Source organism: Cupressus sempervirens, chromosome 3, assembly GCF_028749045.1.
Source record: "Cupressus sempervirens isolate cs-2001-9-10 chromosome 3, ASM2874904v1, whole genome shotgun sequence".
NCBI lineage: Eukaryota > Viridiplantae > Streptophyta > Pinopsida > Cupressales > Cupressaceae > Cupressus > Cupressus sempervirens.
The window spans coordinates 169,244,563-169,388,741 of record NC_143120.1 but is presented as its reverse complement, the minus strand read 5'-3'; positions in this window follow the sequence as shown (position 1 = coordinate 169,388,741).

The following is a 144,179-nucleotide window of genomic DNA, read 5'->3' as shown; positions in this document are numbered from 1 at the left end:
TGGAAACTCAAATGATTTTGATGCACCTATTGTAGATCTAATCGAAAAGAATGGTGTCCTAACTGAAGAAGTTAGAAATATAAAAAGAAAACAAGAAGTACAATCAATATTGTTATGTGAGATAGCTGAAATGAAAAAGAAAGCTGAGGAAGAAAAATTCATGATTGAAGAAGACAAAATAATACTGACTAACAGACTTAAAGAGAAGACATCAGATGTGCAAAAGCTTGCTAACATGCAATTGGATACAATGAATTAGTTCATGCTTGCAAACCATGAATTGAATGGAAAGTAAATTGAGATCACAACCCTAAAATCACACAATGATCTATTGCAAAATGAATTAAGAATAGAAAATGAATTCATTGAAAGATTCAACAAACCAAATGAAGCCATAAAATACTTTGAGAATTTGATGGAATCACCAAGACTTAATAATGATACCACTGAATTGGGATACACTAATATTGAAGAAGGAGAATCATCTAAAAGTGGTGAGTAAAGGAATAAAACAGGTGAGAACTAAAAACTCACTTGTCATAATTGTAGAAAATTGGGTCATACAACAAATGTTTGTAGGAGAAAAACTATCAACCATAACCCCAAGTAGATCTATAGAGGATACTTCTACAACTATAACAAACAAGGACATCGAGAAAATGAATGCAGGACCAAGACCATTACCACTCAAAGATTTGAAGGATACTATTACAATTATCAGAAGTATGGACACAAAGCATATAAATGGAGATCTAAGATCAAGTGGCCATCAAAAAAATAGACAAAGGTACACCAAAATGGAAACTTCTATGATTGGGATTACAACACAAGGCACAATTGTCATTATTGTCAAGAATATGGACATGTTCCTAAAAATTTCATAAGAACACATTTTAGAGGCAACTATAATAGATGGTTGAGTGAGATTGCATGCTTTAGTTGTCTCAAAATTGGTCATGTCAACATAAAATGTCTAACTAGGTCACTAATGACAAGCAATGAATTCAATAAAGGTAAAGAAAAGGTCAATATTGAGAAAGTGAAGGTGTAGATGAACAAGACATGGAGAAAGAAGGAAGATTGTAGTACATAAAATTTATATGAGGTCACTTCATCCAATGGATCAAGTTATCACATCACCCCCAACTAGGCAACAAAAGGTATGTGTGGAATTGACTTTTGAAAAATTATAAAATGCATTAGTTCCAAATATCTAAGATCTGGAAAGAATAAATATGCTTGAATCAAGATGCAATGAAGGAGTTATGAGTAAGATTTATTCTATAGATATATTATTTTCTATGTTGCTACCAAGCATGGAAGAAATTGTAGTTATTGTGGAGTGATAGAGTCAAGGCTAGTATGAGCCGAGCTCGTTATGTTAGCCAAACATGTTGAAAATCCTATGATAGTCGAGCTTAAAGATATGTAAGCACTAAGCATTTAATGCCAAATTTGAAGGGTTATATAGTCAACTTTTGACTTATTTGCATTCACCAAATTTTGAAGAACATGAAGAACATGAGAGCAATTGGTGAAGGAGATTCTAGTGTTTGCAAACCAGATCTAATTGCAACTCAACACCATTCTACAGATTCAAGAGGTATAGCTTATGTAGAGTTACATTGTTTTGTTTATCACAAACGATAGGAAATTAAAATGGGAGCTAGTTCTTCGTCTACTATTAGGAAAGAGGGGAAATAAGTTTTCAACATTCAGTTGATTAGCAATGATCTCAGGCAGTCCCCTTTCTAAGCAATTCCTGAGATTGCATACAAGGGAGATTCATCTAGTGCAATATCCATGATACCACCAAAGGTTCTCATGATTCAAGATGTGAGATGTTGCTATACTAGAAATATTGGAGAGCTAGGAGACATGGAGATTAGAGACATCTATAGTAAGCTATGTGATAATGATGTTTTAAGGGAAGAGAATAAGAACATTGAGTGAAAAGGGTTATCGCGTGCCTTAGAATTTCCTTATATGTTTAAAATTGAATGGATTCATATTTTTCTAAGGCATATACATGACAACTAGATTTGGTTAGAGGGTGGGCCAATCAGGATTTCTAAGAGAATTGTGTATAGGTTAATAGGGTATACTACCCTTGACTGATTGAAGAGCATGTAGAGTGATGCAAAGGAGGTTATTGAGAAGAATATAGGTATCATGTGGAACAAGTGAGGGATGTCAATCAACACTTTTTTAGATCCCATTATTGAATTTTTAGTCATAGTCATTGCCCATAAGTTCTTTTAGTCAAGCTGACTAAACAATGTTTCATGTATGGCAGTGAACTTAGGTTACAAAATTGTGAAGATAGATCATTCCTATAACCTTGTTGAGTTATAAATACAATAATTATTAGAAAACTTGGAAGACATTAGGAAGGCCAAAAGTGCATCTTGAAAGTTTGGATCTTTGATTTTTTGCATATTTTTCTATGTGCAAAACACATTCCCCACTTTTGGCAAAGTTGCTTGGAGGACCAACAGGTCAGTTACACAACAGATTACAAAATTCATTGAGCAACTTGGAGAAAATTTTGAGATAGTTGTGACTAGTTATTTTAAGGACTCTAAGAAATCCATGAAACAAAGATTGAGGATTCTTGTATCATTAGTGGAACAACATTACAATGATGTGTGTTTCCTAGTTTATGCAGATTATACATATGTTCAAGCAACAATACCCAAGGTCAGATGGTTCAAACCCTTTCCATATAAGATCAATGTGGATGAAGCCTCAGCAACCATCACAACTTTATTAGCTAAGGAAATTGACAAGGATGCAACATCCTTTGGAAATTATGATGAGGAAAAATCTAGAATAACAATAAACTTATAGATTGCCTCTATTATAAGAAGGAAGAAAAAAATAGTGAAGAAACTAAAAGAGAAGTTTTGTGAAGGTGATGAGGAAGTAGTAGAAGTAGAATAAGAAGAAGAACATGATGAAGAAGAAGAAGAAGAAGCAAAAGGTCAAGCACCACTAGAACTTACACAAGACCTAGGAGAAGATAAAGATGTTAATGCGAAAGGTGCCAAGGGAGAAGAAGCTGAGGAAGCACCTAAGGTTGCCGAGAAAAAGAGGAAGGCAAAGGAACAGGCAGTAGATAAAACTAAGAAGACTATGAAGCAGTCACAACAAAAGCCTATTGTACCTTTAACTAGGTCAAGCACTAGGGCAACCATTACATTGGCTAAAGAAATTGCAAAGCCTAAAGGTAAAATAGCAAGTGACACAATAGAGCCAAGCTAGCTTGCTCAAAATACCTTTGAGAGATTAAGGAAGAAGTACAAGCCATAAGAGAATTCAGATGAGGAGAAGACAGATTCCAATGACTTGAGTCAATATAGAGTGGTAAGCCACAATCCCTCTTCTGACATTGATAACTCGTTTGAAAACATTAAAATTAATCCAAATTTGTTAGGCTTTACACATGTTGGCTTTGATAAGCTATGGAGTGTTGCTATAAATAAGGTTGAACAAGAAATCCAAAAGCACATCAATTTGGAAATCCATTTATGGATTATCCACTAAAGTTATAACTAAGAAAGGTGAACAAGAAGTGCAAGAACCTGAAAAGAATGAGGAAGATAAAGATAAAGAGGTGAACCCAGTCAAGGATGGTAATGTGGAGGGAATTGAAGAAACAATAGAGGAGGAAATAGTTGAAGAAGATTAACAAGATGTATAAGATGCATAGGTGTCGAGTGCCAATCCCCCATATGATGACCAAGAGAGTCAATAGGACTATGTGAGCATTAAGGATGTTCCTAATAAAACATCATAGAATGTTAATCCTTTGATTGAAGATGATCTAAAGAAAATTCTAAAAGACTCTACCAATGCAACACTTTTATGCAGTAATCCAATATTGGTGAGAGTAGATGAAATTCAAAAGCTAGAAGTTGCATCTATAAGGGAGAAGCAACAAGATACATCAACTATGTCCCCACTAGCTACAAAGATAAAGGACAAGGAATCACATGATCTACAAATAGATCAAAGTATAAACTTGGAAAAAAAGGATGTTACAACTAAGACACCATCTAAAATGCCAAAAATTATCATTCAAATGAAAGAGGTAGAAGCACAACCTACAAATACATTAGTGCCCAGCCTAAACAGTTCAGGTTTATCAGTTGTAGTGATTGTTGATAAGGATGGAACATAAGTGCATAAGGCTCAAGAAGCAAGTCCTATACCTATTCTACCATCATAGTGTGAACTCCAGATGGCAGGAAATAAGACAGAAGAGTTGAAGTTGACTGGTGAACTAGAGGAGCAAATTGCAATACAAACTTTGGTTACATTTCCACTTTCTACATCTCTTCTTAGCCATCATACTCTTCAAAGGTTAAGTACACATGCCACACAATTTCAAATATCAAGGCCAAGTTCAAGCACACCAAAGAGTGCTGAAGTTACATCATTTGAGGATGTAATCTTAGATGAGGTGATTGAGCTATCAAAGTTTGATTTGAACAAAATCGCAACTGAAGAAATGAGCATTCTTCAAGACACTCTACAAAGGAAGAAGAGGTAAGAAATCTCAAGGAGGGAGCATAAGAAAAAGAAAGTTTTGCATGACATCAAAGACATATTTTTTGATGCTTTCAGTCTCCCTAAAATGAATGAAGATAAGCCCATTATAGAGCAACTTGTCACCATTGTAGACAAGATAAAGGATGAAGACATGGATTCTAATGTAAAATTATTAGAATGGTTAGAAAGGAAATTTCATACAAAGGTTTCAAAGAAGATATCTAGTGCTATTGCACTAAGATAGGTTGATCTTGCAACTAAAATGGAAAGTGTGAAGAAGGTGTTAGAAAACATTCTCTCTCTCTCTCTCTCTCTCTCTCTCTATATATATATATATATATATATATATATATATATATATATACACAAAGCTATGGAATGTTGATCTATTCACTAAGGAAAATCAATAGGCTATTGACTAGCTACAAGGATATTTTCAACTCACAAGTACTACATTAAAACTATCTCCAAGTAATAGTCAGATACATTTTCAGAGGTTACTGATGACTTAGAGTAGGCTTACTAAGTTGCAAGCAAAAGATGCCAATATCAGATCTACTCTGATTAGTATCTAGTCCATGTTAACACCTCACATTGAAATGTTACGAAAGGAACTAGCCTTTGCAAATACTTTGATGAAGAAAGATTCTCAACTTTCTACTCATAAAGGCTTAGTTGACCTAGCTACTAATCTTGAAATACAAATTCATTCATTAGATACAACATGCAATAACTGGGATGTAGCATTGAAGATTATCATGGAGCAACACAAACCATTCCTGGACAAACACACTATAAGTGTACAAACCAAATGACATAAGTGTCAAAAAGGGGGATATGAAGTTTTTGGAATATGAAGTTTTGGATAAGTATTTTTTTGTGAAATTTTGAAGGATATTTACAAGGCAAAATATCTACTGAATAGAAATAATGAATGAAGAAATAGAAACAAAGTATTTACTTAGGGGGAGTAATAAGGTATGGAAGCTAGACAACAATTTTGCAAATTTTGAAATTTTGAAGTTTTGTATTGAAGTTGAGTAATGAAGAAACATTATTTGACTTATGCATTAGATAAGAATGTATGTGCCATGACAAAGTGTATTTGCCACTCATGTCAAATAGGGAGATTGTTAATCTCAGATTGGTTTTGACAAAGTAGTGACACAACAGTTAGTCATTATTCAACAAAGCAAAGTACAGAGTGGATGTCGAGCACTAGTAGGTGTTGAGCAATCAGTGTGTGTTGAGCTATTCAGGAGCCGAGTATCAGTATTAAGAGCACAATAAAGGTCGAGCATTGAAGCCTTTGGATGCTGAGTGAATAGTTTATGTCATAGATGTTTGTAATGACACAAACTTCTATGTAAACTATTTTTGGGATGACATAATCATAATTTCAATTATAAGAGATAAGTATCAAATCATATTACGAATCCCTATACAATACATGCAACCAATTAGATTGAGGGGAACATTCAGTGGCAATGAGGACCAACCTCAACCATTGATTCTTACCTAATCCATCAACACCAGTTTTTATTTAAGAAAGAAAACCCTAAAAGGTTCAGGAATGTGCAAAGAGACAAATGCTAAGAGTTTAGAGGGCATTCATGGTGGTTTAGATGGCTATGATAGAGTTATACATTGCAAAATCAGTTTGAGAAGAATAAAGTAAAGAAGTTAAAGGATAGAGGAGACATATTTGATTAGGAGTATCAAGGTTTAAATAGTAAAGAGGAGATCTAACATCAAGCAACAAGGTGCTAACCGAAAGATCACGGTGCTGGATAATTTTAACAAGTGATATAGAAGAAATCTCTTAACCAAGTAGTCTTAACAAGCTATTGTAAATCTCTTAATTGAGTACTTAATTTATTGTAAGTTTAAGTCCTCTAACAAGATGAGATCTAACCATCTTTGTAAGCCTTTAACAAGGAAGACCTTTCATAGGGTAGATCATAGATTATGATCAAACACATTGTAGCCATAATTGGATGCACTTTACAATTGTGGTAGTGAAGATTTGTGGATGTCATCCCCACCCTAATTTTACCTTCTCAGTAGAGTGTTTCTAGGTAACCAATTTTTTGTGTTATGTATTATTTACTTTATGCTATGGATGTGATGCATGTTAAGTTACTTCAATTTATATGTTAAGTTATGAGATGGATGTTGGTGATATGTCTTAGAGGCAAAAGTTTTAAGTGCTAATTCACTCCCCTCCCTCTCAAAACTTACTTTCCCATTGTTATTTCCAACAAAAAAACATTGAGCTCAATCTTTAAAGATTTAGAAGCTTTAAAAAAAGGTCATACCCTAACCAACAAATTCTTACACCATCATGCATTGTAGATCAAGAGCCACCACTTCCAAAAAGTGGTTATAATAGCCAATTGGGTCTACAATTAAGAATTTATGGCCTTAAGAAGTTGGGCTACCTAAAATTATAATATGATATTATTTTGAGCCAGCTCCAAGTATTACCTATTAAAAATAAAGTAATATTATGGTTGTTGAGCCTTAAGTGCTAGGCTAAATTTTAGATCCTTTGTAGGCAGTGGAAAATTTCCTATATAAGAAAGGCTTGTAGGGTTTTCTAGGGAAATTCTAGATGGTTTTTCATAACTCTATCTTGTAGAATATTGGAAGGTTGTTGTTGTTTCTCTATTTCTACTATGTTTGTGTGGTAAAGGGGAGTTCCCTTCATTAACTGGTACCAAAGTAGGAGTTCGTAAGCATGTAGATAGATTGTCCACTATGAGGCGATTTCACCAAGACTAAGGTTTAGGGTTTCAATAATAAGTGTGAAAATATCTCCATGAATGAAACATGGCAAAAGAGCTAGAGGTTTGACACCTAAGATTAGAGCCCTCTAGATACAAGTGTGAGCATTGTAAGAAAATATTTAGAGAGAGACAAATCTTGTAGTAAGATATGAAAGTGAGGATGAATTTAAGGAAGAAGGAAATAATGATTAGGTAGGAGAAGGAAAAGCTATGAACCAAGATGAAGAAGGGATTTTTAGGGCCATTTCCAAGATTGGGAAAAGACCTGATGTTTAGGTCCCCAATTTTTTGGGAAATATTAACCCAAAGGAATTTATCAAGTGGATCAATGAATTAGAAGAGTATTTTGATTATGAAGATATTGAGTATCCTAATATGGTCAAGTTAACGAAGGTCATATCAAAGGGTCATGTGAAGATCCAGTGGCAAGAGATTCAATTAGAGCAAGCCATAAGAGTAAAGGAGAAAATTACAAGATGGGATCTAATGGTAGATGAATCAAAGTGATAATTTATGCTCATTGGTAATTATCTTGATCTCCTAAAGAAAATGAAAGGGTTAACGTAAGTGAAAATATATGTTCAAGAGTATACAAAATAGTTGGACCAAGTCTTCAACCATGCGAAAGTTAAAAAGGAGAAAGTTGCACATTGCCTTAGTAGGTTGACGCCAAGTATTCAAGAGGACTTGAGTCTAGTTAGAATGACTATTATTGAAGAAGCATATTAGTTTTCCCTAAGAGTAGAAGAAAACCTGACTAAGAAGTTTGAGAGCAGGCCAAGTGGAAGAGTTCGTGGTAGAAGATCTAACATATAGTCTTATGGAGGTTGCATTAAAGACTATAAAAAGAAAGATGAGGCAAGTAGTACCAGCTATGCTAACCTATCAAGTTTAGCCCCTGTACCTCTTTAAATAGGTAGTTCTAATATTTTTCTGCTTAAACATCACCATAGATTTTAGGGTTAGGTTAGATTCATCATCCTTCCATCATTTCATCTCCTCTTTCCTCTTCTAGAAACTTCTCCAAACTTCTCCTTGAATCCTTGCATAGAAATTCTCAAACATGGTTTCCCTTGAATTAAATGTTCTATCTTATTCATCCTTATCTTCAACATGCTTTAAATATTCCAAGAAATCAACTATGTTGACTGGAAATAATGATTTCTTCATAATATGTCAAATTGTATCCCTTAGCCAACACTATGTTCTGACACTCAGTCATCACTGGATTACTCAACCTCTACTAAATTTTTTGTTTGGCACATATGATGTCACTCAGTCAATACTAATGCTTGATTGACACTATATTTTTTAGCTTATACTACCACTCGGTTGACTCTAGCATCGCTTGACATAAACATCAAGTTCCTTAATCTTCTTCTCTTTTGCTTGGTCAAGCCTATGCATTTGGTCATTCTTTGATCACTTCTTCTAGGCTTTAGTACATTTATCTTCTTCACTTGTGTTATGATTAAACAATTACTTTATCTTGTCAAAGTCCAACTAATTCAAGTGCCCATTTGCAATTCCTCATAACTCAACCTTTCCTCTAGGTCCTTTTGTTATGTCCTTCTCAAATCCTCTTCATCAATCATCTTGATATGGCACTCTACTTAGATGGAAAACTATCTTACCAATAAGACTTGTCATCAATGACAATATAACAATTGTCTCAATTATAGTTTCTAATAGGACTCAAAATTTCTCTTATCAAACTTCTCTCAAGCAATTTCTACACGTATTTATTCAATTGAATATTTGTCTATGTGGCACTTTATTTGGAAGGCTAGCTCTAGGTATCAAATCCATACAATGACTAATACTTCTCATAGGAGACAATCCCTTGGGTACATACATACAAATAACATCTTGAAATTCATGTAACAAAGCTCTTATCTAAGGTGCATGTTCAAGTTCATCTTGTTTTTCAATCTTCCTAGGAATCAAGGCAAGGCATATGTTCTATTCCTTCATATCTTTAACAAATTGATTTCTATTTACCAATTTTTTTTTTAGTGTAGTGCAATGTTTCTCATAAAGTTCCTCAATCAAAGGTAACAAAATTTTCTTCTTTCCATTTGCCTAAATAGTATACTTATTCAATCTACCACTATACAATACTTGTCTATCGTACTGCCAAGGTCAACCTAATAATTTGTGACAACAATCCATAGGCATAATATCACACAATAATTCATCATAATAATTACCAATTTTGAATTTTACAAGGCATTGTTCACTTACTAGTAATTTATGTTCATCCAAAATTCAACCAACATGATAAGGGTTCAAATGTCTCAACATCTACAACTTCATCTTGTTTACCAGTTCCTCAAAAGCCATATTGTTTGAGCTTACACTTTCAATGATTACCTTACAACATTTATCATCAATTTTACATCTAGTTTAAAACATACTTCTCCTTAATATATGTACTTCATCTGAATTTTCAGTCCATAAGACCCTTCTTATTATTAGATTCTCACCATTCTTAGGTACATTAGGTGTTTGAGTGACTTCTTCACAAGACATAACATTTTTGCTACTTCCTCTAACCTTTTTACTATAGTTAGTACATTCAAAAGCTCTATGTCCTTCTTCACCATATTTATAACAAGTACCCTTAAACCAAAATCTCTCATCCCTTTTACCATTATTACTATTCCTAGAGTGAGTAGTACAACTACCTCTAGCATCGTTACCTCTTTTTCTAGCATAATCATCTTTCCAATCAAATTTTCTTTTCTATTGTACTTTAGATCTGCTACTTTTGCCAAAGGTTCTGCCCCATTTCTTTGAAATTTTCCACCTTTTCCTCTTTATTTTGATCATGTTTCTCTGCCAATATTTCTTCATCCTTTAGAGGATAATGATATGATTCTTCTACAGTATCCATCTTCACAAGATCAATCTCATCTTGAATTGATGTTTGTAAGCCATTCAAGTATCTAGCCACTTTCTCAACTTCATCATCCACATGTCCAGATCTAATATCCAATATGTAGAATTACTTAATATATTCCTTCACATTCATGTCATTTTGCCTCAAATTTTGCATTTTCCTCAATAAATTCACCTAGTAATCAAAAGGGAGAAACTTGTTTATCTTTCCAATCATCTTCATCCATGTCTTGATCTTTTCTTTTCCCCTTTTTCGTCTTTCTATTTGCAAATGATCCCACCAAAGTGAAACATGATCCTTCATCTTTGTAACTACTATTTTAACCTTCTTATTATGAAAAGCATCTTCATACTCAAAGTATTTGTCCATCTTAAAGATCTAATCTAGTACAATATTTGTCTCAATTCTTCCATCATAGCAAGCAACTTCAACATCAGGTCTAGCATTCTCCCTAGAAAAAACTCTCAATAACCTTTCCTCATCTTTCTCAACTTCTAATTTAGGGTTAGGGTTAGGTGATGCCTCTTCATCATCACTAACATCTTTAAGATGTGCACCTCTTTTTTGCGCTATCTTAACAACTTCAAGTCTCAATGCAATCTTTATTTAATTAAAAGAGAGGTTTTCTTTTAATTAAATGGGGGCTTATTTTATTTAATTAAAAGGGAGTTTTTCTTTTAATTAAATAAGACTCAACCTTATAAATGAAATAATTGAATTTGATCAAGGAAATTGATTTGAATTGATTTAATAAAATATTGCAAATCATTGATTCAGGAAATTAAGAAATTGATAAATTGAATAATGGGGGCCCATAGTTTGGGTGACCATTTTAGGGTGCATAAATGAACAACTTGAAGAATTTATTGATCCAAACAACAAGAACATGGTATGTAGACTACAAAAAAAATTATATGGTTTAAAGAAAGCCCTAGGAACATGGTATGAAAGGATTCAAAATTATCTTGTGAAGATTGGTTTTGAGAAGACTATTGATTAAAATAATTTATACTTGAAGACAAAAGGAGGTCAAGGTATTTTATTAGCTGAAATTTTTGTTGATGATATCATATTTGGAGGTCAAGATGCATTATGTAAGGCATTTGCAAATGAAATGAAGAAAAAATTTGAGATGTTTATGTTTGGAGAGATCAAGTTCTTTGTTGGTTTGCTAAGTATATTAGATGAAATATGGTATATACATCACTCAGTCTAAGTATGTGAAAGAAATATTGAAAACTTTTGGTTCAGAGGATTCAAAACCAATTAGCACTCTTATGATGATAGGATACAAATTGTCAAAATATGATGATTCTGTTGATGTAAATCAAACATTGTACAGGTCTATGATTAGGAAGTTTCAATATGTAGTACATAGTAGACCTGCCATTACATTAGCTATTGGGATTGTTGCAAGATTTTTTTCAAATCCTAAGGAGAATCATTTGATGGCCATTAATATAATTATGAGATATCTGAAAGAAATAGAAGACTATGGTCTATACTATAAGAAAAATGTTTTTTTTTAAATTAAGAGCCAATACAAATATTGATTGGGCTAGAAACACGGATGAAAGAAAGAGTACAATTGAAGGAGCATTTTTCTTAGGAAAGAGATTGGTCACTTGGACCAGCGAGAAACAAAACTATATATCTCAATCTATTGCTAAAGTTGAATATGTGGTTGCTACAGTAAATTGTACAAATGTTGTATGGATCAAACAATCACTCAAAGATATGAAGGAGAAAATCACTGAACCCATGGTACTGTATTGTGCTAATACAAGTGCTATAAACATATCAAAGAACCCTATGATGTACACAAAGACTAAACACATTGCAATTAAGGATCATTACTTGAGAGAGTTGGTTCAAGACAAAGAAGTGAGGATGGAATACATGAATACAAAAAAATAGATAGTTGATATATTCACAAAAGATTTACCTAATGATGCACACAAATATCTTAGAGGTAAACTAGGGGGGATACCCCTATCCAAAGCTACTTAAAAGGCATGAGTAGTACCCTATATCAACTTAGCTGAATGTTGTATCTTACAACTTGATGCAGTGGATCTTACTTTAGGAGCTACCTAAAGTAATGGAAGAGCTAAATTAGAAGACTTATAGTCATATGCAAGGCAAAAAAGGAAGAACTTGAATTGATTATATTCACATACAAATGACAAGTCTTTGGCATTGTTGTAAAAGAGGGAGATAGCTACCTAGATATATAAGAAAGAGGAAGATAAGTATCAAAATATTATAAAGAGGGAGAGATACTCCAAAGAGGGAGATAGAAAAAGAGAATAATAATCTGATAAGGGATATATAAGAGAGATACATTAAAGGAGATTGACAAAGCTCATATTATTCTATACAGAGGAAGGACATATATTGATAGAGGGAGATATTTCAAAGATATATATATATATATATATTTGGCATTGTTGTTGGTATTTGTTTGTCATCAATGCCAAAGAGGGAGATTGTTGATATACGATTATTTTGAAGTGAAGAACCTATAATGGAACAATCATTAGTTTTTCAATGATGTCAATTCTCCTACCTGCTAGTGAGACAAATTGCTTTATGGTTTGAAAGCTATCATTTAGTTGATTGATGAAGAGGATTTGAAAAGAGGAGATAATAATAGCACCTAGAGAAAGGTTGTGCTATTTGGTATGTAAAAGAAGCACTAAGACCAAGTAAGACATTGATACTATAGTGTATTATTTATCTACTTAAAGTCTAAAATGAAATATTACTCAAGTTAAGATAGGAAGAAGATCAAGTAAGAAAAATGTCTACTAAACCTTGCCGAGATCTATAATTTGCAATTGAGTTGTAAGTTTTTATTAGATCAAGTCCCACTATTACTTTCTAATGACTATACCAGTATGGATAAAAAAAGTGTGAATAAAATTTGGATTAAGGTTGACCTAACATCCATTTGTAAATCCTTTAACTAGGTGACATTCTAATGGAATGGTCTAAAGTCCTCTAACAAGGCTCACTCCTAATAGGTGATTGAAATCCTTTAACTAGGTCACATTTAACAGTGTGTATTATAACCTTTAATAGGGTTGGCCTTTCATAGGGAATCACTTTAGAAGAGTGAGAATTAGTAGCATGTTACTGATGCTTTTTCCCACATTGGGTTTCCACATAAAATCCTTGCGGAAAATTGTGTGAATGTTCTTATGGTGTTCCATGTTTACATTTCTGCAAAGTTGTTTTGACCTAGGACAATAACCTACAAAGTTTTAGAATTGTATGATCTAATGGATGCATGCATGTTGAAGTTTTATGGATATAGGTATACTAAGCATTGAAAAGTTTTATTTATATATTTGGACCTTGGATAACTAATTCACCCTCCTTCTCAGTTATTTTGTAGAATTCCAATAGGCAAGACAAGATTTGAAAGATTACCTAAAATAGACAAAGGAAATTATCATACAGATAAAGAAATTTTCCTATGAAGAAGTTGAGACTAAAGGATTGTTTGAACCAATCAATCCAAACGATAAAGCATCATTTGGTCTGCTTGATAAGAATAAACTACTAAATGAAGAATTGAGAGCACTAAAAATAAATCATGAAATCCAATCAGTAAGATTATGTGAAGTGATCGAACAAACAAACAAAGCTGAAGAAGATAGGACTATGGCTAAAGAAGACAAAAAGGTAATGACTACCAGACTTGAAGAAAGGATATCATATATACAAAAGCTCCCTAATACTCAAATTGACATGATGAGCCAACTAATACTTGCAAATGAGGATTTGAATCAAAATGATGTGGAGATTGGAAATCTCCAACCACAAAATGACATACTAAAGAATGAATTGAAAAATGAGAAGGAATATTCTATGGAAAGATTCAACAAACCAAAGGAAGAAATGAAGTATTTTGAAGAACTTATGAATTCATCAAGATGTTCAAATGGGTTAGGAAATTCATGCACTAAGAAAGGAGAGGAATGGATAAATGAGAAATGCAAAGTCAAAGGATAAGACAACATGCTATCACTATGGAAAACTTGGTCATACTGCAAATATTTGTAGAAGAAAAAATGGTATAAAAACTTCTAAACCTAAGTTTACTGGTTATTATTTTTACTGCAAGAAACAAGGACATCAAATACATGAGTTTAGGTCAAGACTGAGGAATACACCATCTACAAATTCGACAGATATTGCTACAATTATTAGAAATATGGGCATGGAGAATATGAATGCAAATCATACAAAAACCCCTACTAGACAAATTAGAGAAATAATTATGCACCTAACAATGCATGTTCCAAATGTCACAGGTTTGGACATCAAAGCAAGAATTGTAGAACTCAAGTACATTCAACAAATCAGACAAAGGACAAAGGCAAAGGAACAATGGACATTAAACAAATAAGGAATGAAATGAACTAGAAATGGAAAAAGAATAGAAGATGGAAATAGTGGAGCTAATGGAGCCAAGGTCACCGAATCCAATGGAGAAGGTGATCATGTCATCTCAAACTAAAAAAGAGAGGTATGTATGGAACTATATACTTAATTGATATACCATACATTAGTTCCTTACATATAAATGTGCCAAAAGTTCATATCTGCATATACAAGATGCATAAGAACAATTTTTTGAAAGGTTTCCAAGTGTAAGGAAATTGCCTATGTTGATAGAGCATTGCAACAGGGACCGAGTATTTCAAGAATCATAGAGACCGAGTGACATGGAATAGACCTAGTTGTAGACCTAGCTGAAAGCATCAATATCAACCATGACAGTTAGCTTCCACTCATCTAAGTATGCAACATTAATGGAGACCCCAATTTATTAGGAATAAGGTATATAATTAATTTCAATGACATTATTTCATACCTTGCATTCAAATTTTTGAGAGCATAGAGAAATTTAGCAATTTTAACAACTAGCAAATATTTCAAGGGTAACTTGATCAAGAAGCTTGAATGAGTAGATAATCTAAACTGTGCTAAGTATCTAGTCAAGAAAGAACTTTAAACCCTATCTACAATCATGATAGCTTCATCAACAACTAGAATGGGCCAAGAGGTTAATAGAATTCAAGTAGTGAAGGGTGACTCCTGTCCTCCACCTAAATTTTCTACTATTTTAGAGATTTCTATGAAAGGAGATTCAATGAGTGTGTTATCTTTGATACCACCTAAAGTCATTATGATACATGATGTTAGAAGTTGTTATATGTATCAAATTGGAGATGTAGAAGATTATGAAATTAGAGAAGCTTATGAGAAGCTATGTAATGAAGTAATCTTGAAGGAAGAATTTCAAATTGTTTAGAGGAAAGGATTAACTCATGACCTGGAGTTCCCAATAGATTTCAAGATTGAGTGGATTAAAGTTTTTTTGAGTAGAATTCATGACACAAAGTATTGGCTATAGAATGGATTAGTGAAAATCACAAAGAAAATGATACATAGGGTTACAAGTTATCCAAACCTAGACAAGAAGAAGACTATGTGATGTTTGAGCCATGAAGAAGTTGAGGCTAACACTAGAGCTGAGTGGAATGGATGTTGTCTATCCATTAAAAACATTTCTAATCCACTAATTGAATTTTTTAGTAAGAATCATTTCTCACAAATCCTATCATTCAAGTAGATTAAATAGTGTGCCTTTTATGGTTGTGGATCAAGCTTGGAAGATTGTGATGAAAGATCATGAGTATGATCTTGCTAAGTTATAGAAGTTACACCTTGCATAAATCTATTATCAATAAGAAAAGAGAAGAATTCAATGTGTAAGTGTGGATCCCTCATTATTTGTATTTTCTTTTATATCCATAAGTACTTTCCTGGTATTGGTAATGTTGTATGGGAGAAAGACAAACTAGTGACAAAGTAGATCAATGAGTACATTACTCAATTGGGAGAAAACTTTGATAATGAAATGGATGCTTATTTTGATGAATTTAAGAAAAAGATGAAAATAAGAATGAGAATTCCTAGAGAATTGGTCACAAGGTACTACATTGACATATATTTCTTGTTGATATAGACAACACTTTTTTATAAGCAGTTAAGTCCAGGAAGGCTTGGTTACAAAGTTTTGAATATGAGATAGAAAGGGATGATGTAAGTGCAAATATTGAGGCACTACTAAAAGAGGAGATAGGCACCAAGATTGAACCTTTTGGTAGATATGAGGAAGCCAAAGTAAGGATAACTATGAATATAAAGATAGCTTCCAAAGAGAAGAAAAGGAAGAAAATGACTAAAGACCTAGAAAATAAGTTGGGCACCCTAGGAAAGGGCAAGGAACCATTACAAATTAAGCAAGGTCTTGGTGAAGATGAAGAACAAGGTAGTGGTGATGAGGAAGAAGAAGAATAAGGTGACAAGGTTAAAGCCCTAGTTATTGTCATGCCACCGAGAAAGAAGGGTTAAGGAACACAAAAGAAGACAATAATGGCACCTCCACCACCAAACAAGCCGAGGACTAGGGTGACTTCTAGTGTTGATCAATCTACAAAGAAGAAGGTAGTAGAGACTATTAAGCCTAGTGCCCCTAGAACTAGAAGAAGGAGATTGGTTAGAGGACCACCTATTAGGAAGATAAAGACTATTGATGAGGTATGTGAAATCTTGAGAAGATCTATATGATTATTTAATTTTTGACATGTTAGATATGACACACTAGATAATGATGATAGAAATAAAGTAGGGGATCCTATGGTAGAAATGATTTTAAGTAAAAAACTAGCTCCTAATACAATAGAGAAGAAGACAACCAAAGATTGTTATGATAGACTAGAGAGAAGATGATAACATACTGAATAGTAGAGAAACATATAAGAACTCACACATTACTCAAAGATATGCATGATCTATCACAAGATCAATGAGACATATTTTTGGAACAGTATAGGAGAATTTTTTTTTCCTAAATATAGAATGTTTTTTGTTGGATACAATTGTTCAATTGTGTGTTGTCCTTGATGTTACACAAATTTCATACCAGTTATCAAATAGAGTCTATCGAGGTCAGAAGGTTAGCAAAGTGAATTATAGAGTCTATTGAGCGTTTCTAGAGGTTACACTATTAAGACAGTTTCTATCGAGCTCACTCAGGCGCTGAAGGCTTCTATGGCAGAGAATAGTCTCTACTGAGCTCACTCGAGTGCTGAAGGATTTTATGGTAGAAGATAATTTCTACCAAGCTCACAAGGTTAGTGAAGAAAAGTTAGTTCTTACTACGTTCACTTAGTCTCCAAAGGTTTTTGTAGAGTTTGCAGTGTTTACTGAGCTTTACTTGGCTAACACTAGAAATCATTTTTGGAGTAGTATTTACTGAGTAGGCTCGGCCAATGAAGGATTTCATTGTTTTGGGAAATAAAGTTTATTTGTTTAATGTAATGTTTGTAGCTGACTGATGTATGGTTTATTGGTAAATATAACTTGTAAATGAGCTGACTGGACAATTTGTAATGTATAAATAAAAGGTCAAGTTGTGATTTCAAATGTGTGTATGGATGAGTGAATGCGTGAGTATGCAAGTGAGATAATTATGAAGAGGAAGTGTGAGAAATTTTTGGAGAAGGATCAGAAGCATCAAAGTTGTATTTGATTAGAAAGGATCTAGTGAAGCAAAGTAGAGATCTGTATCAACAAAAGTTTAGTTGCATCTCATTTAGGTCACTTATTGTTACTTTCTCACCATTTTAGCAGTAATTCCTAAATCTCTTAATAGAGTTGGTTTAATAGCCATTTTGTAAATTCTCTAACAAGGTGGACAATTCTATTGAATTGTTCTAAAGTCCTTTAGCAAGGCTACTCCTAACAGGGTGATTAAATCCTCTAACTAGGTCACACCTAACAGTGTGTTTTGTAACCTTTAATAGGGTTGGCTCCTAACAAGGCTCACTTTAGAAGAGTGAAAATTGGTAGCTAGTTACTTGGTGGTTTTTTCCATATTGGGTTTCCACGTTAAATCTGGTGTCTCTTGTGTTCATGTTATTTCTTTTGCATGCATGTTAATGATAGTGAATGCTTAAAGATCAACAATAAGTTAATACACAGTTCATCTACCGAGTTACAACATTTTTGTGTGTGGCTATTGAGTGACAATAGTAACTAGTTATTTAAGACATCTAAGGGATCTATGGATCTGTTTTTGTGATAACTGATTCACCCCCCCTCTTAGTTACTCCATCTATATTTTCAAAAATTGGTATTAGAGCTTTTGGTGCTTGCAGGAAAGATTTCAAGGATCTAAGCTAAAGATTAGAATGTTTTACAAGAGGGAAATTCCAAGGCTTAATAGGGATAACTTTTCAGCATGGAAAGGTCTCATTAGACTCCATTTGGCTTCCATTGGAGATAAAAGATTGAAATATCTGGATGAAGCATATGTAACTCGTTCTAGTACATTATTTGCTAATGACATTGTTGTGAAGAAGACTCATAACACCATGATGATAGACATTGCATTTGCCCTAAGCTATGAAGAATTTGATGATGTCAAGGACTGCAAAATTGCCTTTGAAATGTGGAACAAGCTGAAAGATATCTATGGAGGTGATGATAATGTAAAAAGAGCCAAAGCATAAAGTTTAAGAGGACAACTTGATCAGATGAGGACAAGAGAGGATGAAAACATTGCAAAATATGTTGAAAGAGTTAAAGCAAGTGTCAGTGCAATCAAAGCTTTTGGAGGAGATATCAAGGAGGAAACAATTATAAGTAAAGTTTTTAAAATATTACTTCCCATTTATGCAATCACAGTTTCTGCAATTCAAGAAAGAAGATGTGAAGCAAATCATAAGATAAATTTAGAGGCCATAGTTGGAAGATTGACTACATTTAAGCTAGATAACTATGATAACTATGTTCCAGCTACCAAGAACATTGAATTAGCATTTGAAGCCAAGCTTTCACTCAAGGAGAAAGGAAAGAAGATAAAGGATTCTCAATCATAAAGTGAAGAAGAATTAGAACAAAGTTTTGACAATGATCTTGAGGTGGTTGAAGCTCTACTAGCAAGGAAATATTCTAGAGGCAAAGGGAAATACAAAGGTAAGGTTCCTCTAATATATTTTTCTTGTGAGGAAATTGGTCATATTATTGCTAGGTGCCCAAATAAGTAGAACAAGGATGAGAAGAAAGGTCACAAGTGAAATGGCAAGAAAGATTTCAAATCATTCAAGGACAAAGGTAAGAAAACATATTTCATGGCTAAGGATTCTAATGATTTTGATTATGAAGAAGATGAGATTGTCTACATTACTGTGAAAGATGAATATGATAACGATGAGGAAATGAAACTTATTTGATACATGGACCATAGATAGTGGTTGCTCTCATCATATGATTGGTGATAAAACATAATTTGAACATTTTGAAGACTATGATGGTGGTAGTGTGAAGTTTGGTAATAATGAATCTTGTTGCATAAAAGGAAGAGGAAGAATCTCACTAACCAAAGAGCTTGTGTTTGATAATGCATATTAGGTAGAAGGACTAAAGCACAATCTGTTAAGTGTGGCACAACTACTCAATAATGGATTCAAAGTGGAATTCATGCATGGAAAAGCAAGACTACTAGATAACAAGGGAAAACTGATTGGATCGGGCACACAAACAAAAGATAACTTGTTCTATCTTGAACTTGGTGAATGTTCATGTTTTATTGCTCAAGTTGAAGAAAGTTGGTTATGGCATAGAAGGTTGTGTCATGTGAACTTTGATAACTTGGTGAAAATAAGCAAATTCAGGAAAGTAAGAGGCATTCCTAGTATAAAGAAATCTGAGGTTGGTCTATGAAAGAATTGTTAGATTGGTAAGATGGGAAAGACTAGCTTTAAAAGTAAGAACTATTAGTTTGAAGAAGTTTTAAAAATTGTGTATACTGATTTGTGTGGACCTATTGGAATTGAAAGCTATATTGGAGAAAATTTCTTCATTCTTTTTGTTGATGATTATTCAAGAATGATGACTGTCATGTAGCTGAGAGAGAAATCAAAAGCATTTGAGAAGTTCAAATGGTATTTGGCCAGAGTTGAGAAAGAAATAGGAAAAAGATTGAAATGCTTTAGGTCAGATAGAGGTGGTGAATTCATCTCCCATGAGTTTAATAACTTTTGCGTTGAAAGAGGAATCAAAAGATAGGTATTAGCCCCTGGAACTCCCAAGAAAAATGGAATAGCTGAAAGAAGGAATAGATCTATCATGGACTATACAAGAACCTTAATTATTGAGAAGAACATTGCTATCAAATACTGGAAGGAAGCTATCAGCACTATAGTTCATACCTTGAATCAAGTACAGCTGAAGAAAGACTCATTCAAAACTCCCTATGAGTTATGGTATGGCTATAAACCCAATGTAAGTTACCTAAAAGTATTTGGAAGAAAATGTTACATTTTGAAAGAATCTAAAAAAAGGTAAATTTGATGTGAAAGGTGATGAAGGAATATTTTTGGGATATTCTTGCAAGAGTAAAGCATATAGATGTTTGAATTTGTCTACTCACAAAGTCGTAGAAAGTGCACATGTGAAATTTTAAGAGTTTGTAGAAAGGACTGAAGAAGAAAGCAAAAGGGAACTAGAAGACTACAGGAGATTTGTTTTCATTGAACTTGATACAGTGCTAGAAACACCTATCAATTAGGAATCTTCTACTCCTGAGTCTTCAATAATCGACCTACAGGAAGTTCAAACAAAGTTCAAGGAAATTGAGTCACATTTAGATGCTATTGAGCCAATGCCTACCGAGTTTGAAGGAACCGAGCAATAGACAGAACAGCCAAAACCTGAAGTTGAAGTACAAGAGGATGAAAATGCAATTCAGTCAAAAGGCAAGGAACCTGTATTAGCCAAGTATGTCAGGAGACGTCATGCACTAGATTAGATCATTGGAGACAAATCTGAAGTAACTATGACAAGAAGTAAGTTGAAAGGTACTTGTTTACTTGCTGATTTTGAACCTAGAAGTGTCAAAGATGCATTAGAAAATGAAAGGTGGATCAAGACTATGAATAAAGAGATAGAGTAGATAGAGAAAAACAAAACATGGACTCTTATACCTAGGCCTAAAGACAAAAATGTGATTGGAACTAAGTGGGTATTCAAAAATAAGTTGAATGAAGATGGTAACATATCAAGGAACAAAGCTAGACTGGTTTGCAAAGGATACTCTTAAGAAGAAGGAATAAACTATGGAGAGACTTTTTCTCCTGTTACAAGATTGGAAGGTGTTAGGACCATACAAAGGATTTAAGGTTTATCAAATGGATGTCAAGTTAGCATTTCTCAATGGTATACTGGAAGAAGAAGTCTACATTGAACAACCTGAAGGTTTTGTTGATCTAGACAAGAAGGACATGGTCTGCAAATTATATAAAGCATTATATGGTCTGAAACAAGCCCCTAGAGCATGGTATGAAAGATTGCATAACTATCTTATTCAGATTGGTTTTCAGAGAACTAATGATAACAGTAGCTTGTATATCAAGGAAGGGCCAAATAATAAGATTATTTTGGCAGAAATCTTTTTGGATGATACTTTGTTCGCAGGAAATGATGATCTTTGCAAAGAATTTTCAGAGCAAATGAACAAGGAATTTGAGATGTCAATGTTTGGTGAGATCAAATTCTTTGTTGGTCTACAAATTTAGCAGAGTAAGAATGACATCTACATCACTCAATCTAAATACATCAAGGAGATACTAAAAAAGTTTGGTATGGAAGACTGCAAACTAGTTGGGACTCCTATGTGTATTGGACTGAAGCTTACCAAGGATGATGAATCAAAGGAGGTAGATCAAACATTGTATAGATCTATGATTGGAAAGTTGTAGTATGTAGTTCATACAAGGCCAAATATTGCCCTTGTAGTTAGTATTGTAGCAAGATTTTCAACAAAACCAAGAGAAAATCACATGATGGCTATCAAAAGGATCATGAGATATTTGAAAGGCACTGAAAATTATGGATTATGGTACAAATTTGGAGGTAATCTGGATTTGAAAGTGTTTACTGATGCAGATTGGGTAGGAAACATTGATGAAAGAAAGAGTACAAGTGGAGGAGCGTTCTTTCTTGGAAAAAGGTTGGTTTTATGGACTAGCAAAAAGCAAAATTGTACATCCCAATCCATAGTAGAAAACTATTCTAATATTGTTTGGTTCAAGAATTTATTGGAAGGTATGAAGGAAGAAATCAAAGAACTTGTTGTTATGTTTTGTGACAATACAAGTGCAATTAATATATCTAATAATTTAAATGATGCATTCAAAAACTAAGCACATTGCAATAAAGTATCACTTTGTCAGAGAATTAGTGCAGGATAAGGAGATTAGATTGGAGTATGTCCATACAAAGGAACAAATTGCCGACATATTCACCAAGCCTTTACCTAAAGATGCATTCTTGTATCTAAAAGGTAAGTTAAGGGTCATTCCCCTATCTAAAGCTCACTGAAATGAAGTATTAGTGATGTATCAACAGGTACCAAGTTGAAGATCTTTCAGTTGATACAAAATAGTCATGGAAATATTGCATATGAATCAATACATAAGGTACATTACTATTCATTTGGTTTGTGTTATCTTTCGCATGTGTTGTCAAAGAGGGAGAGTGTACTGTCATATCTTTTTGAAATTTGAATCTGTTTGTGAAGAGTTTGATGTTTAAATAGAATCTATGTAATTCCTTTGCAGAGGGAGATTATTGTTTTTGACAAGTTTGTGGAATGAAATGTAAGAGGGAGAAATATTCTGTCATAAAAGACTTGTTCTCAAATTTCATTCCGCTATGACATGTTGTGTTGCCATCAATGCCAAAGAGGGAGATTATTGGATATAATTGTTCAATTATGTGTTGTCTTTGATGTTATACAAATGTCATACTAGTTATTAGAAAGAGTCTACCAAGGTTAGAAGGTTAGAAAAGTGAATTACAGAGTCTACTGAGCATTTTTGGAGGTTACATTGTGAAGATAGTTTCGATCAAGCTCACTTGGGCGTTGAAGGATTTTATGGCAGAAGATAGTTTCTACCAAGCTCACAAGGTTAGCGAAGAAAAGTTAGTTCTTACCAAGTTCACTGAATCTCCAAAAGATTTTTTAGAGTTTGCAGTGATTACCGAGCTTCACTTGGTTAACACTAGAAATCATTTTTGGAGTAGTATTTACCAAGCAGGGTCGACTAATGAAGGATTTCATTATTTTGGGAAATAAAGTTTATTTGTCTAATGTAATGTTTGTAGCTGATTGATGTATGGTTTATTGGTAAATATAACTTGTAAATGAGCCGACTTGATAATTAGTAATGTATAAATAAAAGGTCAAGTTGTGATTTCAAATGTGTGTATGGATGAGTGAATAAGCGAGTATGCAAGTGAGATAATTGTGAAGAGGAAGTGTGAGGGAATTTTGGAGAAGGATCAGAAGTAGCAAAGTTGTATTTGATCAAAGAGGATCTAGTGAAGTAAAGTAGAGATCTGTATCAGGAAAAGTTCAGTTGCATCTCATTTAGGTCACTTATTGTTACTTTCTCACCATTGTAGCAGTAATTCCTAAATCTCTTAATAGAGTTGGTTTAACAACCATTTTGTAAATCCTTTAACAAGGTGGATAGTTCTATTGAATTGTTCTAAAGTCCTCTATCAAGGCCACTCATAACAAGGTGATTAAATCCTCTAACTAGGTCACACCTAACAATGTGTTTTGTAACCTTTAACAGGGTTGGCTCCTAACAGGGCTCACTTCAAAAGAGTGAAAATTGGTAGCTACTTACTTAGTGGTTTTTCCCATATTGGGTTTCCACGTTAAATCTGGTGTCTCTTATGTTCATGTTATTTCTCTTGAATGCATGTTAATGATAGTGAATGCTTAAAGATCAACAATAAGTTAATACACAGTTCATCTACCGAGTTACAACATTTTTTTGTGTGGCTACCGAGTGACAGTAGTAACTAGTTATTTAAGACATCTAAGGGATTTGTGGATTATTTTTTTGTGGTAACTGATTCACACCCCCCTCTCAATTACTCCATCTATATTTCCAACAATTTTTGATATTACCAAATAAAGAGGAAGTTGTACAACAACAAAGTGATTTTCTATGGAAGAGAATTTTTGGGCTAACTATAAAGAAGGTATAAACTCTAAACATTAATGATGAATACATTAGCGGATAAATCTTAGATGTGCCAAGTCTACAAGGAAACATGGTCTACAAGGAAACATGTCTTCTATACCTGCCAACACCCCTAACACTCAAAAAGTTGAACAATCAAGGCTCACAAACACAGAGGCAGGTGGTGAAGACAAAGAAACAAATATAAATGATAATTGTTTCAATACCTCATATTGAGGAAGAAAAAGAATCAAATAAAGCTGAATTGAGTGTGAATATTATTGTCTTAAGTACATATGCACAAACATGAATGAGTGGTGATACCCCCTCCCCAACTCCAAAAGCAATGCCGATCAACAAGACTCCTTCACCTAGAAGAAAGTGGAATACAATAAAAGATGTTTCATCAGATATTGATGTTAGTCTAGATGAATTCATTGAGATGCCACAATTGGATCTAGAAAATATCACCTTGTAGAAAACTATTTTTCTACAAGAAATATTGATGAAGAAGAAGAGGCAAGAAGAGCTTAGAAGAGAGCACAAGAAGAAATAAGTACGATATGATGTAAATCATACTTTTGTTGATGATTTTGACATTCAAAATTTTAAAGAAGACGCACCAATCATAAAATAGCTTGTAAATATAGTTGAACAAGTGAATGCTGGAATAATGGAGTCAAATGAGAAGTTAATAGATTGATAAAAAAAAAAAATTTGAAACCAAGGTTGTGGACAAAGTTTCGAAACTATTGTCGAGCAAAAAGTGCTACTATAAGAGAAAGTATAGGTAATGATTGAATTAATTTAGAAGGTACAACATTTGCACACAATTTTGTTAGATATCCCAAGACTTACTCACAATATTTAGACAAAAATAAATTCAATTTAGGATGAGATGAAGGCATCCAGTAGCATTATTTTAGAGTCAGCTGGATCAAGCACTGATCATTACAATAATCTACTGAATGCCCAAGACACATTGACCGAGCTTCAAGTAGCTGACAACAATATGAGATCCAAATTAATCTCTATTTAGGAAATGATGATACCTCATTTAGAGGTCATGAAGAGAGAACTAGAAACAACCTAGGATCTTATCATAGAAGATCATAATTTACCAGTGGCTGATAGTTTCATTGATTTGGCTACAAGGCTTCACTTGCAGAATCACATTTTGGAGGCAATAAGAACCACTTCAAATCATGTACTATCCATGATTACCACATTTCACAAGGGATTCATTGAAAAATATGGATTAATTCTACCCATTCAACCCTAACAACAGTGACATATAGTGTTCAAGAATAAGGGGGAATGAGATATGTGTAGAAGGAAATATATGTGAAGATTAGAAAAGAAAATTGAAGAGAGAAAGAGTAATGTGATGTGAACAAGATGCAAAATAAAGCTAAAAGAATAAGTACAAATGTATTGTGTACATATTTGAATGAAGGTGAAATGGTTTTGTTATTCATTTTTGTATTGTTTTTGCATTGTTCATAAGTCATATGACTTAGGGGGAGAGCTCGTTATTGGATTGTATTATATAGATGTAAATACACCAAAGTAATGGAAATATGACAAAGTGTTTTTTCCATGAATGTCAAAGGGGGAGATTGTTGGTATCTCTAACCATTGTTGTCTATTAGTGTCAACCACTTAGTCATTTACAAGGAAGAGTCCAACGGTCATAACTACAATCAAGATACTCTATATAGGTCGAGTCATGTACATATGTAAGTATGCACCTAGCTCTATAGGAGTTGAGTAATTATTTGGGTCATAGGGTATTTTTTTATTCAAGCCAAGCTCATTAGTGATCGAACAAGTCATTAGTGACCGAGAAAGTTTTGATAATACATGTGTCGAGTTACTTAGTGTGTACCAAGCATAATGAAGGTTAAGAAATAACAATGTAGAGCATAAAAAAATAATAAAGGCCAAGCTAAGAAATGTTTACATGAAATTTAGGAATGGAATAGAGTTTTAAGAAAAATGATTATCAGGATGACTTAGAAGGGATATTTAAGTTTTAAAGGGGTTATTATAGAACATTTACACATTGTGGATCAGGGATCCCTATGTTGTGTGTTTGACGATTGTGATAAAGAGGCAAATTGTGGAAACATCTAGAAAACACTTTACATAAATATTTATATAGTAATGATCTTAACCTAGATCATATACTGGTAGAGAAGGAGATGAAAATAGTTTATGTGATAACATGAAGCTATTGATAGAAAAGGATTGAGATCAATTTATAAGTCATTGAAGGGTTTTCTTATCATCTAATAGAATGTGTGACCTAGTTATTGCAATGAAATGAAAGGGAAAGAAAAGCATATCATATTAGAGGAGAGGATCAGTTAGCAAGGAGAAGACTCCAAATTAGGTTACAGAGAAAATTGAGAGTTGGGTACTGAATTAGTTTTAACAAACTTGAAACAGGGTAAATCTCTTAATAGAATGGTCTTAATAGATATTTGTAAATCTCCTAATAGAGTCCTTACTTTTTTGTAAGTGTTAAATCTTATAACAAGGTGAGACCTAACAATCTCTTAATCTTTTAACAGGATAGATCCCTCACAGGGTAGATCATTTTTTTGGTCAAACATTGTAACCTTAACTGGTTAACTTTATTATTGTAGTAGTGAATATTTGTGGGTGTCATCCCCACCCTAGTTTTACCTTAACCTTGGAGGTTTTATTGGTAATAAATACTGTGTTATGTGCTTTTCTTTAATGCATGTGATTGATTAGACTTATATGTTACAACAAATTTACATTACTAGTTTTGCATGCACAAGTTATTGATAGATGTGGATGAATCTATGAAAAGTGAAAAGTGTTTTAGATTTTGATTTACCCCCCCTGCCTCTCATTATCTAGTTTATCATGTTTACTCCTCCATCAAACAACAAAGAATTTGGTAAATCTCATGTTATGGAATCCTAATACTTAATCAATAAGTCTCTTACCTCCTTAGGACCTATGTCATTGATCTCCTTTTTCTTTCTTCCTTAATTAGGCTTTAAGACTAACACATAACCTACCCCTTCCTCCTTTATGATATCTAGGAATCCGTTCTCTTTTACCAACATCACACTACTACCCACTTTTTTAAAACCATCATCTTCTAACATTGATGGGATATAATAGGTGGTTCCATCCTTTTGAAGTGTATAGGCATTTATTTCACCATCTAGATGTGCCTTTCTATCAAATGACCAAGGCCTACCAAGTAGTAAGTGGTAAGCATTCATAGGGAGTATATCACATAAAATTTCATCCTTATAACCCACAATATTGGACTCAACCAAAACCTTCTCATTAATAACTACATGTTTCCTCCATTGAACAAAGATACTTTGAAAGGACATTCATGAGGTAACTTCTCTAACATGAACTTATGTAAAACTTTTAAAGAGACAATGTTATCAACAGAGGTAGAATCTATGATAACTTTACATACCTTTCCCTAAATTTTGTAATTATTCCTAAACAATGCCTTCCTTTGGGATGGTTCTTTCTTCTCAAGTTCTTTGAGCAGAGTTCTCCTTATCATTAGATTTTCTCTAGCTTCTCAATCCAATGGGACTTTAGGGGAAGTAACACTCCTTGCATCATTGTGTACCAATGTGTTTCTCATTTCATTTGTTTTAGAAATTGAGGCATTTTTTGGACACCTATATGCCTAACTTGTCCACATTTGTAGCATTTCATGTTAGATAACTTACATCCTCTTCCTAATCTATTTGATCTTCCTCCACCATTGGTCCCCTTCCTCTATATCATCCTCTGCTACTTGATTTCCTAAATTTCTCTCTAGGGATAGACTCACCTTGAGACCTTTGGCCTTTTCTTCGGCCTACAAATATTTTGCTACCTCTATAATTTCTTCCAAATTTTCCCATGTTATTTTTCTCACTCTTGGACCTCAACTTCTCTCCTACTCCAAATTTCATTTGAAAGAGCTTGTGTAATGTCTTTAGTGTTAGAAGAATAATCTCTTCTTGGATATTCCTTCTCATACCATTAAGATATCTTGCTATCTTCTATGCCTCTATTTCCCACTTCTTACATCTAAGAGTCAACTTATGGAACCCTTACATATAGGAACTTACATCTATGTCTCTCTATCTCAAGTTATGCTTTAATACCACTATGATGGGGAGAGATTAAAAAATCCACTAATTCCAACACATAGTGGTTATAGATAAGCCCAAATAGAAAATAAAATTCCCTCCTTAGTTAATACAATTATGCAATCTTAGAAAGTACTTTGAAATAGACTCCAAGTCACTTTTCCCACCTATTGAATCCCTTTGAAACTATACCTTCTCCTTAAGGCTCTAACCTTAACAACCTTGCAAAACCCTCACTAAAAGATTCTGCCACTTTTCATGGGTGGAGTGGACTCTTGAAATCTTATTGACACAAACTTAACCACTTTAGATTATTTCTACCCCTTATATCTCCTCAAAATCAAAAGTGGCAATACTAGATCTAGTTAAACGACATAATTCCAATTATGTTTTCCCACTCTACTTTTTGGACTTATCTACAACTTTATCTACTAGACCATACAAATAAATTTCCTTTTCAAGAACCCTTTTTTAGTGCTCTTAATCCCTAAGACATCGGTGTCTAACTCTCTCAATAACTTACCAATTGTTCATAGGGCTAGTTTGAGGATTAGGCTTAATTAGGCCAAATTTGCAAAGCAAGTGTAAGGGTTTCTGAAACCAAATATTGACCAACACTGTGAAAGCCTTTGGAAACTCATTAAAAATCAAAATCCACCATTTTATTGACCACTATCATTGCAACCTTTTATGTGTAATCAAATTTTTTTATTGATGTAATCTCTGTACATAGAGATGCAAGGCTAGGATGTCATTTTTCTTGCAATTGGCTTAACCTCTCTATTTGAAACCACTTTCATCCTATAATAAAATATCATATCTTTAATTCCACCCAATGCTACAATTTTTCAAGGGTGAGAATTCAAACTAGAGATATTTCTTGATGAAATCATAGGTTATGTTATCTGATTAGTTCAGTGAGCAAGATAAATTTGTAACTTTATTTTAAAAATGAAAAATGAAAAATGAATCCAAACCAATTGCAGAATAAAACTCAACACATTATAATTTCTAACCACACCATATTTAATTCCTTCCCAATCCAAATTTTGTACACAAAGTTCATACTACAATCAAATTTATAGAGAAAGCAAAATAATTTATTCCTTCATACACTCAAAAATCCCCAAACAACTAATTTGATGCATCAAGAGAACATATATGGTTTTCTTAAAACTACCCCAACTAGCTTCAACCAATATTTGAAATAGTTAGCCATTGGAGACAACATTTTTGAAAAATTTGCAACTTTTGTGCAAAAGTTGCATGACAACATTTTTGACAATATTGCAACTTTTTGCACATCAAATTTTGACAATCATCCAACCCACTCAAAACCTTACAAAATTTATCATTAGGCCATATTACATCATTTTAGGTTCCCTGGGACTATTACATGTCAATTTCACCCTTGGATAATCTTTTAATCCATTTTGGCCAATATGGCCCTAAATGTCCCTAATTGCCATTTAGGCCCAGAACTTGACCCATTTTCTAACTTTCTTGTTACATGATTCTAAAAAATTACCCATGAGGCCTTATAGATCTATTTATCACAAATCTATAGCACCCCTAAGATAGGACTTTATTGATGATCTAGGTGCTCATGAACCAGTTCTTGCTTGGGTATTTAGATCCTATATGATGCATGTAATAATCATGTATTAGGTTTAGCCATATCATCATTTCCATTTTGGATTTTGATGCCATGTGTTTGTCAAAGAGTTTTCATTTTTCATCATGTGATATTGATAAAACTTTGCAACTGTTAGAGCACTTTGTATTGAAATTTTCTACCTACTTATTGAAATGAGAAGGCATAGAGGGTTTAGATTTTATAGTCATCTATTGCTTTAGATTTAGTGGCAAAAAAGAAGCTTTCTTATTTTTAATATTTATGGCGGCTCGCTTTGAAATGTGATCCATCGTTGAACTTAGTGGTTGGGAAATTGTTGAACCTATCATTTTTTCTCTTTTGTTTTCTCTTCTCTTTCCTCCCCTCTACGACAGTTAAATGGGTATGATGAAGAATAATTAGTGTTGCAGAATAACACTTCATAAAATAACAACTTATCCTAGGTTAAGATCTTTGGATTTGTGCATACTATTGAATGGATTTGATGTTTGAAACTCATTGTGAGATGGATTGTAGTGTTAAATTGCATATCTCTATCCATGTTGGCTTTATTCCAACTACTAGGTTTGGATATCTCTTCTTGGAAACATGTCTAGTCTTTAAAATTATATCCTTTTCATTAATAAAGCCCTAATAGAAAGAGGGATTAATAATCAATATTTTGTTATTTGTCCATAATTCCATAGGACTCAAATGTTTAATTTTAGGGTTTATATTTATTAGAAATTTCATCCCATAAATTCTTCCACATCCTTAGATCCAATAGATTTTAAGGTGTCAAAAGTGATATTCAATGGGAAGCTTCCTTGTATTCACCCATCTTGGATTTTTTTCAAGTTTATATGTTGAGGGTTTGATGTTAAGAGTCTAATAATGCCATAGAAAATATATTCTTTAAAAAATATCAAATTACAAAATAAAATATCTTGTTTTATTTCTTTATTTTTACATTTTTATTTTTACATAATATGAATAACAAATTGCTCTCTACAATAGAGATACTTAACTGATTGGGATAGTTGTATTCTCTATTAGAGAAAAAGGTTAATTTAATTTCATCTATTAAATTACCTTTTCTTTCTTCTTAAGATTTCACTTTATGCACTTATGCATTCAAATTTAAGAATTAATTAGTAACTGTTAAATGACTTTTCCCTTTTAGGTTACCCTTTTTTTGAGTTTCGATCTCCTTCTATAAGGATTGATCTTTCATAATTATCTCTTATTTTTTCATTTCTGAGAATACAATTTGCATATTTTTAGAGAAAACCATTGACTCTTCTTGTCTTTTTCTTCTTCATGCTAGGTTTTTACATGCAAGTATTCTTCGGGCTTTGCGAATTTGTATTGCTCAAATCCTTCATGATATTAGAGCCAGATCTACTATAGCTTGTTTGTTATTTGGAGAAAAACAAGAATGGGGGTTTGACATAATAGATTGACATTTTTCAGGCATTTTAAAAAACTTTTGGAGGTGTGACAACAATGATTCAAAAAATAATAATTATAGAGATGATTTCTAAACAACGATATCTCATTCATATGGACTCCCTTTTCCAAGCAATATTTTTTGTTTTGGAGTAGAATTTTGTCATCTACACATTGTTGCAGGTTGTTTGTAATTTTTTTTCCTAGTTTTTTCTAAAATTGCAAATCCGAATTTTTGCAACTTCAAAGGCTTCGTTCGGGCTCATATGGACACATATTCAAGTGCTATTTTTTAAAAAGTGAATAATTTTTTGTCTACTTACTAGATCTAGTATCAATTTGGAGTAATATTGAGTGGACATAGTACTTTAAGCATTTGGTCTTTTTTTTGGCTACAAAAGAATCCAACACCTTCTAGAACAATGACCGAGACCTCTTCTTGTCTAGAACTTTTGACCCTTCATAACTATCATACATGAAAGACCTTAATGATAGGGCTTCTCCAGTCAAAAGGGTTGTGGTATTGTTTAGATGTCATGCAACCAATTTTATAGAGGCCTTTTGAGATCATGAACCATGAGAACAAGATGGATGAGGCAATGGGGTTGATTGCTTTACAAGTATTTGACAGTCTATAGTTTCATCTTGATGGGTGCAATACCCCTCTAGCTATGTGGACTATAATGCCTCACTTGGAGATCCTTGGAACAAGGATTCAATACAAGCCAAGTTTTTTATTTAAAACAAGTATGGATGCACACAGCACTCAACATACAAGGAATACATCGCAATGAAAGTCTTAACCACAATTTTGACAACCAACGAATCTCCAAACACCACTACTTAACTAACACACACAAAAAAGAAACAAAGACCAAGGATGATAATAGAACAAAGAGTCTTATATATATCAAAGCATGGAAAATTAAGCAAACCCAAAGGGTACTTAAAACCAAAAAGTGATCTCCAAAAACTAGTGGAGATGTCCCCATGTTTTTTGTGTGAGGACCATAGTAGATAGAAATCTTGCGCGAGGAAGTACAACATGCCACATGAGAAAATATGTTTTGCATGAGGAAATGCACCAAATGACATTAGGAAGTACTTGGCCTGGCATCCAAAACAACTAAAACTAGTGTAGGGTTTTGCACAAGGAAGTGCAAAGATTTGCATGAGAAAACCTAGAACACCACACAAACCTTTGCACTTTCATGCAAGAAAGTGCAATTTCATGCGAGGATCCAAAATAACAATCCAGAAAACATAAAGTTAAAAAGCTAAGAAATAAAGTTCCTCCACACCAGGGAGTACTAGATATACAAATTGAGGAATACACACTCAAACACTAAACTACAAGATAAAAACTATTACAACCATCTAAACAAAGCGGTAAAAGATTGTACTGAAAGTAACATTGTAATGTACAAAAGAAATAACCAAACTAAGTGTGCGGTTCCTCCCAATCATAATAACATCACGAAACTTAAAAGGTCCTAGCCATCCCCCCACACAATATCCCAAACTGCCAACTAGATAGTCAAAACTATCTTATAAGGACGTCACTACTAAAGCATAATAACATCATAAGAACATGAAATCTAACATGCTAAACTAGAAGAAACAAATTCTCCAACTACGTAGATAATGTCCTCAAATCATATGCTAGACATCATAATAAGTAAATGCATCAATATTAACATCATCTAAAAATGATATACAAGCATTCCAATGAAAACATAAATCACAAGAAGGAATGCTCAAGAACTCAAAGTACTAAGTGATAACATCCAGCAATGGTCGTACTGGGATAATAGACCATCTCTGTACACTAGTCCCCAATAGTGGTGAAGGTAGCTATGCCTCCCAACCACATAGAACCCATAGGTCCACTCCCATCATGCTAACAGAGATAATGAACCAACCAAAAACATAAATAAAGCAAATGTCCATTGCTAACATTCACACCAGACAGTAATGATGATTGAAACCAAGACCAGAGACAATGCATATACTATAGGTCCTAGTCAAACACTCAATGGGATACTATTAAGGGGCTGACATTATGGAGAGTCACTTGGCATTGTAGGGCCCAAGCTTAGATTGCATGGCTCAACTCCCTAATGGAAGTCTCTTACACTAATCATTTTATTATCTTAAGTTTTATTACCATCTAATGTTCTATTTTGTTATCAGTTATTTAAACTTCCTCTTCCAATCCACTGGGAAATGGGCACAAGGCTATAGGATAGAAGCCCCCTCCATATGCTACTCTACCCATGCTCATCCAATGATGAGTGCCCGTAGGCATGCATATTCCCAACCCAACCCCAAATGATCATAACTTCCAACAAGTCCACAGAAGGTCAGGCCTCACAAGTCACCCAAAAAATGCACTCGTATGTTCTCATGTGTCACACACCACCATAAAAAAGATCATAACACAAGGACTGGATGGGGACATAAGCAAAATATCACTCAACCAAAAATAAGATTGTGAGGATGGATGTTACACACATCCCTATGCAACATAAAAGTGCAACAATAGTTTGACTGACATCCAAGGTCCATGACCAACATCATGCCAAGAAAACCCCAAAAAATAGGGTGACACACAAAATGAGGTAAAATCCCCAAAAGTAGAAAACTTCAAAATTAAAACCCATTTGGTCTTTGGGCACAAAAACCTCAAAAATCTAGTAAAATTTGGGTTTGGACACCATGTGCAAAAATGACCAGCATAACGGCGTGAAACCCCAAAACATCATCACAAAAACTAGGAAAATATTCATACCCAACCAATGAGGTAGAATCAACAAACTGAAATGAAGGGGAACATTAGTTCTCAACCTCCAAACAAACAAATATTAGAAATAGAGCTAAAACAAGAAAATGGGAGAGCCCTACCTAATAGCCAAAAGGGCTAAAACAAAAAAAAGCTAGGTAAAATAAATAATCTATAGATACGACAAAAAATGATGGAAAAGCAAGGTCTCCTTGAGCTAGATCCAATGAGTTTGTCCTTGTAAAGATCCCACACCCATAGCTCCCACAATGAATAGAAAACCAATCCTTTATAAAAGGATTTCAAAAAAAGCTCTCAATTCTCCAAATTACAAAAGTGAGAAGTGAGGAATTAAATTCCTCTTTCAATACTTGTTCATTTTTCGAGTGAATAATTGATTAGGAAAAATAACGACCCAACCTAGTTAAACCTCAAATCAACTCGAACAAAAAAGGCTATTCCTATTAATGAGAATTCATCTATGGAAAAGCTACCATAAATTAAATTCAATAAAATTTAAAGCCCAAAAACCCAAAATCAAAGAAATTTCCTTAACAATTTTTGCAACAATGCGAACCTCTAAATGCACAGACACACTCATTGGTCTAGTCATATAATTCAAATGAGTTCAGATTTAATAATCACCAAAAGGTTTAATTAAATAATTAAAATAAGGATACATCAACCATACAGGGACAACATCTGCAAAATGAATAGCTAAATCACTAACTCCATGTACCACTACCAGGGATACAAGTCCTACACACTAAAACACATGATCAAGTGCAATTGTATATAATAACATAGCCAAAGAAATAAATGCATTAAATACATAATTTAACCATTTATTCTATTTATATCAAAATAATCCATTTACATCACTCACATTCACGTAAAGCATAAAGAAATAAGAATGAAGTAAATATCCATAGCATAAAATCCAACACAGCAAAATTAGAGATATGTTTAAATACTAGATAACCGGATATCATCATAGACCTGCTGTCATCTCAAAATGACATCAACATGCAAATATGATAAATTGAACAACATAGTAGTGAAACATCTATGATACTAAAATCAAAGTATAACATCCAATGCTCAAGTCATCTCAAATGAAACATAACAAGAGTATTCAATATCTCTCGAATCAAAATATAACAAGGTTCAAACTGCAAACATGAGAGGCACTAAATGGACCAAGCTTGAAGGCTTGTTTGGTACAGTGAATGAGTTTAGGGCACTTTAGATTGAGGCAAAGTTTACCTCTCTTGTATCGGATTCCTTTCTTTCCATTGAGGACTTCTTTATGAAGTTCAATCAACAAAGATCTTTATTGCAGGGTTGTGGAAAGACCAAGATTGATCCTAAGTGCATCGACTTGATTCTTTCTAAGCTTCATGGAAACTTTTACATTTTTGCTTCTACCTTCTATTCCACAAAAGATGCTTTGGGTAATAGATTTACCATGCCAACCTTTGAGGTTTTTTGTGATCATTTTACTCGAGAGAAAGCTAAGCTCTCTTATTTGGATTATCTCACAAGCTCATAGACTTATGCATTGGTTGCTTGACCATCTTTAGGGATGAAGGAGAAGACACATAAATCTCATTCTAAAGAGTCTCATATTAATTCTAGCACTCATAGTTCATTAGGGCCACCTCCTCCTAAAGTGGGGTAAACCAAATCCAAAAAGACCAAAGTGTTCTTATTGTAATAAGCTTAATCATGATGAGTCACATTGCTATAATAAGAAGTTAGATGATTATGCAAAACAAGTTTTAGATTTGATAGCTCTCCTTCAGAAGAGCAACATTGATATTCCTTCTACTTCTCACAGATCTTCTTCTTCATCACCATTTTATTCAAATGGTAAAGATGTATGAAAGGGTTATGCACTATGTGAAACTACTATTCCTCATTCTTCTAGATGGTTACTGGATTCAGGTGCTTCACACAATATGGTATCTTCTTAGGATTTTTTCTCTTCTTTTTTGGCTTCTCCTACTCCACACATTTTGATGGGAAACAAAACTATTATGACTGTATGTGGGAAATGTTCTATTGACATTGATGATTTTACATGTTGTGATGTACTTTGTGTTCCATCTTTTTCCTCTAACCCTCTCTCTATTTATCATATTACACACAGTAGGATAGGGAAAACAATTGAGTTTACACAAGATTCAGTGTACATCAGAGATAGAGAGACAAACAATATTATTGATATAGGGACTATTTATTATGCTTCCCACCTATATTCCTTATCACATTTTGGTACACCATCTCTACTATTAGAGACTCACTCTCTTTTTTTACAAGAGTCTACTAAGGTGAAGTCAGGTCGGTTAAACTTATGTGTTGTTACTGAGACCAATATTGTGACTTCTACACCTCTACCTCCTATCAGATTCTATCTCTTCCATATGATTACTCTTTATCATTGCCTACTATTGAAGCTCTAGTCATTGAGTGACCTACTATAGTTATTGAGGATATATCAGAGGACACATATCTCCTCTTAGATAATAGATTCAACACACCTATTATCCCACCTCCATTGGAGATTCCATTTCAGGATTCTCATGCTTTCTCCTTTGAGGATTATGTAGGACTTCTAGCTATACCTTACATACATGGGTTTTATCATCCTTGTCCATTTCCTTTATTTCCTTCAGATTGGAACCACATTCATATGTTCATTAACACAAAATTTTTGCCATTCTAAGAGGGCTATGGAGTTTGAATCTTCTATCACAGAGGCTTTCATTGTACTTATGGTCTTGAGAGATTCTCTTAAGATGTTTCATTTGTGTATCCTTTTCTAGTTCTTTTTGGAGTAGCATTTTTCCCACTAGGTTTTTCCTATTTCTATGTTTCATAGAGATTTGATTGTGATTGGGTTCCTCATTAGGCCTTGTTTCCAGGACCCAAGTTTTCTTTCCACATTGCGTTGTAATTTCCTTGCTCTTTCTACATTGTTTGTAGCTACAACATTTCTCATCTTAAGGGGGGGAGGTGTTAGAGAAAAAGGTTAATTTAATTTAATTTATTAAATTACCTTTTCTCCCTTCTTAAGATTTCACTTTATGCACTTATGCATTCACATTTAATAATTAATTAGTAATTATTATCAGATGGCTTTTCCCTTTTTTTTGTTCCAATCTCCTTCTATAAGGGTTGATCTTTCATAATTATCTCTTATCTTTTTCATTTTTGAGAATACAATTTGCACATTTTTACGGAAAACCCTTGCCTCTTCTTGTCTTTTTCTTCTCTGTGACAAGTTTTTACACGTAGGTATTCTTTGGGCTTTGTGGGTTCGTATTTTTCAAATCTTTCATTCTCACCATTTCATGATGCTTTGACTTAACTAGTTATGTCTATTCCATTTAGCTAAGATTCTCGAGTCTAAAAACTTCTTTTCAATTCCTTGAACTGATTTGAGATTAATCACGAAAGTTAGTCCTCTACTACTCTTGAGCATTCAATCCTTCCTAGGATTATCCTAATCTTACTACTAATCTTGGGGTTGAATATCTTGTTCTAACCCAAAGGAATGTTATTCACTCTAGTGATAAGACATGAGTTTGTATTTCTCTTTGCATTGCCTACAACTATTATCCTTCCACTATTATGTGACTAACTGCAATACCACACTCCACCAAAATCTGATACAAAAGGTGGCTCACTATTGCATTCATGCTTCTCACCCTGATGAATAGAATCATCCTCAATGTCCTTGAAGACAAAAAATCATCATTGAGCCCTTGAAAGGACCACGACTCTCCCAGTTGCTTTTCTTATTCTTGATGCTCAAACCATCTAGCTAGTGATGACTTGGGTAGGACCTCCTCAATTTCAGCCTAGAATAGATTTAGAATGACAACATTTTGTTCATGTATAAGATAGACCCCTAGCTCAATTTCATCCTTATTCTTAAAAGAATACCAGTGGTCCTCCTCCCTATAAAAAATAATACAATTCATATTTGAAGCGTCAACCATGTAAAGCTCAATGTGCTTGATAATGAATGCCTCATCCTATTGGAATTCTTTACAATAAATGAGAGGGGGGGGGGGGGCGAATCAGTTATCTAAGGTCCAAATGTATAAATAAAACTTTTCATAGCTTAGTGAACCCATACAACATTCATTTTTATGCTTTCATCCATAAGATTATGCAATCACTAATTCTTGTAGGTTACTATCAAATCAACTTATAGAAATGTAAAACATGAAACATAACATATTCATCAACACACTTGACACAATAATTTATGTGAAAATCCAATTTGGAAAAAACCACCAGTAACATGCTACTCTTTTTACTTTTTCGAAGTGATGTCCTGTGAAAGGCCAACCCTGTTAAAGGTTACAAAACACAATGTTAAGTGTGACCCAGTTAAGGGATTTCAATCACCCTATTAGGAGTGAGCCTTGTTAGAGGACTCTAGGCCATTCGCTTGGAATGTCACCCAGTTAAAGGATTTATAAATGACCGATAGTTCAACCTTAATCCAAAGGATTTACCCTAGAATGATATAATTGTTAGAGAGTAACAATAGAGATTTGATCTGATACAACTTACAACTTCTCTTGTAGATTATGGATCTCTGATCAATCTTCAATTTTACTTGGAATTCATATTTTTCAACTCTAATAGCTTGTTCATCCTTCAAGCATTCATCTCCTTAAGCCTTCTTTCTTAACATGCCATTGTAGACTCTTCTCTTAGGTCACTTGATGAAGCAAAACCCCTTTAACTCCTTGTCTTCCTTAGGTTCTCACACACGACAACTTTGGTTCATGACCAACCATTCCTATAAATAGGAAATTAAGATATTCTGGTGCTCATTTTCCATCATCCAAATTAGGGTTCATATGAATTAGGTAGGATACAATGTATCTAACTCATATCTTGTATCTCTTCTAGAAACTTCTCCTAGAATCCATTTGAATTCACCTAAAAATAGTTTACCTCAAATTTTGTGCCACCAGCTCATCATCCTTATCTTCCACCTGGTTCACAAAATCCAAGAAAATAAACTTGTCATCTCAGATTCAGTGAATCTTTGATCTTTTAAATAATGTAGCAACTCAACATTATCAACCTTTTGATGCTCAACACATACTATGTTACTTGGCATCCACTGTAAAATTACTCGGCATCAACTAAAGTTTACTGTTGCTCAGCATCAACTAAAATTTACTTGGCATAAACTATATTGCTTAGCATCCACTAGAATTTTCTTTTACTTGGCTCCAACTGACTTTCTGCTAAGCTTGCACTGACTTTCCTCAACATCTACTATTCACTCGGTTAAGCTTGGCAAACAAACTTTGTTTAACTTGTTCTTCTAACCTTTCTTAGTGTAGCCAAAATTTGTAACCTTAAGTAGATTATCAATAAATCATGTCATCACTGTCTTAACTAATCCTTGTACTTCATTACATAATTATAACTCAACCTTTCCTCTATGTGCTATTGTTACCTCTTATTGATCAAATCGTCTTCATAAATTAACTAAGTGATAGTACTTGAAACTTATAAGCAATTGTCTTACTAGAAAATAACAGGTTTGACATCAGTGAGAAAACAATGATTAAAACACATAGTCTTCTTCAACAATTTTTCTCTTTCAATAATCTTTCTCAGCAATGATCTTTCAATCAGATCTCAACAATCTCCCTCTTTGGCATTGATGGAAAACCAAACTAATCAACTAAGTCAATCAAATGATGAACATCATGTTCAACCAAACTAACTAGGTTAAAACAATAAGACAATACCAAAAATAAAACTTGTATTGATATCTCTCCCTCTATCAACAACTTTCGTCTTTTGATTAGGTTACAAAACTCACTCTTTCTTATAACTTCGTTTGAGTTCCTTCTTGTATGTCCCTCTTACTAGGTAGATTAGGATTTCTCCCTCTTTCTTATATTGTTCTCTATCTCCCTCATCATACATGTTCTCTTCTAATCAGCAACATCAACAATTATCTCCTTCTAAAATTAGTAACATTCTCTAGCTTTTTGACAAAAATCTTCTTGATATCTTCCTCTGATATACTTTATCCCTCCGACGATGATTAGTTTAATGTAATTTCTCCCTCTTTGACAACAATGCCAAAGACATATGCCAAAAACTGGTCATCTTAAGATGCAGATATAGGCTTTTGTAGTTGCTTCAGTTTCTCCCTCTATCACCTTGCTTGTGACTGATTTGAAGTTTTAGCTCTTTGATTACTTTAGGAAGCTCCTAAAGTAAGATCCTCTACATCAATATGTAACATATGAATATCATCTTGTTTGATGTAGGTCACTTCTCTTGTTACTTAGATAGATTTTGATAGGGGTACCACCCCTAGTTTACCTCTTAGATACTAATGAGCATCCTTAGGTAATGGTTTTGTGAAGATATCAAAAATTTACTCCTTTGTGTTAACATATTCCATATTCACCTCTTTATCTTGAACTAAATCTCTCAAGTAATGATATTTGATTGCAATGTGCTTAGTCTTTGTGTACATCACTAGGTTCTTTGATGTATTGATAGCACTTGTATTATCACAATAAAGTATCATTGGTTCTGTGATTTCTTCCTTCATTCCTTTGAGTAGCTTCTTGATCCATACAATGTTTGTACAATTTATAGTAGCAGTAACTTATTCAACTTCAGTAGTAGATTGTGACGTATAACTTTGCTTCTTACTAGTCCATGCAACTAGTCTCTTGCCTAAGAAAAATGCTCCTCAATTGGTGCTCTTTCTATCATCAATGTTTCCAGCCCAATCAACATCAGTGTAGGTTCTCAATTCAATTTTTTAATTCTTCTTGTAGTATAGACCAAACTCTTCTATTCCTTTCAGATATCTCATTATTCTCTTCACAACCATTAAGTGATTCTCCTTGGGATTAGTAGAGAATCTTGCAACTATCCCTATAGATAATGTAATATCAGGTATTCTATGTACTACATATTGCAATTTTCCAATCATAGACCCATATAATGCTTGATTCACCTCAAATAAATCATCATTCTTTAACAACTTGTGTCTTGTCACCATAGGTGTGCTTACTAGTTTGGAATCCTCCAATCCAAAAGTCTTCAATGTTCTTTGGCATACTTTGACTGAGTGATGTATATACCATACTTTATTTGATATACTTGCTAACTCACAAAAAATTTGATCTCTCCAAACATAGACATTTCAAAATCTTGCTACATCTAATTTGCAAAATCCTTATATAAAGCATCCTAACCTCCAAATATGATATCATCAACAAATGTTTCAGACAAAAAAATGCCTTTTCCTTTTTCTATCTTCATGTACAGATTGTTATTATCATGAGTCTTTTCAAATCCAATCTTTACAAGAAAATTATGAAGTCTCATAACATGCTCTTGGTGCTTGTTTCAAAACATATAGAGCTTTGTGCAGTCTACATACCATGTTCTTATTGTTAGCATCAACTAAAACTTTTGGCTATTCTATGTAAACTTCTTCCTCTAATGTGACATTAAAAAATGTAGATTTAATATCCATCTGATAAACTTTGAAACCTTTTTAAGTAGCATAAACAAGTAGAGTTCTTACTTATATCAATTTGAGAAAATGTCTCTCCATAGTCAATTCCTTCTTCTTGTGCATACCCCTTGCAAATTAATCTTTCTTTGTTTCTTGTGACTTCACCATTTTCATCAAGCTTGTTTCTAAATACCCACTTGGTGCCAATCACATTTTTGTCTTTTAGTCTAGGAACTAGGCTCCATGTATTATTCTGCTCTATTTTTTCAATCTCTTCTTCTATGACTTTACTCCATTCCAAATCTTCTAATGCATATTTTACTGGTTTGTGCTCCTTCATGCTTATTAAACATGATTCACTTCTCAATTTGTTTCTTTTCATTGGCCTAACATCTTTATCTCCAATGATTTGTGTAAATGGATGATGTCTTTTGACATATTTGGACAATCTTGGCTCAACTCTTGTTTCTTCATTTTGCCTTTCAGCTTTAGAATCACTATGTACATCTTTCTTAGGTATCTTAGCATCTCTTTCATGTACACTAATTTTAGAATCAGAATGTGCATCTAGTTCATTCTATAACTTGGCAGCTGAATGTAGCTCAGTTCTTAAATGAAACTCAACATTCACATGATGTGACTCGACAGTCATCAAAACTTGTTATTGATTTGTAGCTTGATTTACAACATCTTCTTTAGTAGGCATACCTTCATAGAAGTATACAAATGATTAGTATTCTTCTGGTTCTTTTATAGGTTCATCCTCATGTACTTTTGTATATTAATCAAAGTTTACATTTGCACTTTCCCCAACTTTGTTAGTGCTAGTATTCAAACACTTATAAGCTTTACTTCTTGTAGAGTATCCTAGGAATATACCTTTTCACTTTTTACATCAATTTTACCATTCCTTAAATCTTTAATAATGTAACATTTACTTCCAAATACTTTAAAGTGTTGGTCTTAGATGGTTTTGACATTTGAGTATCAACACACTTAATCACTTTCTACATTGAAGCCGAGTACACTATGTATGCCAAGCCACAGTGTGTACCGAGTCAGTTTTTCAACAGGTGCCAAGTGACTTCAGGTGTTGAGTGACCTTAAGTGTTGAGCATTATATAGGTACCAAGCGATATATAGGTGCCAAGTCATAGTTGATGCTGAGCAAGTCAAAATGCTTCATATGCCAAGTGATCCAGAACTATACATATGCCAAGCAAGACAAAATGTAATAGGTGCCAAGCAATCCAAGATTAAGCATGTGCCGAGCACCAGTAGTCTAGTATGTGCTGAGTAACACATAATCAACATATGAGTTTGTGCTCTCACAAACTCAGATGTAAACCATTTTTGGAGCCAACATGGAAGGATTTCAAAGGAGAAAAATGATAAGGATGAATCTTTTACATTTCTTATGCAATCAGCATTTAGCCAATCAAAAAAATGGAGAAGACATGCAACCAATGAGGAAAATGCAAGGAATGAGCAAGAACTCAAGATTCAATATGGATTGTAGATCCATGCTTAACCCTAAGTCTTTACAATCTTTAAAAGGAGGTCAAAAACCCCATTACATGTGTGGAAGAGAATAGTGTATTGGTAAACTATAACAAAATTTAGTGTGAAGTGTGAAAGACTTAGATGGAACAGACCAACAATTATACATCTAGTTGATCAGAACAATACAAGGGACATGATTAGATACCAGATCTTAAAGGATTGAGATCAAAAGGAGCAGATCAAGTGCCTAAAATTAGCAATTGAAAATTGTAAGCAATTCTAATACTCTCTAACCATTGTATTAGATAGTGAAAACCCTATGTTGATAGGTTAGCCTAACAACTACTTTGTAGATCCTTTGAAGAGGTGACTAAATCCTTTAACAGGGTGACACTTCATGTAAAGTGTTTGTAAATCTTCTAACCAGGTCACTATTGACATAATGTAAAGCTTTTCAAAGGCAGACCATTAGAAGTGGTCAAACATTCATTTCTGCAGTGATTTTTGTGGGTATCATCCCCACCCTAGTTTTACCTTCTTATTCCTGGAGGGTTTTTAGGCTACCAAATTTGGTGTTATGTGTTATTGCATGTCTTTGCTTTATGTTTACTTAATATGTTTACATGCATGCATCTTATTTTTAGTTATTTGATTTAAAGAATTAGAAAAGGTTTAAAGTGTGGTACTTTTGATTCCCCCCCCCCTCAGAAGTACTCTTCCCATTTTGAACATTCCAACAATTGGTATTAGAGCTCTGGTTCTCACAAGGAGAAGCATAACAGCTTAGAGAAAAAGTCTAAAGATGGAAGTCTTCAAACTTGGGAAGATCATAGACAATCAGGTGATTGATGTACACCTCACTCTACACAAATTGGAAGAAGCTAGAGAAGAATTGAGAAAGTCTTATAAAGAAGAAAGGATATAGCCATAGCTTAAAATGACATACACTACAAGGAGATTGATACCACACAAGTATTTTCCAATAGAAATTTCAAGGAATTTGATGTAGCAATATCAAATTACTCAAGCTTGAAAAAGAATCACAAGCAATAATGCTTTGTGAAGTGACTGAACAAAAGAAGAGAGCCATTGAAGATAAGGCCATGATAGAAGATGACAAGAGAAATCTTAACAATATACTAGAGGAGAAGACAATTGAGTTTTAAAGGATCTCAAACATGTAACTAGACACCTTAAGCCAAATGATGAACGCTCATCATGAATTGAATATGAAGGATATTGAGATTTCCACCCTGAAAATACAAAATGAGCAACTATAGAATGAATTGAAAAGAGAGAAGGAGATAGAAAAAATCTTCAATAAACCCAATGAGGTTATCAAGTACTTTGAGCAACTATTACAATCACGAAGGGCTAGTAATGATACTTCAGGACTTGGTTACACTAGTAATGAACAAGGAGAATCATCCAAGACTGTAGAAGAAAGGAGTAACAAAGGTAAGAACACTAAATCTACTTGTCATTTATGTGGTAAAAAGAGAAATACCTCTAATGAGTGTAGGAGCAAGAATGGTCATCAGCATGATAAGCCTACAAATGTAAGCTTTTGTCATAAGTGCAAAAAACAAGGACATCAAGTACATGAATGCAGAACCAAGACCATGAGGACACCAAGATTTGAAAGACACTGCTGCAACTGCAAAAAGTATGGACACAGAGCATTTGAATGTAGATCAAAGCCTATGTGGACACCTAATTAGCCTACAAGAGGAAATAATGATGGTCATCACTATAATTGGGATTACAATACCAGGTATAGCTCTCACTATTGTCAGGAGTATGGACATATCCCTAAAAATTACATAAGAACACACTTTAGAGGGAATTACAATAGATGGTTAAACCAAACCACATGTTTTAGTTGCTTGAAGACTGGCCATATTAGTAGGAACTGCCCAACAAAGTCAAAAGCACCCAAGACAGAAGTCAACAAAGGAGAAAAGAAGGTTGATGTTGAACAAATAAGAGGGCAAATGAAAAAGACTTGGAGAAAGAAAGATGAGTGCAACACATCAAATGGAGAGATCACTTCACCCAAGAGGTCAAGTGATCACATCACATTTAACTAAGCAAGAATAGGTGTATGGGAATGATATACAAAGCTATATCATACATCAGTCCCAAAGAACAAAGAAACACCATAAAAAAGAATTCTACATGAGCAAAGATGCCAAGACAAAATTGGAAATTTTTGCAAATATTGCCGAACTATCCTCATATGCCAAGTAAAGCTCCAATGGATGCCGAGTTTCTAATAGTAACCGAGCTGATAGTTGAAGTCGAGTGAAATAGAAATCTAATGGAAGCTGAGTAAACAAAATACAATGGGAGCCGAGTCATGGTCAAAGCTTCAAGTACTGAGTTTACAGCTGTATGCACTAAGCATTTAATGCTAGGTTTTAACAAGTATAAGGTCAAATTTTAATCATTTTCACACCATTCAAACATAAAGAAAAGTTGAGAAGAGCAAAGAAGTGATCAAGAAGCAACCTAATAGCCATTTGCATGGATTCCAATAGCAGTTCAGCACAAATTCATCGATCTAAAGGTATTTATCAAGTGCCAAGCTATGTAGAGTTAAAGTTTTTAATACATTTAAACCCTAGTTTGGTAAAATGGCTTTTAGTTCAAGACATCCCAAAGGAAAGGAAGGTCACAAGGTTCAATTAGTTAGCAATGAGGTCAAACAACTAGAGTTTAGGCCAACCCCTAAAGTTGCCTACAAAAATGACCTAGCTGTCACATTATCCATTATCCCATGAAAAGTTGTCATGGTGCAAGATGTAAGAAAGTGATATAACTAAAAAATTGGTGCCATAGGTGAATTTGAAATCTTCCAAGCTTATGAAAAGCTATGCAAGAACAAGATTTTGAAAAATAAATTCGAGATAGTTGAGAAAAAGGGTTTGACAAATGCCCTAGTTTTTCCTATGGTGTTTAAGACAGAATGGATACAGATTGTTTTAAGTAGAATTCATGATGGATGTTTGTGGTTGGAAATATGACTAGTAAAGATTACCAAAAAGATAGTGCATAGGGTTACAAGTTTCCCAACCCTAGATCGACTTAAGACCCTGCACAATGATTCCAAAGAGATCATTAAAAAGAATACAAGTGCCAAATGGAATAAGAAGGGTATGACTATTGATACTGTCATTGATCCTCTTCTAGATTTTTGTATGAGAATAATATCCCACAAATTTTATCAATCCAGTAGATTGAATAATGTGCCATGCATAGCTATTGATGTAACCTACAAACTAGTGAAGAAAGATCACACATATGATCTGTCAAAACTTATGTTACAGCAAATTAATGAAAACCTAGGAGCAATAAGAAGATCAAAAGGTGCTCAATGCAAATTTGGTTCAATTCTTATGTGTATGTTCTTTTATGTTATGGAAGAGTTTCCTTCTATAGGAAAGGTAAATTGGAACCCTAACAAAATTGAAATTACACAAATCAATGAGTTCATTGATCAAATGGGTGACAATTTTGATGCACAAATGACAAGTTACTTTGAAGATTTTAAGAATTCCATGAAGCAGAGAATGAGAATACCAGTTTTATTTGTAAAGAAACATGTCAATGATATATGCTTCTTAGTTGACATTGACAATACCTACATCCAAGTAGCAATATCAAGAGTAAGATGGCTAAGGCCATTGGGATATGAGCTTGATGTAGATGAAGCCTCAATAACAATCACAACATTTCTTGCAGAAGAGATAGAGAAGAAGGCTCCTCACTTTGGAACATATGATGTTGTCAAATCCAAACTTGAGACTGAATTAAAGACAACGACTATTATCAAGAAGAAAGATAAGTTAGTAAAGAAAATAAAGAAGAATTTTGGAGCAAGCATTGAAGGAGAAGCAAGTGGTGAGGAAGAAGAAGAAGAAGAAGAAGAAGAAGGTGAAGAAGAAGAAGAGCACGAGCATTGCCCAATAGAGTTGACCTAGGGTTTAGGAGAAGACAAGGATGAAGGTGCTAAGGAAGCACCTACACCAATTGAGCAAAAGAAAAGAAAGGCTAAAACACAGCCTCCAACTTAGTCCAAACCTAAGAAGGTCACTAAGCTAGCTCAAGCTAAGCCAACACTAGGAACAAGGGCCACTACAAGGGCATCCACACAAAAGGTCAAAGAGGAAACAAAATAGAAAAAGAAAGCCACTAAATAACCTACTAAAGAGCCAAAGAAGAGAAGAAGGTATGTGGCACAACCAAATACCGATGATGAAGAAAGAACAAAATTAGAGGATATCAACAAATTTAGAGTGGTAAGTCATCCTCCTAAGTCTGAAATTGACAAACTTTGTGAAAAGATTAGGAATGCAAATTTGAATGATTTAAAGACTCTTGATTTTAATAAGCTCAGTAGAGAAGAGAAAAATAAAGTAGAGGAATCCATGTATGCCATGATGGCAGAATTCAAAAACACACCTCTAAAACTTGACAATACCATGCCCAAGGAACTATATGAGATAGCTGAAAATAAATGACATTATTGTCTAAAAATGGAAAAGGAGATTAGAAAATCTACCTTGGCTCAAGTAAAGCCTAGCATGACAAAAGGTCAAATAACAAAGTCTAATAAGAAACATGGTGGAAAATTTGCACCTAAGTATAAAGCCTTTAGCATCCTAGAAAACAAGATTGAGGATTTAGTGAATAAATCCACACAATTGTGGAAAACAATTTATAAAATAACTGAGGACAAGCAAGAAGAAACAAATAAGGTTGAAACTAGTGTTAAAGAAGAGATAGAGGAAAATAAAACAAAAGAAAAGAAAGGAGAGGAAGAGAAGCAAGAGGAAGCAATAGCTAGAGTAGATGAAGAAAAGAAGAAAGAGGAGGAAGAAACACAAAAAGGAGAAGAAATGGAAATAGCTAAACAAAAGCAAGAAGAGGAGCAGAGTGTACAAGAAACACAAATGCCACCTCCTAGCCCTCCTCATACAACCATCACACCTGTAGACACAATAATCATTAAGGATGTTCCTGACAATTTAGCTCAGAACATCAATCCCCTAATTGTAGAGGATCTTTCTAAGATCCTTCACCAATCTACTCTACAGGCACAATTATGCACAAGCCCTGTATTGGTGAGTGTAGATGAACTACAAAAGGTAGTAGTAGAACCAAAAAGAGAAAATGTGAAACCAAAGGAACCACCTTTCAACTACACAGCTACTAGGACTAAAATTTTGATGCTTCCACCACCTATAATAGTAGGTGACACCATATAGAAGTCAAGTGTAGTGGAAGGAAAAATAGATGAGAAGGAGGATACCTCAAAAGAAAAGGAACAAGCCACCATTCAAACATTGGTAGAACTACCAAAGTCAGGCACTCCTACACAAACTCTTCAAAAGCAAAGCACATAAATGATAGTCCAAATACCAGGCTTGAGCTCTAAAAAAATTGCCAGGATACTTCACTATGGAGATCCTGAGCTAGATTAAGAGATTAGTATACTTCCTTATGACTCTAGGACCATAACTATTGAGAAGATAATTGAGATGCAGATTGCACTGGATAGGAGAAAAAGGCAGGAGATACTCAGAAAAGAGTATAGACACAAGCAAGCATTGAATGATATTAAGGACATCTTCATGGATGCCTTCAACTTGCAATCACCAGATGAATCAAAGCCCATAATGGAGCAACTATCAGATATATTTGACCAGGTGACCAATGAAGACCAAGATACTAATGCTAAACTCATGGAATGTTCAGAAATTTTTTTTTTCAAGGGAAATGTAACGAGAAGATATCAAGTGGTATAGCATTTGAACAGGTTGAGTTGGCCAAGAAAATAGACAAGGTCAAAGCTGTACTTCAAAACATTTTTCATTGTACAGAAAGCTATATGATTTTTGCAATTTCACAAAAGAAACAAGTTAGAGAATAATGAGCTCGGAAATAAATTTGAAAATTTCTAGCATGCAATTACTGAAGGACCCAGCTCATAGTGATAAGCATTTAGCACAATCGCTTCACACTCAAAAGGAGTTAGCTATACTAACATCAAAGGAAGCCAATATAAAGGCTAAATTAATGCAAATTCAATCCTCTATCACCCCACATTTGGAAGTTCTCCACAAGGAGCAAGTATATGCAGAAACAATTCTAAAGAAAGATCCTAATCTTTCTACACTTTATGGACTTGTACACCTTGTTACAGAGACTGCCATCTAGCACAAGTCACTTGACATTGTTTTGGGGAATTGAGATGCAGCTCTGAAAATAATAATGGAGGTAAATAGTAATTTGTTGGCTAAGTATGGTATTACTCCTTAGAATCCTTTGACATAAGTGTCAAAAAGGGGGAGATAATAACGAAGGGGGAGAAATAATAGTAAGGTAGGTATATCAAAGGGGGAGAACACTAAGTTTTGATTACATTCTTTCACGGGGAGAAATAATGTTTTGAGGAAGATATGAATAAAATAGCACATAGGTACATATGAATAAAACAACACACAAGTACAAATTATAGATAAAGGGCAAAGGCAAAAGAATATTAGGCATATTCATCACATAATTTTGGTTGCAAGAATGACAAGGCACAATCAACTAAGGGGGAGTTATAAGGTATTCTGAAAATTTTTTGAACAAATTTTGAAATTTTTGTACATATGCAGAATGGATTCTGTAGGGTACTCATAAGGATAGATTAGTGATGTTTAGTTAAGTGTTTTTGACACTCATGTCAAAGGGGGAGATTGTTGGTCTTAGATGGTTTTGACATTTGAGTGTCAACACACTTAACCATTTTCTACATTGAAGTCGAGTACATTATGTATGTCGAGCCATAGTGTGTGTTGAGTTAGTTTTTCAATAGGTGCCAAGTGACTTCAGGTGCTAAGTGACCTTAAGTGCCGAGCAAGACAAAATTTAATAGGTGCCAAGCAATCTAGGATCAAACATGTGCTGAGCACCAGTAGTCCAATATGTGCCAAGTAACATAGAATCAACATATGAGTTTGTGCTCTCACAAACTTAGATGTAAACCATTTTTGGAGCTGACATAGAAGGATTTTGAAGGAGAAAGAGGATAAGGATGAATCTTTTACATTTCTTATGTAGTCAGCATGTAGCCAATCAAAAAAATGGAGAAGACATGCAACCAATGAGGAAAATTCAAGGAATGAGCGGGAACTCAAGATTCAATATGGATCATAGATCCATATCTAACTCTAAGTCTTCAAATCTTTAAAAGGAGGTTGAAAATCCAATTGCATGTGTGGAAGAGAACAATGTATGGGCAAACTATAGTGAAATTTAGTGTGAAGTGTGAAAGACTTAGATGGAACAAAGCAACAATTATACATCCAATTGATCAGAACAATATAAGGGACATGATGAGATATCAGATCTTAGAGGATCAAGATCAGAAGGAGTAGATCAAGTTCCTAAAATCAAAAATTGAAGATTGTAAGCAATTAGGTCAAAGGTTTCTAATATCTCTAACCATTGTATTAGATAGTAAAAATCTTATGTTCATAGGTTAGCCTAACAGCTACTTTGTAGATCCTTTGAAGAGGTGACTAAATCCTTTAACAAGGTGACACTTCATGTAAAGTGTTTGTAAATCCTCTAATTAGGTCACTATTGACATAGTGTAAAGCCTTTAATAGGGCAAACCATTAGAAGTGGTCAAACATTTATTGCTGCAATGATTTTTGTGGGTATCATCCCCACCCTAGTTTTACCTTCTTATTCCTAGAGGGTTTTTGGGTTACCAAATCTGTTGTTATGTGTTATTGCTTATGTTTGCCTTATGTTTACTTAATATGTTTACATGCATGCATCTTATTTTTAGTTATTTGATTTAAAGAATCATTAAAGGTTAAAAGTGTGGTACTTTTGATTCCCCTCCTCTTAGAAGTACTCTTCCCATTTTGAACATTCCAACATAAAGTATTTTGCATTGGGTGAGTGTCCATATCATAGTTCAAAAGGTGTTAAATGAGTACCTTTCTTGACTTGCAAATGATTCAAGGTATAGACGTATGTACTTATAGCTTCTCTCCAGTATTTCTTATTTCAAGAATCCCATTTTGTGGAGGGGTTCTAGGGGTAGATGTCTATCTTCTGATTCCTCTATCATTATAGAACATCTCAAAATCATTTGATGTGAATTCTCCTCCTCTATCTGATCTCAAACATTTCAGACTCTTACATGTCTCTTTCTCAACTCTTGCTAAGTACCACTTAAACATTTGGAAAGCATTAGAGTTTTGTTTCAGAAACATGACTATAATCATTCTAGAATAATCATAAACAAATAAAAAAAAGTACTTATCTCTGTAGCTTTGCACATCAATTGGTCCACACAAGTCAGTATGAACAATCTCTAGTATTTCTTTAGAGGTATAAGCTTTACTCTTAAAGCTTAACTTTGTCATTTTGCCTAAATGATGTTGTTTGCACATTACATTATCAGGCTTTTTCAACTTAGGCAAACCTCTAACTTTCTTCTATTACTGATACTAACCAAGTTATCAAAGTTAATATGACACAATCTCTTATGCCATAGCTACACATCATCAAATTTTACAACAAGATAAGTAGCACCCTCTATACCAAGATGGAATAGATTACTTCTAGTTTGAACACCTTTTCCAATTATTTTACCATTTGCATCATACATCTTAGCAATCTTGTTTTCAAATTCAACCTTGTATCCCAAATTGTTCAGTTGTGACACACTCAACAAATTGTAGTTTAGTCCTTCAACATAGTAAGAATTGTCACATGAATCTTATCTATGAGTTTGATAGAACCTTTTCCTTTTATTAAACATGGTGCATCATTATCAAATCTTACACTATTTCCTTCATAACAATTTAAGGTAATGAACTTACTTTTATCTCCAGTCATATGATGTGACCACCCACTGTCAATGATCCATCTATCATTTTTGTTCATATAAGTCACAAGTGAAGTTGTCTCATCTTCATCAAATTCATCCTTTATTGCAATATACACCACTTCATCATCAGTTCATTAGAATCATCCTTTGTTTCCTCTTTAGCAATGTAGCATGACTTCTTGCCTTCATCTTTGTAATCTTCGTTGTCATCTTCTCTTCTATTTTTATACTTGTCACCACCTCTATAGTTCTTCTTATGTGTACATATTGTAGCAATATGACCAACCTCATTGCAATTGAAACAAATGATAGGTAACTTACCTTTGAACTTGCCTTTACCTTTGTGAAATCTTCTTGCCAGTAGTGCTTCTAGTTGTTCAACATCTTCCTCATCTGTATCATTGTCACTAGACACATCTTTTATCTTTCTCTTCTTCTTCTGCTTCACCTCATCAGAATTTCTCAATAACATCTTAGCTTTGAAGGTAGATTCAAGACTCTCAAGTTTGTAATTATCATAGTTAGATAGCTCAAAAGAAGTCAGTCTTCCTACCAGACCTTCAAGGGTTGGATCATTTCCTAGAATACATCTCAGTTCTTGAATTATAGAAAATCTAATAGCATAAATTGGTACTAGTGTTCTTAAGACTTTTCTTAGCACAATATCATCATCTATCTAACCAATAGCTCCTTTTAGTTTGCTGGAAACTTCTTTTATCCTAGCAACATATTGAACAATATTCTCACCTTCTTCCATTCTCATATCATCAAACTTACCTCTGAGACTCTTAGATTTTCTCTTTGAACATTTTTGTCTCCTCCATAGATAGTGTGTAAGGCATCTCACATTTTCTTTATAGTGTTATAGCCTTTGATATCATCAAATTTGACATAGCTTAGGGCAGAGGCAATCTCCAACATCACATGATTGTGTTCTTTCTTCTTCTTCATATCTTTAGAAGGTAGGGCTCCAATTGGATCAACATATTCCATTGAATTGTGCATGATTTCCAAGTCCGTGAAGGGGTAGCTTCATCAAATGTATCCATGTAGGAAAGTTATCTCTATCAAGCTTGGGTACATCTCTTTTTGACATTTTGATCTTTGTGCTTCTAGTACCTTCAAACTAGTTCTCTTTAAGTAGATGGCTTTGATACCAATTGTTGGAATTCTTTAGAAGAACTAAGAATTGGGGGGGGGGGGGGGGGGTGGGAGGGTGGTTGAATCAGTTATCCAAGGTCCAGATGCATAAATAAAACTTTTCACAGCTTAATGAACCCATAAAACATTCATTTTCATGCATGCATCCATAAGATTATGCAATCACTAAATCTTGTAGGTTACTATCAAATTAACTTGTATAAATGTAAATCATGAAACATAAAATATTCATCAATGCACTTGACAAAATGATTTATGTGGAAATCAAATTTAGGAAAAACCACTAGTAACATGCTACTATTTTCACTCTTCTGAAGTGATGCCCTATGAAAGGCCAACCTTGTTAAAGGTTACAATTCACACTGTTAAATGTGACCTAGTTAAGAGATTTCAATCACCCTATTAGGAGTGAACCTTGTTAGGAGGACTTTAGGCCATTCACTTGGAATGCCACCTAGTTAAAGGATATATAAATTACTGATAGGTCAACCTTAATCCAAAGGATTTACCCTAGATTGATACAATTGTTAGAGAATAATAGTAGAGCTTTGATCTGATACAACTTACAACTTGTCTTGTAGATTAAAGATCTCTATTTAGTCTTCAATTCTTCTTGGCCTTTTTACTTTGTAGCTCTAATAGCTTGTTCACCCTTCATGCATTCATCTCCTTAAGCCTTCTTGCTTAACATGCCATTGTAGACTCTTCTCTTAGGTCACTTGATGAAGCAAAACCCTTTCTTCTCCTTGTCTTCCTTAGGTTCTTGCACATGAAAACTTTGGTTCATGACCAACCATTCCTATAAATAGGAAATTAAGATATTTTTCCACTCATTTTTTGTCATCCAAATTAGGTTTTAGATGGATTAGGTAGGATACAATGTATCTACCCCATATCTTGTATTTCTTCTAGAAACTTCTGCTTGAATCTATTTGAATTTACCTAAAAATGGTTTATGTTAAATTTTGTGCCACCAGCTCATCATCCTTGTCTTTTGCTTGGTTAAAAAAATCCAAGAAAACAAACTTGTAGGCTTAGATTTAATGAGTCTTTGATCTTTTAAATAATACAGTAGATCGACATTATTAATCTTCTAATGCTTGACATATACTGTGTTATTAAGCATCCATTGTAAAATCACTCAGCATCAACTAAAGTTTTTTGGTGCTTGGGATCAACTAAACTTTACTTAGCATCAACTGTCTTGCTCAGTATCCACTAGAATTTTCTTTTACTTGGCTCTAATTGAATTTTTTCTCAGCTTACATTGACTTTTCTTGGCACCTACTATCCACTTGGTCAAGCTTGGTAGAAAAACTTTGTTTAACTTATTCTGCTAACTTTTCTTAGTGTAGCCAACATTTGTAACCTTAATTAGATTATGAATACATCATGTCATCATTGTCTTAACTGATCCTTGAACTTCATTACATAATCATAACTCAACCTTTCCTCTAGGTGCTATTGTTACCTCTTATTGATCAAATCCTCTTCATCAATCAACTAAGTGATAGTACTTGAATCTTATAAGCAATTGCCTGACCAACAAATAATAATTTTGACATTAGTGACAAAACAATGGTTGAAACACATAGTCTTCTTCAATAATCTCCCTCTTTCAATAATCTCTCTCAACAATGATCTTTTCAATCAAATCTCAACACATCCACTATGAAGGTCTTTGTATCATTCCTATTTTTTAAGAAGATCTAGAACCAATCAGTAGTAATGCATCCACCACTAATCTTAGTAGTGAAATCCCTAGATAAAAAAATGGTAGAATGTACATGGAGATCTATAACATTTATATCCTACAATATAGTATAACTAGAACATGCATGTAGGGTCACCTCTAAATCTTTGAATACTCCTATAGTCCTACAAGAATTCTCATCTAACTAAGTAATTCCATTAGTCATAGGCTCATATTTTATATCTAGCTAATCAAAAATCCTCTTAAGCATGAATGAGGTGCAAGCACCAAAGTCTATGATAAAATTATGAACTATTTTATTCTTCTATTACTAAACAGATGTAAAAAGGAGGTGGCTTCATTTTCTTACTTTGATTTCATTCCTTGTGGGGCTGTGTATGGGTGGTTGAATTTGAAGATTTACTTTGTGTTGATATAGACATAGCCTTAAGCTCTTCCTTCTTCATGCAACTCTATCCTTTACTCTGATCTTGAATTGGTGTGGTTGCCCCTCTTGCTATCTCTAGGTCTATGGCATGCATGGTTGCATTACTATTGTTCCTCTAACCTCTACCACCAAAATAATCTTCACCCAAGATAGCATAAGGGGAATTCTACTACATCTAAGCCTGATATCTAACATTAGACTAGTTTGCATTATATTATTGTCCTAAAGTTATTGACATCTTTTATACAGTTAAGGCCTAAGGAAACATACCTTGATCATTAGATGGACAATTATTTGTGTATCCTTATTGTTCTTGAGGTAGGTTATTCTGGTGAACAATTTCCTTTGACTGATCTAGAGCTACATAAGGCATACCATTGAAAGATTTATTTTGGGCCCATGGAGCCTATCCTTGATGTGTTGGCCTATATGACTGCAAGAGCTAAGGAGACCTAACAACCTGGGATTATTGTCCTTTGAGGGTTGTCACCTCATTTATAATGTTCTAAATCAATGATTGCTATTAACTAATAGCCTACTTCATAGATTGTGTTTCTAGGCTTTGATCTTGGAGTCTCTAACCCATGCCAAAACTACGGTCTTGAAGTCTTTTATCTATTTTTGCATTAATATCTATATCATGACCTAAATCCTATCCATCTCATTGGAAGATTTGGAAGCCATTGGAGGTGTGGCTAGAGGTTTGCATGTAGATGTGGTAGGGATAGGGGCTATAATAGGCCGACGATTAGGCATGTTAGGAAAGAAAGGCATAGGAGGCTATAGGGCTAAATTCCCTACTTGTATTAGTATATTTTTTGCCTTTATTAATATTTCATAAGCATTAGGTAATGTATCCCCTCTCATAGTTTTCACTATGGAAGAAATATCACTATTTAGGGTTCTGAGATAATCCAAGAAGGCATTACTTGAGGTAGGCTTCACTAGGGTTGGTATTTGATCCCACGTATTTTGAAATCTAGAATTGAAACCAATCATACATTCATGGGGTGCCCTCTTTATGGTAGTCAACTACTCTAGGAGTTTAAGATAGTCACTTTTATCTTCAAAATGTTTGCATAGGGCTACTCCTAACCCATCCCAATCTATTATAGAGTTATGAGGCAACCCTCTATACCATTGGAGTGCTTTTCCTTTCAAGGATTAGGCTAGAAGCTTAACTACTACATCATCTTCAATTATTCTATGGATACTGCAAACATCTGATATTTCTTGGATATGTTCAATAGGGGAGATAGAAGCTTCACTAGTAAAATCAGGTATACTCTTAAGAGATGATACTGATATGTAATGTTTGCGATCCAAGAGGAGAGGATTTCTACCATTAAAGGTAGCAAAAGTGTGTGCTCTAGGTTGGGCCATAAGAAATAGTGACCTATTCAAGTGGAAGGATGAAACTCTAGGCTATGATCTATCAACATGAGGAGTCGAAAGAGATCTTGCAGGTGTACGAGTTACTACTACAGTCCTAACTAGTGATAAGGAAAAAAAAATTCTCTTCCTTCTAGGGTTTGAAAATGAAAGCTTAGTGTATTGAAAATTACCTCTAGAAGATGCTCTTGTGTGAACTTTGGACATGAATCATACCAACTTTGGTCTAGAGACTAGAATATAGAGATGGAATTGCCAAGTACATGAAAAATGAGCCTCTTGAAGGCCTAAAACACTAAGAGCAACACTATCTTCTTAGAATCAACTTGAAATTTTTCTTTGACACTAGTGAACTTGAGATATTTGATATGAATCTCCCATTGGGTGTGCCAAAAACTATGGTATGACCGGTGGATGTTTTGGAAATTGATTTGAATCTTTTAATGATAGTCCCACTGGGTGTGCCAGAAACTGTTGTCGCAAAAGTTTACATCCTTGCCTAAAGTATTTACCTAAAGGAAACATTATGAAACATGGAAACAACCTTCAAGTTGTGGGACTTGAACAATGAGGTTGAGTCTCTAGAGAAGGTTTGATTCCTTTTATATTAGGGTGCACCTAAACTACACTTGGAGAGGAAAAGGGAAGAAAACATACATGAAACACTTATTTAATCTATCTTAAGGAGGTGATGCACCAAAATAGAGTCTTCAACCCAATCTCTTCCCATAAATTCATAGCTAAACTATCATGACATTAAAAAAAATAGATGCAGACTTTCTTTAATCTAGTAATCACATGTAGATCAGATATCCAAATGAGTGACACAAGGAAGAAGAGTTTCAATATATATCATTCATAGGCCAAAAGAGATAGAATCATGCAAATAGCAGATAACCATAATACATTCATGAGAGGTAAATGAATCTCACATAGTACATCAATGGTTGAAAGAGATAAGGAAAAATGTCATGAAGCTCAAAAGAAAAGGGAATTTACAATGTGCATGTAAAGCAATGCCAAGGAAAATAAAGAAGAGTCGCTTGTTACAAGGGTTTAGAAATGTGCCTTTATAGTTCAAGCATAACCCATAAATTTCTTCACAACTTCATCACTACCTTTAAGATAGTCAAAAGGTGATTGGATGAGATCTATATAATAGATCTAATCTGGTACATCTTTAGAGGCACAAAAATCATTAAAACCCCAAATGGAAGAAACCTTGAAGGTGACAAAAGTGGCACCATTAATTTCTTTGATTGGGTAGATGGATAACCAGGTAGTGGAGGGAATTTTCTGTACATTTATTAGACATAAATATATATGAAAGTGGTTGTGAATGACCCAAAAGATCAGATTTGCCATCAAAAGCCTGTCTTTCTTTGTTATCGACATGCCAAATTAGATAAGTCAACAAGTCAACTAGAGTCAACCCTCAAAATCTACCACATGGACCAATGGTGTTATTTCCTTTTGCTAGCTCACAAAGTCTTAATGAGTTGACCACCTTATTACCCTAACCATGCCACCTTTTAAAACTTAACTGCTATCTACTCATGAAATTGCCAACTTAACTGTGACTTAACTGCTATTATTACTTTCTAACTAGGCCTATTAGGACACATGTCTGTCCATCATTATGTCACATGAAATAAAGTCCTTGCATCTTTGCAAAGTGACATAGTGACAACCATGGATCTTATTTCATCTAACAGTCTCAAAGATGCATCAATCTTTGTTAACACTGCGACTAATAGAAACACTACCTCTCTACCAACTCATCTAACACCTTGTCCACCTCTCCTAAGGCCCACAAGAAAATAGGACCCACATATCAATATGTAAAATTGTTGCTATCTCACTAAGGAAAGTGAATGTACATTTTCTCATAGTGAGATATCAACAATTGTTGATTGTCTTTGATATGATGGTGGACAAAATACACTAAAGAAACTAACCCACAATACCAAACACGAATCAAAACCTGCTAGCTGTACCTTGTCTAACAACTCCACTAATCACAAAGAAAGGAAGGGCCACCTTGGATAGATGGAACACTATCACTTTGTCACATGAAATAAAGTTCATGCTTTTCTACAAAGTGACAAAGCGATAGCTATAGATCCTTTTGCATTTGTGGGATGAGAAGATGAGAGCCTCGAGAAGTATTAAATCACAAAATTAACCTTGGGAATTAGGATATAATGCATGTAAAAAAGATTTTAAAATGTATTTTTCATGTGCCCTAATATTTGAATATTAACTATGTTTGAATTCAAATCTTTTAGTTTTGGCAGGAGGGAAAATATATCTAACACTTATTTCCCAAATGAATCATATAAATTGTTGGAAACTTTTAAATCTCAAATTGCATTTTACATATGAGTGACAATATACTAAAGTCATTTACATATTTCATGCCAAACAAGTAATACATGCTGAACATAAGTTGTCAGATAGTATATGCTGAGTGAGATATATTTAGTATGTGATGAGTGACTAGTAAGTGTCGAGTCACTCAAATGCCAAGCAGATGGTATGTGTTGAGCTATTTAGATATTGAGTGATTAGTAGGTGGCGAGTCATTCATAGGATAAGTTACAAATTTTAAGTTTTAGTTGATGCTGAACATCAGGGACTTCAAGTGCCAAGTTATTCAATTTGGACATAGTTGTTTATATTGGCACAAACTTTTATGTAAACCATTTTTGGCCAACTTAAGGATTGTTTTACAATATTAGATTATAAGGATGAATCTTAATAGTGAATCCTTATTTATTACATGCATCTAATCATAAAAAGGGAAGCATTAAGTAGCAATATGGATGAATCACAATTGTTGATTCATACCTAACCCTAAGTCACCTAGGTCTTCTTAAGGAGGACAAATCCTAAATTTTTTATGAATGCTTAAGGAAAATTAAAGAGAGGTTACATGCACAAACAAAGCATTCATGGTGACTAAGGAATTATGATTTGAGTTACATTATAGAATTAATTAGAGGAGAATAGAGGAAAGGGATAAGAAGATACAAGAGATACATCTGATTAGAAAGGATCAAGAACACATCAAAAAAGAGGTGATTTGACATCAAGCAATAGAGTGCTAACTGAAGGATCATTGCTGAGATATTTTAATAGGTCAATTAGTTAAATCTCTTAATAGAGTAGTCTTAACAGGATATTGTAAATCCTTTAATAGGGTGCTTACTTTATTGTAAGTTAAAGTCCTTTTACCAGGCATACTTCTAATAGGGTGTTGAAATCCTTTAACAATGTAAGATCTAAAAATCTTGTAAGCCTTTAACAGGGTATACCTTTCATAGGGTAGATCATGTTTCATGATCAAAACATTGAAACCTTTATTTGATACACTTTATTACTATAGTAGTGAAGATTTGTGGGTGTCATCCCCACCCCAATTTTACCTTATCCTTGGAGGGTTTCTAGATAACCAAATATCTTGTGTCATACATATGTTGAATGTTTTACTTTCATGCTATGGTTGTATATGCTTGATTTGGTATTTCAATTTATATGCATAGATTCACTAGTAATTTTTGACCCAATTTTTGACAAAATTAGGTCAAAATTTAGAATCATGTTGGTCAAAGTTGCAACCAAGTAGTGCATCACAATTTTTGTCATCAAAATTTTGAGCAAATGTTTGGTTGAGAAGACTGCATTTGGATAAGCCTACTTGGTCATTATTGGTTGAAATTTTGACCAAAGCTTGGTGGAAAACTTTCAAGAATTGGTCTAAATTTTGACCAATTCTAGTCTATCCCATGACTAGGATGCCATAGTCATGACCAAAGGGTTGATCAAAATTTTAACCAATGCTTTGTGGAGAACCTCCAACCATTGGTCAAAATATTGACCAATTTTGGTCTATCCCACAACTAGGATGCCATGGTCATGACCAAAGGGTTGGTCAAAATTTCAACCAATTCTTGGTGGAAAACCTCCAAGCATTAGTCAAAATATCCACCCATTTTGGTCTATCCTAGGACCAAGATGTCATGGTCATGACCAAAGTGTTGGTCAAAATTTTGACCAATTCTTGGTGGAAAACCTTCAAGAGTTGATCAAAATTTCAACCAATTTGATTTATTTAAAAAAAAAATACAACTAATTGCAATGGATATTAATTACCATTGTAATATGTATGAGCTGCATCAGCGAGTGAATCCAAAAGAAGTTATTGTTGGATGGTGATTCTCTATAGGGTAGGAATCTAACCTATAGAGGTAGGGGCTACTGTGGTAGCCACATCCAACAACAAACCAAAAGACTAGTTAGGCAGAGTAGAGAAATTAGCACCATCAACAACTACAGGTGAATCCTTAAGAGTAGAGTCTGAATCCATGAACCATTAGGTGTGTCAAGTTTGATCTTCTTAGGGAGGCCCTTCAAAGAATCAACCACCACAAGGATGTGAGTGTGATGGTATGTAAAATATCAGATGATTTAGAATCACACCATTTGGAAGTCACCAATGGCATCTCTAGTAGATTCTAGAATTGAATCTAGCCAATAGGTGAAGGGGAAAATTTGGGAGCCTAACCCAAAAAGGTGTATGAAAAAAAGATTTAGATGCAAGGTAAATATGGAAAGATTCATAAATCAATGGGTTTTGGTAATTAATGCTAATATTAGAATGTATTAGAGAACAAAAACCCTAGACCAAGAAGAAGATTTTTTCTTTGATTTTCTCAATTTTGTAGGACAATGTGTAGGAGTTGATGAAATCCAACTCCATAGCTCACCAAGATCACCTGCATGCAAATAACCTGTTGAAGGGAAACCAAGAAGGAAGAGGTGGAGCTTGGAAAAACCCTAAATGGACATGAAAGAGAACATATTGCAAAAATAATTAAAATGTATTTATAATGAAAATGGAATGAATTGACAAAATGCAACGAGAGAGCCTGAATATAAAGGCCTCATGGAAGCTTGTAGAACAATATGGAAATTGGTAGAAGATAAGGTTGACAACCAAACATCCATAAAAAGGTGGAACATGCTAGAAGGGAACAAAATTTTGTGTTGTCAACAACTCATCACTACAACTACTAAATACGAAATATTAAATAAATGCATTAGTCCGAGTAAGCTTAAGTAAATAGAATATATAATAAATAATAAATTATTTACTCTAACACAATGCACACCAATATGTCTAGTCCTAGAGCAGACCCTACAATGGAAAGAAATTCCTTCATAGTCTACAATCTAAATTCCTTCATGCTCCTAATTTGACCCTTGCTCACCCCCCTAATTGGGCTTATCCTCATGCCCTGGTTCTTATTTTAATTGGCTTGTGCTATGAGGATGAGTTTCAATCTCATCCTCATTGATTGTGGAAGGACCAAGACAGTAGCCCCACCATGCCAAACACAACTAAGAACTTGAAGGAACAAAGAACAACCTCATAATAGAGGGGTAACCCATAGAGATAGTAGTGTTAGTAGGAGGGTGTCAATGGTGTTTGTGTCTCTAGTGATGTCTCATACCAGTAAAGGGAGTGGAATTGGATCTTTTCAAATTGGATCTCTAGGGTATCACTGATATAGGCATGAAAGGTGAGTCCAAGTGCCTACAAAACTTACGCTTGTAGCTTGTATAAAGTAATTAGTAAAATCACTACTCATGAAAGATGGGTCAAGTCCCAATGCTTCACCTCTATGATCATCACCTAGATCTAACAACTACTAAGTGTTCCGTTTATCCTCATGAGAGTTGGGTTCATGTGAGCCACTACTCATGAAACATGAGTCAATGAGTTTGACTCCAAAAACCACAAAGTTGAATCTTGATCATAATATCACAATAAATAAACAATTTATAAATAATACTAATGTAATAAATTGATCAAACATATAATATGCCTACAAAATTTACTCTTGCAAGGTAGTAGTTTTCACAAAGTCGATTAGTAAAAGAACTAGTTATGTAAATCAGTTTCTGGATTAGATTGTGTGGAGATTTTTACCATCATCAGGATCACGTAGTGTGATTCAAAATGTTGATGGTAAAAATCTCCACACAATCTAATCCAAAAATTGATTTACATAACTATGATGGATTGTGGAAATCTAGTCGTATTAATAGTAAAAGAACTACTCATCAAAGATGGGTCATGTCTAGGTGCTTTAGCATTGTGAGCATCACCTAGATCCAATAATTGCAAGTGTTCCATTTATTCTCATGAGAGATGGTTTTGTGTGAACCATTAGTCGTGAAACATGGGTCAACTAAGTTCAACTCAAAAACCACACAGCTGAATCCTAATAGTAATATCACAATAAATTAATTATTTATAAATAATAAAAATGTAATAAATTTATCAATATAAATTATTCCTACAAAAATTACTCTTGCAGATTAGCTTGCGCTAGGTAATTAGTAAAAAAACTACTCATGAAAGATGGGTCAAGTCCTAGTGCTTCACTTTTGTGAGCATCACCTAGATCCAATGAGTGCTAAGTGTACAATTTATTCTCACAAGAGATGGGTTCATGTGAACCACTACTCATGAAACATGGGTCAATGTGTTTGACTCAAAAAAATACACAGCTGAATCCCGATAGAAATATCAAAATTCAACTTCTTGTGGAAATTATTTCCTAATTATCTATTTATTTATTGACAATTATTTGATGTGTTTTAATATACCAAAGTTACAGTTCTTATATTTTTATTTTAGTATTACTAGTACTATTCTAAATAGTTTTATATATTGTAAGAATAAATACATACATGTATATATGCATATATGTAGGTAGTACTATTCTAAATAGTTTTATATATTGTAAGGATAAATACATACATGTATGTAGGTAGGTATATACATGCAAACTATATGGCTGAACTCAGTAGAAATTAACATAGCTGCACTAGTGAACCCATACCGGCATCTTAGAGCATTTCAATCATAAGACTTGGTGGAAGGCATGACCTCATCTAGCCAACAAGTAGACTAATACCCATGCATGCCAGTGAGATATTCAAATAAAACATGCAAGATTAATGCATGACATAATATTATGGATCATATAGCAATTTTTGGATTTGATTGTGATCATGTTTTGTGATTTATCATCAAAATAATAGAATAATGCAAGAACAATATAAGAGAATAAAATATATATGTAGATCTATTCTTCACATAATATGATCTAAAACATCGATAAAGAAATACATACAAAAGTAAGTATATAATAGACTAATGAATTGTCTTTATAAATGACCTTTGTAGGAATCCTTAAGGTCCTTCCCATTATGAAACTTCTGGTGTACCCACTCAAATATCTACAAGAAAATCCAATTTTATCCTAATTAGCTTAGCTATCATATGGAAGAAAATATAGAGATGTAAAGGTAATAGAAATAGGTGCATGATGTGAACAAACTCCATGCTAAGAGAGTGAAGTGAAGTGATGAAATGAGAAAGAGAAAGAGAAAGAGAAAGAGAAAGAGAAAGAGAAAGAGAAAGAGAAAGTGAAAGAGAAAGTGAAAGTGAAAGGCACCTTCATTGCTAAGTGACTGAAATAAGCTTGTTTGGCTTTGCCTCCCTCTTCCTCTCCTAGTTGGAGTAGTTACTAGGAAAAAAATTCAATATTTTGAGATGGTGAGTAAAAGTATGTAGAGGGGGTTGTCAATTCAATCTTTTAGAAACATAAGAATCCTTGTGTCTTACATACTAGATTTTATTATTCTCAAGTTTCATTTGAGACAACACCCACATTGTTCATTGTTGTATCTTTCATTCTTTAATTGGAAAAGATGGGAAGATGAAGTGAGCATAGTTTGGATTACAATCAGTAAAATCCAGGTCATCAAATTAATCTTTTAGAAACATAGGCATCCTTGTGTCTTACATACGAGATTTTATTATTCTCAAGTTGCATTTGAGACAACGCCCATGCTATTCATTATTGTGTCTTTCATTCTCTTATGTGAGTAAACTTATTCTAGCACCAAACATAGTTGAAAATGTCAATTGGATAGAGTCTCTAAATGCATATTAGCTAATGAAATGGGAAATATTCAATAGTAGAAGTGAACCTTTGTTACCTACAACAAGATATTTATAATACAAAGAAAAAACTTTTGGATGGATGGGTGTGCACCATAAAAATTCTTCTAGCATTCAGACTTCATTATTGTCTAGTAGTAATTCTCATGGGACAAAACCCAAAATAGCCATCTAAAGACTTCAATGAATATTCTCTACTCTAGCATACTGAAACATCAGATAAAAAATTTAAATGATACAAATATTTGACCTTGATACATATTGACATCGTAATAAGACAATAAAATTCTGGCTTTGTAAATATTTAACAAACAACCAACTCTATCATCTTGGACTAGACAATTCAACTACATGAAGATTATCTATATAGTCTACAATCCATTTTAAGTTTCTATGAGGAACAAGATCTACTTCTTGGCTATATACAACTTCCACCTTTTTTCACTCTTCCCATCTCTCTGCTAAGCCGTCTCCTTCCAACATATGTACCACTTCAGACATATTCAATCTATCCATTGGTGACCCTTGTGTGCAAGGTAGTGTGACTTGAATAAGTTGTTCTACCTTTGCCTCAACATAATTTTTTTGTAGGTTAGGATCAACCATCATATCAAGTTGTCTCTCTCTTAATAGGCCTTTGAACTATCCAATAATCAACAAAATGTTAGTGATAGATTTGATACATCAAGGACAAAACCACCAAATTTATGTATCTTAGATAACCAATCCATTAACATGTGTAGTTTATAAAAATCTCAACTCTCCTTCCAATTCACATTATAAATCAGAAATGCAAAAATTCCAACAATTTTAGACAACTTGGATAAAAATTCTACATGAATAACTTGAAATAGATATAAAGGAACTGTAGTAACACATGCATTGACAATGCAAATCTTTGATTTGATTTAATATCTACTAGCACAAAAGATAGTGCTTTCCCAACAAATAAATGAGCATGTTGTACACAATAATTTAGATGAAAAGCTAAACAAAGATTCAACCAACACATAGTATACAATAATTAAAGTGCTTACCACAATCAAGCTATAAGATCTCCTAGAAAATAAATGGGCATTATGTGTACATTATTCAAGATAGAAATTGAGAAGTCACCCCATAAATGAAATGCAACTATTGAAATGTTATATTTAAAAAATATACTCTTTCCATGCTTCGAATGATAGGTGACATTGTCAACAATATTTATATTACAGTAAATAGAGTTTCTAAATACCAATCTATGAAATATCATGGTAGAAAATGGCATAAATAAAATTAATTACTTGATGGAAGCAAGTCAAGGAGTGGCAAAACATCAAATATATAGAAACCTCCAAGAAGAAAATAAAAAAGTAACCTATTTGAAAGTAAAATTGTTTTTTAAAAGACAAGGTTTTACCTAGATTTTGGGAAGTTGCAATTGTAAGCTAGTTAGCAAGTGGAATAAAAAGTAACCTATCTAAAAAGTACTATTGTTTCCATGAGGACAAGGTTTTAATCAAATTTTGGGAGGTTGCAATAGTTGCTATGAATGATATCTATTCATATTTAATTTTAAAAATGCTTTCAATGAGAACTGTTGGATGTGAATTGTCATATATAGTTTGATCATCATAAGCACTATAATTTATATACATATTTATTCTTGATAAAGTTCTATCAGTTAATTGATAAGGTTCTATCAAATTTCAAAAGTGCCAAAGGCCATGATGGTAGCATTGGCATATGGAATGAAAAATAATGGGGAATATAGTATGCAACTAGTCTTCAATACTATAACCAAACACATGGGCCAATATGTTGCATAAATACCATCAATTATCTTGCATATGTCCTAGATAAGGCCAGGTTACTAACTTGAAAATGGCTCCTCCACTGTTGTAGACTGCCACCAAAAATACCCAACACACCCAAATAACAAAATAATTCACTTTTCTTTTCTTTTATAATTATAGGCCTAATTTGGTCAAAATTTTGACCAAATTGGAAAAAATCAAGCAAATTTTTAAAAAAATTATTCAAGAAGCCCATTTAGGGCTTGGTCAAAATAGAAGGTCAAAAATTATAATTTACTATTGATTGTGAGATGGATGTGTGGTGAATGATTTTGATGTTAAAAGTTTTAAGTGTTGATTCACCCCACCCCCCAAAAGAGTTTACTTCCCTATTGTATTTCCAACAATTGGTATTAGTGCACAGTTCTCTGAAAGTAAAGCTTTAACATCTTTGAGGAAAGATCTTGGAGATGGAAGTCTACAAGTTGGGAAAAACCATTGAGAACTAGAAGATTGAAATACAACTTGCCCTACATCAGCTAAATGAAGCAATAAATGAGTTAAAGAGATCATTGAAAAGAAGGAAGGAAATAGCTATTGAAGAGAATGACACACAATGCTAAGAGATTGACATTACTGAATTATTTGCAGATGGAAACACCAATGAATTTGATGCACTAGTTATAGATTTAATGGAATCCTAACTAAAGAGGTCAAAAATCTCAAGAGAGAACAAGAAGGCTAGTTAGTATTACTATGTGGGGTGACTAAGCAAAAGAAGAAAGATGAAGAGGACAAAGACATGATTGAAGATGACAAAAAGATTTTGACCAATAGACTAGAAGAGAAAACATCAGATGTAAATAGGATTGCTAGCATGCAATAAGAAACTTTGAGTCAAATGATGATTGTAAATCATGAACTGAATGCAAAGGATATTGAGATCTCAACACTAAAGTTGAAAAATTAATTGAGAAATGATTTGAAAAGAGAAACAGAGTTTGTTGAAAGTTTTAATAAACTTAGTGAATCCATTAAGTACTATGAACAATTGATGAGATACCCTAGATCCAACAATGATACTTCTGGATTGGGTTATACTAGTACTAAAGAAGGAGAATCTGTAAGGAAACTTCAGTACAGAAACAACTTTCTACACCAATCCCTTAAGGAAAGTATTGTGCCAATTCCTATTAAATCCTTACAAATTTTATATTAAATATTATGTAAACAATAATATTATAGTCAACCATGGATACAAAAAATAGATAGAGAAAGAAAACACATAAATACAAAGATATGTCAGTGGAGAAAAGCCTTTAAGTAAAACAACCTCACCCCTCCAAAACTTGCACAATGTATTATCTTTTAACATAGAAGGTTACAACACACTTGTAATACAAATTCTTTTAGTAGAACAATGACATAGAAGACCAATCTAGTAGTAACATACCATACCAATAATACACTTTCTCACTCTCCAATCTACAATCTCTAAAAACTTCCCATATCATGCACTTTCCCTTTTAGGGAAACTTCCAAAAACAACTGTATTAGGGTTCTACTATTCTCTAGAAAAATAGGAACCCAATTTTTTTGAGTGTACAATACTCAATGATCAATTGCCACATGTCTTCACATCTTCACCCATCATCAAATCTTCTAGAAGTAGCTCTTACTCATCATAGGAATCTATCATAACTATTTTAGCCATAATCTCCTTACACACAATTCAAGATGCTGACACATACAAGTAGAGTGACACATCAACATGACAACTAGACATGTACACTCACACTTAATTACATTATTTGTGAAAAATACATTTACAAAAAAAAAATAAGAATAGGAATTATCCAAGGTTCAGACACCTTATCCTAACATTCTCCCACTTGTCAAACACCTTGTAAGAGAAAGAAGAACATAACAGGAACTAATCACTATAAGCCAAAATGCCCATAGACTTCGAACACCATCTAAACTTCTCTATGCCCACTAGTTTCATCAATGCATTTACATCATTCTTTATAGTATCTACCTTCTCAAAATTTACCTTTCCATCTTACACCATATCTCTCACAAAGTGAAATTTCACATCAATGTGCTTCATTCTAGCATGGAAAGTTGGATTATTTGCAAGGCAAATAACACTCTAACTATTGCACCAAGTAGTAATCTATCCTGCATCAACACCAACATCAGAACATAATCTCCTAAGCCAAATGGCTTCCTTACAAGCATGAGTAGCAGCCATGTACTCAGCTTCTATAGTGGACAAAGCAACCAAAAGTTTTCACTCACTCATTCCACTAATGGCACACCAACATAGTGAACACATAAGCTTTGGTGGATCTCCTACTGTCAACATCACCTACCCAATCTAAATCCACAAACCCATGAATACAAACTAAATGTGGATCTCCAAAAAGAGTTACCATGAAAAAAATGGAGTAATTTGATGTACTCCTCAAATATCCGAATACTTGCTTAACTACATCCCAATGTACCCATCTAGGATTATCTATAAAACATCTTAGAACTGCCACTACTTGGCCAATGTTTGGTCTAGTATAGACCATAGCATATATAAGACTTCTAACTCCACTAGCATAAGATACTCTACTCATGTCCTCCACCTCACTAGGAGATTTTGGACAATCATCTACAGATAACTTTGTTCCCATAGAAATAAGAACACACAATGGTCTACAATCTACCATGTTGAACTTGTCCAACACAGACTTCACATACTTACTTTGACTCAACCAAAGTTTTTGATTAGACCTATCTTTACTGATATCCATACTCAAGATGTGCCTTGTTGCCCAAAGATCTTTCATTTCAAACTGTGCTAACAACTAATATTTAAAATTAGAAATCATACCCTTACCCTTCCCAAACAGTGACATATCATCAACATATAATGCAACAATAAGAAGGTGATCATTTTCAACTCTAAAATAAGCACCATTATTTAATTTCAATCTTACAAATCCAATTGTCAGCACAAAGGCATCAAACTTAAGGTACTACATCCTAGGAGATTATTTCAAACCATTAAGAGACTTCTTTAATTTGTAAGCCAAAGATTCTTTACCTTTAAAAAATGTAGTGCTTGGGCTGTAACATATAAATCTTGTCCTCCAAATCACCATGAAGGAAAGTTGTCTTCACATCCATCTGTTCTATCTCTAGATCATATGATGTAGCAAGAGGCAACAAAAATCCAATAGATGTTGAATTTGCAATAGGAGAGTATATTTCACCATAGTTTATTCCCTCTACCTATGAGTACCCCTTCACAACTAATCTAGCTTTGTAGCTTTCAACATTGCCATCTATATAGAATTTCTTCTTGAACACCCATTTTCTACCAACAAGTCTTTGTCCTTTAGGAAAAGTTACAAGGTCCCAAGTTTTTTTTTAATCCAATCAATCCATCTCATCATCCATGGCCTTAATCCAGGAACCTACATCTTCCATATCCAAAGCCTCTTTCACAGATCTAGGTTCATTAGTGTTAGTAATCAATGTGAAAGCACAATTAGAATCTAACATAGAATAACCAAACCTTTTTGGCTACTTCCTTTTTCTCATGGATCTCCTCAAGGGCTAAGGTTGAGGTTGTTCTTCCTCTTCTTTTGAACTATTAGAGCTACTAGAGCTCTCCTCATCATTAGACCCAACATGGTCTTTTTTTTCAATCTTCTCAGGGGTAGGAGGCAACTGAATAGTATCTTCTTTCTTTGCCTTTTCATCTAGTTGTAGCACAACAAGAGAAGATGTTAGCTCTCTAAAAATAACATTTCTACTATACAACACCTTACTATTCATAGGGTCCCAAAGCTTGTATCCTTTCACACCAATACTGTATCTAATGAAAATACATTTGACAACTTTATTTTCCAACTTAGATCATTTCTCCTTTGGAACATTTGCATAAGCTTCACAACCAAAAATATGAAGATGTCTAATTAAACGCTTCTTACCAGACCACACCTACATGGGTGTCTTGTTGGAAATATTCAAGACTATGCTAAGTTACTGAGAGGGGAGGGATGAATTAGTAACTTCTAAAACTTCTACCAATTTTAATTCTTAATCCAATAATCCATTTAATATCATATTTGATCTAATTGCATGCATGAGAAACTAAAATTATAAAAGCATTCACAACACTTGAGCACAATGATTTGGTGACCCAAAAACCTTCCAATAGAAAGTAAAAGTAGGGTGGGGATGATACCCACAAACTTTACTACAACAACATAAAGTTGGCCAGTTAAGGGTTACATTGATCACTTCTAATGATCTACCCTATTAGGAGCAAATAGGACTACTAGATCCACCTAGTGACAGGATTTAGAAACATACATTGAAGTATACACTCGGTAAAGAGATTTAGAAAAGACTGTTAAGTATACCTTGTTAGAGGATTTTGACTGGTTCACCTATTACAATGAAGTAGTAGATCTCTGACTTGCAAATGAGTTTGCTGATAGAGATTCCTTCATGAACTAATCACCTTTTTGTGATAGATTTGTCACTGCTACTGCTTGTATTGATATGGCCTTTACAATTCTTTATCTACCACATTTGTTTCATATTCACATTCTTACTCGCAATACACATTCATTGTATTCCATACCATGAATGTGATAAAACACACACACACACACACACACACACACACAAACACACACACACACACACACACACACACACACACACACACACACACACACACACACACACACACACACACACACACACACACACACACACACACACACACACACACACACATCAATCCAATTTACAAAATTATAAAGTTGGCCATGACACAAGTTAACACAAATATTACAAAGTTATCCCACATGAAGATACTCAAGTTCTAAAGATTGACTTGGTGAGGTTCTAATACTTGGCATCCATTGTCACTGCTTGGCATCATCATGCTCTTAGTGGATGTAGAAGCTTGGTCCATACTAATCACTTTCAAGTAGTCTTGAACTTGGTGTACACTGGTGATTGGGTAGATTTTGTGCAACTTGGAAAATATTAAATTACTTGGATGCAATGGAGTAGCTTGGTTAACACTGTCTTCACACCACATAAACTGAGTACTTGGTAGACACTGCAATGCTTAGTTTTCACTACTGAACTTTACACTAACTGAATCTGCTTAGTAACCACTGGAGTTGGTCCAAAGGACTCGGTAGCAACTATAGAAGCTTGGTGGCTAGTGAATTTGAATAAGTGCATGTCACTAATAACAAATGAATAAGTTGTTATCATGAATTAGGGTTTTTGAATAAACAATATATTTCTATATAGAGTCCATGACTAGAAGGATCATATTTTGTATATCAATTGGAATGGATCCTTGCTTCTTCTCTTAACAACTCTTCTTGCATGTCTGTTAAAAATTTGATCTTCTTAAAATGTGCAAAGCTTGAACTGGGTTCAAGTTGCAACTGTTGAGCACTTGCCTTAAGATCAGTATCAATTTTGGACAATTTTTCCTTAACTTCTATGGTATACTTGGTGACATCACATAGCTTTGCAAAAAGTGATGACACACTAGAATAAGATGCCTCAAGATTGACCAAAATTGTTGATAATTCAACTTTATTAATATCAATTTTCTGAGCAATGTGCTCCAACACTTTGTTATTGAATTTCTTTTCTACCTTTTCAATCAATTTCTCTTGTCCTTCTATGTCCTCATTAAACTTTTGGACTGCCTTTTCAAGCTAAAAAAAAAAGGTTGAGAAGAATCAACCTTAATTCCAATAGCCTCAGATAAATTTTTTTAGCATCATCTAATATCTTGTATTCTCTATCTCTTTCTTCTCTTAATTTTTGTTGCTTGGCCTTTTTTTGAAGAAGCTAACCAACTATATACATTTGGTCTGTAGACAAATTGTGGAAATCCCATTTGGGAATTTCTATTTCCTTATCCAAATCTTGGCTTCTTCTATCTCCTTTCCTTTCAAATTTTTTTTACTTAGTTGAGCCTAAGGCTCAACTATCCTTACACTTATTGCTTTAGTATTCGAAATAGAAACAATAGTGGATATACTTGGGCTTGCAGTAAAAACTAGTATAGCACTGATTGGTGGAATACTTATAGAAATGCTAGAAGAATCCAACATTGATGAAGTCAAAATTGTAGAATCCAAAATTGAAGTAGACAAAACTAGAGTGCTTACCATGGATGAGCTCAAAACTGAAGAGGTCAAAATTGGAGAGGAGATGACTGAAGAACTTAACTTGATAGATGAAGTGGAAGTCACTTCCTGTCAATGATATGATGAGTTGTATTGGTGCAAAGATTGATTAGACATTTGATGCATCTGATGTAATCACAACCAAACTTGTTGACGCTGCCTCCATACTTGATGTTGTCAAAGATTTTATCAGAAAGTGAGGAAGTAAAGCAATGAATGCAACTGCTATCTTTATTAGGTTAGTCTCCTCATCATCTTCCTTGTCTTCCTTAGTAGCTTCTGCACCATGCTCCTCTTCATCTTCCTTTTCTTTGGCTTCTTGCTCCTTTTAATCTTCATAATCAACAGTAACATAGTGAGTTGATCCTTCATCATCTTCTTCATCATCCTTCAATTGGATATTCACTTGGTTTATGAAGATGGGAAACATTCTTCCAAGTGTTTGTAGCATTTCTCACAACATGCTCTATATCCTTAATCAAAACTAAATAGGTATTAAATCCTAGAGTTAGTTTTTCTTCATTTGTCTTTAAAGACTCTTTAACCTCAACATCTGATATACTCAGTAGTAACTACCTTAGGGTTTGTGCATATATGTATTTTACTATTTGCATTGGAAAGCCCCATCTTGATTTTATTTTCTCTAATAATTCATTAAATATTTGAGAGGCGATCTGGTCTGGTGAATACTTCCATTTGCCCATTTTAGTCAGCACTAGCTCTTCAAGTTGTTTCTCCTTTACCTCTGCCCTTGTCTCATACTTTAAATATTTAAAATTTGTTATACTAGAACCTAATTCCATTTGCTTTAACTTTTCTTGAAATGTGGGAGGAGGTCTTCTAAGTACAATGTCACTTCCTTTCTTCCTGGACCTCCTTGTAAAGACTACAGTGGATGCCTTTGCAGACTTGGTAATGATCACCTTGCCCTTTTTCTTTAAAGGTTCTTCTTCTTCTTCTTCTTATTCTTCTCCATCCTTTTCCCATTCTTCATCTTCACCTTTACTCTCAGTTAACATGAGAGGTACATTAGATTTTAGTTTGGCTATTCTCCTCTTTAATTTGTTGACCACTTGAGGTAGCTTGATTTCCAGCTCTATTCTTTCCTTTGCCTCTTCATAAGTACCACAGTAAGGGGCCTTGGGATCCATAGGTTCATTGATAAGGGCTTCAATGATATCCTTGGTTTCATCAATGTTTACTTCATAATGAAGAGGCTTGACCCATATAGTTCTAGGCTTGATTGCTTGGATGTATACCTTGTCACAATCAACCATGAAGCACACATCATCCTTGTAGTCCTCAATTAACTTCTTAGGTATCCTAAACCTATTGTTCATTTTGTATTTAAACACATGAAAGTAGTTGTCCATGATGCTGCCATAGTTTTCTCCCATTTCTACAATGTATTCATTTATTTGGTACAATATTGGCACATCCTTTCTCCAAACTACAGTGCCTTTGGAAGGGAAAAACTTCTGAACATAGAAAAATAAACATGTTAACAAAGAGCTAAATTTGCATAGGTTGTTCTTGGAGGTTCTAATGCTTTCCATATTCTTATTCAATTGTCTCAATAACAACTCGGCGAGGTCATAAGACAAGTTATTCTTCACCACTTTGTATGCCAAGTCCACAACTTCACATGATACACTATTGTGATGGCTTGAACTATATATCTTGTGGGCTATAACATGAATACCAAATTTGAGTTTTGCATTTGTAACACTGCTTATTTTCATACCTCTGCCATCCCATTTGACTAGGGTTTTCTTTTCCAATTCAGCTCGACCTAGGGTTTTGGTGGTTTTGGCTTTGGTGAGCAAGGGAAGGCTAGTGATTCAATGAATCATCTTTTTTGTTATCAATATTGGTTGCTCCAACCATAGTTGACCATTATGCACCCAGCTAAGGATATACCTAATCCACTTTATTTGAAACTCTTGGGGCATATGGGGAATATGGGTTAATCCTTTTGTTTCCAAATGTTGATGCTCAAGTTTTAGGGTTCCATCAACACATAACTGAGCTAGGGCATCATCCATCGCAAGAGTACCAATTTCTTGAATTGCACACTTAAAATGAGTTCTAATGTCATTGATAAGAAGTACCTTGCAAGGGATTTATGATTGAGCTCCATTGGGGTATAGGGTTTCTGCAACTATGGGCACAAGCTTGAAGTCTGGCACCTTTCGTTCAACACCATGAACCAACATATTAGAACCTTTGTTTTCCTTGCTACTATTTTTGAATACCATTTTTCTTGGTAGCTTGAGAAAACTTTGAAAATATTTGCTTAAGTTGCTTGATCACACTGAAAATAACACTTCGCAATAGTTCTCTAAAATTCACGATGAAAAATGAATTTTCTTCCATGCCTTTTGTCAAGATTTTTTTATTAATGCTTGATATAGAGGTAGATGAGTTATCATAATGCTTGACAGGCTATCATCCACTACTATGTATTGATCACTTGGTGAAGTCTTTGTGACTACCTTCATTACTCCCAACCTTGCTTAGTAGAGTCTATGACCCAACCTTATTCAGTAGAGAAGGTAACTTGGTAATGACTAATATAGATCATGCTCAATGATCCCTTTGTATCTTGTATATAGATTTGGATCTTTGATAGCCTGGCTCCAGTTCTTTTTTTTTAAGAATTTAATTAAGAATGGTAGAGTCACCCAATTCTTGAGTGACTTGACCATCATTGCTTGGACTAGAATCCTCAGTAGACTTAGGAATCCATTGCTATCTCATCTTCTTTTGAATGTTATCAACTTTTGCCTTCTTCTAATCATTAATCTTACTAGTATTCAGACAATTCTTAGCAATATGACCAAGTTTTGTACAAATGTAACATCTTATAGTGGTACCTCTTTTCCTCATATGATATTTAACACAATTCATACCAATGTGTCCATATTCTCCATAGTAATGACATCTACACCAGGTATTATAATCCCAACCAAATATTGCCTTCACAATTCATTCTGTAGGATTCAATGTATTTGTTTTGCATTCTGATGCCTCATGTCCATGTTTCTTTCATTTATGATAGTTGCCTTTAAATTTAGGTTTCTCTCTGCATTCATTAGCCCTATGACCATGTTGATTGAAGTTGTAATATTTTTCATTGAATTTTTCTTTTCCATTACTCTAACATTTGTTTGATGTATAATCTATCTTGGCACAATGATTGCAAGTAGTTCTTTGATTCCTTTGAGCACCTTGTTTGGAGGATTCACCTTCTTGTTTATATCCAATTCCTACTTTTCCTTTTTTCCTATAGAGGTTTTCTCATTGAGCTGAACCATGTCTGCTTAAGATTTCATCATTCTTTCATTGATTTGCTTCTCATTGTTTAGGTCATTTTTCAATCTTTCACTGATTTTTTTAAAAGATCTTAGCTCATTTCTTATTCTTTCATTGATCTATCTTTCAACATTAGATCATTTCTTAATCTTTCATTGATCTATCTTTGGCTCATGATTTCCTTATTTGCATTAGAGAGCTGATCAACAAGGTTTGCATGCTGAAGGGATTGGTTCTAGATCTCATTATTTCTTCCATCCATTTCTTCTTTTATCTTGTTCCTTTGTTCCAAGATTTCACATAACCTTACAAACTAAATTTCTTGTTTTCTTTTTAGCTTTGTTACTTCTTCTTGTAGGGAACCATTCTTCTCTAGGAGTTCTTTGATTGCATCATTCACTTTATCTAAATTGCTTGAAGGGAAAAAATATTCAATTCTTTCTTCAATATAGAGATGATCATTTATTTGATTTTCAAATTCCTTTCTTCTTTTTAGATATTGGAAAAGTTGCTCCTTAGCTTTCTTGAGTTGGGCAGTGGCCATTGCTAGATCCAAGTTTTCATTGTCAATAGCTTTGTCAAGTATGAATATCTCCATATCCTTGATCTTTGTTCAAGTTAAACTTTCTTTTGAGAACCAAAACACTTTGATACCAATTTTTGGAAATATTCAAGACTATGCTAAGTTACTAAAAGGAGAGGGGTGAATCAGTAACTTCTAAAAATTCTACCAATTTCAATTCTTAATCCAATAATCTATTTAGCATCATATCTAATCTAATTGCATGCATTAGAAATTGAAATTATAAAAGCATTCATAACACTTGAGCATAATGATTTGGTGACCCAAAAACCTTTCCAATAGAAAGTAAAACTGGTGTGGGGATGATACCCACAAACTTTAGTATTGCAACATAAAGTTGGTTGGTTAAGGCTGACATTGATCACTTCTGATGATCTTCCCTGTTAGGAGTAGATTGGACTACTAGATCCACCTTGTGATAGGATTTACAAACATATGATGAAGTATGCACTCAGTAAAAAGATTTAGAAAATACTGTTAAGTCTACCTTGTTAGAAGATTTTGATTGGTTCACCTATTAGGATGAAGCACTAGATCTCTGACTTGCAATTGAGTTTGCTGATAGAGATTCCTTGATGTACTAATCACATTTCTATGATAGATTTGTCACTACTGCTCCTTATATTGATATGGCCTTTACAATTCTTTATCTGCTGCATTTGTTTCACATTCACATTCTTACTAACAATACATATTCATTGTATTCCATACCATGAATATGATACAATACATCACACACACACACACACACATATCAATCCAATTTATAAAATTACAAAGTCGACTATGAGAAAAGTTAACACAAATATTACAAAGTTAGTTCACATGAAGATACTCAGGTTCTAAAGATTGACTCAGTGAGGTTCTGATACTCAACATCCACTATCACTACTTGGCATCATCATGCTCTTGGTAGATGTAGAAGTTTGGTCCATACTAATCACTTTCAAGTAGTCTTAAACTCAGTCTACACTAGTAACTCAATATATATTGAGCAACTTAGCAAATACTAAATTACTTGGTTACAATGGAGTAGCTCAGTTAACACTATCTTCACACCACATAAACTGAGTGCTCGGTAGACACTGCAATGCTTGGTTTTCATTGCTAAACTTTATACTAACTAAATTTTCTCGATAACCACTGGAGCTGGTCCAAAGGACTTGGTAGTAACTGTAGAAGCTTGGTGGCTACTAAATCTAAATAACTGTGTGTCAGTAATAACAAACTTAACTAAAATGTCAACATGTCTTACCAAAAATAGCTGATGTAGGAGGTCTGTTAACCACATAGTAAGTAGTGGCCACAACTTCAACCAAAACCTTTGATCAAGACCAGCTCCACAAAGCATACTCCTAGCCTTCTCCATTAGTGTCCTATTCATTCTTTCTACAACTCCATTTTTTTGTGGGGTATAAGGATTTGTCTTATGCTTCTTGTTACCTCTTTCTTTAGAGAACTATTCAAACTCTACTAAGAAAAACTCACCACCATTGTCATTTCTCACAAACTTAATCTTCTTACTAGTCTAATTCTCTACAAGGGCTTTAAATTCCTTGAATTGATTAAAGACTTATGTCTTAATTTTTAGGAAATATACAAATGTCCTTCTACTGTAATCATCTATGAAAGATACAAAAAATATATAGTTGGAGGTTGAAGGAACTTTTACATGGCCAAATATATCAGAATGAATAAGATCTAAAACATCAAAAGAATTGTGAAAACTAGAGTAAAAATGATTACAATTTTTTTTTACCATAGACACAAAATTTTTAGAAGTCAAACTTAAGACTACAATAATTTATCCCTTCCACGAGGTTCTTGTTTTTAGGGTTTTGAGACCCTTCTCACCAATGTGGCCAAATCTTATATGCCACAACATTGTCTTTTCTATAAGAAGCTACATTCCAAATTGTTTGCACCCTTAGAAACATGTTACACTACCATTGGAACCATTAACCATAGTGTTCTTTACTGCTCATTTAGATGGTGGGGTTGAAGTGATAGCTACTCTCTTCTTTGAAATAGAAGAACTATTGCACTGAGAAATGCATGCATAAAGCTGAAATAGAGTATCTCTCCTAGTACACTTAGTAAGCACCATAGCTCCTCTCATCATCTTGCATCCATCTTTAGAAAAAATAACTTACACACCTACATCATTCAACATACTTATAGATAATAGGTTTCATGCCAAACTAGGGATGTGCATTACTCCATTGATCCCCTTTACTTGTCCATTTAGGGAATCTAATAGTGATCCGTCCTTGTCCAACTATCTTTAGGTGAGAATCATCACCCAAGTACACCTTTCCACCATCAAAAACTTCATACTTTGAGAACCAACTTTGATGAGAGCTCATGTGGAAATAAGCACCTGAGTCTATCAACCACACATCATTAGATGCATGTGCTGCCAAGGTTGCAATGAAAGCATCACCATCTTCTTGAGATTTTTTTGAACTTGAATCTGAGGCCTTCTTCTTCTTCTTTGGCTCTTTACATTCTTTATGCAAGTTCCCAAACTTATCATAGTTCCAACATTTTTCCTTGGACTTTCTAGGAGTGTTTAATTTTCCATGGGATTTAGATCTACCCTTTCCAGACTTGTTGTCATTTTGCTTCCCTCTATTGTTGGATCTCCTGTGAACAACAAGAGGTTCCTTAGCCAAATCTAAATACTTTCTCTACACCTCCTCAAATAATAACCAAGACACCACATCATCCATTCTAAAAGTGACTAAACTACCTCCAAGAGTCATCACAAAATGGTCCCATGAATCCAAGGAATATAATAGGGTCATACATTTATCCTCCTCCTCTATCTTGACACCAGATGATGTCAATTGTAAAATCAGTAAATAAAAAGCATTTAGATGATCTATAATAGATCGTCCTTCCCCCATTCTTAGAGAATAAAACTTCTTCCTTAGGAACAAATTGTTCACCAAAGATTTTTCCTGATACACAGACCCAAGCCATATCCACAAACTATTTGTGGTCTTCTCATCAAGAACATTAAGGAGAATAAAACCAGCTAGATAAATTCTAATGAGACCCTTAGCTTTTTGATCCTTGAGATCCCAATATACTTGAGATATTATTGAGGGTATCACATCAAGTGAAGTCACCTCCCATATATCATGACCTTTAATAAAGTCTTCCATCTTGAGTTTCCACAACTTGAAATTACTACCATTAATTTCTCCACCTCCATTTTTCTGTATGATGAACTTGTTATCTCAATATGCAAATAAGATTCAAAATGATCTGCACAAAAATCCCACTCAACCTAAGATTATCTCAAAAACCCTACCCAACAACAAGGATCAAAAGTTGATCAAGCTCTAATGACACTTGTAAGGAAAGTTAGGTGCACAAATAATTTCCTACACTAATCCTTTAAGGAAAGTATTGTGAAAATTCTTATTAAATCCTTACAATTTCATATTTGATATTATGTAAATAATAATATTATAGTCAACCATGGATACAAAAAATAGATAGAGAAAGAAAACACATAAACACAAAGATATGCCAGTGGGGAAAAACCTTTTGGTAAAATAACCCCACCATCCAAAACTTGCACAATGTATTATCTTCAACACAGAAGATTACAACACACTTGCAATGCAAGTTCTTTTAGGATAACAATGACATAGAAGACCAATATAGTAGCAACATACCATACCAACAATACACTTCCTCACTCTTCGATTTGCAACCCCTAAAAAATGCTTATATCACGCACCTTCTCTTTTAGGGAAATGTTGACCAAAATGTCCTCCTGCCAAAAATCAAATTCAAATAAAAATATGTTTAACAGTCATCTAGGGCTCTTTATGAAATAATTTGACATTTGATATATTCCTTATTTCATATTATGCCTTAGAATATTTTAATTCAAAACCATGCAATTTTCACAATCGCGAATGGTTAAGTGCTAACCAGGATGAAGATGGCGAAAGCATGATTGGCTTGTGTTCACATTGTCATAGAGTATATTGGCTTAACCAAGGTCAGAATAGTGAAGGTTCATTTACTTTTTTGTTTCTTGATTGCATGATATTAGTAACATACTATGGTTTAAAATCATGACAATGTGAAAAGAGAAAATCTTCAATATTTCAAAGACACATTTTCCATCATTAGATCTTTTAGATCTATGTTTAACACATTATCTCAATAGGTTAAGAAGTGGCTAAGGTTTGAGTTTTGGTCAAGTGATCCCCTTGTTTCTCTTGGTTGCAAGGATTAGAAGGTGAACCTCAGGTTAAGGTGGTGATGGTGCAAATGTGGTCATGATCCCAATCTTCACAGAATTGTGGCAGTTAATGAAGAATGTTAAGAGTAGGTTGTGAAGCAATGATAACTAATGGGTCATGACTTCCCAAGTAAAAACTATTATTAAAGGAATGTAGTGGCGAAGCTATGATCATGGTTGGTCAAACACAAGGCATAAAGTTGAATTGTTCATAGAGTGGTGGAATGGTAAGAGATGTTTGGTCCATGTGGCAAGGCTTGATTGTTAAACTCTAGTTGACCAAATAACATGACTTATTTGGAAAATTAGTGATAACAAAAATAACTCCTTGATGATGAATCCAATCTTTTTCATCTCATGTAACCACTTTTCATTGTTTGCTAGATCTGATAAATGCAAAGAGACACTTTATCATTGTCGATTGATCCATCCATTCAGTTAGAAGTTATGACCACTATTCTTGACCTCTTAGAGCTTTTCTTGGTCAAGAAGTGATCTCCTTGTGTATGGATTTGTGCTATGATAAGATATTTTCATATTTTTAGTGATTATTCTCTGTAGATTTGGTTGTAGTGCTTGAATTCTATCTTAGGGTGGAAGCTATCAAAAGTTATGCTTACAGTATAAAGGAAAATGTTGTACTCTTTCTTAGGGTCAGATCTTCTCTATTTCTCTAGTATTTCCTTTGCATGCCACTATAAATTCTCTCTTTGCCTCTGAGTCATATGACATCCTGTCTTATCTCCTTTAGCTATCAATGTACCATGCAAGCTTTGTTTGCCTCTCTTTGATGTATTGTGGATATCTATAATCTGCATTTTTGTATCTCTATTGGCCTATGAAAGATAAGAAGTGAAGCATTATTCCTTGTGTCACTCATGTGGTTGTCTAATCTCTATGTAGTTAATAGATTAAAGAAAGTCTAAATCTATATATCTTTCGACTGTCATGATAATAGTACTATGCATGTATGGGCAGAGATTGGTCTAAACACCCTATTTTGGTGCATCACCTCTTTAGAATAGATTAGGTAGTTACTTTCATGTATTCTTTCTTCCTTTTCTCTTCAAGAATAATTTAAGTTCATCCTAATAGTAGAGGAAGCCGACCTTCTCTAGAGACTCAACCTCATAGTTTAAGTCTCATAACTTAGAGGTTGTTTCCAGGTTTCACAAGGTTGTCCTTAAGAAAAAATTTTGGACAAGGGTGCAAGCTTTTGTGATAATATGCAACTTCTAAAGAACAACCATATTAGGGTTTTACCATTCTTTGAAAAAAGAGGAACTAAAAAAAATTGGGGTGATGCCCTAAACCCCACACGTGAGTTGAAGACTCAAGTGTATAGTACTCAATGATCAATTTCCACATGTCTTGATGTCTTCATCCATCATCAAATCTTCTAGAGATAGCTCCTACCTATCATGGGAATCCATCATAACCATTTCAACCATGATCTTGTTACACACAAATTGAGATGCTAACACATACAAGTGGAGTGACACATCAACATGCCTACTAGACATGTACACACACACTCAATTACATTATTTGAAAAAAATACATTTACAAAAAAAAAAAAAAGAATAGGACTTATCCATGGTTGAAACACCTTATTCCTAATAGTATCATCCAAAGGTGGTGAAGAAAGAAGTAACAAAGGTAAGAAATCCAAATCTACTTTTCATAATTGTGGTAGGATAGGTCATATTGCTAATGTTTGTAGGAGCAAGAGTGCAAATTAGAATCCTAACTAGAAATTTATGGGTCATTGTCACAAATGCAAAAAATAAGGACATCAAGAACATGAATGTAGAACCAAGACCATAAGCACACAAAGATTTGAAGGATACTTCTATAACTGTTAGAAGTATGGACATAGAGCATATGAGTGAAGATCTAAGCCTAAATGGTCATCAAACAAGCAGACTAAGGTAAAGCATAATGGAAAATCTTATAATTGGGATTATAATACTAGGTATAGTTGTCATTATTGTCAAGAGTATGAACATGTTACTGAAAATTGCATGAGAACACATTCCAAAATTCACTACAAAATATGGTTGAGTCAAACCACATGTTTTACCTATTTTTAGACTAGTCACATAAGCATGAATTGTCCAATAAAGTCAAAGGCATTGAGGAGTGAATTCAACAAAGGCAAAGGAAAGGCATATGTTGAGAATGTCAGAGATGAGATGAACAAGACATGGAAGATAAATGAAGATTGCAACAGATCAAGCTTAGATGGGATCACTTCACCCAATGGGTCAGCTGATCACACCACCTCCAATTAAGCAATCAAGAGGTATGTGTTGGACTGATATTTAAAAGATATACTATACATTAGTTCTAAGGATTTAGTTCTAAAAAGATTATATTTGCATGAAGAAGGATGCAATGTGTTGTTAAAAAATCTAGAAGAAATCTTTAAGTTTTTTCAATTTTTATGTTATTGTTGAGCATGGAAAGTTTCACTATGGTTTCCAAGTGAAATGTTAGTTGATATTGAGCTCATAGTGGTTTCCAAGTGTAAAGGAAACTTCATCGAAGCCGAGTGAGTTGAAATCTTTATCAAAGTTGAGTTTAAAGTTGTGTAAACACCAAGCATTAAATGCAAGGTTTTAAGGTCTATATGATCAATTTCTACTCATTTTACATCATTCAAATTTGAAGAAGAGCACATAGAATGGAAGGCAAATTGAAGAGATCATTCCAAGCATTTGCAAATAGGATTCAAAAGTTGCTCGACACCATCACAAGTAGCTTTAAAAAGGTATTTATTATGCGTTGAGCTATGTAGTTTGAACTTTCAAAAACCCTAGTTTTCATAATGGCATTTAGTTCTTTAGCTTCTAAGGCTAAAGAGGGTAAATAAGTTTTGAATGTGCAATTGATAAGCAATGAGATTAGACAACCAAACAATAGAACCATTCTTGATATTTTTTATAAGCAAGATCTATTTGGTGCATTGTTGATGATACCACCTTGAGTTTTGATATTCAAAATGTGATATGTTGTTACACATGCAAGGTGGATAGCGTAGGTGACATAAAGATTAGGGAAACCTATGGGAAATTATGTCAGAAAGAGCATTGAAAGATGATTTCAAAATTGTGGAGAGAAAAGGGTTAACCCATGCCCTAGATTTCCCCAATGTTTTTAAGATTGAATGGACAAAGATAGTTTTGAGTATAATTCATGATAATTCTATATGATTAGATAATGGACTGTTTAAACTTATAAAGAAAACTGTACATAGAGTAACAGGGTATCCAACACTAGACCAACCTAAAACCATGAGGAGTGAATCTAAAGAGGTTATTTAGAAGAATATAGGGCCAGTGTGGAACAAAAAAGGAATGACAATTGATACTATCTTAGATCCCCTAATTTCTTTTGTAGCGAGGATTATAGCACATAAATTCTATCAATCCAGTAGGCTCAATAGTGTACCATATATTTTTGTTGACATTGACTATAAGATAGTTAAGAAGGATCATACCTATGACCTTGTTAAGTTGCATATGCCATAGTTCTCAAAAAATTTGGGAGCAATAAGGAAGACCAAGAGTGCACAATGGAAATTTGGTTCAGTTCTTGTATTTATATTCTTTTATGCACATAATACATTTCCGAATTTTGCTAAAGTTGCATGGAAAACAAACAGATCTATTGTAATGCAAATAGGTGAATTTATTGAGAAACATGGAAACAATTTTGAGTTTGTATTACAAGCTATGTTGAAGACTTCAAGCAATTAATGAAGAAAAGACCGAGGATATTAGTTTCACTAGTTGAGAAACATTTCAATGATGTTTGCTTTCTAGTTGACACTGATTTTACATATGTTCAAGTTGTTCTTCCAAGGGTAAGGTGGCTAAGGACACTAGGCTATGAGATCAATATTGATAAAGCCTCTACAACAATAACAACATTACTTGTAGAAGATGTAGATGCTAAGGCTACTGCCTTTGGGAATAGATTTGAAGACTACCTTAGTCATAAGAGAGAAAAACAAGATTTTCAAGAAGCTAAAGGAGAAATTTAGTGAAGGAGCAGATGAAGAAGAAGAAGAAGAAGAAGATATACCTACTCAAGAACCAATGGCCTTCACTCAAGGTCAAGGAGAAGATCAAGCAGAAGAGGTAGAAATTGAAGAGGGTGTTGAGGGAGAAGAAGCCAGTGAAGCACCTAACAAAAAGAGAAAAGCTAAAGCCCCAATAGTTAGCAAAAAAAGAAAGGTTGCAAAACCCAAGCCTACTATTCACATGACTAGAGCAAGCATAAGAGCTACTACCAAAATTTCTCAAGAGATAGATAAGCCAAAAATGAAGAGGGCAAGATTAGCTAGCAATGAAGAGGAGCCTGAGAAGAGACCAAAGAAAAAGTACATAGTTCCAATTGAATTTGATGAAGAGAGGATATAATATAATTACAAAAGCTAATTCAAAGTGGTAAGTCACCATCCTTCCTTAGATTTAGATAATATATTTGAGAACATAAAGAATCATACTAATTTATCTAGTCTCACACATATTGAGTTTTATAAACTTGGAAAAGTTGAGATGAACCAAGTAGAAGAGTCTATTAGAATTCTTTAGAATAACTGAGAGGGGGTGGGGGGGTGAATTAGTTATTCAAAGTCCAATAATACCCAATCAAAATTTCTAATAAAATAGAGGTGAATCAGAAGTACTATCCTTTTTACTTTCTTATCATGCATGCAATTAAACATTAAACAATCATGAAAAGTAATCATGCATCATCACATAACACAAAGGATTTTCGTAACCCAGAAACTCTCCAGGAATAAGAAGGTAAAATTGGGGTGAGGATGACACCCACAAAATAACTACGTAATTGATTTCAACCACTTCTGATGGTTTGCCCTATTAAAGGCCTGCCCTATTAAAGGCTTTACACATTGTCAGATGTGACCCTGTTAAAGGATTTCTACACCTTGTTAGGAGTGTGCCTTATTAGAGGACTTAAGAACATTCAACTTAGAATGTCACCCTGTTAAAGGATTTACATAGAGTTGTTAGACTCACCCAAGTCCATGGGATTTATAGTCACCTTCTCAAAAGAATCTTTTATCCCTCTCTAAGGATCTCCTATCCTTCTCCTAAGGATCTCTTTATCCTTCTCCTGAGGATCTCTTATCCTTCTCCTAGGGATCTTCTATCCTTTTCCTGAGGCTTATCCACCTAGTTGTTAAGCTAACCTAGCAATGTAGGATTTCAATGTCTAATACAATGGTAAGAAAGTATTAGAAAGGTTTTGACCTAATAAAGATTGCAACCCTAACCTTGCAGATTTTAGATTACTCTTCAGTTCCTTTCTTTGCTTGGCTTTTCTCCCTTGTAGTGCTGACAGCTTGTTCACCCCTCAAGATCTATCTCCTTGAGTTCTTCTACTTGTTATGCCAATGCACTCTATGGTCACTTGATCAACTCAGAGTCTTGATGCTCTATACTTACTCCTCACTATGTCCTCTTCTTGACACTTCACACTAGCCTTCTCTTGGCTTCTTCGCATGACCACACTTATGACCAACTCCCTTTCAAACACTCTTGATCTTTGACCTATAACTCCTTATAAAGAAGTTTTGTTCTTCATTTCTCACTCAAATCTTGATTTGATTTGAGAAAATGATATTGTTTTCCCTCCAAATTGCTTCTTCTAGGAACTTCATGATAAGTCCACCAACATTCACCTTGAATTGGTTTGCATGGTTTACATAAAATTCTGTGACATCTACTCATCATCCTTATCATCCAACTAATTCTCAAAATTCAATGTAACAAACTTATCATTACTAATCTGGCAAATCTTTTGACTTAACAAATAATGCAACAACTCAACATCATTGGTTTATTGATGCTCGACACTTGAAGAAATTTGCTCAGCATCCATTACCTTTTTTTTAAAAAAATGCTTAGCACCTGAAGTCTTTTCTTGAGTTACTCAGCACCTGAACATTCCTGTGTTACTTGGCACCTAAAGGATTGCTCAGCACACACTGAAGTTGAACTTGCTCGGCTTCAACTACGAATTCACTCGGCTCTAACTAGCTTGCTCGACTCTCTCAAATGACTTAGTTAAACTTTACATCTTTGATGTGTCTTAGTGTGTCCATTCTCTGTGTCTTAGAGTATGTCATCAATACACTATTTCATCAATGGCTTAGCTGATCCTTATACTTCTTTACAACATCATAACTTTAACCTTTCTCTAGGTGCTCTAGTTACATCTTATTGATTGTCTCCTCCCTGTCAATCAACCAATTGATAGTACTTGGATCACTTAAGAAATTGTCATTCCTACAAGTAGCAAGTTTGACATCAATAAAAAAACAATAATTGAGAACATTCTTTACCAGTTCCATTATTCTTCATTCATGAAACTTTCAATCATTTCCAACAGAGTCAATCTATGCCATGATAGAAACATTCAAACAAAATCCAATTTAGATTGCCAATTTTTTCCCAAAGAAATTATCTGATAGAGTTGAGAAAAGGTGGCAATATAGTCTCAATATAGAAAGAAAAATTAGAGAGACTACATTTGCACAAGTGATTTCAGAATTGGATAGGGAAACAATGGCTAAGGCAATAAAGAAGCACACTTGAAAGTTTGTATCTAAATAAAGGGCATTCAACATACTGCAAAATAATGTTGAGGATGTTGTACAAAAGGCCACTCTGATTTGGAGATCATTATATGGTTTGACAACACCTAAAGAAATTATGCATACACCTATTGAGGTAGGTGAGGAAAAAGATGAGAAAAAATAAGTCATTGAGGTTGTCCCAACTAACACAGAGATAATTGCACATGAGGAAGGCACTGAAGCACATTTAGATACATAAGCACCAGCTGAGAATAAGAAATAGATAGAATAAAGTGTACTCAATGCACTAGTTTCGAGTGCTAGTCCTCAACATGAGGTGAATACAAAAAGTGATACTATAAAGATTAAGGATGTTTTTGATACTTAAACTCAAAACATCAATCCTCTTACAAAGGAAGACTTGAAGAAGATACTAGTAGAATCTACTATCTAGGATAAACTTTGTGAAAATCATGTACTGGTGAGTTTTGATATGATTGAGAAGGAAGATAAGGCATCTATAAGGGATGAAGTATAGAAACAAGTGATATCTATAGGCCCTCCTCAATTCACCTTGATACAACATGTTGGAAATATATATGATAGGCCAAGGTACCAAGAGGGAAGGGGTGAATCAATAACTAAGAAAACTTAATCCTTTATCTCACCAATTAATTCTTCATGTGAATAATGATCTAATTGAATGGATGAAAATTTTCAAGCATAAAAACATTCATAACACTTTGACACACAATATGGTGACCTAGAAACCTTCCAAATAGAAAGTAAAACTAGGGTGGGGATGATACTTTAGTACTATAGTATAAAGTTGGCCTATTAAGGCTTACAATAATCACTTTTGATGATCTATCTTGTTAGGAGCAATAAGGACTACTAGGTCCACCTTGCAAAAGGATTTACAAACATACAATGAAGTATGTACTCAGCAAAGAGATTTATAAAAGACTGTTAAGTCTACCTTGTGAAAGGATTTAACTGATCCACCTATTAGGATGAAATGATGGTTGATCTTGATTTGCAAGTTGGTTTGCTAAATGAGATTCCTTTGAGTGTAATGATCACCTTGCTGTGATTGATAAATCTTTACTGCTCTTTATGCTATTGCAGCCTTTGTATTTTGCTCTTTTGCTCTTCTCTGCTTGTTACATATCATATATTTCATATATTTGGATGTGATACAATATATTACATATATACTAATCTAATTTAAAAATCAACAAAGACAACTACAATACAAGTTTACATAAAATACACAAAGTCGGCCCAACTATAGGAACTTGGGTTCTGAAGACTAGCTTGGTGAGATTGGGATACTTGATATCCACTGTCAATGCTTGGCATCATCATGTATTTGGTAAATGTAGAAGATCAGTCCATAGTGATCACTTCCAAGTAGTTTGAACTCGGTCTACACTAGTGACTCGGTGAATACTGTGAAACTTGACATATAAACTAAATCAATTGATTTACACTATATAATTTGGTATAAACTAAATCACTTGGTTAACACTAAGTGACTAGGTCAACATTGGATTCACATCACTATAACTATGAACTTGGTAATCACTGCACAACTCAGTTTGCACTGAGAAACTTAGTAAACACTAAGAAGCTCAGTTTACACTACTAATTACCAATTTGGTAGAAACTACTTTCCACAAACTAAATATTATTCCTTGAACTTGATAGCAATTGTAGAACTCAATAATGCCTAAAATGCTTGGTTCTATTAATTGTACAATAAGATCGATAGATACTATTTGTGTGAATAATTGTGTGTCACTAATAAAAAACTTGACTATGATATCAACAACAACCTACATTACCCCTTGTGGTATATCAAAGGAAGGAGAAATCAACTTCTACTATCAACACATTGGTACAAAGTACTCCAGTCTCAACCAATATAAAGGAAAATGAAAAAGACAAGGATGAGATAGTTGGAGAGCACAAAGATGAAAAAAAAGAGAATGAAGGAACACAAGTTCAAATAGGTCAAGATGCTACTCTTACACCTAAAACACAAGATCAAGGTGCAACTAAGAGAGTAGAGAAAGAAAAGGATAAGACTAAAGAGAAATATTTGACTACAAAACCTGATAAGTAACTAGCAATACAAACACTGGTGACTTTGATAGCATCTGCTACTCCTCTAAGTCAAGCTCTTCATAGGTCAAGTATAGAAGCTATACCCCTACAATCATCAAGGCTAAGTCAAAGTACATCCAAGGTAGATGAAGTTACATCATTTGTTGATGTGAACTTGGATGAAGTGATTGAATTGCCCAAGTTTGATTTTGCAACCATCACTATTGAATAGATGAACATACTCCAGGATGGTCTTGCAAAGAAGAAAAACCAAGAACTACTCAAAAAAGAGCATAGGTAGAAGCAAGCCTTATTAGATATCAAGGATAATTTTCTTGATGCATTTAACCTGCCAACAATAGAAGTAACAAAGCCTATCATAGAGTAGTTAACCAACATAGTTGATAAGGTTGATAACACAAACCTAGATTCAAATGTAAAATTACATGAATGGTCTGAAAGGAAGTTTCAAAATAAGGTTGATGAAAAGATATCAAGTGCTATTGCACTATCATAGGTTGAGTTAGAAACCAAAATTGATAGTGTGAAGAAGGTACATGAGAATATCTTCTCTTTGTACAACAAATTATGCAATCCAACACTCTTCACTCAAGAAATCAGGAGCCACATACTAATTTTGGAGAGTCATATGTAGTCATCTGGTATTACTTTGCCAAAATCTCTAGACCAGACTGAGAAACATTTCAAGAATCTCCTAAACTCCCAGATTTAGTTAGCAATGTTACATACAGATGAGGCAAAGCTTAAGGCTAAACTGACCAACATTTAGTCTATTCTGACTCCACATATGGAGATATTGCAAATAGAACTAGCCTTTGCTAAAACACTCATGAAGAAAGATCCACATCTTTCTACTCATGAAGGCTTAGTCCACCTTGCTGTCAAGTTGGCCATCCAAATCAAATTAGTGGAGGTAGCTTGTGATATGAGGCATGTCTATCCACTTATCACATGTCTATTCAGATGTCACCATTCATGGAATTATATAAATATGAGGCACCTCATTTCATGGATTTGTTGCTATCAAATAGTAGAGTTCCTAGTGCTAGAGACCTATTACAAGAGAGCTAGGACATTATGAAGGATCTTAAGGATAATATCACTAAGGCACAAAATCAAAAAAAGAAAAATGCTGATTAGAGAAGAGGACTGAGAAAACTTTTGAGGTAGGTGATATGTTATATTTGATGTTGCAGCCTTACTGCCAATCCACTCTCAAGAAGAGTGGTATCAAAAAACTTAAGCCATTTTATTATGGGCCTTTTAGGGTGATCAAGAGAGTTGGAGAGGTGGCTTATGAGTTAATTTTCCAATAGAGAGAAGAGTCCATAATATTTTTTATGTGTCACATCTCAAAAAGGCATTAGGACACCAAATTTTTCCTTTTGCTCTACTTCCATCCTTGGATGATGAGGGGAAATTGGTTTTAGTACCAAAGGCTATCATTGAGTTTAGGGAGAGGAATTTGAGGAGACATACTATCAAGGAGTACTTGGTGAAGTGGAAGGACTAGCTAGTAGAGGATACCACTTGGGAGAGTAAAGAAATTTTGTAGCATCCAAAGTTGAGATTGCTTGGGGACAATCAAATTCAAGAGGTGTAGACTGTAATGTCCCCATCTTTTTAGCATCTCAGTAGAGTTCTTAGCCTTACATTATTTGAAGGCTAAGTGGAGAAATAAGGAGAAATTAATGAAATTAATTTCTTATAAAGTCATTAAATAAATTAAAATTAAAAAGTAACTTTATGTTTAATTAATTTAATTTTCTAGAAGCACAACTAACTATTGTATTAGAAAGGGGGAAGCTTCTAGAGAGTGTAATTAATTAATACTCTATTTCCCTCTAGAAGGGTGAAGGAAAATAAAAAATAGAGACAAGAGCTTCATTATTAAGCATTTGATTATTGTTGAATGCATTTGATATGAACTTGGGAGAAGAAACAAAGGGTTCCTGATTTTAGTTAGCCATTGCAAAGTGTCAATTATTCAGTGTTGCAACCATTTGAGGTAGTGAAATATACACTAAATTTGGCATTCAGGAGAGCTTCATTATGGAGTTCTATTTAAGCTTAAATTGAAAAATACATTTATTGTTGGCTGCTATAGTACATGTGAATAGTATTACGCTATAGTATTTATGCTTGATTTTGATTGCAACTTTCATCTCCATCCTTGGGGATCACTATTATCAGGTTCCTCTTGCAACTATTACTAGTTAGCATTGTAATTTTAGGTATATAATTTTGTTTTTGTAAGTGATAATTTAGAATCAAAGTTTGGCATTGTTGTAGTCATTATTGTAAGCCCATTCGTCTTGGCAAACTCAGAGAAACATTATACATGAGAATGAATTCAATAAAGGAGATATATGTTGCATACCATTTGTTTGACAAAATGTCCATCTAATATCATATATGATTAGCATAATAGTTGTATGCCAATTATTTTTCAAAATATTAGCTAGTTGTAAGTATGAATTCCATATCTAATTTTCATGTATATGGATTAAAAAAATACCAAAAAGAATTGCAATTTCATATTTGTTCATTGTAAGAGGCATTGTAATATCATTTGTGAACATTCTAAATATCTTAGCATCATTCAAACTATATCAAACAAACTAAAACACAAAAAAATTATAAAAGAGAAAGGAAACATACAAGTGTTTGACAATATTCTTTGAGCTAAAATCAGTTAGTTTGGGCAAGGGATATTATATTGGTATTAGAGCTAAAGCTTTCCATCCTGAGGATTTAGCAATCACATGCAACCACTTGGGGTTGGCTCTCACAAATTTTACACTCACAGACAATGTTTTCATGATAGGGAACAAGATTTTGACAAGCAACCAAACACCATGGGTGATAGGCAAGAGCATAGCCCACTAAGAGACAATAGGAATGAGGATTAGGACACAAGGGAATTTTGTAGAGAAATAATTATAGGAAAAGAGTGGATGTCTTGGGATTTATAGGCACACACCAACATGGTTGAGTGCATGAACCCACAAGACAAATGGAATAAGGAACAATGGGATAACATGAGTGCAATCGGATCACCTAGAGCTCATAGAAATTTTTATAGAACAGCGAACAGGACCACACGTCCTACCTTTGATAGAGAGGAACCAGTATAGGAGCCAGTTGAGGAAGTTGAGGATGGGACATTTATAGATAACCTTATTGCTGCTACTGATGAATGAGAATTATTGGCATAATAGGTATGGAAGAGAATGACTTTTGAGAGGTTTGTGAACTAAAGAGGAGAAGACTACCATGTATTCAGATAGAATAGGAGACCTCATGGAGAGGATAATTAATTAAAGCAGGCTATAGGGAAACTTTCCTTGACTACATTTGATGGGAGTAGAAAAATGACAATGCAAGCTTGGATTCACAAGCTTGATACCTTTTTAGAATTGAGACCTAAGAAAAAAGTGGAGGTAATAAAATATGCCATGCTACATTTAGAGGGAGCTGCACATGATTGGTGATACCATGGGTTGGTTACCCTTCAACATAACCAAGTTGTTGGGACTCAAAATTGAAGCCTCAATTTTGAGCATCATTGAGAAAATTGAGCCCTATAAACGCTTTTAAATGCATATGTACTTGGCTGTACCTTTGAGGCCTGAGAGGTGTTCAATGCTTCTAGCACCTTCTATTTAGCTTATCGACTTGTTTCATGAAGTTAAATTGTCATTCCAAGTCATTCCATGAAGTCCTGTTTTGAGCAATTGCGAAATCTACATTTTATCCTAAGCGTCAAACAATGACAGGAGGCTATGTTTGCAAGTGAATATCTCGCACCCAAAAATGTTTCATGACTTACCGCTTTGGGAGTGTCTAGTATCCATACATGAGAACCTATGTTTTAGATTTCAAGCTATTTTGAGTCTGTTTGCCTAGGTTTTGAATCCCTCAAAGTTGGTCATTTAATATTGTCATGCTGATGCAAAATATTCAAAATTTTGGGAAGCCCTATTTAACGTGCTATAATTTTGACCCAGTTGACCCAAATGTTGAAATTCCTTTTGTGTTGTATTATTGACATCAGATACTTGTTATGTTTCAAGTTTCAACTTATGAAAAATCTGTTTGATCAGTTTTCAAACGTGATTCCAAATGGAATTTCTATCTTTTAGTGATGTCAACATTTGTAGATTTTTCGGGACCCCTGTTCAGGATGTTATAACTCCTAATCCATGATAGGTGAGATCAAATGGATTATACCACTATGTTTTCCTCTAAAAACACTACAAGTGTGTTAGTTTTCAAGCCATGAAGAATCCGTATACACACTTTTCCAGGTCAATTCCATTTCCAAAAATCACTTTTCTGCCATTGTTTCAATTTGCAAAAATCCAAGTAGCCCACTTTGACCGCTTGCCATTTGTGCCCAGTTATTCATCATGAGCCCAAATCCCAAATTTATACTCTCCTCATGATAGTGAACCAACATCCCAGTTTTCATCCTTCCAAGTGTCAGTTTACCCAGTTTTTGAAGCTGATTTTGAACCCAATTTAGTGTTTTTGACATGTTTTCTTGTAGGAAGTTCTGAAAGGTCAACTTTGATAATGAATATCTTTTGACCTTGAATTATTCATGAGACAAGATTTGACATGGTACAAATGTGCAGGACAAAGAATCAGTGTGCCAATTTTCAGAGCGTAGATAAAGGTTTGGATCAGTTTTTAAGGCTAGTCAAAGGACCTTCTGGCATTAAAATGACAGTTGGCAGTTTGCTCTGGGTAATACCGGCAGGGTTCCAGTGTTTTACTATTGAAACTAGGGATTGTAGATGGTTTTGCTTCCTGTCTATTGAGTTGTGCTGTAGTAGTGAAGGCCACACATCCACCTCTTTTGTAGATTTTCAGTTCATTCTCATGTGTTTTTTTCTAAAGATAAATGGAGATTGATGTTGGATTATGTGAATTATTTAGAGTTTCATTTAGTATTACCAGTTCATGTATTCAGTCTTTCCATGGATGAATATAAAAAGGGATTTACAAGAATTATCCAAGTTTTCTTGTTTTGTCTCCTAATTCTTCATATGTCATTAACTTTGTGATTAAATGGATAAGGTTCTTTTGATTTAAGGCAGCTTGGATGAGTTGTGTATCAAATCTGTTGTTGTTTCTAACTCAAGGAGTTAGGTAAATGCTTTAGTGTTCTGATAGGGTTTTTGGGTGTATGAAGGGGATATTGCATAAGAATGGGATTTGGGGATTTCAGTTGATAAATTTGATTGTAATGCAAACAAGTTAGGTCAACCTGTTGGTAATGACTCTATGTTTCAATGGATAAGGCACTGATCACTAAATCAGATGCAGAGATGGATTTTAACTTATCTTATGTAAGAAACCAATGTATGATACAATAATCAAATATTTAGTTGCTTAAATGCATTATTTTCTTAGTTAGAGATGGTGTGATTACCTGGTCCATTGGTTTGGGTGACCTTACCTTCACTAGTTCCAGTACTTCCAACTTCTATCTTCTTTATCCAAGTATGATTTATATCATTCATTGTCTTCTCTACATAAACTTTTTCTTTTCCTTTGTTATATTCATTTCTCAATGTTGATGCTCAAGTCCTACAATTCTTACTTACACGTCCAATTTTGTGACAACTAAAACAAACCAAATTTCTATTCAACCAACTCTTGCATTTACCTCTAAATTGTGTCTTAATACAATTTTCTAGAATATAACCATATTCACCACAATAATGACAACTATACCATGTGTTGTAATCCCAGTTATAGAAGTTATCTTGTTTGGATGCATATGTTTTCTTTTTGGTTGTCCAATTGGATTTTTCTTTGAATCTGCATTCTTAAGCTCTATGACAATATTTTTGATAGTTGTAGAAATGACCTTCAAATCTAGGTGCAACTTGTGTATTTCTAGCCTTTGAAATACATTAACGATCTTGGTGTCCTTCTTTCTTGTAGTTAAAATAATGTCCATTAAATTTTGGCTTATGATTTTGCTTACCATTCTTGCTTCTACATATATTGGTTGTATGTCCAAGCTTCCCATAGTGATGGCATGTAGTTTTGATGTGCTTTGACTTTTCATTCCTTTTTTCTCAGCTCTTTGATGACTCTCTCCCTCTTCAATGGATGATAGGTTCTTGGAATATCCTAATCCAAAGGTGTCACTAGGTGTTCTTGGTGATCTCATCAATTCTTCAATGTATCTTATAGCTTCATTAGGTTGTCTCATCATTTCTACTAGTTCCTTCTTAGATATTAACTCATTCCTCAGTTGATCATTTTATGATCTCATATTTGTAATCTCCATATCCTTTCTATTCAATTCATGATTTGAAAGTAACAGTTAATTCACTATGTCTAGCTGATTGTTTGTGAGCTTCTACACATCAGATGTCCTTTTATTAAGTCCAGTAGCCATTTATTTCTTATCTTCTTCTATCATGATTTTGTCTTTTTTATCTTTCTTTTTTTGTTCAGTCACTTCACATAGCATTACTAATTGGATTTCATGTTCTCTCTTCAATCCTTTAACTTCATCATTCAATATGTTTTTCTTCTGTAGTAGATTTGTTATAGCTACTTCACTTTCACTAGAATTACCATTGTCAAATAGTCCTTTAGTGTCCTCTTCTTGATTAGTGTATCATTTTTTTAATGGCCAAGTCTTTCTTTTTCTTTAAGGATCTCTTTAACTCCTCTCTTGTTGCTTCAAGTTGTTGCAATATGATCTGGATGTCAAGTATCTAATTCTCGATGATCTTTCCGAACTTGTAAATCTCCATCTCCAAGATCTTAACTCTCAAGTTGTTAAACTTCTTCTAAGAGAACAAAGACTAATACCAATGATTGGAAGTTTAAGTTTAATGGGGAAGTAAGATACTAGGGGAGGTGAATTAGCATCTATAAAACTTTTCACTTCTTGAAACAAATAGTAAATCAAGTGCATTCACCATTAACCCATCTCATATCTAAATCATCAACTATATAACCATACACTACTATGCTAAAATAGATCTAAGTATGCATCACATCCATAAACATGAAAGTAAATGTAAATACATAACATACAAGATTTTGTTACACAAAAACCCTCCAAGGTGAAGGTAAAACTAGGGTGGGGATGACACCCACAAATCTTTACTACTACAATAATAAAGTGTGCATTTTAAGGCTACAATCTTTGATCACTTCTAGTGATATACCCTATGAAGGGTCTACCCTATTAGTGTTAATCTCATATTGGATTTGACATATTAGTGACTACACACTTATTAATATTCCTAAGACCATGCCAAGTAAGTAGTGTATGTCAAGCATAAGTTGTCAAATAATGCAAGTCAAACAGAATATATAGTATGTATTGAGCACCAATATGTACTGAGCAAACAGTTATTCCTGAATCACTCTAGTGACGAGCAAGTTACTTTATGCTAAGTGATTCAAATACCAAGTAAATAGTGGATGTTGAGTTAATTAGGAGATGAGTTACAGTATTAAAGATATAGTGGATGTTGAGCATCAAAGGCTTTAAGTGTTAAGTAAATAGTTTTGGACATAGTTGTTTGTAATGGCACAAACTTCTATGTCAACCATGTTTTAGGGTGACTTAAGGATTTTTTTAAAATTCTAGATGATAAGAAAAAATATATATTGAAAATCCCTATGCAGTACATACAACCAATCAGATTGAGGGATGTTCTAAGTGACAAAATGGGTAAATCACAATCATTGATTCTTACCTAACCCTAAGTCACCTAGGTTTTCTTAAGGAAGGAAAACCCTAGAGATGTTAAGGAGTGAAGATAGAAGTTTGCATGTGTAGATAGAAAATTCATGGTGACTAAGGAGTTGTGAATTGAGATATGAATTACAGAATTGGTTAGAGAGAAAAGAGGAAAGTGGAGAGGATAGAAGTGATACATTTGATTAGAGAGGATAAAGTACATATCAAGATAGAGGTGATATGCTATCTAGAAAAGGAGTGCTAATTGAAGGATCAAGGCTGAGACATTTTAACAAGTGAATTAGTAAAATCTCTTAACAAAGTAGCCTTAATAGGTTTCAAGTTCTAGCAGATTTTTACATATATCTCTTAACTAAGTGCTTACTTCATTGTAAGTTGAAGTCCTTTAACTAGAAACACTTCTAATAGGGCATTGAAATCCTTTAATAGGGTAAGATCTAACAATATTAATAAGACTTTAATAGGGAAGACATTTCACAAGTTAGATCATAGTTTATGATCAAATATAGTAACCTTCACTAGATACACTTTACAATTATAGTAGTGAAGATTTGTGGGTGGCATCCCCACCCCGGTTTTACCTTTGCATTGGATGATTTATGGGTAAACAAATATCTTGTGTCATATGTGATGAACATTTATTTGATGAACATGCTTAGTTTGGTATTTTAGTTTATATGCAAATTGTGAGATGGATGTGTGGTAAATGTTTTAGTTTACTTTCCCTATTGTATTTTCAACAATTGGTATTAGAGCTTTGTTCTCTAAAAAGGAAAGCTTACCCTACATTAGTTGAATGAAGTAAGAGATGATTTGAAGAAATCATTAAAGAGAAGGAAAGAGATAGCTATTGAGGAAAATGGTACACGTTACCAAGAGGAAGACACTACTAAATTATTTGTAGATAGAAACTCAAGTGAATTTGATGCAACAATTGTAGATCTAATGGAAAAGAATGGTGCCCTAATTGAAGAGGTTAGAAATGTTAAGATAGTACAAGAAGCCTAATCAGTATTTCTATATGAGGTAACAGATCAAAGAAAGAAGGTTGAGGAAGGAAAAGTCATGATTAAAGATGAGAAAAGGATACTAACCAATATACCGAAAGAGAATAATTAGAGGTACATAATATTTCTAGCATGCAATTGGAAATAATGAATCAAGTGATGATTTCTAGTCATGAATTTAATAGTAAGCACATTGAGATCACAACCCTGAAGTTACAGAATGAATAACTAAGAAATGATTTGAAAAGAGAAAAATAATTTGTTGAAAGTTTTAATAGACCTAATGAAGCCATCGAGTACTTTAAGAAATTGATGAGATCTCCAGGATCTAACAATGATACTACTAGATTGGGTTACACCAGTATTAAGGAAGGAGAATCACCAAAAAGTGGTGAACAAAGAAGCAACAAAGGTAAGAACTAAAAACCCTCTTGTCATAATTGTGGAAAGATAGGTCATATAAAAAATATTTGCAAAAGCAACAATGCAAATCAGAACTCTAAGAAAAAGTTTACGGGTTACCATCATAAGTGCAACAAGCAAGGGCATTAGACACATAAATGGAAGACTAAGACTACAAGCACACAAAGATTTGAAGGACATTGTCATAATTGTTAGAAGTATGGACATAGAGCATATGAATGCAGAGTAATGCTAAGTGGACATCAAACAAGTAGACAAAGGGACAACACAATGGAAAACCCTACAACTGGGATTACTATACAAGGTATAGTTGTCACTACTATCAAGATTATGGACATGTTGCTGAGAATTGCATTAGAACTCATTTTAGAAGTGACTACAATAGCTGGTTGAGTCAAATCACATGTTTTAGCTATTTGAAGATTGGTCACATCAGCAAGAATTGTCCAACAAGGTTAAAAGCACCAAGTGGTGAATTCAACAAATGTAAAGGGAAGATTGATGTTGAGAATATTAGAGTGCAAATGAACAAGACATGGAAGAAAAAGGAAGATTATAGAACATCAAGTTTTGATGAGGTCACTTATCCAATGGATCAGGTGATCATATCACCTCCAACTAGGCAATCAAAAGGTATGTGGAATTGATAGTGCATTGATATATTTTACATCAATTCCAAGAATCTAAGTTTTGAAAATAGTATATATGCATGAATTAAGATGCAATGTATTGGTTAGAACTTGGAAGAAACCTATAAGTTTTGTTAGTTTTCATGTTGTTGCCAAGCATGAAAGATTTTAGTTGGTGCTGAGCTACTAAAGGTGATAGTATTAGCCGAGCTCATTATGGTTTTCGAGCATAAAAGAAATCATGTGTAAGTTGAGTGAGTTGAAATTTCTATGATGGTCAAGCTTATAGTTGTGTAAGCACTGAGCATTTATTGTCAAGTTTTAAAGGGCTATATGATCGATTTTTGACTCATTTTCATTCATTTGATATTGAAGAAGGCATGGAGAGCATAAAGTGAATTGAAAACAAGGATTCAAGTATTTTTGAACTAAATTCAGCTGCTACTTATCACCTATCATCAGATTCATAAGGTATTTATCATGTGCCAAGTTACAATGTCTAAATTATCACAAAACCTAGTTATTTGATATAGCATCTAGTTCTTCTACTACTATTAGGAAGGAAGGAATTTTAAAAAAAAATGTTCAATCCATAAGCAATGAGATTAGACAACCACCCTTCTGAGCTATTCTCGAGATTACATACAATGAAGTTCCAACTAGTGCATTATCGATGATACCACCACAAATTTTGATGATACAAGATGTAAGATGTCGCTACACTTGTAAGGTTTTAAGTATTGGAGACATGGAAATCAGATATTTTTATGGAAAATTACATGTTGATGGAGTGTTGAAGGAGGAAAATAAGATTGTTGAGAGAAAAGGGTTAACCCGTACCCTAGATTTTCAAAATGTATTCAAAACAAAATGGATTAAGATAGTGTTGAGCAAAATACATGATCACTATGTATGGTTAGAAAATGGCCCTACCAAGATAACTAAAAGGATCATTCAACATGTAACAGGGTACCCTACCCTAGATAAACCCAAGACCATATGTAGTGATGCAAACAAAGTAATTGAAAAGAATACAACGGTTGTATGGAACAAAAGAGGGATGACAATTGACATAATTTCAGATCCTCGAATTACATCTACAGTGAGAATTATTGCTCACAAGTTCTTTCAATCTAGAAGATTGAACAATGTATCTTGTATGGCTATGGATTTGATCTACAAGACCATAAAAAAGGATCACCCTTATGACCTTGCCGAGTTACAACTCCAATTGTTATCAAAAAAACTTGGGAGCCATAAGAAAGACTAAGAGTGCACAATGCAAATTTGGTTGGTTACTGGTTTGTATATTTTTCAATGTGTAGAAGACATTTCCTTCATTTGGTAAAGTTTCTTGGAAGGCCAACAAGTCAATTACAATTCAAATTGGAGAGTTCATAGAGAAACTTGGAGATAATTTTGAGTCAGTCATGACAAGTTACTTTTAAGGCTTCATGAAGTCTATGAAACAAAGACTAAGGATACCAGTGTCACTAGTATAAAATTATGATGATGATGTTTTTTTCTAGTGGATGCTGATTTTACATATGTACAAGAATTTGTTCCTAGGGTTAGATGGCTTAGGCCATTGCCCTATGAAATCAATGTGGATGAGGCATCTACAACAATCACAACTTTACTTGTAGAAGAAGTAGACAAGGGTGCAACCTCATTTGGAAACTATGAGGAAGCCAAATCCATCATAATAATAGATTTGAAGATAGCTTCTATGGTGAGAAAGAAGAATACAATTATGAAGAAGCTTAAAGAAAGATTCTATGAAGGGGGAGATGAGGAGGAAGAAGAAGAATATGATGAGGTTGAAGAAGATGAGCAACCTCCTCAAGCCCCTCCTGCATTAACACAAGGTCAAGCAAAGGACCAAGAAGAAGAGGAAGTAGAACATGATGAAGATGTTGAGGGAGAAGAAGCAAGTGAAGCACCTAAGCCTAAAGAGAAGAAGAATAAGAGAAAAGCCAAGGAGCCAATAATAAAGGAACCTAAGAAGGTTGTAAGGCCAACAAAACAAAAGCTAGTAGTACCTATCACCAAGGCTAGCACAAGGGATACTACAAAGTAAATACAGGAAGCTGACAAACCCAAAGGTAAAAGATCAACTACTACTATAGAGAAAAGTTAGTAAGAATAACCAAAGAGGAGAAAGTGTATTGCTCCAGATGAATTAGATGAGGAGAGGATCAAGTCAAATGATAATAGTCAATTCCAAGTGGTAAGCCATAATCCTTCTTTTGATTTAGACAATTTGTGTGATAACATCAATAACAGTGCAAAATTGTTAGGGTTCACACATGTTGAGTTTGACAAATTTGGAAAATTTGAAATGAATAAGGTTGAGGAATCTATATACAAGATGATGGCCACATTCAAGAATACCCCTATTGAGCTTGCCAACTCTTTACCCAAAAGTCTATATGACAGAGTTGAGAAAAGATGGCAATATAGTTTAACTACTGAAAAAAATATTAGGGAGACTACTCTTGCCAGAGTAATACAAAAATTGGACAAGTCATCTATGACTAGGGCCATTAATAAATACAAGGGGAGATTTTATCCTAAATATAGAGCTTTCAACATTTTACAAGAATAACATTGAGGAAGTTGTCAAACAGAGCACCCAAATATGGTAGGTTATCTATGGGTTGCAGACAGAAAAAACTATTGAGAAAGCACCTAAGAAGGTAGGTGAGGAAAATAATAAACAAGAGGTGGTTGAGGTTACAAAGGATGGATTTGTTAAGTATGGTCATGAGGGAGAAATAGAAAAGGAAATAGAGGCAGAGGCAATAGCTAAAGAAGAGCAACAACAAGATCATAGTGTAATTGAGGTACACATGTCAGGTGTTAGTCCCCCTCATGTGGAACAAGTTAGTCAACAAGAAACAATAAAGATCAAGGATGTTTTTGATAACACTATGCAAAACATAAATACTTAGATAGAGGACGATTTCAAGAGGATTCTATAGGATTCATATTTAGCTATTGAACTTTGTAGTAATCCTATATTAATCAATACAGATGAAATCAAAAAAGCATCAATGGGGGAGAAATTAAACACTAACACATCTAGTATGTCCCTTTCACTTACAAAGACAAGAGGTCCAAAAACACAACTGAGTATCACCTCTGATACTCATGTTCTAATGTCCATTGTGGTATACTAAAGGAAAAATTCAATGACATTGAATGTCAACACATTGGTGCCAAATGCTTCAGCACAAGCAGTTTTAACAGTTGAGAAGATTGGAACACAAGTCCAAATAGGTTAGGAAGGTAGTCACACACCTAAATCATATATTTAAGGTGAAGATACCATAGAGATGGAGAAGGATAGGATTGAGGAATCAATTTTGACTATGAAACTAGAGGAATAGATTGCAATCTAGACATTGGTAACTCTACTGAGCTTTGTATTTCATATTCCTAGTCAAATTCTTCAAAGTTGAATGTAGATGCTACACCATTGTAGTCATCAAGGCCTAGTCTTGATACATCTATAGTTGGAGAAGGTACATCTTATGGAGATGTCAACTTAGATGAGGTGATTGAACTTCCCAAGTTTGATCTAGCAATGATCACCATAGAATAGATTAGCATCTTGCAAGAAGCTCTAACAAGGAAGAAGAATCAGGAGTTACTCAAGAGGGAGCACAAGAAAATACAAGTGATATATGACATCAAATACATATTTCTTGATGCATTCAGCCTCCCAAAACCTAATGTAGAAAAACCTATTCTTGAGCAACTAGTGAACATGGTAGACAAGATCAATGATGTCGACCTAGACACAAATACTAAACATTTGGAATGTTCTAAGAAGATATTTTTAACAAAGGTTGATGAAAAGATTTCTAGTGCCACCGCACTCAGATAGGTTGATTTAGCAACCAAAATGGAAGATGTGAAAAAGGTGTTGGAAAACATATTTTTTTCTATGCACAAAGCTTTTTGATATGAACTTGTTTACACAAGAAGCATAGAGGGCTATTGACTAGCTATAGGGAGACTTAAAGACAATGGGTAATATTCTTAAGTTGTCTCATAGTCGTAGTCAGACTCATTTTCAAATGTTATTATCTACTCAAGGTCAACTAGCTGCACTAAATGCACAAGATGTAAATATAAAGACTACTTCAATAAATATTCAAGCCATGTAGACCCCACACATGGAGGTCTTGTACAAGGAACTAGCCTTTGTAAAAACAATGATGAAGAAAGATGCTCATATTTTTACCCATGGAGGCTTAGCGAACCTTGTTTCCAAGCTAGATGTACAAATTCAATTGCTAGAGGTGGCATGAAACAATTGAGATGCAACACCAAAGATTATATTGGAGGTCCATGAAACATTTTTGGACAAACACACTATTCGTGTACTACCCATGACATAAGTTTCAAAATAGGGGGAATTGAGAAAAAAGGGAATTTGGACAGAAATGGTGAACATATCCAAAGGGGGAGTATATGCAAAAATAGAGTAAGCTAGCAGTTGAAGAAAATTTACTCAACAGGAGTACCAAATTCAGATACAACATAGAACAATCAACTCAGGGGGAGTTATAAAGTTTTGAGGTATGACTAATAAGTCATCAGTTTTGTAAAATTTTGAAAATTTGAAATTCTTTATGTGAGTCAAGTAAAGATCATAGATTATCTGAGTTATGCTTAAGTTAAGTATATATATGCATGAAAAAGTGCTTTTTCCACTCATCTCAATCAGGGAGATGTTAATCATAGATTGGTTTTAACATATGAGTGACTACACACTTAGTCATATTCCTAAAGAGCATGCTAAGTAAGTAGTGTATGCTGAGCATATGTTGTTAGATAATGGAAGTATAATATAATATATAATATGTGTCAAACACTAGTATGTGTTGAGCAGACAGTTAGTGCCAAGTCACTCCAATGATTAGCAAGTTTAATAGAGAGAGATATAGAGAAAATAGCTCATTGCTATAGTATTGTTAAGCTAAAGGTTTAGAGAGTGATTTTGGAGAAGGAGTTTGAGCATTAAAGCTTTTTGTGAAGAACTACTATCTTCTTTTCTTATTCTCTCTTGCATCTGTAGCTTCCATCATGATGTTTCACCCTTGCAATTTTCTATTATCTTAGAGTCATATTTATTTTCATAGATTAGATTTCCTTTCTTGAATTGCTTTGAATTATCATTATTTAGATTATTTTGCATCTTCATTTTCATTCATAATGGTGTACTTGCATGGGCACAAACTAGGTCAAACTGCTAAGGGCCTCCATTAAAAACCCTTGCACTCCATTAATAGAGAACTATGAGCCACCATTCGAGATCTCATTCTTGAACAATCTTTGATATATTGACTCAAAGAAGTGTGCTCACATTTTAGGCATACAGTGCTATGTAAACCTCTTCTTCTAATATATCATTTAGAAATTTTGACTTCACATCCATTTGATAAACTTTGAAACCTTTGTATGCAAAGTAAGAAAGGACTCTAGTAGCATAGATAGGTAGTAGTATTCTTAGTACGTTTCTCATTAAAGTATGATCATTAATGATACCATTAGCTCCTCTAATATCATTAACAAAATCTTTTATTCTAGAGAAATATTGTACAATATTCTCACCTAGTCATATTCTCATGTCATCGAACTGCCCTCCTAGACTTTTGTATTTGGCTCTCAAAACATTTTTATCTCCTCCATAAATTGTGTAAGCATCCCACATCTTCTTTGCATTGTCACAATCCTTGATATCATTGAACTTGAAGTAATTTAGGGTAGAGGCAATCTCCAACATTGCTTGATTGTGTTCTTTCTTCTTTCTTAGATCATCAATAGTTAGGGCTCCATTAATATCAACATGCTCATTGGTGATGGTAGATTGTGCATGGCCTCCAAGACCTCTTAGGTGTAGCTTCATCAAACTTTGCCATGCAGGAAAGTTTCCCTTGTTAAGCTTGGGTATATCTCTTTTAGACATCTATGATCTTTTTCTTCTAGTACCTTCAAACTAATCCTCTAAAGCACTATGGCTCTGATACCAATTGTTGGAATTCTTTAGAATTACTAAGGTGGGGGCGTGTGAATTAGTTATCCAAGGTCTAGATGTACAAAAAAAACTTTTCAATGCTTAGTAGACCCATATCCATAAAACTTCAACATGCATGCATCCATTAGATCATACAATACTTAAACTTTGTAGGTAATTGTCCTAGGTCAAAAAAAATTTGCAAAAATGTAAACATGAAACACCATAAGAACATTCACACAATTTGACACAAGGATTTTTTATAAAAATCCAATTTGGGAAAAACCACTGATAACATGCTACTAATTCTCACTCTTCTAAAGTAATGCCCTGTGAAAGGCCAACCATGTTAAAGGTTACAATACACACTGTTAAATGTAACCTAGTTAAAGGATTTCAATCACCCTATTAGGAGTGAGCCTTGTTAGAGGACTTTAGACCATTCCATTAGAATGTCACCTAGTTAAAGGTTTTACAAATTTATGTTAGGTAAACCTTAATCCAAAGAATTTTATCCACACTAGTTTTATCCACATTGGTATAGTTATTAGAAAGTAATAGTAGGACTTGATTAGATAAAAACTTACAACTCAATTGAATATTATAGATCTTTTTTTTTGTCCTCCATTCTTCTTGGTATTCATAATCTTTGGCTATGATATCTTGTTCACCCTTCAAGCATTCATCCCCTTAAGCCTTCTTTCTTTGCATACCAACTACACTCACCTCTGTTCGGTCACTAAATGAAGCAATTCCCTAGACTCCTTGTCTTCCTTAGCTTCTCACACACGAAAACCTTTGCTTATGATTATCTATCTGTATAAATAGAGAATTTAGATCTTTTTCCACTTAACCACAATCATCAATTTTAGGGCAAGTAGGATTAGGTAGTATTCAATGAATCTACCCTCTTTTCCATTTGGTTTCTCTAGACACTTCCTCTATAATTTTCCTTGAATTCATCTCAATATGGTTTGCCTTGAATTCTATACCACAAACTCATCGTAGTTATTTTCTACATGCTTCACATAATTCAAGAAAAAAAAAAGTTGGCTTAGATTCTTCAAATCTTCAATTTATTACAATTTTTTGTTACTCAAAATCTATATTGTTATGTCACTCAACCAACACTGATTTACTCAGCAAACACTAAATTTTACTAATGCTCAACACCAACTAAAATTTACTTGTCATATACTAACATTAACTTGGCTTACATTATTTTTCATCTTTGCTTGGTGCCTCTTGAATTTCACTTGGCTTCTACTAATATTTGCTCGACATGCATTGACTACTTGACAAGGCTTAGCAAACAATTTTCTTACTTGATCTTCTTCCAGTCTTAACTAGAGTAATGTTTCATTTTAAACTTTAAGTAGATAAATAATACACTATAGTATCAATGTCTTACTTTCTCTTAGTGTTTCTTTTACATACAAAATAACTCAACCTTTCTCTAGGTGCTATTTTTATCTCCTCTTTTTAAATCCTCTTCATCAATCAACTAAATGATAGCTTTTAGACCAAAAAGTAATTTGTCTCGCTAGAAGGTAGCAGGTTTGACATCATTAACAAAATAATGATTGTTCTATTATAGGTTCTTCACTTCAAAACAATTTTATATCAATGATTCTTAAGTTTCTATAGTGTGAGTTGAATGTCAGTCACTTGATTGTTAATAGTCTTGTCCAGTTTGAAATCTTCCATCTCCAAGATATAATCTCCAAGTCTTTAAACTTTTTTCAAATAACTAGTGATATAATACCAATTTTTTATTGATATCCTCTTTTAGACATATAAAGGGAAAATAGTTGACATTTTAAAATTTGATGAATCACATAAGATCATGCTCGAGATACGTCCCCTGACCTCTGATGTTAGAAGCAAGTTTCCCTGGCTAAGAATCATGAAGAATAGAAGACTTCAAGAACTTGAAGAACAAATTTTTTTAACAAAGAATCAGAATGTTCAAATAGATCATAAGGAGGGGATAGAATCCAAAGATATAGAAGAGCATTCGCCAGAAAGAAGAAGGCTTAAATCTGTTATAGTACCTAAGCCTATAGAATAGTTAGAGATGGAAGCTAATGATATATCCATAAAAAGAAGAAAAGAAAAAAGAAAAAGGGAATGGATAAGAAGGATAGGTATGCGGGTATAATTGAGAATGGAAAAGGTGGTGATCTACAGATACAACATATTACTAGAAATATAGCAGATAATGGTTTAGATAGAAATGTGACTCCAATCAGAGAAATCACAAAAAAGGGTACATCGTAAGAAGAGACTATATATACCACCTAACCAAATCTTAAAGATGGTTGCAAAGGAATGGGTAATAAAAAAAATGAGGAAACATTCAAAATGAAATATCGAAGAGGATCCTCAATTGCAAAAGGAGCTACAAGAATCAGAAAGGAAGGATAAATATAACTACACTCTAATTCTAGAACAAATAGGGGAGGTAAAACAAAATAAGGAACTATCAATTCAATCAAGAGAGATCAATTTCAAAGATAAAGAACTCAGTGAAACACAAGCCAAAGTCTAAGAAATAATTGAGAATTATGATATAGGTGAAGCAGAAATTGATCTTCACTTTTCATCTTTGAAAGAAAGATTGATAGAAGGTACTATGTGGATTGATAATTAGGTTGCTCTATAGCAAACATCAAACATGAATCTCAAGGTAGATCTATCTACTCCTTTCCATAAGAGATCCAAAGGAGCCTCCAAATTTTGGCAAACACCTAATTATCAGTCCACTTCACCCTTTACTCCAGAGGAAAGCTAGACAGAGATGCATGGTAAGGACATAAACTCAGATAGTTTACTTTTGAAAGAGGTTCAAAACTTCTTAAACAAGGACTCAAAATTCCCTCTAGAGGTAGGAGTGCCAGAGACTGATGATAAGCAGCTTGAGTAGTTAGCTAAAGAACGAATTCAGGTCTTCAATGATGATAATATAAATAATAGTACTACCTATCAGAAAGTAGAACTGATCCAAAAAATCATCAAACTGGGGGAGGAAGATTATACAGCTGATGATCTTTGAAGGGATTTACTAAAAATTTAGATGGAAGATAGTCTTATGGAACTGGATAAGCAAGGTAGGAATAAATCAAAAATCACTAAAGGAAAGAATAGGAGATTAGTAGGAAATCTAGCGGAACATAAGCCTGAGGCATTGGATGAAGAAGATATTGGAATTAAGATATGTAGAGAAATAGAGAATGAGGATTTCAAAAAAAAGGAGATACTATAAGTTCACCAGTACATGACTTGGATGAAAATCAACAAGAACTGGGATTATATATGAATTAGGAAGGACTGAGCTCTCCAATTTTTGGCAAGATGAAAGGAAAAAGAGGTAGGAAAACATTAAAAGAGTTACGAGAGATTGAAGGACTAAGCAAGGAATAGAGGAAAATTGATGAGTTTCTAAATATGGGGAAGGGGAAGTGCCTTCCCAGGGCATCATGAGGATCACAACATGGAACGCTAGGGGCTTAAACACCCCTAGCTAAAAAAGATTAATCAAACAATACCTAAATGATTTTAACTCAGAAATAATTTTAATACAAGAAAGTAAATTAAACAAGTTAGAAGGTTCCAAACTAAATAAGATGCTAGGTTTTTGGGTTCAGTATTTTTAGAGGCAATGGGTGCATCGGGTGGTCTAGGTATGATTTGGAATCTGAAAAAAGTAGAATTGCAATGTTTAGCTAGTAGCTTTAACTAGATATGTGTCAGCATACAGAGTTTAAAATCTAATATAAAATTTATTTTAATCAATGTGTATGGACCAAATTGTTTGATAAAGAAAAAAGAGGTGTGGGACAAATTAAGTGTGATTCTGCATAATGTTGGTGTAAATACGTACTTTACTATTTACACTTACTTAAGTTTACTTAGGTTAATGCATTATTTAATTATATTGCATTATTTTATTATTTTTATTTGTGAGACACTTAGGATTTTGCACACCTTGTGATTTGTCATGTTGACAACATAGGAGTACACACCTCTATTTGAGCACATGGTGTCTACAACACTGTTTTGCGTGTCCCACCCTTGTAGGCTTATTCTCACATCATCACACTTACTTCTGTGCTTAATGGAGGATAATCCATATTTGGTGGACATGTGCTTGGTTGTCTGACACCTCATGGTGCTAAATTCTATGCATTCTAGAACCTCTCCTGAGGCCTTTATATTTAGGCACTCCTAGTGTACTCTTAATGCAAGTTATTGAATACATCGTTATTTTGATCATACTCTCTCCATTTTTGGTCTACAGTTGTGCTTGTGTATGAGTTCTTGGTTCTTGGGTGAATTTTGCCCTTAGGCAAATTCTTCTATGGTATCAGAGCTTGGAGACTTTCTAATCACAAGTCGTTCAAGACCTCTTACATGCTTCATCACCTCAGCTTGAATTTAGAGTGTTGCAAAAATTGGGAGCGTTCAACATCAGATCTGACCTCTCCATTGCATCTGGAATGCTGAACCGATGAAAATTGACTATAAGCACGCCTATTTTGGCCCATAGTCGACCGTGAGGCAAATTTTTTTGCAAATCAAAACCCGGAGGCCTAATTTGCGGTATGGGTATGATCTTTTTTTCCAGATCTATTTGATTATTTCTCAGATCTGAATTTATTTTCTCTTTGCTATTTTTGGAATTATTTTTTTCGAAATATCTCTATTTATCTGAAAGATTTTTTTTTTTGCAGTACGGGCTATCAGATCCCGTACTGCACATTTGCAAAATTATTTTATTTCACAGGGTCTATATTATCCACAACAAAATATTTACATACACCGACGACCGGCCATATCAATTTTTGATGGCCGTTTACAACCCTGCAACAACCACAAACCGACGACTATAAACTACACAGAGTTCCCATCCCTACTCCATTTGGGATCTTTTGCAAAAAACTTTAACAATCATGAAGTAAATTCTGGCAACAGCTCTGTTCTTCGGCATCCGCCCGTGTGTTTTCCAGGCTGACAGTCCAACACTATTTTTTGCCTTTCTATCAAGCTCGCACGCGATTTCGATCACTGCTATTTCAAAGGTATTCCGGAAGTCTTAAATTTCTACGTGTTTTTTGGGCACAATTTTTGAGACTTTCGGTAGCTGCATTTGAAATTCTCGCCCTCGCGACACAGTTCGATGCCACCACGTGGCACCCATTTATTTGCTCATTCGGACCTGCCATGTCACAGAGACGTAGGACAACCTGGAACTGCCACCTAATCCAGTGGAATCTAGTCTGCCTTACCACATAATCATATGGAATTCAAAATGTGTCAATCCGTACAACTGAGTCAGCAGGCACGTCATTTGCCACGTTAGCACTGAGAATTTTTCTTGTTGACATCATCATTTTTGAATCTTAAATTTGACGCCTGTTTGGACGTCAGTCCAAGGCATTTTAAAACTACTTTGATGGCCATTTGATCGTCAAATTTAAATTCACAGTTTCTCCTCTAGACCCCTCTCCAGATTGCTTTTCAGTTTGGCAGCCTGACTTTGCAAGCTCATAAATTGCACATCCAGACTTCGATTCAGGTGCAATTTTTTTTGAAATCAGGTAGAATTTCTTGAATTTTCTAGTGGTGGTCTTGTTTTCTAGTTTTGGTGTACAGATTTTGCAAAATTTGCATTTTTTGGGACTATACTTGCATAATCCTGCCTTTTGCAACTTCAGAAGCGCCGTACGGGCACATCTGGTCACCTTTTTAGGTTTTATTTTTTTTGAAAGTGCGTATTTTTTAATATACTTTCTAGATCTGAAGTCAAATTCTAGGGTTGTGTGGAAAATTTTTTCAATTTTAGAATTAGGCCTTCTTTGGCATTGTAAAGCTTTGATTCTTTTCAAAATTGTTGTAAAACTAAGCTATAGTGATAGATTTCAGCCTTATAAGGTAGTTGTAAAAAAAAAATAAGAAAGTCCACTTTGTTCATTTTGACAAGTGGCTCATTGTAAACGCACTACTTATAAAGTGCCAAAGCATCTCTTTTGGGGGGGGGGGGGGGGTCTTTTGATTGAGTGAAAAAGGGGGGTGTGTACTATGTTTTTTTGTGTCTATCTATTGTGCTCTTTTCATTTCTACATCATGGGTTTTAAATGACTTCCTCTAACTTCACACAACTATTCTACTTGGAAAGATATTGCATGGAGTAGATTAATGGAAAAAGGATATAGTTTGTATGTTGATGGTACTATTACCAAACCTACTGATGCTAAAGAACTCATTGATTGGAAAAATCTAGACTAACAGGCTTTAGGTGTTATCAAGAGTTGTGTACATGGGGATCTTCTCTTTCACATTAAAAATTGTTCAGACTCTAAAGAAGCTTGGGATAAACTTGAACAATTGTATGGTAAATTGGATGAAGAAAAGGGATTTCAGATTGAGGATGATCTACTTCTCTTGGATCCTAAGAATTATGACCCAATTCAGGATTATATCATCAAAGTCAATGAATATAGGGCACTTCTAAATAATTGTGGCAATCCCATGAAGGATGACAGGTTGATTCATCACATCCTGAAGCGGCTACCTTCTGAGTACGCTAACTTTGTTTCGAGTTTTAATACTCACAAGTTGACCATGGGATCTGCTTACCAGAAACCTTCCTTTGATGGATTTGCAGACATGTTGATTTTTGAACAATCTCACTTGGTGGATTTTGGACTTCTCAAGTCATCTAAGACCAAAGCCTTAGTAGCTCGTGATGATCACACATCTAGTCAAGGGGGAAAAAGAAACAACAAGAAGAAGCAGTGGAAGTAGAAAACACAATCTGAGACACAACATGACTCCTCTCAACAAGGCGGTTCTTCTTCAAACAAGAAGGGAAGCAATAAAAAGAAGGACAAACTCTTTTGTGCATACTGTAAAAAGGCAAATCATGACAAGCATCATTGCAAGACAAAAAGAATCGATGAGCTAGAAAATCTACTCAAGAAGAATAAGATTCAAGTGCCAGGTACTTCCAAGGATTCTACTCCTACCTCTTCAAAAGGTAAAGGTCAAGCACTTATGGAAAACACAAATTCTTCTTCAAAATGGATACTTGACTCAGGTGCCTCTTACCATATGGGTTCTTCAAGGGAAGACTTTTCTTCATTGAAGCTGTCAAAGGTACCACACATCTTCATGGGAGATGATACTAAAATGGAAGTTGAAGGGAAAGGACATGTAGAAATGGAAGATAGGGAGTTCAAAGATGTTCTCTATGTTCCAAATCTAAGCTCTAATCTCCTATTAGTTTACCAAATCACTCACCTTGGAGATGGTCGTAAGGTTGAGTTCCTTCCCGATTTAGTGATGGTGCGCAGTCTCAAAGATGATTCATTGGTAGCAGTTGGGAAAGTGAATGATGAAAGGAGGCTTTATTCCTTCTCCCATTTTGTGCCTAAGAGTTCTTCTCAAGCCTTGTTAACTCACTCTACTACACACAACTTATGGCATGAGCGGTTTGGTCACCTTGACTTTCGCTCTCTTCAGCAACTTTGCTCAAAACACATGGTCAAAGGTCTACCTAATATCAAATTTTCTAAGGGAGGGTGTTCATCTTGTTTAGTGGATATGAATCTCAAGGAGAAGTATGATAAAGGGAAATCTTCTCGAGCTCCAATTGTTCTTCAGCTAGTTCACATGGTATTAGTAGGACCATTTGCAGTGACTTCCGTCAGCCAAGGCTGCTACATACTTTCATTTGTTGATGACTTTTCAAGGTTCACTTGGGTCTTCTTTCTTCATCACAAGAATGAAGTAGTTCACAAGCTTCAAGCCTTCAAGACTCATGTTGAACACAAGTCAAGGAAAGCCATCAAAGTATTAAGAGTGGACAATGAGAATAGAGATGTTGACAGGAGACTTAAGAACTTTTGCAAAATTGAGGGGATTGATCTTCAGAACTCACCAGCATTCAGTCCACATAAGACAGATGTTGCAGCAATGAGGATTAGGACTCTCAAGACCATGGCAAGTTGCATGATAAAGGCCAATTCTCTTGATCCTACACTTGAAGTTGAAGCCATTACCAGTGCTACTCACATACTTAACAGGTCTCCTCATCAAGCCTTAGATGGCAAGACTCCTTTTGAGGCATGGTGTGATAGAAAACTAATTGTGAGTCACCTTAGAGTCTTTGGTTGTCCAACATGGGCTAACCTTTCTTCCAGGAGTTGCAAGGCACCGACACCTAGGCCTTATACTTTTATCAGTTATGAAGACAATGTGAAGGCTTACAGACTGATGGATCCAGAGACACATGAGATTTTTGTGGAGAAGGATGTTCACTTTGAGGAAAGTTCTCTGAGCTTATCCTCTACTCCTCTTCGCACATCATACATAGTGGAAACTGATAGTGACACTAGCAATAGTGCTTCAATAGGTTCAGACATGTGGGGTTCTGTTGACAGTTGCAGTGAGAGGTCACCTCAGTCCAGTCCACATGCTTATATTGCCATAGTGAAAGGTGCAACACAACATGGTACATCTCGTCTTCCAGCTCCAGCTTCACTTGACTTGGGAGATAGACTTGAGGAATTACATCTTCTCATTGATGATGATTCTTCTACAGTTGTTGCGAGGGCTCACTCTGACCCTCATGTCCATTCTCTACATGATCAATCTAAACAGGTTGGTGTGATTGTGGATCCTTATGAACAGTAATTAGTGGAGGTCTCTTTGTCAGTAAAGGAGACAGATGGTTCAGTGGAACAGGTTCAACAGACATCCTTGCCAGATCTGCATTCATTCTTTTCAGCACAGTTGGAAGGGGTGAACTTTAGGATCAGTACAAGGATACTTGAGTAGGTTTTCAGACCAACACACATCTTCAGGATAGTACCTTGGGCATTGTTTCTTCCTAAGGGGAGGAACACCATTTTGTATTCTTGGACCAACTTCTTCATCGAAGGAGCTTTCACCTATTGGCATTCTTCTTTTGGGGGGGGCAGCCTATTCTATCTCTCTTCCTTCTTTCATTCTCTTTTGTATATACTGGATGTATGTTGTACTAGGGGGGTCTTGATTACTCCATCCATCGATGCATCCTTCTTTATCTCTCTCTTTTTGGGGGAGGGTTTTTCCCATGAGGGTTTCCCTCTTTCCTCGCTTAATGGGAGATTGCATTTTCATTATGTACATGGGTACCTAACATGGCCTAGTAGCTGGGACCCATTCTACATCTTCATCCTAGTTCGTAAGCTTAAACACATTCCCCTAAGTTACACTTAAGGGGGGGTGTTGGTGTAAATACGTACTTTACTATTTACACTTAAGTTTACTTAGGTTAATGCATTATTTAATTGTATTGCATTATTTTATTATTTTTATTTGTGAGACACTTAGGAGTTTGCACACCTTATGATTTTTCATGTTGACAACACAGGAGTACGCACCTCTATTTGAGCACATGGTGTCTACAACACTATTTTGTGTGTCCCACCCTTGTAGGCTTATCCTCACATCACCGCACTTACTTTTGTGCTTAATGGAGGATAATCCATATCTGGTGGACATGTGCTTGGTTGTCTGACACCTCATGGTGCTAACTTCTATGCATTCTAGAAGCTCTCCTGAGGCCTTTATATTCAGGCACTCCTAGTGTACTCTTAATGCAAGTTATTGAATACATTGTTATTTTGATCATACTCTCTCCATTTTCGGTCTACAGTTGTGCTTGTGTATGAGTTCTACTTGGTGGACAATTGAGGAGAAGAAGCTGGGAATTGATATGAGCAGTGTCACGTGGGAACTATTCTTAGAGAGTTTCCATGAATGATTCCTACTAGAGGAATGGAAATAGCAAAGGGCAGATGAATTTCATAATCTCAGATAGTACACTATGTTAGTGATCGAGTATGAGCGTAAGTTTTATGAGCTCATGTCTTTTTTAGGGTTCAGTGAAAATTTTGCTTAGTTGACACAACACTTTATTAGGAGTTTGAACAATCGTATAATTGGGGGTGTCAAGGTATTTGAGCCAAACACCCTCAAGGATGCGGTACATCGAGCTATTCTTGTTGAGAAAAGTGTCAACCTTGGTCAAGGAGGTTTTGTAGGAGCGCCAGCAACATCAGGATCTAAAGGTAACAACAATTCAGGTGGTAACAAGAAGTCTTCTTTCTCTAAGGGGAAACAGTATCAACAGCAGTCTCAGCAGACATAGCAATAGAAGGGATCAAATTCTCAGGCTCAAGGTGGTGGCAAAGGTTCTAATTCCAAGAACAACCACAATGCTCAACGCAATAAACAAAATCAGCCCAATCAACCAGCTCAGAGTAGAATTTAAATTTGACGGTCAAATGGCTGTCAATGCAGTTGAAAAACAATTGGGAATGACGTCCAGACAGGCATCAAATTTAACTCAGTGAAATGATGTCTTTTCGTATTGTACAAAAATGTGACGTGGCAAAAAAGAGAAGATTCCACTTTGGATTTCATGGTAGTTCCAGATTGGATGATCCACCATAGAGATCAAAGGTCTAGCATGGCCTTTGTCTTTAAAACTACCGTATGGCTAGTACAAGCGAGCATGCATCTTCAGGACAGTACCTTGGGCATTGTTTCTTCCTAAGGGGAGGAACACCATTCTGCATTCTTGGACCAGCTTCTTCATTAGAGCAGCTTTCACTTGTTGGCATTCTTCTTTTTGAGGGAGAGCCTATTCTATCTCTCTTCCTTCTCTTATTCTCTTTTGTATATACTAGATGTATGTCGTAATGGGAGGGTCTTGATTACTCCATCCATCGATACATCCTTATTTATCTCTCTTTTTGGGGGAGGGTTTTTCCCATGAGGTTTTCCCTCTTTCCTTGCTTTATGGGAGATTGCATTTCATTATGTACTTGGGTACCTAACATGGCCTAGTAGCCGGGACCCATTCTGCATCTTCATCCTAGCTCGTAAGCTTAAGGGCATTCTCCTAACTTGCACTTAAGGGGGGGGGTGTTGGTGTAAATAAGTATTTACTATTTACACTTACTTAAGTTTACTTAGGTTAATGCATTATTTAATTATATTGCATTATTTTATTATTTTTATTTATGAGACACTTAGGAGTTTGCACACCTTGTTAGTTGTCATGTTGACAACACAGGAGTATGCAACTTTATTTGAGCACATGGTGTCTACAACACTAATTTGCGTGTCCCACCTTTCTAGGCTTATCCTCACATCACCGCACTTACTTCTGTGCTTAATGGAGGATAATCCATATTTGGTGGACATGTGCTTGGTTGTCTGACACATCATGATGCTAACTTCTATGCATTCTAGAAGCTCTCATGTAGCCTTTATATTCAGGCACTCCTAGTGTACTCTCAAAATCAATTATTGAATACATTGTTATTCTGATCACACTCTCTGCATTTTTGGTCTACAGTTGTGCTTGTGTTTGAGTTCTTAGTTCTTGGGTGAATTTTTCCCTTAGGCAAGTTCTTACGTGGTATCAGAGCAGGTTTCAAGGCTAGCACACATCTTCAGGACAGTACCTTAGGCATTGTTTCTTCCTAAGGGGAGGAACACCATTCTGCATTCATGGACTAGCTTCTTCATTGGAGAAAATTTGACTTGTTGTCATTCTTCTTTTTGGGGGGGAGCCTATTCTATCTCTCTTCCTTCTCTTATTCTCTTTTGTATATACTGGATGTATGTCGTAATGGCGGGGTCTTGATTACTCCATCCATCGATGTTAAAGAACTCATTGATTGCACAATTCACGACTAACAAGCTTTAGGTGTAATTAGGAGTTGTGTACATGGGGATCTTCTCTTTCACATTAAAATTTTTTCAGAATCTAAGGAAGCTTGGGATAAAATTGAATAGTTGTATGGTAAAGTGGATGAAGAAAAGGGATTTTAGATTGAGGATGATCTACTTCTCTTAGATCCTAAAAATTATGACACAATTTAGGATTATATCATCAAAGTCAATGAGTATAGGGCACTTCTAAAAGATTGTGGAAATCCCATGAAGGATGATAGCTTGATTCATCACATCTTGAAGTGGCTACCTTCTACGTATGCTAACTTTGTTTCCAGTTTTAATACTCACAAGTTGACCATGTGATCTGCTTACCAGAAACCTTCCTTTGATGGATTTCCAGACATGTTGATTATTGAACAATCTCACTTGGTGGATTTTGGACTTCTCAAGTCATCTAAGACCAAAGCCTTAGTAGCTTGTGATGATCACACATCTAGTCAAGGGGGAAAAAGCAACAAAAAGAAGAAGCAATGGAAGCAGAAAACACAATCTGAGACACAACATGACTCCTCTCAACAAGGCAGTTCTTCTTCAAACAAGAAAGGAACTAATGAAAAGAAGGACAAACTCTTTTGTGCATACTGTAAAAAGCCAAATCATGACGAGCATCATTGCAAGACAAAAAGAATCAATGAGTTAGAAAATCTACTCAAGAAGAACAAGATTCAAGTGCCAGGTACTTCCAAGGATACTACTCCAACCTCTTCGAAGGGTAAAGTTCAAGCACTTATGGAAAATTCAAGTTCTTCTTCAGAATGGATACTTGACTCAGGTGCCTCTTACCATATGGGTTCTTCAAAGCAAGACTTTTCTTCATTGAAGCAGTCATAGGTACCACACATTTTCGTGGGAGATGATGCTAAGATGGAAGTTGAAGGAAAAGGAAATGTAGAAATGGAAGATGGGGAATTCAAAGATGTACTCTATGTTCCAAATCTAAGCTCCAATCTCCTATTAGTTTACCAAATCACTCACCGTGGAGATGGTCATAAGGTTGAGTTTCTTCCTGATTCAGTGATGGTGCACAGTCTCAAAGATGATTCATTGGTAGCAGTTGGGAAAGTAAATGATAGAAGGAGGCTTTATTCCTTCTCCCATTTTGTGCCTAAGAGTTCTTCTCAAGCCTTGTTAACTCACTCTACTTCAAACAACTTATGGCATGAGCAGTTTGGTCACCTTGACTTCCACTCTCTTCAGCAACTTTGCTCAAAACACATGGTCAAAGGTCTACCTAATATCAACTTTTCTAAGGAAGAGTGTTCATCTTGTTTAGTGGATATGAATCTCAAGGAGAAGTATGATAAAGGGAAGTCTTCTTGAGCTCCAATTTTTCTTCAGTTAGTTCACATGGTATTAGCAGGATCGTTTGTAGTGACTTCAGTCAGCCAAGGCCGCTACATACTCGCATTTGTTGATGACTTTTCCAGATTCACTTGGGTCTTCTTCCTTCATCATAAGAATGAATTAGTTCATAAGCTTCAAGACTTCAAGGCTCATGTTGAACACAAGTCAAGGAAAGCCATCAAAGTATTAAGGGTGGACAATGAGAACAGATATGTCGACAAAAGACTTAAGAAATTTTGCAAAATTGAGGGCATTGATCTTTAGAACTCACCAACATTCAGTCCGCATAAGATAGATGTTACATCTATGAGGATTAGGACTCTCAAGACCATGGCAAGTTGCATGATAAAGGCCAAGTCTCTCGATCCTACACTTGAAGTTGAAGCCATTACCAGTGCTACTCACATAATAGATCTCTGCATCTAGCCTTAGCTGGCAAGACTCCTTTTGAGGCATGGTGCACCAGAAAACTCGTTGTGAGTCACCTTAGAGTCTTCGGTTGTCTAGCATGGGCAAACCTATCTTCCAGGAGTTGCAAGGCACTGACACCTAGGCCTTGTACCTTTATGGTTATGAAGACAATGTGAAGGCTTATAGACTAATGGATCCAGAGACACATGAGATTTTTGTGGAGAAGGATGTTCACTTTGAGGAAAGTTCACCGACCTTATCGTCTACTCCTCTTCACACATCATACATAGTGGAAAATGATAGTGACACCAGTGCTAGTGCTTCAATAGGTTCAGACATGTGGGGTTCTATCAACAGTTGTAGTGAGAGGTCACATCAGTCCAGTCCATGAGCTTACATTGCCACAGTGAAAGGTCCATCTCAGCATGGTACATCTTGTCTTCCAGCTCCAACATCATTTGACTTGGGAGATAGAATTGAGGACTTGCATCTTCTCATTGATGATGACTCTTCTATAGTTGTTGTGAGGGCTCACTCTGACCCTCATGTCCATTCTCTACATGATCAATCTGAACAGGTTGGCGTGATTGTGGATCCTTATGAACAACAATTGGTGGAGGTCTCTTTGTCAGTAGAGGAGACAGATGGTTCAGTGGAACAGGTTCAATAGAAATCTTTGATAGATCTACATTCATTCATTTCAGCACAGTTGGAAGGGGTGAAATTCAGCATCAACACAGGGATACTTGAGCAGGATTTAGGGCCAACACACATCTTCAAGACAGTACCTTGGGCATTGTTTCTTCCTAAGGGGAGGAACACCATTTTGCATTCTTGGACCAGCTTCTTCATTGGAGTAGCTTTCACTTGAGAGCAGAGGAGAAGCTAAAGAAGAAGAATCAAGGTAGTTCCCAAGGGAAGGAGAAGCAGGATAGTTTGGTACAAGCTAAACCAAAAGCAGAAGGTGAACCAAAACCTATTGAACAAAGAAGAAGGATAAGTGGAGGTGTATTCAAAGGTAATTGTTTCAAGTGTGGTCAAGAAGGGCATAGATCTTTTGAATGTTCTATTGGTAGGAAAACTACTATTGTGAATGAGGTTGAAGTCCAAGAAAATCAGCCTGAGGAAGGAGAAAGTTTGTTGGATCGGCGAGTACTAATGGGTAAGAAGACATTGGATTCTTGTCAAAGGACTAGTTTGTTCAAAACTTGTTGTAAGTTTGGTGGGAAAGTTTGCAAGGTGATTATAGATGGTGGTAGTACGATAACCTTGTTGCTGAGGAGATGGTTCAAAAACTTGGTTTGAAGAGATTGAGACATCCTTGTCCTTATAGGATTGGCTGGTTGCAAGGTGAGCATGCTTTGGAAGTTAGGGAGCAATGCCTTGTTGATTTTTAGATTGGGCAGTATAAGGATCAAGTATTGTGTGATATTGTGGATATGAATAGTTTTCATGTGTTACTTGGTAGACCTTGGCAGTATGATTGTAGGGCTATGCATGATTGTGTTACGAATGCGTTTACTATTGAGAAAGGTGGTAGGAAGTTTTCCTTGATTCCTTTGTAGAATGAAGTGCTCGGTAGGAGAAACTTGAGTATTGGCAGTCGAGTTGAGTTGGTAGATTTTGAGAAGATTGAAAATCAGCATGGAAAGTAGACCTATGGAACACCTATGGTGGATGTGAAGGAGAAGAAGAAAAACAAGGGAAAAAGTGTGCAAGTTGAAGATTTGGAGGACATATATGTGAAGAACCAGTTTGGAATTTATGTGCTGAATCCTGAAAGATGTTCTTCTAATTATTAGAACATCTTTTCGGATCTAGGGAGTCTGATGCAGGAGCATCTTGCATCCAAAATAAAGGGGAGGCATGTTGAATGTAAAATTTAAAATTGAAAAAAAAAAATCTAGAGGAGAGAGAAAGTGACAAAAATTAGAGGAGAAATAATTAAAATAATAATAAAGGGGAAAAAGGAGAAAAGAAAGGAAAAAGGGATTTTCTATTTTCAAGGTGCACAAGTGGCGTAAATAGAAAAATAAAAAATAAATGGTTGTCATTCCATTTATTGAGGTGTGTGGGAAGAATTCTAGAAAGTTATGAATATTTTAGAAAGTTGTGGATATTGTAGAAGGTTATGGAATTCTAGAAGGTTGTGGATAAGTCATATGAGCATTTCTAATCAAACTCGAGAAGTAGAAGCTAGAAGGCGTGAAGACTTCAAGGTGTGAAACCTCTAAAGCTGTAGCTCTTCAAGTAGAAGTTCTTGGTGAAGCTCTTGGTGTGAAGACTCTTATTTGGGATTTCTCTTATGTTGAAGAATTTGTAAACTTCTTTTTGAAGAAGTCATATCTATGATATCATCTTGTGGGTGTTGTAAGGATTGTCAAGTATAATAAAATTGCTTGTGAAGATTTTTTTTTCTCTTGGTCTCCATATTGTTCCATTCTTGGTTGTGAGTTGGTAGGGTGGTGTGGCCCTTTATCAAGGACTGTACCTTGGACTTTGTTTCTTCCTAAGGGGAGGAACACCATTCTACATTCATGGACCAACTTATTCATCGGAGCAAATTTCACTTGTTGGCATTCTTCTTTTGGAGGGGGAGCCTATTCTGTCTCTCTTCCTTCTCTTATTCTCTTATGTATATACTATTTATATGTCGTCATGGGGGGGTCTTGATTACTCCATCCATCGATGCATCCTCCTTTATCTCTCTTTTTGGGGGAGGGTTTTTCCCATGAGGTTTTCCCTCTTTCCTAGCTTTATGGGAGATTTGCATTTCATTATGTACATGGGTACCTAACATGGCGTAGCAGCTACGACCCATTCTGCATCTTCATCCTAGTTCGTAAGCTTAAGGGCATTCCCCTAAGTTGCACTTAAGGGGGGGTGTTGGTGTAAATTAGTACTTTACTATTTAAACTTACTTAAGTTTACTTAGGTTAATGCATTATTTAATTATATTGTATTATTTTATTATTTTTATTTATGAGACACTTAGGAGTTTGTGCAACCTTGTTAGTTGTCATGTTGACAACACAGGAGTACGCACCTCTATTTGAGCACATGGTGTCTACAACACTGTTTTGTGTGTCCCACCCTTGTAGGCTTATCCTCTCATCACCACACTTACTTCCATGCTTAATGGAGGATAATCCACATCTGGTGGACATTGGCTTGGTTGTATGACACATCATGATGCTAACTTCTATGCATTCTAGAAGCTCTTTTGAGGCCTTTATATTCAGGAACTCCTAGTGTACTTTAATGAGCATCAATTATTGAATACATTGTTATTCTGATCATACTCTCTCCATTTTTGGTCTATAGTTGTGCTTGTGTTTGAGTTCTTAGTTCTTGGGTGAATTTTTCCCTTAGGCAAATTCTTACACATAATTACAAAAATAGCAGTGTCATAATGGGTGGTGATTTCAACACCATTATCAACCTGAATGAAAAAGTAGGAGGTATACCACATCTTACATCTTCATCTATGGAATTTAAATCATGAGTAGATAAAAAAAGCTTGGTAGAAATTTTGCTAAGTAATGGTACATTTACTTGGAATAATAAAAGGAAGGATCATACTTTCATTGCGGAAAAGCTAGACAGGTTTTTTATAGTAGGGAAAATTAAAGATTATAATAGAAACCTCCAATCATCCATTTTGCCATATGCAGGCTCAAACCATTTTCCAATATGCTTGGAAATATCAAAACCATCTAAACCACCCAAAAACCCATTCAAGTGTGAAAAAATGTGGTTTCAAGATCTAAAATTTATTGAAAAAATCAGGATATGGTGGGCACAAGTGAACTTTGAAGGCTCTAAAATGTTCAATTTTGTCTCCAAGCTCAAAATGTTAAAAGAAAACATTTTAAGATGGAATAGAGAACACTTTAGCAATATCTTCAAAGAAAAATTGGAGATTGAAGTGAATTTAAAAATTTTAAATCAAGAAATCATTAGATTTGCCATAGATTATGAGAAATACCATTTAGAAAAAGAACTTCTCGTGAAACAAGAAGATATACTTTCAAAAGAGGAAACCTTTTGGAGACAAAAATCTAGGGAGAAATGGTTGGATGAGGGAGATTGTAATACAAAAAAAATTTCATAACTCAACCATTTACAATAGATCTCATTCTAGAATCCCTAGTATCACTAAAACGCTGGGTTCACACACAGAAAATCCATAAGAAATAGCAAATAGGTTAGTCTCCCATTTAAAAAATTTACTCAACAATCATAAAGGATCGAATAGGGAGGCCTAGTCCAATTTGCTCAAATTCATTCTGAAACTCATTACACCCAAAGATAATAAAAATCTCAACAGACCAATCACCCTTGAAGAAGTTTGATATGCAGTTTTTAATATGAACCCTGACAAGTCACCAAGGTTTGATGGTTTTCAGGCCTTTTTCTTCCAAAAATGTTGGGATATTTTAGGGATAGAATTATGGAAAGCCATTGAAGCATCGCAAAATTATGGATCGTTGTTGGCAGAAATTAATTACTCTTTCATTACCTTGATTCCTAAGAAGGATGGGCCAGAACATCTCGGTGACTTTTTCCCAATAGCTCTATGTAATACAATTTAAAAAATCTTCTCGAAAATCATGTCTAACAAACTCAAGGAATACCTGCCAAAACTGATCTAAGAAGAACAAATAGGTTTTGTCCTATGGAGATCTATTTTGGATGGCATTCTTATTATTCAGGAAACTATTCATTTAGCAACCAACAATAAGGAACCATGCATGCTGATGAAACTAGATATACAGAAGAAATATGACATGGTTGATTGGCACTTTCTTTGCAAAGTTTTAGAAGCATTCGACTTCTCTCATCAGTGGATTAGCTTAATCTTCAAATTTATCTCCATGCATAAAATCTCTGTTCTCATCAATGGGACTCTTAAAGGCTTTTTCGAGATCTCTAGGGGTATTAGACAAGGAGACCCTCTATCGCCTTCTCTCTTCATCATAATGGTTGAAGCTTTTGGGAGGGCAATTTTAGATGCATATTTGAATCAAAGGATCTTGAGTATAACTATAACTAGAAATGTTCCTAACATTACTCATCAACAATATGTAGATGACACCATTTTATTGGGTAAGAGCTTAGTCCAAGAGGCTTTGGGTTATAAAACTATTTTGTAGACCTATATGGACACTTCAAGATAGAAGGTGAACAAAGAGAAATCTGAGATATTCTTTCTAAATATCAGTCCAAAGATAGAAAATTTGATCTATAGGATCATGGGATTTTAAAAGGGTGCGTTTCCATGCAAATATCTAGGTATCTCCCTAGAGAAAGATTCAAAATACAACAAAGTTTGGATGGACACAATTGAAAAGGTAGATAAATGGATTGGGAGTTGGAAAAACAAATGACTCTCTAAGGCGGGTAAAATTACAATGATTAGATTAGTCCTCTTAGCCATCCCAATCTTCCCTATGGCTTGTTTACCTCTTTCTAATTGGATTTCTTCGAGATTTGAATCCAAATTTAGGAATTTTTTATGGAAAGATAAAGGAGAGGATAAGAAACTTGCCCTTATAAAATGGGATAATATATGCAAATCAAAAGAATATGGGGGCCTAGGAATTAAAAAGCCCCAATGGAAAAATAAGGCCTTGGGAGAAAAACTAATTTGGAGGTTATATAAGGAATCTAATAAAAAATGGGCTAAAATCATATATAACAAATATCTTAACCCGATAGACCTGGAATCTTTGTTTAGAATGAATAGACTCCCTAAAGGATCGAAGTGTTGGAACTTTATGACTAGATGTCAGAATCTTATAAGTAAATTTTTAACTTGGGATGTAGGGTCAAACAACAAAGGTCTATTTTGGAAAGACTCATGGGATAGACTTCCCCCGATTGAGTCCTCCCCCAGTAATGATATCCTTAAGCAAAGGTTGACCTCATTGTGGGGTAATAAAGTAAAGGACTATAAAATTAAAGAGGTTTCAGATGGGGTCTTGAAATGGAAGTGGTGTTCATTGGATAATTTAGAAGTTGATTCAAACTTAATAAAGGCCTATGAGAAGATTATTTCCAGCAGAAATATCAAACAATCAGAAAAGTTGGACAACCTTATCTGGTTTGGATCAAAGGATGGTTCATATAGTGTGAAACAAAGATATAAGACTATCATTCAATCTCAGAGATGGAATAAGATTAAAATCCCACTTAATCTGTGTTGGGATGTGGCATGTCTTCCTAAAGACGGCTTCTTTTTATGGCTAGTTCTACAAAATAGGGTTCTGACTACGGATAGATTATTAAGATTTGGTATTATAGGCCCTCATTGGTGTTTTTTATGTAAGAAAAGTGATGAAAATTTAGATCACTTATTCCTTAGTTGTCCTTATGCACTCAACTGCTAGGAATGGCTCAGGGCTCATCTTGGCTGGGTTACCCCTTTGCAGAACTCTGTCAAAGGGCTTTTCAGCTCATGGCCTACAAACTCGATTCGTGGGGTATATAATAAGCTCTAGAATATCTACCCCTCAATTGTGGTTTGGGAATTATGGAAGGAGAGAAATCACCGCATCTTTCGAGAAAAAGCACTAAACATAGAGAGGTTTGTATTAAAATTAGAAGCATCTATAGTGGAAGTGCTAAATGCTCATCTATGGAAATCATCTAAAGAAGAAGGCTCATTCTCAATGTGGGATGGGCTTATGAAGAAGAATTGGCCCACTATTATCAACCCTCCATTGGTTTACTCTTCTCACAATAAGGAGGCAAGAGCTAACTACAAGTGGGCCTCCCCACCTCAAGGATGGCATAAGTTGAATTTTGATAGTGTGGCACGAGGCAATCTAGGTATAGCTAGAATTGATTACATAATCAACGATGATCATGGAAAATAGATAGCAAAGTTAGCTTTGTAGCTGCCTCCTTCTTCTAACAACATAGATGAATTAGAAGCTCTAGAGAGAGGATTACAACTCTGTGATAAACAAGGCTTACCCAAGATCATCGTTGAAGGTGATTCTCAGATTGTCCTTAATGTAGTTAGAAAGAAAAAGACTCTGAATTGGGTTCTAAATTCAAAGTTTCAAGAAGTCCTCATGCTATTAGACAAATTTGAGGAAATTCAAATTACTCACATCTTTAGAGAAGGGAATATGAAAGCTGATGGGTTAGCTAACAAGGGTGTGGATGGGGATTCAATATTAACATATAATTTATAATATATAAATTAGAACCTCCCCCGCAATACTTAGCCATCCTAGCAATTGAAGAGCTCTCAGGTTTTATTATAATTAGGAATGGTTATAATAAAATAGAATCATAAGGAGTTTAATTAATTTGGTATCTCATTTGCATTATCCCTCTACAGTCTTATCTAAATGGATTTTTTTAATCATTTCATAAATCTTTACCTCAGCATTTGTACAAAACACATCATTAGGAGGCACTTGAAGGATCCCACTATTGGTAATCGTATTCAAAATATTAAAGATATCATGCTATTCGAGTATGATGAGGTAATGGATCCTTACATGTGAGGTTTCATTAATAGGTGGTATATGTTAAATCCATCATGATAGAAGTAAATCATCTACTGCATTTACAGAGGATAGAAGATGAGGGTAATAGTTACAGATATGCAGTTGGATTTAGGTTAGGGAATTTGCTGGTGGAGTTTTTTCAATAGAAGCATTTGATATTGCTATCCTTGGGCATGCTAATCTCAGCTTGGATGGAGACAAATATCCATGTTTTTCACTCAACTAAAAATAGGACAATGGCTTTTCTAGGGCAGGTCAAACTTGAGAGATGGAATCGTCTTCTACAAGCTATAGATGATATGACATGCTTTGTGGTGATCAAATCCATAGGTGAAGGTGTCTTCAACTACAACGTGACTTGGAGAACCAACAACACCATAATTGGCTCCTTCATAGGGGTAATGATAAGGGAAAAGATCCGGAAAGAAGATATAGTGAGGCTCTATTTTGATCTATTTAACCTTGTTTGGAGGAAAGGAATTGAGAAGGCATTGCATAGCATTGATGATAAATACCAAATCCCACTACCCAAAAGGTATATAGGATTACCACTAGGTTCTACAGAGCTAGAGACAACCCCTTGTTGGCAATCCCTCATTATCAGGGAAAGCCTAGCCTTTTATAGGGAATGGTCGTGGATGGAGGCTAGTGTAAACTTTCTTTTATGATGGAGAAGGATAGTTGTAGAAGGAAATAATGAGTGGGTCACAGACTATCTTAAACTATTAAATGTTTACATGTAGCCGGGAGTGATCTTTGATGACCTTAGTGATCTAGAATTCTACACTGTTAACTCAGAAAAGACAAGCAAAAACAAGGTCTCATTTGAACTACCCCCTATCTTGCCATGGATGAATCTGATGACATTCTAGAGGTGATCATGGTTTCGTGGAAGAAGCAAGAAAGGAACCAGGTTGAGGAGAATTGAATATTAAATTAGGGTTTGAACTATATTTACCTTAAGAATACGATATGTAAGCCCTTGGGTTTTTATTTTGAGCCCAAAATTTTGTAATATTAGATAGGAAAAGGAATCTAGTATACTAAATCACTAATTATTACATAGATATATTATGGACAATTCTAGTTGTTGATTGTCTCGACCTGCTATGGGGTTTTTCGCAAGTAGTATCTGATCTATTAATAGAATGCTTAAATGTAATTAAAGGAAGACAAAGATGGTTTTATATAATAAGATTATCTTTGGATGGATTGGTATTCCCCTGTGGTTACATTATTGGTTGGTATCCCTGTAATTTTATTATGGAATGTTGAAAAAAGGAGCTTCTTGGAGGGTTGGCTTGATCAGATCCATCCTATTTCTTTGGTTATATCTTTATCCTTGCCCTCGGTTTGAATTTACACATTCTTATCTATGCTCTCAATTTGAATATATAGAGGAATGGTAATGTTTGAAGGCATCCATTATAGATTTACAGGTGGTATGCAAGTTAAGATGATTTTGAGCTTAAATGATTTGGTGTAGGAGAGTATGGTTTAAGTTGAAATCATCTTTGGGTTAGATATCAAAATTCTCTGATTATTGATTTTATAACATAGTATGTGGTTATGCCAAATGCTCTGGTCTTCCTTATGTCATTGATAGGTGTAGTATGGATAGAATAGTTAATAGTTATTCTAATATCATTACTTAATTTGGCAACTTTAGGTGATAATTTAAGCATTTTGGTTCCTTTGAGACTTTTATGTTTATGTCCATTTCTGATCCAATTATAGCAATTATTTGTTAGGATTTCTTTTAGAGCATTTTATCTACTTTTACTCTAACCTCCTCTGGTGTTTAGCTAGCTAGATAGCTTCTTTGTTTGGTAGATATGTATTGTTAAAGGTTGCAGTCAAGTCTAGTCCTCTTTTATATAGCAGCATCTCTATGGAGACCGAATGAAAAAAATTGTAAGAGGTGTACTCGTGCATTGATCACAATGTAATTATTATAGACTATTAATTAGGTCACTGGGGTATGCCCCTTTCATGATATGTAATGATATAGGACTTCTGTCCCGAGCTAGACTAGAGGTTTTCTTCTCCATTCTTTCCTACCAGTGCCCATTTGAACGAAGAAAGCTTTTGTTACTCTCTTGTTATTAATGAAATTTATCATGGCCTAAGCCGTTTACTGATCCCAAAAAAAAAAAAAAGTCGAAAGAAAATAATCTGTAGGAAATTGAATGTAGTTTCTAAACTATTAGGCCTTATCTAGAGAAAAAAATAATTTATTGGTCAAAAGTTTGGATTTTAATGCAGTACTACAAAAATTTTAGGGTGAAAATAAAAAGTAGGTGTATGTCTGACCACCTTAATCAAAATCAAATAATAATTTTTTAAATATAATTATAGATATAAAAAGTAGACTCATGCCCAAATGTGACCCATATTTTTGGGTATTTTTATTTCAAATAAATAATTAAATATGAATTTTCTACTAAAATTTTTTCAAAAAAAACTCCCATATTTGAGCACCTTAACTAATAGAAAAATTTACCAAATTTAATTTTAATTTTATTTTTCATATACTAGGCGAAGCATAGAATGTGACACAACTTTTGGATTTAAAAAATATTATACCATTTGAAAGTTATAGCTATTTTTCAATTAGTATGTCAATCAACACTTTACAATTATCTTCATTGAAAATTAACTAATAAATACTTATCAAACTCATAATTTGATAGATATTATACCGATGGAATCTCGAGAGTGTTATAAAACAACCATTTTCCTTTCATTCAATTTTGACGAAAATAACATTGTCAGATGGCTACCCAAGGTCTGAGTGTTAGTGAAACCCTTCTCAAACATGTTTTTTGGGTTGACCAAATAGGCTGGGTAAATACCAAGCCTAATCAAATACCCAAAATAAAATTGAGTATCCGATTTGAAATTAGATACCCGTTATGAAATCAGGTATCTGATTAGGCTCATGATTTTTCAATTGAAATTTTGGAGGAAAATTTGAGAGGAAAGATATTCAAATTGTAATTTTGGAGGGAGGAAAATTTGAGAGGGAAACTTTAGACTATTTTACAGTGTAATTTATTTGGGGGAAGTGTGGACATTGATATATTTTTTTTTTTTGTTAATCAAAAGTGGCAAGCCACTATAATATTTATTAATCTGATTCAATGAGGTCAATTGGGAAAGAATCAGTGAAGAAAACCCAACATCATCCCTAAAGTTTACATGTATGTATATATTAATAGCAAAAAATTACAAAGGGTTATCACCCAACTAAAGATAACCCACTCTAAACTTCTACATAATACAGATACAGTAAGTTTGGCAGCAAAAAGATTTAGAGCAGAAACATAAGAGATACCCCCAAATGAAAAAAAGGGTAATTTTCAAGATGAACCTTTGAAACAATGCTTTGCAATTCTACCCAATCTGCCCAATCTACAAAAAACACGAACAGAGAAGCTAGAGACCAACAAAGGGAATTTCGTAGTCAAATCATGAAACTAAACTATGTACTAGCCAATCTAAATCAAAATTTGGCACACCGATAGAGTCCCAAAGATTCTGATCCAGTGGTTGTGGAGTTACTGTCAATGCATTCAGCTAAGTGGGGGATGAAGCATTAGGATCCGAAAGCAAGTAAATCATGGCATTTGTGACTGACAAGATTCTTTCCACCACTTGCTCACCCAAAACCCATGGATCAGAAGGCAAAGATTGTTTCAAATAATTGATATTGCCCTTATCCATGGTTTTTTTCATTGCCTCAAAAACCATATAATATTCATGCTTTTGCAGAATTTGAAAATGTGAAAACAGACCACCAACTAAAGTCATACCATTCCATAAATCATATTTTTGCATGGCCATCTCCAACTTATAATCCCGTAAGAAATGTGGCAGAATTACCTTACGAGCCAATCCTTGAAGTAACTCTGGAGATTGTAAAAGATCCATGGCATTGGAAAGGAAAATAGATATAACCTAGGAGGGATATAAAAACAAAAATGCCAAAGGACATAGAAGCTCCTCACCAATGATGCACCGAATGGCTGAACTGATCAAGTGTGAGTTTAGAGTGAACATTTGATATAGCACCTCATCTGTTATATGCTTAGGAAGAAGAGCTTCATCTAAGGCCGGCTGTAGCCAAATCCACATTTTTTTTGGCATAACTAAACGATGTTGCATATGACATGTTGCACAAACCAGATCAATATCCCACCCAGAATTCATTTTTCAACACAATCTCAACTTACAGACTGTATTGCCTAATTAAGCCTTTGCAAATATTTTTTGAGATGATGCAAAGATTCTTACTAAAAAATTAAATTGCAACTTGTCATTTAATCTCTCCACTAACATCCTAATCTTGCCTGTAAATAGTACTACAAACATTACTCCTTAAATATTTAGATTTGTTCACATGAAGCAATCGACCAACATGACTTCAAAATTGAATATCATCAGATAATAAAAGATATGGATCCTACAAAAGGTACTTGGTAAATCATATCAGTGTAAATGCTCTAAATAAAAGCATGTGACATTAAATTCATTAGCATATGACACCAACTTATAAATAGGGTAACTCGACATCTGATAAGTATAACTCGGCATTAAAGACACATGAAGACTCGACATCTGAATAAAGACTCAATAACTTGGCACTAAATACTTTTATGCCAACTCAGCACCTGAAAGATCCTATACTCTCGGCACTACAGTATAACTCGGCACCTGAAGGATGATGCATAGCTCGGCACATGAAACAAAATTACTCAGCTTCTTAAGATAACTTGCTCATCGCAAACAGAACTCGGCATCAATTAATAGAATGCCAACTCAACTTGACATTAGAGACACATGAAGACTTAGCATCTAAATAAAGACTTAGTAACTCAGTACTAAATACTTTTATGCCAACTCAGACCCTGAAAGAATCCTATAACCTCAGTGCAACTTAAGAGCTCGGCACCTGAAGCCTAAAGAACTCGGCACCAATTATTAGAATGCCAACTCGGCACTTGAAAGAACCTGTACTCTCGACACTACAGAATAACTTGACACTTGAAGGATGATGCATAGCTCGACACATGAAACAAAATTACTCAGCTTCTTAAGATCACTTGCTCATCTCAAATAGAACTCGACACCAGTTAACAAAATGCCAACTCGGCACTTGAAAGGATCTTGTACTCTCGATATTGTAGAATAAATCAGCACCTATAGTATGACGAGCTCGACAGCTGAAAATTTGACTGAGCTTAGCTCACAATGAAAATTACTAAGGAGCTCAGCTCCTAAAGGATGATGTATAGCTTGGCACATGAAACAAAATTACTCAGCATCTTAAGATAATTTGCTCATCTCAAACAATACTACTATCAGTTGCTGCCATGTCATCATGAATAAGATTTTTTAAGACCTTATGTTGCTCAATAAAAGATAGAGAATGAAAATTAGAGACATTAACCCCGTCACATCCCAAATTTGATAAAAAAATTGCAACTTTATTCCCTTCACAATAAGTATGTGAGAGGTAAACTTCCAAACATTAATCAAGGAGTCTCCAAATTTTATTGAGAACATACTTTAGTTTCCAGGAAATAATGCATCTATGAATACAAGCATCAATGATAATGAAAGAATCCCCTTCAATATGTTGCTTATTAAAACAACCTTGTTTAGCTAATAAGAGCCCAGCCAACAAAGCATGGGCATCGGCAATATTGTTTGTGTCAATAGGTAGAGGAGATACACTAATAGCAACAACCTTACCAAAGGAATTTCGAATGCAGACCCAAAAACCCGAAGGACCAGGATTACCTCTAGAAGCAGCATCAAAATTTAGCTTCCAAAAACTAGAAGATGGAGGTCTCCAACTGTTCTTCCTGAGTAAGATCTGAGCTGGTGATGGACTAATCTTCCACCCATTAGGGATAAATAAAAGTTTCCATTCCTGGACAAGCTGTGAATCCCAATGAGTCATAATCGTATTAAATTTAGTCCTTTTCAAATTGGAATTAGTCACTTCTAAGATAGAACTTTCAATACCATTTAAGACAATTTCTAATGGAAGGGATTCCTTTCTAAAGATACGTTTATTTCTTTCCCACCAAATAGCCCAAACTACCAAGGCTAGAACACATTTCCATAGAATTGCAAACAATTATTGTTGATAAAGAATTGGCCAGGCTTGAAATAGATCCCAGAGATTGTTAGGCAAGGGAGTATAATACTTAAGCTTGCTCAAAATAAAGCACCAAAATTGATAAGAAAATGAAAATGAAACAAACAAATGATCCACAGTTTCATCCTATTCCTTACAAAGAACACATTTAAATGGCTTAGCAATTTGTAGTCTATATAGTCTGTCACTAGTTAAAATCCAGTGTTTTAATGCGAGCCATGCAAAACAACCTGCTTTAGGTAGAACTACCAAATTATGACAAAATGAAAAAGCTCTAGACGTAGGTTTATTCAAATCATTATGTTGTAGAATTTTGTATCCCTCTTTTACTAAGCATTTACCATCCTTAGCTGGAGCCCAAAAAATCTGATCTTGGTCATCAAAAAAGTAAACTGATCTTGAATTCAGAACATTTTGAAGTTGATTAATTTCCTGAAATGAAAGAGGCAACTTATTTGGGTCTTTCCAAACTATTTTATTTGAAAATTCAGAAACATATTCCACATATTGATTCAATTGGGTCCCCCAATGGATTTCTGCAACATGAATAATATTCAAAGAAATCCCACTTTTAGATAAGGGAATTTGACCATTCTAGGAATCATTCCAAGAGTTAATACTAAGTCCATTGTTAACTTCCAAGGAAATATAGTCAATTATGATTTTGAGTGAAGCTATCATAAAGTTCCAAACAACCAAACCTTTTGGAGGATTAGAAATCGTTAGAACTCTAGAAGGATCATTGTTATCCAGATATTTTTGCTGCATAATTTTACACCATGTGGAATGAGACTTAGAATACATGTGCCAAATCAATTTCCCACCAAATGCCTCATTTCTAAATGAAAGATCGTGGACTCCAGCTCCTTCGACATTAGGAGTGTGTGACATATGTTGCAAAGAGATAAGTGGAATCTTTCAAGAATCATCTAGGTTACCCAACTAGAGGAAACCTTTGATCAATTTTTGAATTGTAACTAGTACTTTGGATGGAATCTGAAGAACATCAATCAAATAGTTAGGGATAGAAGCTAAAACTAATTTAATCAACAAAATTCTTCCCGCCAGTGACAACCATCTAACTTTCCAAGAAGCAGTTCAACTCTGGATATGCTGAATAATTGAAGACCAATATTAAGATTTATTTGAACCCATGAAAAAAGGAATGCCCAAATAGACTGAAGGTAAGAAATCTTCTGAAAAACCCAAGACCTATTTAACTTTGTCAAAAACCAATTTGATAGTATTGAAAAAGTAAATCTTGGATTTCTGAGCATTAACCCTCCAACCAGACACTTTTGAGTAAAGGTCAAGTGTATACAAAATTTGGTGAGCCTCCTGTACATTTGACAAGCCAAACAAAAGAGTATCATCTGCAAAAAGAGAATGTGTAGTGGATATGTTTGTACCTGAAATGAGAACGCCTTTCTGTTTATTAAGCAAATGTTGATGTGAGATGGTCCTACTGAAAGCTTCAACCATAATAATAAATATAACTGGAGATAAAGAGTCCCCTTGTTGAATCCCTTGAGTAGAAGGAAAAAAACCCTCAAGTTTCCCATTACTGATCAATGAAAACCAAGCTCCCGAAATACAAGCCTTAATCCATTTGCACCAATTTTTTGAAAAGCCCATTTTGGCAAGTACTTGTAGTAAGAATTTCCAACAAACTCTATCATAAGCTTTCATCATATCCAGTTTGATGAAAAAACTTGAAGTCTTGTTTGAATTAATAAAATGAAGAACTTCATGAGCCATAAGAGGCCCTTCCATGGTTTCCCTACCCAGCACAAATCCACCTTGCTTTGGGGAAATAAGATGTGGAATAAGATGTTGAATCCTAAGATATATGGCTTTGGTAATAATCTTATAGGATAAGTTGCATAAGGAAATTGGTCTAAAGTCTGCAAAAGTTTGGGGGACCCTCAATTTTGGAATAATAGAAATATTTGTAGTATTAAAATATTTCAGCATAGATTTAGACTTTCTAGATTCTTCCACAGCTGCCCATAAATCCCAACCAAAAATTTTCCAACAACTTTGATAAAATAGTGCAGAGAAACCATCTAGCCCAGGAGATTTGTCAGGCGGAAAAGAAAAGACAACTTTACATATTTCTTGAATAGTAAAAGGAGCCATCAGAATGTCATTATCCTGATCAGAAACCACTGTAGGAATGGAATCAAGGAGTTCATCAACCTGTGATGCAGTAGGGGAAGGGAAAACTTTAGGAGCAAGAAGATGCTTGAAAAATTTAACGCCTTTGTTCCTGATAAGATGTTCATTAGTCTGGAGGATATCAAAGGCATCTTTGATATGATAAATTGCATTGTTAGTTCTTTTTTGCTTAGCTGAGTTGTGAAAGAACTAAGTATTTTTGTCCCCATCTTGAAGCCATAATTCTCAAGATTTTTGTCTCTAGTACATCTCTTCTCTAGAACACAATTCCTCCCATTGTTCCTGCAAATTCTTTTGAAGAGAATGAGTTTCTTTATTAATGCCCTCTTGGATAATCTAGTTATAAACTTCTTCAAGCTGATCTTTGACTATGACCTTTTGATGAAACACATTTTTGAAAACTTTTTGGTTTGAAATACGAATTTGAGACTTGATATGTTTCAATTTCATTGCAAACTGATGCATTTTTCATCCTTCAAAAAGAACTTCATTCCATCATTATTGAATATCGTGTAAAAAACTTGGATGTGTGAGCCACATGCTTTCAAATTTGAAGGAAGAATGAAAGTGTTGATCAGAACAATTGTTATTACAATTGAGATTTAATGAAATAGGAAAATGATAAGATCCTGGAGAAGTAAGGATGTTTGAATAAATATCTGATCAACTCAGCTGCCAATCTTTAGATAAAAGAAATCTATCTAGATGAGTAGCAATATTTGCAAAACCAGATCTCTTGTTAGTCAAGGTAAAAACTCCATTATTTGGATTAACATCCATCGGATTTTTATTATCCACGAAAGCATTAAAATCTTGAAGAGTTTTTAATGGGGGGATAATTCTATAGACACCTAAATTTGATTACACTATTTTAGTAATCCTATTTAGTTATCTAAAAAGGCATTATTAATTAAATTTCTATTTAATTAATCCTTTTTCATCCCCTAGTTGATTAATTTAATTAATCATCTATAGTCCTAATTGATAAATCAAATAATCTATTATTTATCAATTAAATCCTATTCTTCTATCTAATTCCAAAAATCCCCATTTATTAAATAAATCTATTTGATAAATGAAATCCTCAAATTCAAAAACCCCTAACCTATCTCTAATCCTCCATTTAGCCTAATCCACCCCATCCACCCATACTAACCAAGCTTAGCCACTAACTCACCCACCCTCATTAATGCCATCCACTTGCACATCTCTAACATCCCTAATCTAATCCTAAACCCAAGCCTAATCCACCCTCTAATGTTGTCACATTCCTTAAACAAGTTTAAGACTTTCCTAATCCAAACCAAAGTCTCCCCTCAAAAAAACCCAACCACTAAGTCATGAGTGCTCTTACAAAACATAAAGACTCTTACAAGCCCACTCATGACTCTTACACCCATCTTCCACACTCTTCCCTCTTCCACACTCATTCCTCTTACATCCCTCTTACATACTCAACCCCACTCATCATGACTTTAACCAACCCTTTACTCTACCCTCTCACACTCATCCTCCTTGTGACAAGTGTCACCTTCCCATTGGTGCTAAACAAGCACAATCCATGTGCTCTCCTTTGAGTGCATCCTAGCCCTCCTTAAGCCTTCATCCATCCTTGCATCTAAGCCGTCCATCCCTCTACCCCTTAGCCTATAAATTGAATCCCATCCCAAGCCATTTCATCAACAATCTTTGAGCTAAAGTTACCATGCTATTTTGAGAACCAAAGCCATCAACCATACCCTTATAATGCCAAATTGAGAGCTCACAAAGCTACCAATTTGCCATTACCCATCTCCATTGAAGCAGCTTTTGAGCATCTTGAGCATACATCCACAGCAAAAGGACACATCTACAGAATCAAGAAAGCATGGAGTGCTTTTTCTTGTGAGGTTTGCACTTCTTGTTTTCTTCCTTTGTCTAAGCATATATGTGAATTTAGTTTTTGGTTTGTGAATGTTTACTTCATTTGTTAATGTTCTTTGCATACTGATTCTGGTTCTACATTTTGGCACGCCCGGTGGGACCCCACTATGGGTCATTTAATCATCTATTTTCATCTATATGTCATTTTTCTAACCATCTAATGTTTGTTGTTGTTTGAGTGTGTTGTGAGGGTGTTTTTCTTGTTTTTGCAGGTTAAAGAACGCACTTAGGAAGAAGAAATACCATCTAATTTTTTTTTTTGTTGCATTTTTTAGCTTTTTTGGCGTCTGCAACCTGTTCTGTCTGCGAAAATTGACGTCTACGAAAATCCACGTCTGCGCAAATCGACATTTGCAAAAATCTGCGTCTGCGCAAATCGACATCTGCGAAAATTTGTGTCTGCGAAAATTGACGTTTGCGAAAATCCGGGTCTGCTAAAATCGACATCTGCGAAAATCCGCGTCTGCAAAAATCGTCGTCTGCGAAAATCTGCATCTGCGCAAATCGGCGTCTCTGCTTGTCACCTGTGTTCTGTGCTGCAAATCTGTTTTGTCCTCTTCATATTTTGACAGACTGTCTTCTCTGCTTGCTTATGTTCCATATCTGCTTTATTATTTCTACACTTTGTAGCTATAAAAAAAAAAAAAAAAAAAAAAGAGAGTATAAATCAAAATGAACTTGAATGTTTAACCATTTGTCTTTGAATGCATGTTGCTAAAAAAAAAATGAACTTGAATGGTTAAACACATTTTTCATTGAATGAATGTTGCTCAAAAACACACTCTTGAATGTCATGGATTAAAATCAACTTTCTTTGGAATGCATGCTTAAAACAAAAAAATCCAATCTTGAATGCCAAGGATCAATTAACCATTACAAATCTCTTTTTCACATGCAATCTAGGTAAAGTTTGATTTTTGGACATTTAAGAAACTTTGTTAAGTTAAAATACAAATTTACAAAAATCAATTTGAATAGTTCCTTGGACTCACCTCTTTTCTAATCACCCATCAAATATTAACCATTGGTTGCAATCTCAACGCCATTTATGGGGATGGGTCTACTTGAAAAAGGTGTTAAATGTTCCACAATCTAACTCACTCACTTGGTCTTTGAACGTTTGCTTTAACTTTATCAAAATTCTTAAATGGCCAAAACTCTAGATTAAATCGATCACACTTCAAGTTTGGGCACTAAAATTGAACAACAACTGACGTGGAGAGCCTCCGGGCGCGCGCTTGAAATCGAATCTCACACACTTTTGTTTTGGGCTTAAAACAAACTCACACTCAATCTTGAATGCCTTAAAGAAAATTAATCGATACTTGACGTGGAGGGCCTCCGGGCGCGTGAGTTTGCTTTTGTTGACCCTAACTCTTCTTATTGTTTGCATTCTTCGATCGATTTACTTTTGTTGGCACTTCAAGTTGGAATTGAACATTGTCTCTTAAACATGAGTGCTTGCAAAGTCTAGATTAGCACACATAAGAGTCAGTTGGTAAAAGAACAAGCGTGTTTTTTAGCCCAAGGTCATCCGAGTCTTCTCTCCCCTTGTCGTCTTTCGAGGCCATCTTGGGTGTATAAGATTAGGATCCAAAACCTTGTTTCTTTTTAGGAGGCTTGCTTGGGGATTTCATCACCCCTTGGACGACCTCAACTCCAGTGCTCCGGCGGAGTATAAGAATCGGGAGGTGAATCGAAAGACACCTCTCTTGGGATCAAGATTTTGTCATTCGGGCTAAGCCTCAAGGAACTTTATACCCTTGAGAAGTGAAAGAGGAGAAGTGGGTTACCGCTCCTCTCGGCTGTGTGACATCCTTTTGGTCTCATCTACGGATTTGGGCCTCACGTACCTTGCGTATATCGAGGACTCCCTAGCTAAACCAATTGTCAGCCTTGCAGAAAACCATCTAGGATGTTAATGTGTTTGGAGTGACTGATCGAAACATTTGTAGAACATACACACTCCTTGGCGCAAGTATCACATTCTGAGAACCACAAACTTCTATCTGGGTGTTCCTATCTATTGCTTGTTTTTATTTTACTTGTTGAATGAATGTTTGCCAAAATTGGTCAATCCTAGCTTAGGGCACACTTAGCATAGTCACTGCCTATTTTGGAAGTTGAACAAGTTGAAGCAAAACAACTGAGATTTTTCCCAAAGCCAAGCAAATTCAGGAATTTATGTCGGAACAACCCAAACCCAAACAGAAGTTTCACAAGGTCAAACTCAAGCCATCTCTAGCATACCAAGAACTTTCAGCCAAGAGAAAAGAAATAACACCAAGCCCACGAATTTCCAAACTCCACAAAGCAGAGGAAAAAGCTACCGACGAAGCACTTCAAGAGGCCTGGTTAGAGCGCACCATCAAATTTAGCCAACATCCAGGAGTTAATCCTTCTTATTCCTTACCACTAGGCATGATTTCTATGATTAGACACCCTTGTTTCTCCACATCTTCTTGGATAAGCTTCACTCTAGAGTCATCTTTGTAGAAAAGCCAGCCATCTTAGGTTATCCCCTTAAGCATTATTAGCTCATCCATCTCATTTAGAATCATACCATCTAGCTAGTAATTGAAAATCTGCACATCTAAGCTTTCAAAATTGTTGTCACCTTGCTAAAAGTTTGCCATTCCTAAAATCTTCCAAATCCACCAATCTCACCTAGGTTATCCCTTTGACAGAGCTTTGTCTAGGGTAATCTAGCTTTGTCACTTGTTATCCCTCATCACCTTGAGCTAAAGGTTGGGATTCGCAAGTGGTCAATCTCGTGTTCTTCCTAAAGGATCATCAATCTATCCTTAAGTTGACACAATCACCACCAAGCTTGCACATAGGAAAGCAGACCTTTTGTGCTTTGACAACATATCTTTGAAGTTAGAATCCCCAACCCAATCCTCCTTAGGTTTTGTCATATAGCTTTGCCTCAACCTAGGAAATCATTTGCATAGAAAAGCCTTCCCCCTTTTGCATCCATCAGCATTATTGCATCTCATCCGTAGGAGCATTTTTCATGCCACTCGTCACTCGCCTAGCCAAGAAGAAAGAAACAATGGAGCCCTATCATTTGGATCGAACAGCCTCACCCCCCTTGAGCACTCAGCCATCCTTCAGCCTAGAGCAAGCTATGCCATCACCTACTGACATTGAAGCTTTCATGAACCAACCAGGAAATGCAGTATTGGTAAATGCCATTATAGACAAAAACAAAGAGACAATCATGGCTAATTTTCGAAGGGACAATGTAGGAACCTTTGACTTTGGAAGACCCCCTCCATTATCAGATCCATCTCACCCATTGTTTGGGCAGCTGCCACCACCCATAGGCTCTTATGATCAAAATTATCCTCAATATATTCCAAAAGAAGAGCCTCCAGCCAATCCATATGACCCAACAGACCCAAACATACCATCATCCACCCAAGTTAAAATCTCCATGCCGCAAGCCAACCCAGCCACCACCACTCCATCTTTGGTTCATACCTCTCTGCTCCAAACCCCCTTTACTCAAAACACCTCACTGTTCACCCCCTTCACTATTGTTGCTGCTCCCCAACCCAGCCTTCCAAATCCACCCATCTCCCAAATCAGTGCTAGCATCTTTGGCCAACCTCAACAATATACAACAGGGATGTCACCCATGGGGCCAAGTAATCAACCTTTCATCACCCCCAGCTTGTTCACTGCAGCCCAGAACATAATCCCATCATTTCCATTAGGTCTTGGGAGCTCAATACCATTAGCCACAAATCTACAAGCTACTACCCTCACTCCACAAAGCTATCAAAACCCACAACCTACTGCCAATCTCCTACCAAGCTCCCAAGTGACTTCAGCTCCCGCCACCACTATACCAAGCTTCCAAATCTAGCCACCAAGCTATCAAACCCCATCAATTCCATTCCCAAGCTTTCAATTTCCACCACCTCCACCACCAACTAATCCATTACCTCCTATTACCAACTACTTTTCAATGCCACTTCTAGGAGGTAATCCACCACCCCAGCCAACCACCAATTATTTGCAGATACCATCCCAAATGGGGGCACAACCCACATATATTGGTCAAACATCACAAGCCCGCCGATCCTTTCCCCAAGCCTCGCAACCATCTTATACCTTACCTCGACAAAGCAATCCATTTATCCCACAGCCAGCTTATGTTCCTCAATCCCAACCTCAAATCCCATATCAACAGCAAGCCTCGCAGCACATGCAGCAATATGCGCCACCTCCCCCTCAACAACCCGTCATCCACCATGCAGCTGCCCAAACAATGTACAATCCCTATCAGCAAATCCCTCATAACCATCCATATTCAATGGCCCCATCCAGCACATACCTACCTCAAGGCACTCCTACATTGGGGGAACCCCAACCATCACCTATCAATTTAGAGTGGGAGCAAATGAAGACAGCTCTGAAAGCCATCCAAGAAGGGAATGATCCAAAGACATTCAAGTTTGAGAATGTGTGTCCTTACCCATTTGATAGAGCCATTACCACGACACCATTTCCCAAACACTTTGAGGTACCTAAATTTGACAAATTCAGAGGAAAAGGAGACCCTGTCACACATATCAAAGAATTTTACATGCATTGCCAGGACGTGGCATACAATGATGTCTTCCTCTTGCGCCTTTTTCCCAAAAGCTTGGCTGGATCAGCTCTTGAATGGTTTTATAGAATCCCCTATGGCACAATTAAAAACTTTGCTGAATTATCTGAGGCATTTGTAGCCCAATATGCCCATCTTGTTGAAACAAAAAGGTGGAGAAAGCCTTGCCGAATACCTGCAAAGATGGCAAACCCTTACCACCCGCATATCCTGCACCTTGCTAGAACGCCATGTGGTGAAAATGTTTATTGATAATGCACATCCTAGCTTGGCTCACCACATGACCATGAACTGTTTACAGACCTATAAGGATACCAAAGAGAAAGGAATGATCCTTGAGCAAGGACTCATCAAAGATGGTGTGGTAAAGATTTACAAAGAGGCCAACCAAAATCAATCACATTCCAATGAAAAGTCTAGGTATTGGAACAAAAACAAGCATGTTGCAACAGATGGGGTTACTGACACCAGACATGTGAATATCATTGGTCCTTCTCAAAAAAAGTCTAACCCACCATATCAAACAAACAACCAACAAGCTATCAATTACCAACAACGAAATAACCAAAGCTATCAAAACCATAATACAAGACCCAACTTTCAAGGGTCTAACAATCAAGCTAATGCCATCAATGTAGCTGCAGGGCAAAAGACCAGATTCCAACCTGCACCTAGAAACTATACACCCCTTGGTGAGCCATTGGATGTTATTTTTGAGAAATTGGTTAAGGAAAACCTCATCAAATTTCCTCCTACCCAGCAAATTGATCCAAGCCAATCCAAAGCTGCATGGTACAAGGACAATGAGTATTGCAAGTTCCATGCGGTAAATGGTCACACCACCCTCAGATGCATGAAACTGAAAGACTATGTGCAGGACCTCATTGATCGGAAGGAAATCACTGTTGGTGCCCAAACCTCTCCCAATGTAGGCTTACAGATTTATTAAAATGCTTTTCCTCCACACAACAACCAAAATCCTGGAAAAGCACCTATCCAAAACAACACCAACAACCGCCAGCCAAACCAACAGCATGGGAAGAACAATGACCACACTTCATCCTATATAGAATATGGTAGCCTTATAGGTTGTATATCTGAGAAAGAGCCTTCTGTCAATGTTATCAATATCCGAGGACCAGACAATGAGTGTGCGGTCACCACTCGAAGAGTGCAATTTAACATCGCAGGCCCACCAGTTTCATCAACACCATCAGCTCCATCAAAAAGCTGGTACAATATCTTGGAACACCTTGGGAACATGCCAGCCCAAATATCCATTTTAGACCTTCTCCGCACTAGTCCTGTGTACAAAGACATCCTTGACAGTGCTCTCATAGAATCCCGTGTCCCTTCTGATATCAATGCTACTGATTTTCGTAATCTTCTTGGACACCTTTCATCCTCATGTGCCCTATCTTTCAAACCCACCGACATACCCGCGGTTGAGCCAGATCACACCCTTCCGCTTCGCATAGCCATCATGGTATCCAATTTTGCTGTGAAAAGAGTAATGATAGATAATGGATCAGCCTTGAACATTTGCACCCTAAAATTTATTAAACAAGCTGGGTATACTAAGGCAGATATGATCAGTGAGGTTATCACCATCAAAGCTTATGACAACTTGGAAAGGACCACAGAAGGGACTATTTTGCTACCAATCAAGGTTGGGCCAGTCATTCAAGAGATAGTTTGCCATGTTGTTGATCTAAACCTACCATTTAACATCCTCCTCGGTCACCCATGGATTAATGCTATGAAGGCCATTCCATCCACCTACCATCAGTGCATCAAATTTCTGCATCAGGGCACCAAGGTAACCATCCATGCCGATCCAGAACCCTTTGCTTACTGCAATGCGGTTGAAGCTTCATATACAAACCATTGCCCTGGAATAGACATCGACACAGCCATCGCCAGCTCATCCCACACTTGTAATGATGCAGAAACCATCCTTGCCTCCACCCTATCTACTGTAAAGATCAACAACAAGGTTGTGGAGAATATAGTCTATCAGATGCATTTGTTGTCGGAGCAATCCCACTTGATCCACATACCCATGGACGGCCAACATATCACAAAGCTAAGGAGATTCCACCTCCTCGATACAAATAGTTTGGCCCAACCACCTTTGTGTCCTCAAAAACCCCTCTTCATGAGGAGCTCACTCCAGATATCAACAATTGGCTACATAAGGATGCACCTCCAAGAAATCAAGCACGCCTTGATCACTTCAGCCAGAAGTATCCCCAACAACATAAGCTTGTCACTAAAAAATGGAACTATCAAGGAGGTGGACTAGGACCAGAAGAAAGGGGCATGCAATGTCCCATCGAAGCACATAATTGGGAAATAAAGTCAGGTCTTGGCTTTGGCATACCCACAACTGGGGGCACCAACGAGAATGGTCACGCTTTTT